The sequence below is a fragment of the Scylla paramamosain genome, unplaced genomic scaffold (genome assembly GCF_035594125.1).
Source record: "Scylla paramamosain isolate STU-SP2022 unplaced genomic scaffold, ASM3559412v1 Contig86, whole genome shotgun sequence".
Taxonomy (NCBI): Eukaryota; Metazoa; Arthropoda; class Malacostraca; order Decapoda; family Portunidae; genus Scylla; species Scylla paramamosain.
Genome location: NW_026973751.1, coordinates 1 through 122,500, shown reverse-complemented (window position 1 = coordinate 122,500; position 122,500 = coordinate 1). Strand labels below are relative to the sequence as shown.

At 39.0% G+C, this 122,500-nt stretch overlaps 3 protein-coding genes across 4 annotated transcripts; all 3 read right to left on the bottom strand.

Moving 5' to 3' along the window:
- Positions 1-13,976: 13,976 nt before the first annotated feature.
- LOC135098831 (uncharacterized) lies at positions 13,977-49,698 on the bottom strand. 2 transcript variants are annotated; one of them, XM_064001232.1, is made up of 6 exons: positions 49,590-49,698; positions 35,550-35,663; positions 35,255-35,351; positions 34,992-35,106; positions 30,697-30,875; positions 13,977-14,621 (listed from the first exon to the last, which is right to left on the bottom strand). In XM_064001232.1, exons 1-4 carry the CDS (start codon positions 49,613-49,615, stop codon positions 35,059-35,061), a joined length of 285 nt encoding a protein of 94 aa, XP_063857302.1. In that variant the 5' UTR covers positions 49,616-49,698; the 3' UTR covers positions 13,977-14,621; positions 30,697-30,875; positions 34,992-35,058. The 2 variants fall into 2 exon arrangements, with proteins under 2 accessions (XP_063857302.1, XP_063857301.1); XM_064001231.1 differs by lacking the exon at positions 49,590-49,698 and adding an exon at positions 41,380-41,450.
- A 3,826-nt stretch (positions 49,699-53,524) lies between these two features.
- Positions 53,525-56,383, bottom strand: LOC135098833 (uncharacterized). The gene is made up of 2 exons (XM_064001233.1): positions 55,081-56,383; positions 53,525-54,816 (listed from the first exon to the last, which is right to left on the bottom strand). The coding sequence occupies exons 1-2, from the start codon at positions 56,104-56,106 to the stop codon at positions 53,812-53,814; spliced, it is 2,031 nt and encodes a 676-aa protein (XP_063857303.1). The 5' UTR covers positions 56,107-56,383; the 3' UTR covers positions 53,525-53,811.
- A 6,593-nt stretch (positions 56,384-62,976) lies between these two features.
- LOC135098835 (piggyBac transposable element-derived protein 4-like) lies at positions 62,977-64,715 on the bottom strand. Its single transcript, XM_064001236.1, has 2 exons — positions 64,500-64,715; positions 62,977-63,846 (listed from the first exon to the last, which is right to left on the bottom strand). The coding sequence occupies exons 1-2, from the start codon at positions 64,713-64,715 to the stop codon at positions 62,977-62,979; spliced, it is 1,086 nt and encodes a 361-aa protein (XP_063857306.1).
- Positions 64,716-122,500: the final 57,785 nt, after the last annotated feature.

Below are 122,500 nucleotides of genomic sequence, written 5' to 3'. Positions count from 1 at the left end.
TAGATAACATAAAGCAAGGGGCAGTTCAGGCAATGGTGCAGGTAGTCGAAGAACAAAGGAAGATGAAGAAACGAAGGAGGATCACGCAGGAAAATTGAGGTGAAGAATATCAAAAACTATACATATTTGTGGAGAGACAGTGTGATGCTGGGAGGGGGAGGGTGATGGGCAGGGAGGAAACGTATTGGTCCTTGGAAATAGTGGACGAGGCACCGACAGCGGAAGGAAGACCGAGGCAATGGCGAGGAAGTGGGGCAAGAGGAAGACAAACACAGATATTAACGTAGGAAAAGGAATATCGTAAGAAAGTGATGACAGGAAAATGGCTCAGGGAAAGAACGAAAAATATATAGATTTGAGTGAAAGAAATGTAGTTATTAGTATGTGGTTAAAAATGGATAAGAAAGCTATGACTAGAAAAAAATAAATAAAGGAAACAGCGAAATATTTATGTAAGAAAGTGGAGAAGAGGAAGAAGGGAAAATAAAGAAAAGACATCACTAAGAGAAATAAAAATATGAAGTGATTACTAGAAAGTGAACTCGAGAGAGAAAAGAAAAAAGAAAAGTGAAGGAAACAACAAATAAAAAGTGATGGAGGAAAGTGGAGAAGAAGAAAATACAGACGTAACTGAAGGAAACAAATATTATGTGAAAAAAATAAATGTTACAGAAAAGAGAACCAAAAAAGGAAAGAAAAATATCCATAGAAAAAAGTGAAGGAAACAATACAGAGAAATTGTTAAAAGAAAGTGAGTCAGAAAAGAAAAAAAAATATCTAAAAAGAGAGAGAAAAAGAATATTTAAAGAACTTGACTTGGTAAAGGATAAGAAGAAAAGATATGAGAAGAAAATTACTCTCATAGAAAGTGATACCAAAAAAACTGCACACAAGAGAAAGAGGAACAAATAAATAATGAGGAACGGAAAAAGAAAAGAAAAAAATGACACACGGAGGAAAGATGAATGTTTATCATGACACGTGGAAGGAAGAATTACTTTATGATTCGCCCAAAAAAATAATTTAATGACAGAAGAAGGAAAACTTTGACCAGGGAAAACAAAAAGAAGATCTGATCATAATGCACTGAAGAAAGAATAATGTTATCGTGATGCACAGAGGAAAGAAGAATATTTATCATGACACTCAGAAGAAAATTATTTTATGACTCGGCTAAGAAAGAATTCAATGACAGAAGAAAGAAAATTTTGATCAGAGAAAGCAGAAGAAAGAAAAATTTAATCTTGATATACAGAGAAGAGAATACTATCATCGTGATGCACAGAGAAATTAATTTTATCTTGGCACATAGAGAAGAGTAAAAAATTTGATATAGTTAAAAAAAAAAAAGAAAAAGGCTTTCAATGAGAGCATATGAAAGTCACTACATCGTACATAGAAACGCTTTATGCTCATCAGGACTGTTTTAAAAAGCCACAGGTAATTACTCGGGTTCTCATTATTTTTTTTTCAAATGTTGAAATTGAATCCTTGTTATTACTAAAATTATAAAAGTGTACAATGAAAAATCCCAGTAACAAATAGTGAAAAACTCTTAAAAACCGCATTTAACTTTCATTAGAAACCGTTAAACTATCACTGGAATAAAGAAAACATCCTTGAAAACCAAACAACTTCTATCAATGACTGTTAAACTATCCTTAGAATCACGCAAGCATCCATGAAAACCCCAGTAACTTTCAATAGTGCCTCTCAAACAGTAGTTGAGAAAAGATATCACTCTCTCTAGAATCATGAAAACCCCTATAACTTCCACTTGCATGTTAAAAAGTAGACGAGATAACGAGGAAAAATTAAGGAATGGAAGGAAAGGAATCCATACAGAAGAAGATAGCGAATTCGAAACGGTACGAGAATATAAGGATCCATAGAGAGGAACACGAGTGATGTAAACGGAGAGGATAAGAAGAAAAAAAAGTCACTTAGGAGAGAGATTGTACGTGGCTATGAGTGGCTGAAAGAGGAGCAGGAGGAGCGACCAAGAAAAGGCTGGAAGGAAGCTGTAAAAACTGCTTGCAATGAAGGGTCTTGTGAGGAAGGAAAGGAAGAGGCCCTTGAGAGGACAACACGAAGGTTCTTACATGGCGTGATGACAAAATGAACTAGAGGCAGAAGGCTGGGACCAGGGAACAAGAAGGAAGAAAAGATGTAGGAGGAGGAAAGGAGATGAAAGGAGGAGGAAAAATAGAAAAGAGGAGGGAAAATGAAAATAAGAAAAGAAAAGAAAGAAACTGAGAAGAAAATGGAAGATGAGAAGAGAATAAAGGAAAAATAAAAGGTAAAGAAGGGAAAGTAGCAAAAAATAGAGGTGAAAGGAAGAAAAGAAAAGAAAATAGAGAGGAGGACAGATGATGAAACGGAAAAAAAAGAAAAATAGAGGAAAGACGATGAAAAGAGGAAAAAATAAAAGAATTAAAGAAGGAAGAAGTGAAGGCAAAGGAGACGAAGGGTAGTGAGAAAGAAAAAAAATGGAAGACAATGGAAAACGAAGAAAATTAAGACAAAATAAGGTGAAGAAAAATTCGAGGTTACAGACACTTAACTCATTCGTGTTTCTGTTTATTTCTGTTTCTCTTTGCTGTTATTGGAGTCTAATGTCGTTGTCAGTATTGTTGCTGATGCTTATGCTGCTGTCTGCTCGATTCCTCGTCGGCACTTCCTCTCCCTAACACCTCCAAGTGACGGGCAGTCAGATAGGTGTGCGAGAACAAAGTTAGTTGGTGATGCTTAACTTCACGAATATTGATAGGCAGAGACAGACTGGTAGGTAGATAGATATATAGGTAGAGAAACAGATCGATAGACAGAGAGACGGACAGATAGTTAGATAGACAGATAGATAGATAATGAGCCGCTAATTGTATCTCTCATAAAGAAAAGGATTACCAAAGAAGTGTTCATTTATGTGTGAAGGTATAGATAGGTAGATAGATAAATAAATTGATAGATAGAAAGACAGTGATATATTGACATAAAAGATCGATAAAATGCAGAAAGAACCTTAGACTTATGTAGAAAAATAAAACTATAAATCATTGACAGATAGATATGGAAATTAGAAAAAAAAAATTACTAGTTGTATAAATGGAAACGTGAATATGCAAACAGACAAACAAATAACTATACAAATGAATGAATAAATATATAAAATCACAGAAATACAGGTTATAGAATAAAGTAATACACTCTAGGACAATGACACCTAAGGAAAGTTGTCATATGTGATACAACGATGCTAGAGATTGTACTATTATGAAAGCGGTTGCGTAAAAAAAAAAATGATTTATGGGAAAAGCAGTTTATCAGGAAGGGTTAAGCGAGGCAAGAGTCCAGGCAGGCGAAGATGGAATATATTACTGAACGCTTTGAAAACTCGGCGAAGGAAGTTGATAACATACATTCAAAACTCTTTATTTATCCCCCGCATGCCGCAGAAGAGGCTGCCAGGAAGGAGCATGGTGGTGCAGTGCAGTGGTGCATAATGGAGGCAAAAATGAACTAAGCAACTGTGCCATTAGTGTATTATTAAATATATATATACAAGCTCATTTTTACCAAGGACCTCATTAATGCCTGAAGCCAATTCCTGGGCAGGCAGTAATAAGGACAGGCGGGAGTGCTGGAGTGTTGAAGTGTGCGCCAAACAACACACGATCTAACCAATAAGAGATACAAAATAAATAAGGCATTTCCTGGAGAGGTAGTAATGAGGACACGCATGATACAGGAGAGTGTTGGAGCATTGAACTTTGCGCCAATCAACACAAGATGAGACCAATGAGAAATACAAAAAATAAAAACTTAAATATTGTGTTGTTTTTACTAAGGACCTTACTAATGCGTGGAGCCAATTCGGGGGAGGTGATAATGAAGACAGGCGAGAGTGTTGGAGTGTTGAACAGAATGCTATCAAACCAGTAAGCGATGCAAAATTAATATGCCCAAACACTGCATTGTTTTCTATTGTGTTCTGTTCCATTGCATATTTCTGGACATGAAACGGGATGTAATTTCACCCAACTATTTGCAGAATTTTGTAAAGGTATTTTGGAAAAGGTTGCGAGATAAATGTTTTACTGTGTGGTGTTGACTTCATCACCACATCACATCATCAGTACTAACACTACATCACCAAGACTAACACCACCATCACATCACCAGGACTACCAACACCACATCACCAGGACTAACATCACCACCACTACATCACTAGCATTAACACAACCACATCACCTGAAATACACATCAGCCGGTATCTCTCTCTCTCTCTCTCTCTCTCTCTCTCTCTCTCTCTCTCTCTCTCTCTCAGAAAACAGAAAAGAAACGTGATTTTTCCTTCTGCCTTCTATGTCAGTCCAGGCTTTGTTGTTCCTTGTGTAAAAGACGTGTGAATATTTTGAGCGTATTGTAAATAGTTGCTTAATGTGGCGTCTTTGTGTGCTATGGGTACGTGTGTGTGTGTGTGTGTGTGTGTGTGTCTGTTGCGTCTCCCGTGAGGACTGACACATTCTGTCTCCCTTGGGCGACTGAACACTCCAATCCTCTTATTCGCTCATACATTTTTAACAATATTTTCTCTAATATTTTCCACGAGCGGCGCCGTATTACCGTATTGCTGCGGCGCGTGGAGTCTGCCTATCAATCATGCAAGACCATGGAGACCCACACCTATGTAAGGAGGAGGCTGTAGGCACCTACCGAAATGATAGTTACTTCCAGTGAGGTCTGAAACACTGGTTATGGGGATGCTGTGAACTTATCACTAAACCCAGCTGTGAGTACACTGAGCGTTTCCCTTTGTGTTTCACAACACAAGGGGGCAGTCACAGCCTGCCCTCTAAAGACAACTCTCTTCCTTCACACAAAACTACTAGCACCTAATTACACACACACCCTTCACTCAAAATTCAAAATCATAATGGCGACTCCTACACCAGCTTCGGAGTCCCTATCTGGGGAGGTGACCACAAATGTCCCCAGGTCAGACTGCTCTTCTGGTATCGACCCTGTCTTGACACCGTCCTCAACTTTTTCTTCATTAACTTATGCAACATTTGTGGTCTTAGATCTAATTTTCAATCCGTAGAACACCTCCTCTCTACTAAACCTCATTTTTTTTTTCTTTTCCTCACTGAAACGCGGGTGTCTGAGGCAACTGACAGTAGCCCCTTTTCTGCTCCCTCCTACTTTTTCTATCCTCATTTTCACTCCAAAGCTGGATGTTACGTTTATGTGTGCAATGATTTAGCCTGCTCTCGTGCCTACGCTCTGGAATTTTTCGAGTTTCCCATCATCTGGCTACGGCTAGAGTTACTCTCAAATTAAATTTATTTGTGCTGTATACCTCTCATCTAACTCCACTGACTATAAAAAATTCTTTAACTACTTAACTTTCAAAGTGGAGCACATTCTGACTTTCTTCCCTTTTGTGGAGATCTCCATTCTTGGAGGTTGTAATGCTCACCACCAGCTTTGGCTTTCCTCTCCCTTCACTGACTATCCTGGTGAACTAGGTTTCAACTTTGCTATTCTCCATGACCCTGAACAACTGGTGCAACACCCTACTCGTTTTCCTGACGGTCTTGGAGATGCGCCCAACATTCTTGACCTTTTTCTAACCTCAAGTCTCTCTCTCTCTCTCTCTCTCTCTCTCTCTCTCTCTCTCTCTCTCTCTCTCTCTCTCTCTCTCTCTCTCTGTAGGAGGGACACTGGCCAAGGGCAACAAAATTCAATAAAAAAGAAAAAAAAAGCCCACTTAGATACCAGTCCCAGAAAAGGGTCCAAAGCGGTAGTCAAATATTGAAGGATAAGTGTCTTGAAACCTTCCTCTTGAAGGAGTTCAAGTCATAGGAAGATAGAAATAAAGGAGCAGGCAGGGAGTTCCAGAGTTTACCAGAGAAAGGGATGAATGATTAAGAATACAGGTTAAATCTTGCATTAGAGAGGTGGACAGAACAGGGGTGAAAGAAAAAAAGAGTCTTGTACAGCGAAGCTGCGAAAGGAGGTGAGGCATGCAGTTAGCAAGATCAGAAGAGCAGTTAGCATGAAAATAGCAGTAGAAGATACCTAGAGATGCAACATTGCGGTGATGAGAGAGGCTGAAGACAGTCAGTTGGAGGAGAGGAGTTGATGAGACGAAGCACTTTCAATTCCACATTCTTGAAGAATGGCATGAGTGGAACCTCCCCAGATATGTGAAGCATACTCCATACATGGACGGATAAGGCTCTTGTAGAGAGTTAGCAGTTATGGGAATGAGAAAAACTGGTGGAGACGTCTCAGAACACCTAACTTCATAGAAGCTGTTTTAGCTGGAGATAAGATGTGAAGTTTCCAGTTTAGATTATAAGTAAAGGACAGACCAAGGATGTTCGGTGTAGAAGAGGGGGACGGTTGAGTGTCATTGAAGAAGAGGGGATAGTTGTCTAGGAGGCTAAGATGAGTTGATAGATGGAGGCAGGGGCGGCTGGTCCATAGAGGCTGGTGGGCTGCAGACCTCCCTGTTTCAGCCTTACCAGGCAGTGATTAATTCATATAATTAATTTTATACAAATAAATAATAATATACTTTTATAGTCCATTCAGCATTTTTTTCATTGTTTTTTTCCATCATTTTGTAACAAAATACTACCAGATTTGATAAATTAATTACAGAGTAAAACACTTCTTCCAGGATTGGCACAGCTCCAGCCAGATTGTAGCAGGGCTGGAGTCAGTTGAGCCCTGCAATGCACCCTGAATGAGGAGTGTCAATCGCCCTCTGTGCTAGTTAAACAAATGATGCATTACGTCCGTGATTCGTGAATACTAGCCAGTGACAACCAAAGCTTAGCTTCAGTGTCATATCTACTTAATAACTTGATAAATATTCCTCATAGCTTTGGCAACGCATAAATTTTAAATTATGAGCCTATGAGTTCAAAATGTAACATTTGTAATTCAAATAAAACTGCCTACAGCACGGCTTCGTTAGTACTGTAATCTGAAATTATTATGCAGCCCCCACATTTTTTTTTTTTTTTTTTTACCACGAGCCACCACTGGATGGAGGAATTGAGTTTTTGAGGCATGGAGTAATACTTAGTTTGCTCTGCCTCAATCAAAAATTTTAGAAAGATCACAAATCATGCGTTCTGTGGCTTCCCTGCGTGAAATGTTTACTTCCTGACAAGTTGGTCATCTATGAAAAGACGTGGAAAAGTTCAGTCTGGTATCATCAGCGTAGGAGTGGTTTAGAAGGTCATTGATGAATGATAAGAAGAGAGTGGGTGACAGGACAGAACAATGAGGAACATCACTGTTAATAGATTTAAGAGAAGAACAGTGACTGTCTAACACAGCAACAATAGAACAGTCAGAAAGGAAACTTGAGATGAAGTTACAAAAAGAAGGATAGAAGCCATAGGAGGGTAGTTTGGAAATCAAGGCTTTTTGCCAGACTCTATCAAAAGCTTTTCATATGCCCAAGGCAACAGCAAAAGTTTCACCAAAATCTCTAAAAGAGGATGACCACGACTCAGCAAGGAAAGCCAAATCACTAGTAGAGCAACCTTGACAGAACTGATGATAGAAGGTTGTGAAGTGAGAGATGTTTAAGGATCTTCCTCTTGTGGATAGATTAAAAAAAATTTTTAGATAAGCAGGAAACTAAAGCAATAGGACGGTAGTTTGAGGGATTAGAACGGTCACCCTTTTTAGGAACAGGATGAATGTAGGCAAACTTCCAACAAGAAGGAAAGGTAGATGTTGACAGACAGAGTTTGACTAGGCAAGGTGCAAGCAAGGAGACACAGTTTAGAAGAACAATAGGAGGGACCCCATCAGGTCCATAAGCCTTCCAAGAGTTAAGGCCAGCGAGGGCATGGAAAACATCATTGCAAAGAATTGAAATAAGTAGCATGAAGTAGTCAGAGAGTGGAGAGGGAGGAACAAGCCCTGAGTTCAGCTTTAGAGATAGATATGATAGCAGTGGTGCCATCTGGTTGAAATAAAGGGGGAAAGAAGAAACAGCAAAGTTGTTGGAGATATTTGTGGTTAGATGCCAGAAGTCATGAGGGGAGTTAGATCTTGAAAGATTTTGACACTTTCTGTTAATGAAGGATTTTTTGGCTAGTTGGTGAACAGACTTGGCATGTTCTGAGCAAAAATGTAAAGTGCATGATATCTTTTGTGGGCCACCTCTCTATCATGTATAGTACAAGAACAGGCTGTATTAAACCAAAGTTTGGAAGGTTTAGGCTAAGAAAAAGAGTGAGGAATGTACACCTCCATGCCAGACACTATCACCTTTGTCATACGCTCAGCACACAGAGACGTGTCTCTGACACGGAAGCAGTAGTCATTCCAAGGAAAATTGGCAAAATACTTCCTCAGGTCACCAAACTAGCAGAGGCAAAACACCACAGGTTCCTCCTCTTAGGGGGATCCTGAGGAGGGATTGAAGTGATAGGACAAGATACAGATATGAGATTGTGATCGAAGGAGCCAAACAGAAAAGAGAGGATGACAGCATAAGCAGAAGGATTAGAGGTTTGGAAAAAGTCAAGAATGCTGAATGTATCTCCAAGATAGTCAGGAATATGGGTAGGGTGTTGCACCAACTGCTCTAGGTCGTGGAGGATAGCAAAGTTGAAAGGCTAGGATGAAGGGAGAGGAAAGCCAAAGCTGGTGGTGAGCATTGAAGTCTCCAAGAATGGAGATCTCTGCAAAAGGGAAGAGTCAGAATGTCCTCCACTTTGGAAGTTAAACAGTCAAAGAATTTCTTATAGTCAGATGAGTTAGGTGAGAGGTATAAAACACAGATAAATTTACTTTGAGAGTGATTGTGTAGTCGTAGCCAGATGGTGGAAAACTCTGAAGATTCAAGAATGTGGGCATGAGAGCAAGTTGTTGCACACATAAGCACAACATAGAGCTTTGGATTGAAAATGAGATAGAGAAAGTAGGAGGGAACAGAAAAGGGACTACTATCAGTTGCCTCAGACACCTGTGTTTCAGTGAGGAAAAGATGAGGTTTAGTAGAGGAGAGATGGTGTTCTACAGATTGAAAATTATATCTAAGACTGTGAATGTTGCAAAGTTAATGAAGAAAAAGTTGAGGCTTCATTATGTGTTTTTTTTAGGAATAAACTAAAGGTAATATTATATAGTCAATAAATTACATGTTTATATTGTTATAACTCAAGTTCAGCCCATCTCACAGCTGCTACTAACTTGGATCAGCTTCCCTAAACAACCTCATACATTACTTAGTGCAGGGCACAAAAATACTTGTATACAGGATCCTTCTGGTCTCCAGTGATGACTAAATATGTGAGGTCGCTAACCTGTTTCACCCATACATAAATAAGGGAACACTACAGCAGCTGCCAAATAACTTCAACTTGCTGAAAAAGAATTGCAAAACCACGAGCTAGTGGGGGCACAGCTAGGACAAAGGACACACACAAGTATGAGGCTTATAATATTCTGTTAGCTACCTCCCACTAGATATAAAACCAAATAGAACATAACATGCTTCTGTTGGCAAGCAGTCAATTTACAATCTCCCAGAGGACAGGCAAGTACCACCTAAACATGGTAAAACCGAGGGAGAGAAAAACAACCACTAACCAACAAAGTATCTCTATATCCTGTGACTCCAAAGCTCCCAGCAGAGCTCCAAGAACCAGTTGCATTTAACAACACAAAACACTAAAGATATGTGTGGACACTACAGCCAACAGACAAAAGAGGAGCTAGCCCACCGCTCCCAGATACACCAAGACACCAATTCCTTGGCCAGTGCCAAGTACTGCCTTGAATACTTACAAAATATCTAATCAAACAAAAGCCCTCTAACATATATATCACCCCTGGGTCTTCTTGCCTTTCTCTGCCTCTATCAATATCTAAGAGGGACACAAGCCAAGGGCAACAAAAATCCAATAAAATAAACCCAATGAGATGATGGTCCCCAAATAGGGTCCAAGACAGTAGTCAAAAATTGAAGGATAAGTGTCTTGAAACCTCCCTCTTGAAGGAGTGCAAGTCATAGGAAGGTGAAAATACAGAAGCAGGCAAGTAGTTCAAGAGTTTACCAGAGAAAGGGATGAATGATTAAGAATACTGGTTATCTCTTGCATCAAAGAGGTGGACAGAACAGGGGTGAGAGAAAGAACAAAGTCTTGTGCAGTGAGGCTGCAGGAGGGTAGGCATGCAGTTAGCAAGATCAGAAGAGCAGTTAGCATGAAAATAGCAGTAGAAGATACCAAGAGATACAACATTGCAGCAATGAGAAAGAGGCAAAGACAGTCAGTTAGAGGAGGGGAGTTGATGAGATGAAAAGTTTTTGATTCCACACTGTCTAAAAGAGTGGTATGATTGGAACCCCCTCCCCTCCAGACATGTGAAACATACTCCATATATGGATGGATAAGGCCCTTGTGCAGAGTTAGCAGCTGGGGAGGTGAGAAAAACTGGCGGGGACATCTCAGAACGTCTAACTTTGTAAACCTGTTTTAGCTAGAGAGATGTGAAGTTTCCAGTTTGGATTATAAGAAAAGGACCGAGGACATTCAGTGTAGAAGAGGGGGTCAGTTGAGTGTCACTGAAGAAGAGGGGATGGTTGTCTGGAAGGTTGTGTTGAGTTGATAGATGGAGGAATTGAGTTTTGAGGAATTGAACAATATCAAGTTTGCTCTGCCCCAACCAGAAATTTCAGAGATGAGAAGTCAGGCATTCTTCACCTTCCCTGCATGAGTTGTTTAATTCCTGAAGGGTTGGACGTCTATGAAAAGATGTGGAAAAGTGCAGTGTGGTATCTTCAGCATAGGAATGGATAGGACAAGAAGTTTGGTTTTGAATATCACTGATGAATAAGAGGAAGAGAGTGGGTGACAGGACAGAACCAAGGAACACCACTGTTAATAGATTTAGAACAGTGACTGTCTACCACAGCAGCAATAGAATGGTCAGAAAGGAAACTTGAAATGAAGTTACAGAGAGGATAGAAGCCTTAGGAGGGTAGTTTGAAAATCAAAGCTTTGTGCCAGACTCTATCAAAAGCTTTTGATATGTCTAAGGCAACAGCAAAAACTTCACCAAAATCTCTAAAAGAGGATGACCAAGATTCAACAAGGAAAGCCAGATCACCAGCAGAGTGGCCTTGATGGAACCCATAATGGCAATCAGACAGAAGGTTGTGAAGTGATAGATGTTTAAGAATCTTCCTGTTGAGGATAGATTAAAAAAACTTTAGATAGGCAAGAAATTAAAGCAATAGGACAGTAGTATAAGGGATTAGAACAGTAACCCTTTTCAGGAACAGGCTGAATGTAGACAAACTTCCTGCAAGAAGGAATGGTCAATGTTGACAGACAGTATTGAAAGAGCATGTATGACTAGGCAAAATGCAAGCACAGAGGCACAGTTTCAGAAAACAACAGGAGAGACCCCATCAGCTCCATAAGCCTTCTAAGGGTTTAGACCAGTGTGGAAAACATTATTGCAAAGAATTTTAAAAGTAGCATGAAGTAGGGAGGAGAGGGAGGAAGTAGGGACAAGAGGGAAGAACAAGCCCCGAATTATCCAAGGTAGAGTTTCTAGCAAAAGTTTGACCAAAGAGTTCAGCTTTAGAGATAGATGTGATAGCAGTGGTGCTATCTGGTTGAAATAAAGGAGGGAAAGAAACTAAGTTATTGGAGATGTTTTTGGCTAGATACCAGATGTCACGAGGGGAGTTAGATCTTGAAAGATTTTGACACTATTAATGAAGAAGTTTTTGGCTAGTTGGAGAACAGACTTGGCATCATTTTGGGAAGAACAGAAATATAAAGTGCATGAGATTCTGGTGATGGAAGGCTTAAGTACCTTTTGTGGGCTACCTCTATAATGTATAGCATGAGAACAGGATGTTTTAAACTAAGGTTTGGAAGGTTTAGTTCAAGAAAGAGTGAGGAATGTACACCTCCATGTCAGACACTATCACCTTTGTCATGCGCTTGGCACACGGAGACAGGTCTCTAACACAGAAGCAGTAGTCATTCCAAAGAAAAACAGCAAAATACCTCCTCAGGTCCCCCCAACTAGCACAGGCAAAATGCCAGAGGCAACTTTGCTTAGGCAGATCCTTAGGAGATTAGAACAATAGGACAAGATACAGATATGAGATTGTGATTAGAGGAGCCTAATGGAGAAGAGATGGTAACAGCATATGCAGAAGGATTAGAGGTTAGAAAGAGGTCAAGAATGTTGGACGTATCTCTAAAATGGTCGGGAATACAAGTAGGGTGTTGCACCCATTGCTCTAGGTCGTGGAGGATAGCAAAGTTGAAGGCTAATTCACCAGGATGAAGGGAGAGAAAAGCCAAAGCTGGTGGTGAACACCAAAGTCTCCAAGAATGGAAAGAGTCAGAATGTGCTCCACTTTGGAAGTTAAGTAGTCAAAGAATTTCTTATTGTCAGATGAATTAGGTGAGAGGTATGCAGCACAGATTAATTTAGTTTGAGAGGGACTCTGTAGTCGTAGTTGGATGGTGGAGAACTTGGAAGATTCAAGAGTGTGGGCACAAGAGCAAGTTAAGATGTTGTGCACATAAATGCAACCCCCTAGCTTTGGATTGAAAATGAGGATAGAGAAAGTAGGGGGGAACAGAAATTATATAATACATCGGACTCAAGATGAGGGAGCAAACGGTTGTAGTTGAAATTAACAAGGGCAGATGATTAGGTAGGCACATAAGTTTTTTAAAGTAAACTGTTGAGAGCAAGCAGGCACTTATTGTGCCTCAGGCATCTTCTGTCTTCTCTCGTTCTCCCTCCTTCTCTCTCTTCTTGTCCTCTCTCTTTCCTTCTTACTATTTTGCGGCACATAGTATCATTTTACATAGTATCTTTTACGTCTCTGCCAGTTTCTCTCACCCCACCCAGCTGCTAACTCTGTACAAGGGCCTTATCCGTCCATGTATGGAGTATGCTTCACATGTCTGGGGGGGTTCCACTCATACTGCTCTTCTAGACAGGTTGGAATCAAAAGCTTTTCATCTCATCAACTCCTCTCCTCTAACTGACTGTCTTCAGCCCCTCTCTCACCGCCGCATTGTTGCATATCTAGCTGTCTTCTACCGCTATTTTCATGCCAACTGCTCTTCTGATCTTGCTAACTGCATGCCTCCCCTCCTTCCGCGGCCTCGCTGCACAAGACTTTCTTCTTTCTCTCACCCCTATTCTGTCCACCTCTCTAACGCAAGAGTTAACCAGTATTCTCAATCATTCATCCCTTTCTCTGGTAAACTCTGGAACTCCTTGCCTGCTTCTGTATTTCCACCTTCCTATGACTTGAATTCCTTCAAGAGGGAGGTTTCAAGACACTTATCCACCAATTTTTGACCACTGCTTTGACCCTTTTAAGGGACTGGCATTTCAGTGGGCATTTTTTTTATTAGATTTTTGTTGCCCTTGGCCAGTATCCTTCCTACATAAAAAAAAAAAAAAAAAAAAAAAAAACGCATCACATCGCTTGTCATGTCCCTAGTTTATATAGCACGCTTCTCTATCTGAGCAAAGTAACTGTAGGTGTTGTAATCATTCTGTCTACTGACTCATCATTGGGTCACTCCTCTAAAGCATGACTATCAATTTTTGTCCTCAGCCTGATAATGAAACAAATGAAATCAATGAAAAAGAATTCCAGATACATGGGTTACTTAAAACAATGGTGTGTAATGTGTTAATGTTGTGATTACCCAGTAATGATCAGCAAATAAAAAAAATGACAAATAGATAAATAATTACATAAATTATACATGTATTACTATCTACTATGAAATAATTGGTTTAATGATGATGAAAATCAGGTGTTACAGATATTCATTCTTCTTTATAAGGATAATCAACTAAAGGGGATTCTACTGCAAAAAAAAAAAAAAAAAAAAACATTGCATCTGCAACAGTAAATGGAATGTGAAAATCATTCATATTCAAAAACAGTATTTATTGGAGAGCTGGTTTCTCTTACAAAAAAATCTACTGTTTAGCCTGTGATGCTTGGTTAATGCCACTTTGTGATAGTATCCCCAGGCAACCAGTCTATGGTGCCCCTCAAGCTTCTTATAGAAGTTTAAAGGGATATGGTTTCTATAAGAAAACAGATGCCCAAGTTACTGATAATAATATGATACATTAGGCAAGCATTCCAGCTCAAAGATGAACTTCACTAAGTTTGGGATAATCACACAAATTTGGTGAAAATTATATAAGTATAGTGTCACATACAAACAACATACCTTTCCATTATAAGTGTATGAGAAAAAATAATAATGATCTTGGTGGTGCAAGTAAATAACTATTGTAAAATCCTGGTTGGAATATGGGAATGCAGCAGAGTATTTGGTAAAATACTCTTCCCCTTCCTGTTGTTCATCCCTAGGAATAGATGGGAAGTATGGCTGGAGGAGCACCACTACATGTAATCTTCCCTGACCTACTGCACCAGCTTCATGTCTGATGGCATGATTGTGACACGATGAGCATGAATACAGCACATGTTGGCTCTCTCCAGAAGGCCAATCAAAAAGACATCGGCACTCTCCTGCAGAGCTTCCAATGCCAATGACTGAATCCTGCAGTAAAAAAGAAGCATGTTTACATGTGTTAAACAGTGAAAGTTATGTAATTATAGTTACACTGTAATTTAAACGACACATTTATTATTGCAACTATTACCCTCAAAAGATAGAATAATGGCTGATTACAAAGGTGGATTTACTTTCATTCCACTTTCCTTCAGTTCTGCCATTCCACCATTTTTATAAATTCTCTTGATAGAATCCTCTTGAAATTACACTGAATACAAGTAGACCAAGATTTGATCCATCAAGTTGTAATGGTAGGAAAGTCAGCCTAACAAAAATTCATTTAGGCTTTTATGATCTCTTGTAAATTGAATGACTTTACCTACCTGCCAAAAGTTTAATAACTAGCACTGATCTCTCATGGACAATTAATCCTGCCATCAGGTAAATTTCTCAGTGTTTCCATGATGCTCCAGAGACCATGACGAATTAAATCTACACATACATCATTCCATTAACCTGTTTTTTTTTTTTTTTTTAATGTAGAAGGGGCACCAGCCAAGGGCAACAAAATTAGAAGAGAAAAAAAAAAGCCCACTGAGGTGCTAGTCTAAAAATAAAAAAAAAAAAATCAAATCTTAAAAGATTTTTTTTTTCTTTTTTATGTAGGAAGGACACTGGCCAAGGGCAACAAAAATCCAATAAAAAAATATATCCACTGAAATGCCAGTCCAATAAAAGGGTCAAATCAGTGATCAAAAATTGATGAATAAGTGTCTTGAAACCTCCCTCTTGAAGGAATTCAATTCATAGGAAGGTGGAAATACAGAAGCAGGCAGGGAGTTCCAGAGTTTACCAGAAAAAGGGATGAATGATTGAGAATACTGGTTAACTCTTGCGTTAGAGAGGTGGACAGAATAGGGGTGAGAGAAAGAAGAAAATCTTGTGCAACGAGGCCGCAGGAGGAGGGGAGGCATGCAGTTAGCAAGATCAGAAGAGCAGTTAGCATGAAAATAGCGGTAGAAGGCAGCTAGATATGCAACATTGCGGCAGTGAGAGAGAGGCTGAAGACAGTCAGTTAGAGGAGAGGAGTTGATGAGACGAAAAGCTTTTAATTCCACCCAGTCTAGAAGAGCAGTATGAGTGGAACACCCACAGACATGTGAAGCATACTCCATACATGGACGGATAAGGCCCTTGTACAGAGTTAGCAGTTGGGGGGTGAGAAAAACTGGCGGAGATGTCTCAGAACGCCCAACTTCATAGAAGCTGTTTTAGCTAGAGATGAGATGTGAACTTTCCCGTTCAGATTATAAGTAAAGGACAGACTGAGGATGTTCAGTGTAGAAGAGGGGGACAGTTGAGTGTCATTGAAGAAGAGGGGATAGTTGTCTGGAAGGTTGTGTCGAGTTGATAGATGGAGGAATTGAGTTTTTGAGGCATTGAACAATACCACGTTTGCTCTGCCCCAATCAGAAATTTTGGAAAGATCAGAAGTCAAGCGTTCTGTGGCTTCCCTGCGAGATATGTTTACCTCCTGAAGGGTTGGACATCTATGAAAAGACGTGGAAAAGTGCAGGGTGATATCACCAGCGTAGGAGTGGATAGGACAAGAAGTTTGGTTTAGAAGATCATTAATGAATAACAAGAAGAGAGTGGATGACAGGACAGAACCCTGAGGAACACCACTGTTAATAGATTTAGGAGAAGAACAGTGACCATCTACCACAGCAGCAATATAACGGTCAGAAAGGAAACTTGAGATGAAGTTACAGAGAAAAGGATAGAAACCGTAGGAGGGTAGTTTGGAAATCAAAGCTTTGTGCCAGACTCTATCAAAAGCTTTTGATATGTCCAAGGCAACAGCAAAACTTTCACCAAAATCTCTAAAGGAGGATGACCAAGACTCAGTAAGGAAAGCCAGAAGATCACCAGTAGAGCAGCCTTGATGGAACCCATACTGGCGATCAGATAGAAGGTTGTGAAGTGATAGATGTTTAAGAATCTTCCTGTTGAGGATAGATTCAAAAACTTTAGATAGGCAGGAAATTAAAGCAATAGGACAGTAGTTTGAGGGATTAGAACGGTCACCCTTTTTAAGAGCAGGTTGAATGTAGGCAGACTTCCAGCAAGAAGGAAAGGTAGATGTTGACAGACAGAGCTGAAAGAGTTTGACTAGGCAAGGTGCAAGCATGGAGGCACAGTTTCGGAGAACAATAGGAGGGACCCCATCGGGTCCATAAGCCTTCGGAGGGTTTAGGCCAGCGAGGGCATGGAAAACATCATTGGGAAGAATTTTAATATGTGGCATGAAGTAGTCAGAGGATGGAGGAGAGGGAGGAACAAGCCCAGAATTGTCCAAAGGTTTGAGCGAAGAGTTCAGCTTTAGAAATAGATGTGATAGCAGTGGTGCCATCTGGTTGAAATAGAGGAGGGAAAGAAGAAGAAGCAAAGTTATTGGAGATATTTTTAGCTAGATGCCAGAAATCACGAGGGGAGTTAGATCTTGAAAGGTTTTGACATTTTCTGTTAATGAAGGAGTTTTTGGCTAGTTGGAGAACAGACTTGGCATGGTTCCGGGCAGAAATATAAAGTGCATGAGATTCTGGTGACGGAAGGCTTAAGTACCCTTTGTGGGCCACCTCTCTATCATGTATAGCACGAGAACAAGCTGTGTTAAACCAAGGTTTAGAAGGTTTAGGACGAGAAAAAGAGTGAGGAATGTACGCCTCCATGTCAGACGCTATCACCTCTGTTATGCGCTCAGCACAAAAATACGGGTCTCTGACATGGAAGCAGTAGTCATTCCAGGGAAAATCAGCAAAATACCTCCTCAGGTCACCCCAACTAGCAGAGGCAAAACGCCAGAGGCATCTTAGCTTAGGGGGATCCTGAGGAGGGATTGGAGCAATAGGAGAAGATAAAGATATGAGATTGTGATCAGAGGAGCCCAATGGAGAAGAAAGGGTGACAGCATAAGCAGAAGGATTAGAGGTCAGGAGAAGGTCAAGAATGTTGGGCGTATCTTCAAGACGGTCAGGAATACGAGTAGGGTGTTGCACCAATTGCTCTAGGTCATGGAGGATAGCAAAGTTGTAGGCTAGTTCACCAGGATGGTCAGTGAAGGGAGAGGAAAGCCAAAGCTGGTGGTGAACATTGAAGTCTCCAAGAATGGAGATTTCTGCAAAAGTGAAGAGGGTCAGAATGTGCTCCACTTTGGAAGTTAAGTAGTCAAAGAATTTCTTATAGTCAGTTAGGAGTTAGTCTTATAGGAGTTAGGTGAGAGGTATACAGCACAGATAAATTTAGTATGAGAGTGACTCTGTAGTCGTAGGCAGATGGTGGAAAACTCGGAAGATTCAAGAGCATGGGTACGAGGTTAAGTCATTGCGCACGTAAATGCAGCATCCAGCTTTGGATCGAAAATGAGAATAGAGAAAGTAGGAGGGAACAGAAAAGGGTCTACTGTCAGTTGCCTCAGACATCTGAGTTTCAGTGTTCAGTGTTCAGTGTTCAGTTCTACAGATTGAAAATTAGATCTTAGACTGCGAATGTTACAGAAGTTAATGAAGAAAAAGTTGAGGGGGTGTCAAGACAGTTAGGGTCGTCGACAGAAAGGTAGTCCGACCTGGGGACGTTTATGGTCCCCTCCCCAGATGGGGACTCCGAGGCTGGTGTAGGAGTCACCATGATGATTTTAAAACTTTTGAGTGAAGGGTGTGTGTGTTATTTTGTGTGGAGGAAGAGAGTTGTCTTTAGAGGGCAGGCTGTGACTGCCCCCTTGTGTTGTGAGACACAAAGGGAAATGTTCAGTGAGGTCACAGCTGGGTTTAATGATAAGTTCACAGCACCCCCTGAACAGTGCTTTAGACCTCACTGGGAGTAATTATCGTTTCGGCAGGTGTCTACTGGATAAAGTCTCTCTTTCAGCATGTAGTAATATGGACTGACAGTGAAGTCTGCCTGCACTGGATTAATAAAAATGAAAACAAAAGTCCATACATGAAAAATTGGCTAGAAAAAAAATATTGTTGACACAAAGGGACTTTGAATACCACTATATGCCTACTAAAGAAACCTGGTTGATCTCTTGACCAGGGATATAACATTCCACAAACTATTAAATAGGGAGCAGAATCATTCCACTTGGCCTTTAGCTAGGATATTAAAATTATATCCTGATGAAAATGCTATCATTAGAATGGCTGAAATCATGGTCAAAGGACAAAGGACTCTTAGAACTATCAACAAAGTAATTCCGCTGGAGTACTCTCCTGAGCCTACCCCAATCAACCCTGCTGAGGTCAGTAGACCCAGAGGGTTGCCCAAGGTTCAGGAGAGAACAGATACTGAGATGTTGACCAGGCCACCCCGAGTAGCATCTCAAAGATACTGGAAGATGTGGAGGAATTTAATCCCAGGTGGTCATATTACCTGAATCTAAATTCAGGTAGCACCCAGCCCCAGGATGTGGAAATTTTCATGCATAATCATGCATAATATCAATGCATTATTGGTCTGTGATATGATTTGTATATAAGTTGTAAAGTTGTGGTAAAGGGTAATTAAGATTAATTTAGTACAAACTAAGAATTAGTTACTAAATTAAATAAAAGCAAGATAGAAGGGTAGGAAAGGCATATAGCTTTTGTTCTGATGTGGCAAGCTGGGAGTTGACGAGGGAGCAAGCCTGCTAGCCTAGCTCAGTAGTCACTAAGTAGTTGCCCAGCAGTCACCACTCAGACATCACCATCACAACAAGTCCTATTAAGATATATTTTTCCCACTCTACCAGTATTACTTAGTTAAATTCGCTAGGTTAAGAAGAACTTAAAAGCTTGGAACTATTGGATAATCTCAAGGAAGCATGTTAGCTATGAAAACACAGCCAACCATCAGCTTAGAACACCCAACGACACCAACTTGCCACTGATCCAAGTCGGCTCAAACCACAAATAAGTTATCAGTCATTTATAATTATATTTAGCAATGCTTTTGGTGATTGTGTGCATAGGCCAAAAAAGTTCGCACCTGAACGAATAGGATGTGCCAGTTTCACAGTTGGTTATATTTTCATTTTAGCATTCCCAACCTCATTGGATTACTTACCAAGGTTGGCAAGCTTGTATCACTCAAAATAGCAGTGTCAAAAAAAAAACATAAACAAACCCATGTAGTGATGTCAACATGCACAAAAAAGAGAAATCTGCTTTCATGATTCATGAGCAAAAGCAAGCTCTCATGAGTCTGGTCACTAGTCATAGTGCTGATAAGAGTGACAACTATGCCCTCATTGGGAAGAAAAAGGCAACATTGTAGATGATAGCTGATGGGGATGGTGCTGCTCACCACACAAATGAGGCCAAGGCACTGCACCAGCTGAAGAAACCTTAGGGTTACCTCAGAAACAAATTAATATTTCATTGTTATTTATAACATGGAATATACAAATACATTTTAGCTCAGAACAAGTGTTTCCCTGATCGAAGAATAGCTCAACTCCACAGAAAATATAATATGAATTATATTTCATATTATTAGCCACAGGAGTGAATATTTCTGTCAATTGTAATATGAAATGGATTTTTTGGAAACTAACCCCATGGGCTAATCAGTTAAACCAGTTAAAACTGAAGTAATTATCCTCACTCTTTTAATTCTTTTTTTCTTTTTCTAGGCCTCCTAACATTTTTCAGTATGCCAAATTTTCTCTTAGAGTAGAAGAGATGTAACATCATAAAGTCCCTTTCTTTGGGAACCAAGAGAAGCAGGAATAAGGTGTAGGAGAGACAGGATGCTTTGGAATCTTATTTAAGAGGAAGAGAATACAATTAAAAAAGAACCTTTGAGTTAATGGAGAGGCATTCTAAAGTCTTGTAGACCCAAGCTCACCTGATTAGCTACTCCTGAAACACTAGTGTCATGGCCAGGGTAAAAGATAAATAAATAAATTCTGAAGAAAATGATTAGAGGTAAATCAGATATGCAAGCGTGCTACTCCTAAAAAAGTATTGCAGATAATATTGTACAGACACTGTATTATGACTGATATTATGCCTTTGACTGAACTAAAAATAAGGCAAAACCAGTAATAAGCAAAGCCTTAAAGAGCTTTAAAGATGCGTGACAACATCACCAGTAGTTTTTTTTAGGACTGGTCAGTGAATATGAAAAACATATTCACCAATAAATAGTAGATTAATTTGCTGTTCAGAATAAAATTATATACATATTGTTAGGAGTTTCTGCTATAGTGTTTATTTCGTGGTACAGACGGCTGCATCAGGGCACTGGTTATCTCTTGCAAGTTCCCATGCTTTTCTCGCTATTTTGGATGGTATCTAAATTTCTCTCTGTTCCAATGACAAAGCTGCAGTATTTCTCAGCTAATGTGCTTTAAATGACAGAGGGCAGGTACTATGTTATTGTAGTTCCATGTAATGTCTACCATAATGGGGAAAATGCTAGAGAGCCATCCAATATAGTTGGGTAGCAGTTTTTAGATATAAGATATAATATTTACTTCTAAGAAGTACACATTCAGTTTTCTATAATACAGTAATAAGATATTGTATTGTATCTAAGATTGGATTCAATCTTCTTACAAACCTTTATGTATGTGGTGTTATACCAATGTATGATATTCTTTTGTTTACCACATAGAATTAGACTTATGCATACCCTTAGAAAAAAGAATAAGGAACACTAGAAGACTAGGAGGACTAGGACTAGAAGGCAGTAGACACCTGCTGAAAACAAAAATTACTCCCAGTGAGGTCTAAAGCATTGTTCAGGGGGTGCTGTGAACTTATCATTAAACCCAGCTGTGACCTCACTGAATGTTTCCCTTTGTGTCTAACAACACAAGGGGACAGTCACAGCCTGCCCTCTAAAGACAACTCTCTTCCTCCACACAAAACTACAAGCACCTAATAACACACACACCCTTCACTCAAAAATTTTTAAATCATCATGGCGATTCCTACACCAGCCTCGGAGTCCCCATCTGGGGAGGGGACCATAAATGTCCCCAGGTCGGACTGCCTTTCTGTCGACGACCCTAAGTGTCTTGACACCCCCCCTCAACTTTTTCTTCATTAACTTCTGCAACATTCGCAGTCTAAGATCTAATTTTCAATCTGTAGAACACCACCTCTCCTCTTTTAAACCTCATCTTTTCCTCACTGAAACTCAGGTGTCTGAGGCAACTGACAGTAGCCCCTTTTCTGTTCCCTCCTACTTTCTCTATCCTCATTTTCAATCCAAAGTTGGATGCTGCGTTTATGTGCGCAATGACTTAACCTGCTCTCGTGCCCACGCTCTTGAATCTTCCGAGTTCTCCACCATTTGGCTACGACTACAGAGTCACTCTCATACTAAATTTATCTGTGCTGTATACCTCTCACCTAACTCCTCTGACTATAAGAAATTCTTTGACTACTTAACTTCCAAAAGTGGAGCACATTCTGACCCTCTTCTCTTTTGCAGAGATCTCCATTCTTGAAGACTTCAATGTTCACCTTTGGCTTTCCTCTCCCTTCACTGACCATCCTGGTGAAATAGCCTACAACTTTGCTATCCTCCATGACCTAGAGCAATTGGTGCAACACCCTACTCGTATTCCTGACCGTCTTGTAGATACGCCCAACATTCTTGACCTTTTCCTGACCTCTAATCCTTCTGCTTATGCTGTCGCCCTTTCTTCTCCGTTGGGTTCCTCCGATCACAATCTCATATCTTTATCTTGTCCTATCGCTCCAATCCCTCCTCAGGATCCCCCTAAGCAAAGGTGTCTCTGGCGTTTTGCCTCTGCTAGTTGGGGGAACCTGAGGAGGTATTTTGCTGATTTTCCTTGGAATGACTACTGCTTCCGTGTCAGAGACCCGTCTTTGTATGCTGAGCGCATAACAGAGGTGATAGTGTCACCTCTGTTATGCGCTCAGCATACAAAGACGTACATTCCTCACTCTTTTTCTCGTCCTAAACCTTCCATACCTTGGTTTAACACAGCTTGTTCTCGTGCTATACATGATAGAGAGGTGGCCCACAAAAGGTACTTGAGCTTTCCATCACCAGAATCTCATGCACTTTATATTTCTGCCTAGAACCATGCCAAGTCTGTTCTGCAACTAGCCAAAAACTCTTTCATTAACAGAAAATGTCAAAACCTTTCAAGATCTAACTCCCCTCATGATTTCTGGCATCTAGCCAAAAATATCTCCAATAACTTTGCTTCTTCTTTCCCTCCTCTATGTCAACCAGATGGCACCGCTGCTATCACATCTATTTCTAAAGCTGAACTCTTCACTCAAACCTTTAATAAATACTCTACCTTGGACGATTCTGGGCTTGTTCCTCCCTCTCTTCCACCCTCTGACTACTTCATGCCACCTATTAAAATTTTTCGCAATGATGTTTTCCATGCCCTCACTGGCCTACACCCTCGGAAGGCTTATGGACCTGATGGGGTCCCTCCTATTGTTCTCCAAAACTGTGCCTCCATGCTTGCACCTTCCCTAGTCAAACTCTTTCAGCTCTATCTGTCAACATCTACCTTTCCTTCTTGCTGGAAGTTTGCCTACATTCAACCTGTTCCTAAAAAGGGTGACCATTCTAATCCCTCAAACTACCGTCCTATTGCTTTAATTTCCTGCCTATCTAAAGTTTTTGAATCTATCCTCAACAGGAAGATTCTTAAACATCTATCACTTCACAATCTTCTATCTGATCGCCAGTATGGGTTCCGTCAAGGCCACTCTACTGGTAATCTTCTGGCTTTCTTTACTGAGTCTTGGTCATCCTCTTTTAGAGATTTTGGTGAAACTTTTGCTGTTGCCTTGGACATATCAAAAGCTTTTGATAGAGTCTGGCACAAAGCTTTGATTTCCAAACTATCCTCCTACGGTTTCTATCCTCCTCTCTGTGACTTCATCTCAAGTTTCCTTTCTGACCGTTCTATTGCTACTGTGGTAGACGGTCACTGTTCTTCTCCTAAATCTGTAGCGAAGGTGAGGTGCTACTTGGCCGCCCGGAAGTTGCTCAAGCGAGAAGTGTAGGCTCCCAACTATGACTCTTGGTCATAGCAGTGTTTAGTCCTTGAAGGGTAACAATTTCCAGTGTCATAACAGTGTAGCTCTGGCAAAGGAAATTTAGCCTGGGTATTCTCTGTTTATTCAGCAAAAATATGAACAATATATACAAAAATTACTGAACATAATAAATAAAATACACAAAGTTATGGAAAAAGAGAGTGTATGTGTGTGTGTATGTCTGTGTGAAGAAAGGAGTAATAAGATGTATTGAGATGTGTAACACATGTGTCAAAGAGCGTGCACAGAATGTGTACAGTAAGAGAATGTATAAAGTGAGGATAGAAGAGATGAAAGACAAAAATCTGTGCAGTAGAGAGAGTGAAAACGGAAGGGTGATAATATAATAGAAAACGGAGTGCTAGGAGCGGTGACTTGTGTCCTGCTACAAATCTATTAACAGTGGTGTTCCTCAGGGTTCTGTCCTGTCACCCACTCTCTTCTTGTTATTCATTAATGATCTTCTAAACCAAACTTCTTGTCCTATCCACTCCTACGCTGATGATATCACCCTGCACTTTTCCATGTCTTTTCATAGATGTCCAACCCTTCAGGAGGTAAACATATGACACAGGGAAGCCACAGAATGCTTGACTTCTGATCTTTCTAAAATTTCTGATTGGGGCAGAGCAAACTTGGTATCATTCAATGCCTCAAAAACTCAATTCCTCCATCTATCAACTCGACACAACCTTCCAGACAACTATCCACTCTTCTTCAATGACACTCAACTGTCCCCCTCTTCTACACTGAACATCCTCGGTCTGTCCTTTACTTATAATCTGAACTGGAAAATTCACATCTCATCTTTAGCTAAAACAGCTTGTATGAAGTAAGGCGTTCTGAGACGTCTCCGCCAGTTTTTCTCACCCCCCCAGCTGCTAACTCTGTACAAGGGCTTTATACGTCCATGTATGGAGTATGCTTCACATGTCTGGGGGCAGGGGTTCCACTCATACTGCTCTTCTAGACAGGGTGGAATCAAAAGCTTTTCATCTCATCAACTCCTCTCCTTTAACTGACTGTCTTCAGCCTCTCTCTCACCGCCGCAATGTTGCATATCTAGCTGTCTTCTACCGCTATTTTCATGCAAACTGCTCTTCTGATCTTGCTAACTGCATGCCTCCCCTCCTTCCGCAGCCTCGCTGCACAAGAGTTTCTTCTTTCTCTCACCCCTATTCTGTCCACCTCTCTAATGCAAGAGTTAACCAGTATTCTCAATCATTCATTCCTTTCTCTGGTAAACTCTGGAACTCCCTGCCTACTTCAGTATTTCCACTTTCCTATGACTTGAATTCCTTCAAGAGGGAGGTTTCAAGACACTTATTCATCAATTTTTGACCACTGCTTTGACCCTTTTATGGGACTGGCATTTCAGTGGGCATATCTTTTTATTGGATTTTTGTTGCCCTTGGCCAGTGTCCTTCCTACATAAAAAAAAAAAAAAAAAAAGACTAGTCATGTACACCATTGTATGTGCCTGGGAAATAAAGATACATCGTTAAGGATGTTTAACATTGCCTTCACTGACACATCAACGAAAATCCAGTATGTAAGGACTCCCCAGGACCTGGCAGTGACAACAACCACATAATATTGCATTGTGTTTACAGATGAGTCAAATGACAACCATAAACACAACACTGGCAATGACTCTAAGATGTAAGGACTCCCCAGGACCTGTTAATGACAACAACCACATACAATATTGGATTGTGTTTACAGGTGAGTCAAATTACAACCACAAACACAACACTGGCAACAACAGTGTGGGCCCCAAGTAGAGGAAAGACACAATGTACTTTTTAGACGAGAGCAGCAGTGACAACGAGAGAATGGTCACAGCAATGAGAGTGAGGGCAAGTCAGTAATGACTTCCTCCAGGGAGCATTAGCTGCCCCTACTCATCTCCACCTGCAAGACTGACTTGGCTGTGGACACTGGCCACCCATTTGACACCTCTGCTTGGAAGACCACCATCTGGGAAGATAGAAGACAGCCTACTCTTCCACCCAGCGATGAGCCACACCAGGATCCCTTAGTTTCTGGTAGGTCATTAACCAGAGGAGAGTGCTGGTAGGTAGGAAACCTCCTCAGCCTGGAATGTGTTGAGGTTTCCATTGTTGGTGGTAAGAGTGCAATGTATTGGTAATTACTGTTATTATTTGCTCACCATCAAGTAAAACCTCAGTAAGTGTTTTTCACTATTCTTTACCCATCATGGAAATCAGCTGGGTGTCAAAAGAAAATAGTTACTTAGTTTTTTTTTTATTCATTATTATTATTATTATTATTTTTTTTTAAATAAGTGACCAGAGTAATTGGCACAAATCTATGCTTTTAATTTTGTATCTTCTTTAAGCATTACATCACAAGTTCCTGATCAGGTCTCAAAAAATATGTTATATATAAAGTGTTATATATAAGATATAATATTTACTCTAGAAAGTACGCATTCTGTTTTCTTTCAGTTTTCTATAATTTTGTAGTAAGATATTGTATTGTACTTAAGATTGGATTCAATCTTCTTACAAACCTTTATGTATGGGGTGTTACACCAATGTATGATGTTCTTTTGTTTATCACAGAATTAGACTGTTATGCATACCCTTAGAAAAAAAAAAAAATAAGGGATGGTAGGCTAGTCATGTATGCCAATGTAAGTGCTTGGGAAATAAAGATGCATTGTTAAGGATGTTTATTTTCGCTTCTACTAATAATTCAGCAACAAACCTAGTATGTAAGGACTTACCAGGACCTGGCAGTGACAAGAACCACATATAATATTGGATTGTGTTTACAGATGAGTCAAGTGACAACCACAAATACATCAGCAGTGGTGCAGCCTCAAAGCAACTTTCCTTTAAGTAGGAACTGAAGTCTCTTTAGAATGCCATGGCCAGCCAAAGATAGGTTTGGCTAAGCTAGCTAAGGTTTAGTTTGGCTAGGTTAAGCTGTCCCCACTCATGAATTTCAGAATGCAATAGTTATAGGTGCTTTTCATATGATTGTAATATTAATTTCTGCTTGAGGGGGGAGGGTTATATCAGTGAAACTAATGCAGTTAGTAAGGCAGTAAAGCAAGTGAATATGGAATCATTTGGTAGACAGTTAAGAAAGTATTTGCTAATTAGGAGAATGAATTTTGCAGTCTTGTAAATACTGAACAAATATAGACGAATGTTTTTATCACAGAATTAATGTATGAAAACTAATAACTAATAAAAATTGTAGGTATTACAAATGGAAAATCATGACCTCCCTAGCAGAAATTAATATTACAATCATAGGAACAACACAAATAACATTTACAATCTGAAATTCTTGAATGAGAAATTAAACCTAACTTAGTCAAACATCTAGCCAAACCTTACCTTGACTGGCTGAGGGCATTTTAAAGAGACTCAAATTCCCAGTTAAACAGTTAAAAGAAGTTTCCCTTGAGGCTGCACACTGCCAATTAACCAACAACACCCAATCCCTGAGTTAACCAGGCGGTGATTCCCAATCCTCCCTCCTTCATTCTCCTTTCCTCATGTCTCTACAGCTCTCCCATAGAGCATCCCCTTTGAGTTTCTCTAATGTCTTGAGTAATTACAATACTTGAAATATATAGGATGGCAATCTAGAGCATTCTCACTACAGTAAATATTGTACAAAACCACAGAAACCCCACAGAGCTACAAAGGAGCTATAACATGGTATTTGCCCTCCCCCCCCATATTGAAGCACATTAGGCTGAGAAATGTTCCACCCTTAAAAAAAATTGAAGCAGAGCAAGAGCAATTATATATATATATATATATATATATATATATATATATATATATATATATATATATATATATATATATATATTATAGAGAGAGAGAGAGAGAGAGAGAGAGAGAGAGAGAGAGAGAGAGAGAGAGAGAGAGAGAGAGAGAGAGAGAGAGAGAGAGAGAGAGAGAGAGAGAGAGAGAGAGAGAGAGAGAGATAACCAGAAAAGCAAAGAGATGGGCGAAGCTGTAAGATGTTTGCTGTCAGCAGCTCCACTCACACTTCTGATTTTGATGCAAACCTCAATGCTTCACAAGAAGCATGAAAGTTGTTATTACATATGTAGTAGTCATTTCTCTTACTTTAAAAATTGCATATACTTTTCAGATCATACTACAGCAAATAACATTCATTCAATGCAAAAATTTGGAAATTTATTGTGGATCTCTACCAAAGTTCCAATTTTTCAAGTGCACTTGAACAAATAGCAGTGGCCAAAGATGACAGTGGAACCCTATTACAGCTGAAAGAACTTTATTGGTTAGCCAACAACAAAAAAGGATGACAGTGGAACGGAACCCAGAACTCAGTAAGGAAAGCCAAAAGATCACCAGCAGAGCAGCCATAACAGACAGAACCCATACTGGTGATCAGGTATAAGCATACCAGAGTGCAATAACAAAAAAAAAATATCACAATAACCAATAAATCAATAATGATAACCTTAACAGTAATAACCAGTAATCAATAGCTGGTAATAAATTTATTCCCTGATAACAGGTAAGTGGTAAATCAATGTATCCAAAATTCCGACACCAGTGATAACAATATTGATGTCTTAAGTAAAAAAAAATCAGTAAATCCAAATCTTTATTTTCATCTTTACCTCAGAAAACTTAGAAAACCTTAGAAAAAAACATTCAAATTCAATGTTTATTATGTCTATTCACAAATGAAAAGTACTGTTTTAAGTAAAATAACTACACTTGATTTTGAAAGTTTAAAACTTCAACATGCTGGTGTTTCAAAAACTAAAATTATCAATTATCACTGGTTTGGAATCAAAGGTATTGGCAACACCGATGAATTGATAATGTGGGAAAAATAGTTATCAGATAACTAATAACCCAATATTGCTATTATGGTAAATTATCTCGCTAATTTATTGTGATAACATCCACCTAAGGATATAAGGTTGTGAAGAGATGGATGTTAAAGAATCTTCCTGTTGGGGATAGACTAAAAAATTAAAGCAATAGAACAGTAGTTTGAAGGATTATAGCAGTCACCCTTTTTAGGAACAGGCTGAATGTAGGCAAACTTCCAGCAAGAAGGAAAGGTAGATGTTGATAAACAGAATTGGAAGAGTTTGACATGGCAAATTTTTACTTGGTACAATTTTGGAGAACAACAGGAAGGATCCCATTAGGTCCATAAGCCTTCTGAGGGTTAAAGACAGAGAGGGCATGGAAAACAACATTATGAAGGATCTTAATGGATAGCATAAAGTAGTTGCAGGGTGGCAGAGAGGGAGGAACAAACATTGAATCATCCAAGGTAGAGTTTTTAGCAAAAATCTGAGCAGAGTTCAGCTATAGAGATAGATGAGATGGCACTGGGAGGAGGGTAGGTGGGAAAGAAGAAGTAAAGTTATTGCAGATATTTTTGGCTAGGTGCCAGAAGTCACAAGGGGAGTGAAAGATACTGACATTTTCTATTGATGGAGGAGTTTTTGGTTAACTGGAGAACAAACTTCGCATGATTCCAGGCAGAAATATAAGGTGCATGAAATACAGGTGGTGGAAGGCTCAAGTAACCTTTGTGAGCCACCTCCCTATCATGTATAGCACAAGGACAGATTGAGTTGAACCAAGGTTTGGAAGGTTTAGGTCAAAAGAGAGTGAAGAATGTATACCTCCATGCAAGACATTATCACCTATTTTATGTGCTCAGCACACAGAGACAGGTCTGACATTGAAGCAGTAGTCATTCCTTGGAAAATCAGCATAATACCTCCTCAGGTCCCCCAATTAGCAGAGGCAAAACACCAGAGACACCTCTTTAGGGGATCCTGAGGAGGAATTGAAGTCATCGGAGATGCAGATATGAGATTATGATTGAAAGACCCCAATGGAGAAGACAGAATGACAGCATAAGCAGAGGGAATAAAGGTTAGGAGAAAGTCAAGAATGTCGGGCCTATCTCAAAGACAGTCAGGGATATGATTTGGGTGTTGCACTTATGTTCTAAGTCATGGAAGACAGTAAAGTTAAAGGCTAGCTCACAAGTTTGGTCAGTGAAGGGAGAGGAAAGACAAAGCTTGTGGTGAACAATGAAGTCTCCAAGAAAGCAGATCCAGTAAAATAGAAGAGAGTTAGGATGTGCTCCACTATGGAAGTTAAGTAGTCAAAAAATTTTTTATGGTCAGAGGAGTTAGGTGAGAGGTATACAGCAAAGATAAATTTAGTTTGAGAGTGACTCTGTAGTTGTAGCCTAATGATGGAAAACTTGGAAGATTCAAGAGCAATGGCACTAGAGCAAGTTAGATGCAACATCCAGCTTTGGATTGAAAATGAGGACAGAGAAAGTAGAAAGGAACAGGGAAGGGGCTACTGTTAGTTGCCTCAGACATCTGCATTTTGGTGTGGAAAAGATGAGGTTTAATAGAAGAGAGGTGGTATTCTACAGATTGAAAATTATGTCTAAGGCTGCAAATGTTGCAGAAGTTAATGACGAAAAAATTGTGTGGGGTATCAAGGCTCTTAGGGTTGATACAAAAAGAGCAGTCTGACCTGGGAACATTTGTGGTCTCCTCCCCAGATGGAGACTCTGAGGCTGGTGTATGAGTTGCCATATTTTTTTTTATTTTGAGTGAAGGGTGGATGTAGTTATATGAAGGAAGTGGGCAGGCTATGACTGAGCCCTTGTGTTGTGAGGCACAAAGAGAAACATTCAGTGAGGCCACAGCTGGGTCATTGGAAATTTCACAGCACCCCCCGATCAAGTAAGAAACTGGCTCAGTGCTTGAGACTTCACTGAGAGTAATTATTGTTTTGGCAGGTGTCTACTGCCTCCTCCTCCTGGCCATCCTTTACTAACATTCAGAGCAATGTTAGAATTTGTTTGCATGGACACACTGAGATAAGAATTAATAGATTATCTGTGTTTTTTCATAGCTAAAAGACTACTCAAGTGGCTATAACACAACAAAAAAGTTGCATGTGATTATAAAAAAAAGATATCTAGCAGTAGAATAATCATAAAAGTAGGCAAACCTGAGGTCACGGTTGAGATCTGCCAGGATTTCTCACACCAGCCAAGAGAAAGGCAGCTTGGGAATGAGTGTGTTCCAGGTGCACTGGTAGTGGCGGATCTCTCTCAGTGCTACGGTGCCAGGACGACACCTGAGCTTGCGGGCAGGGGTGCTGCCACCTTTACTGGCTGACTTGGAATCCTGTAAGCAGTAACACAGATAAGTTACTGTGTTTGTTGACACATAAGACACAGGAAAAAATATACATTATGAAGCAAATAAATAAACCACCTGATGTCTAATGTGCTACAATACTGTGCCAATTTCCAGTCACATACTTTAAGAAAAAATAAAATAAAATGGAATAGATAAAAGAAAAGATAAAATACAGGTTTTGAGTGAAAAGAAAAAAATAAATATTTTTACTTCCAACTGCTCACAATGGATGGAAGTCTTAACGTTTGCCAGGCTGAGGAGGATCCCTCCCTATCACTTCCCCCTCTGATTAATTACCAGGAGGTGGGACTACCTGCCTATCTAGCCTTATGAGATTCTGAGATCCCATTCATGTTTTATCTGGTTGATAGCACTGGATGTGGATAAGCCCAACAGCGCTCCTCTCAAGCAGGTCCAGGATTCAGGATGAGTGACCAATGGTGGCCACCTTGTCTCACTGGTGGTGGTGAGGGTGAAGGGGTAGCCAGTGCAGCATCCCTTGACGGTCCCTCATGGGCATCCCTTGACAATACCTCCAGCAGGATTGAGTTACTCCCCATGTCTGCCTGGGGGGTTACACTAGCAGGTGGCCTGGGCAGGAGAGTGGATGTCTGCCTGCTTGTGTGTTGTGGCCAGGAAGGAAAGAGGGAGGCTCGCGCAGTCCTGAGGTTAAGTGTTGGTATGGTTCTGTGCAAGCCTGGCAGATGAGGATTGGTTAAGGTTCTTATCAGAAATACTTAACAACAAAGGATCTATGCTGTTGTCTCCTTCTACCTCCTATACCTAGCTAATATACTCCTCTGCCAGGTGTTGGCATGATTATGTCAAAGTACTCTCACTTTAGCAAATTACATTGTCCCTCATAATATGTTGTGTCCAGCATGTACATTTAGAACTTTCAAGAGGTGAGTGGAGTGTGGGTGAGAGACTTTTAGAGAAGACTATGGTAGTCTCTACCTTCTCAAATAAAAAAAAAATGCAATACAATACCAATAATGTTGAAAAGGATCGTTATGCCAATTATTTTTTTCATCACCACATGTGCCTCTTCCTTTGCCTCACATCTAGAGCACATCTTATGTGCTCTAGATGTGAGGCAAAGGAAGAGGCACATGTGGTGATGTTGGTACAAATATTACTGTAGTGAACTGTATGACACTAATAAACCACACTGAGTAATTCAAATCTCATGAACATGTTTCTTCCACACCATGATGAAACATAATGGATTCATGAATATTGTTTCTTCCACACCATGATGAAACATAACTGAAATTTTTAATAGGCTTGTTCACTGAGCAGCAATGTCATTTGGTAGCATACTCGGAATCATGATCAGGCACATGTATTGTGTAATTAGAAGAAAATTTTTTTGATGTTTTACCTTGTGTGCTGATTCCCCAGTCACATATTTAAAAAAAAAAAAAAAAAAAAAAAAAACTTAAGAAACAACTTTGTGTGTGTATATCACTTGCTGGTGTAACTTGAAGACTTCAGTATACCCAAAAGTTGCGCCCCCCCACAAAAAAATTATTGGCTTAAATGAAAAATAAATAAAGAAATAAATACTTTCACTATCACGCTCAAGACAACAAAAAAAAACAAAACAAAAAAAAAACAAGGAGGATCCCTATCTATTAAAGTATCTTTTGGGGCTGCAGCACCTAGCTAGCTAGCTAGCTAACTAACTAAATAAATTAATTAATATTACAAATCCTGGGGCTCTTATCTGTCTCTATATTGAGTGGATGTCCCTGCAGTTCTTGTAGGCAGGTTGGGGTCTAGGTGTATGGTGGCCATACACCTGGACTCACCAGTAGTGAAGATACAGTGGGAGGTGGCAACATTAGGGAAAGGCTCACAGGCAGTCCTGGTGATTCCTCACAAGTTCCACCATAACCCTGTGGTGTCTGTGGCTTCCTTGCTTGCACCTTGCTTCCCTGCAGTGACCTGGCTTCACCTCATCCAGCTGCTGGTTGACCAGGTCCACCTGGTCTCTTGACAGCACCTACAAGGAATGTTTTGTGTCACCTCTCTGCTGGTCGCTCCTCAGAGGGGTGTTGTCAGCACATGGTGGCCACCAACTCATCATTCATGCCTTCACTGGATGTCTGGGGTGAGATTCTTGGGAAAACAGTACACATCCTTGATTGCTGTGTGTCAGGGCCAAAGAGAGTGAGGATGGTAGCTTGGGTCATCTAGCTTAGTGCTGATATTGCTCTGTGCCCATCTGGCAGCTGGTGATTGGCCATGACTTGCTTCCGTACTACTTAAGGTGGGTTTTCACGGGGCTGAGTTTCCACCTGACTGCTTGCAGCCACCTGGAGTAGCTGGCAGGTTTCACCCGAAAACATTCACACGGTTGAGAGCAGCCCCTAGCCTGCTAGCCAGCTGCATGAAAAATAAAGAATCAAGATGGAGTCCTGCTCCTCCAAGCTGGTTGCTATAATTGTGATTGTGCTGCGCTTGAAGAAAAAGCAAAAGAAAAGATTGTAGACTTGTTCCTGGTATATATAGCCTTGCAGAGTGTTGTGCTCATGAAGCCTTCTGGTACACACATGCTAGGCTGCTTGCTTCCTCAGTGATGATGTAAAGAAACCAATTTCGTCCCTATTTTCAATTTTTTTGTAAATAAACTTGAATATTTTATTTACTTATTGTATATAATGGTAGTCAATGGTTATTACTAAAATTCTTTCCAATAATATTCTTCCTATTTTCAATTTCATATTGGTAGTTGTTCTCATCTGAGCCTGGAAAATTGCTGGGATGGCAGCTGATCAGACTGACAGAGCAGTTTCCCAGCTGCTCCAGCAATTCAGCAAATCCTGGCTGTGTTTCACTCCTGGCTGCAAGCAGCCACAAACTGCACTCCTGGCTACACAATTCTGGCTGCAAGCAGCCACAAAATGCCCTATGTAAACCCCACTTCAGTCCTCTAGAAAAAATCCTCCTGTTCCCTATTTGCTTTTCCCAAACCTAACTAATATCCTCCTCTGCCTGGGCTTGACATTATTACTGCACAATATTCACATTTCAGCAAGTTCTCTGGCCATTTCGAGTGAATGGCCAGTAACACATGCTTTTCAAAACCAGGTGGGTGGGGCACCTGTGAGAGATTTTTAGGGAGAACTAGTACAAAATCCACCCTTTAAGTATAAAAACCACAATATACTAACATTTTGGAATCACAATATTTTTTTGTATATTATGATCTCCATGCAAATTATATGCAAACATACTGAGACCTTGAGTATAGCATTTTGGAAAAGACAAATTTCTACACACTCCTACTTACTGTTGTTGTTTGATTTACATTTTTTTTATCATATATAAAACAATGTACATTAGTAACTAGGAGTAAATAATGTTCTTTGAGGCAATGAACTGTTACTATAAATCAATGCCAAGAGTGGTACAGCCAGTTCTACTAAACAAAAACTTGCCTTGCACCACCCTTGGGTTCTGACCCATTTTTGGATCAAGTGTACAGCTGGCAAAGTAGACAAAGACCGAGTGGCAAAATTTAAAAAAATAAAGACTCCCACCATGATACACTCTTACCAATAACAACTGGGTGTTCCTACACAGATTATTGAATATTATAATTTTCCCAGATTTAATATAATAATACATTCAATTATGCAAAAACCCTAGTAATATTTAGCAAAACCTAATATAAACTATTAAAATAACAATCTTGGTCAGTTTGGTTGAGAATAATGGAAAATAAGGATAATGTGTATCTCAAAGTCTTCAGTCCCAGGTTGAGACAAGACTTTCCACAAAAAAAAAAGTTCAATTAACAAGTGTAATAAGATAAATCCAATATGTGATAGATGTTTCAAATGACAAGAAATCAAGTAATTTTGGATGATTTTCCTGCAGCCCCAATGTCTCAGAATAAGGGAGAGTACTGGTCCTCTAGTAAAATACAGCAGATTGTTACAGATAATACAGATGTTTGTGTGGATAAAGAGGTGAAAGATTGGGAGTGTGAGGAAAAAAAGAGTAAAAACATAATTCTTAAATATGATTTTTAGGAGAAAGTACCAGTATTCCATAATGGATGGATGAACAAATAATGAGAAATATGTTAACCTTCTTTTTGCGATAGAAAGAAGAGCGGCAGTGCTTGGAGGGCATGGTGGGCAGCCTTGGTAGTTCCTCAGGTGGCTTGATGCTTCTCTTGTTGGTAGAGTTCACCAACCGTTTCCTACATGGGTGAGATGCATGTTAAATACGGTTGATGAAAGGCTGGGAGTGTGAGGGAGAAGAGAAAAACCTAACTCCTAGAGAGAATTTTTAGGAGGAAGTACTAGTATTTTGTGATGGATAGACGAACAAAAAGAGGAATACTGTACTGTTTTTTTTGTGATCTCCACTGCAGTGCTTGGAAGGGGTAGTGATTCCTCTGGCAACCTGGCGTCTCTCTTGGGGGTGGAGGTCACTATGCGTGCCCTGCAAGGATGAGATGCATGTCAGGTACAAATGAACATGGAAAGAGGCTTCAAAGTAATTAAGCTAAGGGAGTTAGTGAATTAAGTGTGAGGGAGTGTGAGGGAGAAGAGAAGAAAACATAACTCCTAGAGAGGATTTTTAGGAGGAAGTACTAGTATTCCATAATGAATGAATGAACAAAAAGAGGAATATGTGAACCTTCTTTTAGTGATTTCCACTGCAGTGCTTGGAGGCTGCAGTGGAGATGGAAGGGGTAGTGATTCCTCTGGCAACCTGGTGCCTCTCTTGGGGGTGGAGGTCACCATGAGTGCCCTGCAAGGATGAGATGCACATCAGGTACGAATGAACATGTTAAGAGGCTTCAAAGTAATTAAGCTAAGGGAGTTGGTGAATTAATTAACAATATTGTTGCGGTATTGGGGTGACGTTGGTGGTGCTGTACCACCGAGTGGTAAAGTTGGGTGTTGGCGGCACTGTAGTGAGCTGCTGGGTGGTAGTGAAGCTGGAGGCCACCAGTTGGCTAGAGCGCTAGCCAATCATCCACGAGCCAAGTCTATGCAGGGAACTGCTGCTGCCAGAGAGGCTGAGCTCGACCGTCTCCTACCTACACAACACGTGTGCTGATAAGCCAAGAAGATGCCCACAATACACTCCCCTTGTGCTACATTACAACACTCTTCCCCCGCCGCTGCCACTATGTGATTCTGTGCCCCAAAGCACGCTGTGAGGATTGCATGCCCTGGCAGCCTGAGACAGTGGCTACTGGGAGCTGAGGAGTGTGGGTGACAACTGTGTTGTCTGTAATAGTGCAGACTGTGAGTGGAGACAGTAAGTGACACCACCTCTGAGTTGTGATACTTTTGTGTGCTGTACTGCTGCACTGTGAGGTGAGACACATTACCCTGCGATAATAGATGCTTTGCTGAGTACGACCATGTGGAGTGTGGTTTACTTGTTCTGTGACGTGTTAGTGTGCCTTGTGCCTTGTAGTGCTGCTCTGTGCTGTAAATAAAGACTGGAGTGCCAGTGAGATGGTGTCTCATCACCCTTCCCCCTCTCAGTAGTCTGTAGAGTTCAGACAGGGACTGGGATGATTGGTACTTACATACAGTATATAAAGATAGATGATTTAATGAGTAATTACATAAATGCCAGATATAATGTCAGATCCTCATTAATTTACATTATGTCTGCTAAAGAGCCATTTATGGGGTGGCAAACCAGGCCATTATTTTTTAATATATAATTTACCATATAAAATATTTACTATGGCAATAGAGCAATCAATCTTGTGGACATATTCAAGTGTCTCTTTGTCTATTCACCCTTTGTTTCTGCTCCCAAACAATCACATTTGTGGGGTAGTTATACTGTGTCATAGATTTTGCTTGAAGACACCACACATTTTTTTCCTCACAATTCACTGCTGACAGCTTCAAAAGGTTCAAATCTGTCTTGTTGTAGTTACAGTGCAGTAATTTTGGAACTTCCTCATATCCACAGCTCAGAGTAATCTACAGCATGAAGTAATCACTTTTCCAGATTTTAGATATTATTGTAAAATCATCAATGATATCCTCTCTATCGATAGAGATCAAGTCTAAAATACTTGCCCTCTGTCTTTCCCTGTAGCAAGTAGGTTCCATTTGGTACCGAATAACGAAAATGATTATCACCTCCATGAAGGCTGTTATTGGTTGACTGTGTCCACCCTCACTTGAGTTCATGTCCCAATTAATTTCTGGATACTTGAAGTTCCCTATCATCATCAGATTGGTAGATCTCAAATCAGTGACAACTTGAATAAGTTCCATGAACTTGATATAATTTTCTGAGAAACTACTACTATCCATTTCAAACCCTATGAGGCATTATTTTTCACAATTATGTTATAAACAAACTGTTGAATCAATATGACATTTTGGCAAAACTTTTTGAAGTGTCCCCTAATTCATGGAACTACAGTACACTGCCAAATGTGTTTCATTACGAAGTTTATTTTTGTCTTTAAAGGCAAAGCCAGTAAATGCCAAGTACACATTCTGACAAGGGGAGGTTTTACATGATGTAGTTGTGACATATAAAGGGGATATGATGTTGGAGTAAGGTAAGAAAGGAAAGAGAGCTGATGAAGTAATACACACCACAACCACTCAGGGTTGGGAGAGAAAGAAAAGAAAAGAAAACCTAATTAGGTTTTTGGGGCTTAAAAAAAAAAAAAAAAAATTTACATACAAAAATTTATTTTTTATGTCATATTGATAAATAAGGTATATGTACATATACATAAATAAATAAGGTATATGTACATATACATAAAAAGTGTAAGGGCAGTCAAGCCTGACCCATTCATTTCCTGTACAGTACAAGTTAACACAGGCTTTGTCCAACCGGACCAACCTGCATCAGCACGACCTAAGCAAGTGTCTGTTTTTCATTAATAGAAAGTTTCAAAATCTTTCAAGATCTAACTCCCCTCATAACTTCTGGCAGCAAGTCAAAAACATCTCATCTATCCCTCCTTTATTTCAACCTGATGGCACCATTGCCATCTCATCTATCTCTAAAGATGTACTCTTCACTCAAACCTTTACTAAAAACTCTACCTTGGATGATTCAGGACTTGTTCCTCCCTCTCCTCCACCTTCTGACTACTTCATGCTACCCATTAAAATCTGTCACAGTGATGTTTTCCATGCCCTCATAGGCCTAATCCCTCAGGGTTCTGTCCTGTTACTCACTCTCTTCCTATTATTCATCAATGATCTTTTAAACCAAACTTCTTGTCCTATGCACTCATATGCTGATGATACCACCCTGAACTTTGCCATGTCTTTTCATGATGGTCAACCCTTCAGGAAGCAAACAGTTCACACAGGGAAGCCACAGAATGCCTGACTTCTGATCTCTCTAAAATTTCTGATTGGAGCAGAGCAAACTTAGTGTTGTTCAATGCCTCAAAAAGTCAATTTCTAATTTCTCCATCCATTAACTGAACACAACTTTCCAGACAACTATCCCATCTTCAATTACACTCAACTGTCCCCCTCTTTTACACTGAAAATCCTTGGTATGTCCTTTACTTACTTAATCCAAACTGGAAACTTCACATTTCATCTCTAGCTAAAACAGCTTCTGTGAAGTTAGACTTTCTGAATCATCTCTGCCAGATTTTCTCAGCCCCCCCAGCTGCTAATTCTGTACAGGGGCGGTATCTGCTCATGTATGGAGTATGCTTCACATATATGGGTGGAAACAAAAGCTTTTCATCTTATCAATCCCTCTCCTCTAATTGACTGTCTTCAGCCTCTCTCTCTCATTACCACAATGTTGCATCTCTTGCTATCTCCTACCATTATTTTTATGCCAATTGCTCTTTTGATCTTGCTAACTGCATGCCTCCCCTCCTAACGTAGCCTCGCTGCACAAGACTTTCTTCTTTCTCTCACCCCTATTCTGTCCACCTCTCTAATGCAAGAGTTAACCAGTATTCTTAATCATTCATTCCTTTTTCTGGTAAACTTTGCTTCTTTATTTTTACCTTCCAATGATTTGAACTCTTTTGAGAGGGAGGTTTCCAGACACTTATCCTGTAATTTCTGATTACTGCTTTTGACTGTTCGGGGACCAGCACCTCAATGGGCTTTTTTTTTTATTACACTTTTGCTGCTCTTTGCCGGTGTCCCTACTGCATGAAAAAATAACAAAAAACATTTCAAACCTTGCTTCACTCTAGATTACTTCTTAATTGCTTATTTAAGCTGATTCAAATATTAATATTATGAATAAACAAAAAACAAATAAAATCCCCCAAAAAAACAATAAACCCCCCTAAAAAAAAACAGTGGGCTAGGTTTTTATTTTTTAAACCCAGGTTTTTTCTAACCCTGCAACCACTACTGTCTGAATGTCTACTTGGTGCTTGCCAGCCAGTTCATACTCTTCCTTAATTTCTCATGGATTGTGGTCTTTTCTTATACTCATCTTGGAACATGTTTTTGTCACTATTTCCATTGTTCCTTCCTGTTTTCCTGTCTTTGTGGTACAGTTTCATTATCTCATCTCTGATCAACTTAGATGTGAAGGTAAGATGAATCAGTCTTGGCATTGGATTACCCGTTTCTTGGATCCTTCCAATGTGGTAATGTTACAATGGTCCATAATCTACTTTTAATTCTTGTAAAAGATTTGTTATCTGTATCTTGTCATCCTTTCCTCCCTCCTTCCTGTCCTTTGTCCTATTTTCTGTTACACTAAAGACCATTAGATTACTTTCTTCTCACTCTCCCTTCCCCTTCAGCAATAAATTCCCTTTACTTTAAATTCTAAAATGTCTTGTAAACTAGCTTTATGAGCATTCACCCTCCCAGCTGCTAACTCTGCAACCATTGTTACCAGTGGCGGCTCGTGACTGTTACTGATGGGGGGGCTGTCTCACATTCAGACAAATAAAATCTTAAATGCTTTTATTGTTATTGTTTAACAGGTAAATTTATAGTTTAAGCCAATGTCCCCAATTTCTACCCACGGCACCCCCAATCCCTCAAGCAAGCTTGGGGGCCTGTGGGGAACCGGGGGTTGGGGGGGAAGCCATATACGAGTGATACATGGACTTAAAAAATCTAGGGAAATTTCCTCAATATCTAGAGAAATCTAGGGAAATTTTCCTAAATCTAGGGAAATTCTCTATATCTAGGAAAATACCCCAAACTCTCCTTCTCGCAATTTGACAAGACACTGAGAAGCACCTAACCTAACCTAACCTAACCTGCCACGCAGGAAGATGCGTTCCTTCCAGGAAAGTTCCTTTAAAGTCAGAAACGCTGAAGTTGCACTGCTTACTGCGCTTCTTTTTCGGCAGCTTGCGGTACTGGCCGCAATACCACACACGTCTGTCACTGCGCAGCTTACACGGTGTGTGGCACTCGGGACACTCGACTGCAGTGGGTAAAACGCCGTGTTCCCTCAAGAACTGGTAGCACAAGTCGTCTTTGCGGTGAAACGTAGCGATGAACAGCCAATAATCAAATTTGCAACCAGCACAAGTAACGTCAACAGTAGCCATGGCGGAAGTGACCGGAAGCGGTGTGCACACACCTGCCCGCACAGCTTATGGGTACTTATAGAGACTTCCTATTGGTGCAACTCGTGGTGTTAAGTGGTGGTAGCACGTGATTGGCCCGAGGAATTATAGACACAGTGATCCTATCCAGCAGCTACCCACAATTCAAAGCATTAAACAACTGAAGTTCAGGCAACAATACACCATTTATGTTTACCTGTGGACTTAGAAAAAGTTGAGAGCGCTGTGCATTCCCAGGCCTATTGTGGCGTTATTATTAATTTCCGACAAGTAGTGTAATCATTAGAAATGATGTGAATAGTGAGAAGAACAAAATGAGGTAGGTTATTACCACGTAGTGTGTAATGGCTTAAACTATAATAATACCGTTTAACATACCATTGATTGATAGATTATAAAGACAGAGAGATAATTATTTAATTCTTCAGGTCTTATCCTAACAGTAAATGCTTGATTTCCTTAGTGCTGGCTTAGGCTATTTGAAAAGGAAGTCCATTCTCCTGTTCCTGTTTTGTGCAAACAGATCAATAACTTTTTCTTAACTTCTTAACTTCACATCCACAGAGCCATGCTTTCCTTTGGTACCAATCACAATTAAAACTGCGAATATACTTCTTGTTGTGGCTTACTCCTTCTTGCACAATTTTAATGTCTGGTAATGGGCGATTGTTTAAATTGCTACCTTCTCTTGAAGTGTTAACTGTGAAAAATTGAGTTCTTTCAATGCAGAAACCGTCTTTGCTTCTTGTGCCATTTTGCAAAATGCTGCTAGGCCTACCTGGGAAAAGAAACAAAAATACTATCTTATACGATGTTTCTGTGATTTTACACCATCTATGATAATCAAGACTGAGCACAAGCCATCACTGATCAATAATATTTTAAAATCATCCTTGACAAATTGAAAAACACGATCGAAAACAAGACCGACGCAAGAACACTCACCTAGCCACAACAACGGCCGAGACAAGACTGCGCTGGATGCAGTCCACACTCGCCATTCCGCCCGGGAAGCCTCCCCCCCATTTTTCCCCACTTTCCTATCATTAAATAGTAAATAATTTCCATACTTCCTCATTGTTTTGCAGCATTTTTTTTCATATAAATATATGAGAATTGGTGTTTTCATGTGAATGATAGTCAAACATAAATAAATTAACATTATTTTCGTGAATCCTAGAAATCCACTGGGGGGGGGGGGCTGCAGTCTCGCAGTCCCTATTGACGAGCCGCCACTGATTGTTACCTGTTCACTTGTAGAAGGCACTGAATGAGCAACCTGCTGAGATACTTCCCTTATAGGTTTTTAGAAGGAAACTAGCCATCTTGAATGATCAACTGCCTCAATTTTACGTCATCAAATTCCCTCAGCTGTGGTGAGTGTTCCCATGAGATGAGCTGCACTGCACCACAGCACCAGTTGCTTGCCCATAGCCATGCCAGAAGGTCATGCTGTTGGGTTCTGTGGTGTTTTCTCCTGCAGCGTCTCCTTTTCAGCAAGGCCACATCACCTGTTACGCAGGTACAGTGCCTACAATCCGTTATCTAAGTTTGGAGTGGATTGTGCTGTCCAAGTGTCTATTTTGTATGCTGCTGATTACCAGCAATCAAGCTTATGGCTTGTTATTGTTTTCGCTGGCCAGTGGCTGTTATCATGCTGTCCTCTGATTCAGGGGAAGAGTGGGCCTCTTTACCTCTTACTACCAGGGGGACCTGTAGATCTTCCATTGATCTTAGGGGCAAGGGCAGTAGCTCCAGTGGGGGTGCTGCTCTTGGCGCCAGCAGGAGGGTGGCCAAGCACTCATCTCGTCATGAGCCTTGCCTTTCAGGTGAAGTTAACACCACCTCCTGCCCTCTTCCCGCGGCAACACATGCTTCAGTCCCTCCTTCCCAATGGAATGTGGTTCTGGACACTCTGGCAGAGCTGAGGGGTGAGATTGCCCAGTTAAAAGTGAACAGGCAGGCCCCTTTCCCCCCTTCATGGTTGCTGGAGCTGACTGCTGCTTCTTCCCCTCCACGGCCTCAAATTGTTAATGATGGTGCTGGCCCCTCTCATGGGCCGATTCGTTTCGGTTTCCCTGCTAGTTTCTTGGGATTTTCAGAGGCCAGTAGTGAGGTTGATGATGATTATGTGCCGTGCCCAAGTGATAGTACCTTGCAGCTGGGTGCCAAGGCATTTGGCCTGCCCGAGACTGTTTCGGATGAAATTGACAGTAAGGTGGCAGACATAGTTAGCTTCCTGTTTGACAATGGTCTACGGGAGGATGACTACAAGTCTTTCTGTAAAGATGAGATTGTAATGAGACCTTCCAATTGTCCTGCCCTTGCCCCAGTGGAGTCCAACCCTCTGATCCTGGATGCACTTAGGGGGAAGTTAAAAAGACTGATTTCTGCTTGAAGGAGGTTAACAAGGATATCCTGAGGGCAGCGACTATTATTACCAAGTCACTGTTAGTCCTCGATAAAGTGGCCCAGGAAGACAATCACCCAGTGGTGGCCCATGAAGTGGGCATGATCAATGATGTCCTGACCTTGTTGGGCAATGCCAACTTCAGGAATAATTTAGCAAGGCGTTATGTCATGAAACGTGAAATTAATCACAGATTTACTCATCTTTGTACCAAGAAGGTAGCGATGGTAATGATGAATTTTTTTTTTTTTTTTATGTATGAAGGATACTGGCCAAGGGCAACAAAAATCTAATAAAAAAAATGCCCACTGAAATGCCAGTCCCATAAAAGGGTGAAAGCAGTGGTCAAAAATTGGTGGATAAGTGTCTTGAAACCTCCCTCTTGAAGGAATTCAAGTCATAGGAAGGTGGAAATACAGAAGCAGGCAGGGAGTTCCAGAGTTTACCAGAGAAAGGAATGAATGATTGAGAATACTGGTTAACTCTTGTGTTAGAGAGGTGGACAGAATAGGGGTGAGAGAAAGAAGAAAGTCTTGTGCAGCGAGGCCACAGAAGGAGGGGAGGCATGCAGTTAGCAAGATCAGAAGAGCAGTTAGCATGAAAATAGCAGTAGAAGACAGCTAGATATGCAACATTGCGGCAGTGAGAGAGAGGCTGAAGACAGTTAGTTAGAGGAGAGGAGTTGATGAGACGAAAAGCTTTTGATTCCATCCTGTCTAGAAGAGCAGTATGAGTGGAACCCCCCAGACATGTGAAGCATACTCCATACATGGACAGATAAGTCCCTTGTACAGAGTTAGCAGCTGGGGGCGGTGAGAAAAACTGGCGGAGACGTCTCAGAACGCCTAACTTCATAGAAGCTGTTTTAGCTGGAGATGAGATGTGAAGTTTCCAGTTCAGATTATAAGTAAAGGACAGACCGAGGATGTTCAGTGTAGAAGAGCGGGACAGTTGAGTGTCATTGAAGAAGAGGGGATAGTTGTCTGGAAGGTTGTGTCGAGTTGATAGATGGAGGAATTGAGTTTTTGAGGCATTGAACAATACCAAGTTTGCTCTGCCCCAATCAGAAATTTTAGAAAGATCAGAAGTCAAGCGTTCTGTGGCTTCCCTGCATGATATGTTTACCTCCTGAAGGGTTGGACGTCTATGAAAAGACATGGAAAAGTGCAGGGTGGTATCATCAGCGTAGGAGTGGATGGGACAAGAAGTTTGGTATAGAAGATCATTAATGAATAATAAGAAGAGAGTGGGTGACAGGACAGAACCCTGAGGAACACCATTGTTAATAGATTTAGAAGAACAGTGACCATCTACCACAGCAGCAATAGAACGGTCAGAAAGGAAACTTGAGATGAAGTTACAGAGAGAAGGATAGAAACTGTAGGAGGGTAGTTTGGAAATCAAAGCTTTGTGCCAGACTCTATCAAAAGCTTTTGATATGTCTAAGGCAACAGCAAAAGTTTCACCAAAATATCTAAAAGAGGATGACCAAGACTCAGTAAGGAAAGCCAGAAGATCACCAGTAGAGCAGCCTTGACGGAACCCATACTGGCGATCAGACAGAAGGTTATGAAGTGATAGATGTTTAAGAATCTTCCTGTTGAGGATAGTTTCAAAAACTTTAGATAGGCAGGAAATTAAAGCAATAGGACGGTAGTTTGAGGGATTAGAACGGTCATCCTTTTTAGGAACAGGTTGAATGTAGGCAAACTTCCAGCAAGAAGGAAAGGTAGATGTTGACAGACAGAGCTGAAAGAGTTTGACTTGGGTGACCTGTTCTCATGTTCCACATGTCCACATTTTTAGGCTGATCTGTGTTATCTTTAGCAACCCTTCTATTGATCTCTTTGCTTCCCAGCTGAACAAGCAGATCACCCCTTTCTGCTCCTGGAAACCCGACCCAGAAGCAGCTTACTTTGATGCCTTCTCTCTTAATTGGGCAAAGTTTGCACTTCCTTATCTTTTCCCACCTTTTTCATTGATCTCTAGGTGCTTGCAGAAAATGCAGGCAGAACAGGCAAAGGGATGGATAATGGTTCCGGTTTGGACGTCACAGCCATGGATGGGTATGCTACTCGGCAAGCTGATCAATTACCCCAGGCTGGTCAGGAAGTGGAGGGACATCTGACGCACTCGTCCTCACCAGAAGGGAACTCCCTCATGAGGCACACTCAGTTGATGGCATGCCTTCTGTCCGGGAGTCCCTCCAAGAGCGAGGCATAGCGCTCTGGACCCTTTTCTGGGACTGGCATTTCAGTGGGCTCTTTTTATTGGATTTTTGTTGCCCTTGGCCAGTGTCCCTCCTACCAAAAAAAAAAAGAAAAAAAGAGGGTGCAGATATCATCATGGCATCCTGGAAACCAGGTACAGAAAAACAGTACCAACCACATCTTAAGAGATGGTCACAATTTTGTTGTCGAGGGCACATCGATCCCCTTAATCCCACTGTGCCAATCATTATAAACTTCTTGACCTTTACTTTCCACAGGGGTGTGGGTTATAATTCTATCAACACAGCGAGAGGTGCACTGTCATCATTGGGCATTGTGGTAAAAGGATTCCCCGGTAGGTAGCCATCCCTTTATGAACAGATTCTTAAAGGGGGTGTTCAACCTACAGCCTCCCAAGCCTCGGTACACCAAGATGTGGGGTGTCCAACCAGTATTTCACACACTTCTATATACCCCTTGACTACACTTTCTTTAAAGGAACTCGCACTCAAGCTAGTTATGCTGATGGCACTGACTCAGACAGCCAGAATACAAACACTTCACCTGCCTGTGCTTAACGGAATTCACATTGAAGAATCTATCTCCATCCAGTTAGGGGACAACATTAAACAATGCAGACCTAACTTTAATATTCAAAGTGTTATTTTTAAGGCTTATGCAAAAGATGCTAGCCTCTGTGTGCGTGAGGCCCTGTGCACATACATTACCCAAACAGAGTTGCTCAGGCCCAACATCCCAGAGGCAGTGAATAAGTTAATCATCAGTTTTGTTAAACCTCACAAGCCTGTCTCTAAGGATACTATAGCGAGATGGATTAAAGTTATGTTGTGCAGGACTGGGACTGACACCTCTATTTTCACAGCAGGCAGCATTAGATTGGCAGCGGCTTCAAAGGCAAAGGATTTGGTGGGCAAAGGATTTACCTATCAAATGTATCATGGCAAAAGCTGGGTGGACTCAACAGGCCACAGTTGCAAAATTTTATGATAAACAAATTGTTAAGGGATCAGACCCTTTTCAGGAGACTGTCTTTCACCTTGACTGTTGATGTCTCTTACTTGGGTGACTGGTGTTTTATATACAAATTGTTCATGTTCCTCTATTTGTGATGTGGTTTGGGCCTTATTAGGTGTATTTAATAAGTTACTTGTAGGGTATAATTACTGGTTTTCTACATTTATACAAATCTCCCATGTTCCTTGGGCACAGTACAACTCATGTAACTGCCATTAATGAATGCTTTCTTTGCTCATTCATGTTTCTTTTCAACAATGCATGTGTTCTAGTGACAGGGGTCCAAATCAAGTAATTACATTCAGATACGACACTTATGTGGCTTCAAAACCTCATGGGAATGCTCAATCACAGCACAGGAGATTTGATGATGTAAAATTTAAAAAGCATACGAGACTTACCGTAGGTCATTTGAAGCATGCTTGTAATTTTACAAGGCAAATCACCTGTGCTGGGGGGAGCTTTCACATGCCCTCCTCTTCCCCCCTTTTCTTTCTTTTTTTGGCATTTTGTTATGGTCATTACAGGCCTAAATTTTGTGTCATGTGGGGTGATCATGGTCTTTAAAGTCTGGTGCTGTGGCGCAGTGCAGTTAATCTCATGTGAAAGCTCCCACCAGCAGAGGTGATTTGCCTCATAAAATTGCATACTTCAACTGACCTACAGTAAGTATCTTATACTTTTTAAATTTTACTCAATATTTTCCACTTCATTGCTTGTTTCTTCTATTCCCTTTATATTCTCCAAGCTGTGTTCAGATAGAGCCTTCACCTCATTCTTTAAGATCAGCTGATTCCCTGTAATGCCAACAAGCTGTGTGTTGTTATTTTTACTCCTCTTTTACATGAGCAATGCTATGAGCATGACTTATCCTCACTCACAACCTTTAATGCTCATACACTTTACTGAGCTGACTCCTGATTCCCAGACACTGCAGCTTAGTTATCATTACAGTGTCACAAACAAAATCAAAACTAAAACTATAATGGTGAACTTATATTATTTGACTATTCAAAGGCTTTTGAATAGTCAAATAATATAAATTCACCATTATAGTTTTAGTCCACCTATTTGGTGATGATCTTGTAAGTTAATATTAGCTGGTTCTTTGTTGATCTACCTGATCTAAACTTAAATTGGTCCTTAATAAAAAATCATGAGATTTAATATATTCATAGATAAATTGAGTGATTATATGTTCCATTGATTTGACACAAACTTAAGTTAGGGACACAGCTCTATAATTCAGGATGTCATAACAGGAGCCTTTCTTGAAAACTGGTATAACCTGGAATATTTTCCAAATCTAAGGTAAAGTGCCAATATTGTAGAAAAAATGGGAGTTTCATAAAAGTGAATACACCAATACAGAAATACAAGATATGAGGAGAATCGGGTAAATGCTGTCTGCAGACAGAGAGCAAACTAGACAGTTGTCTAGTTTGCTAAATGCAAGCCTAACACTGTCAGTGGTAATGACAAGGTCTGAAATAGTACCATGAGATTCTTGATGTGGATCTTAGGACTCAGGAGTGCCTGATGTGTACAGAGATACAAAAGGAGGTTGCAAATAATTCTGTCAGAGCATTGGCATCATGGATGGAGACCTTAAGGGACCAATACTAGGTTTGCCTTTTTTTCCTCCAAATCTAATAAAACACTTTGGTATTGGAAAGAAGATAATTGTGAGAGATGCCTCATAGTTTGGTTGGTTATTAAAACAAAAAATTCTTCACAGGTGGTTAACATCTAGTCATTATTTTAGTGCCACCTCAGCTTTATTAGAATTTCTGGGAAGGTTGTACATATGGTGTTATAACTGTTATCGAGGAAACACACAAATAAGAGGAAAAATTATATCCCCAATTTTTTCTGCAGAGGAAAAAGGATGGAGGTTTTAGGATGATGCTTAATTACAAATATTTCAAAATAGAATAATAATTGTTAATAAGCCAAATTGCCTGTTTGAAATTTTCTATTTTGAAATATTTGTAATTAAGCATCATCCTAAAACCTCCATCCTTTTTCCATTTCTGGTGCTTAATGGAACAATTTGGTAGTCAAAGGGGCAGCATCATGCAAGGTCTTCCAACAATCAATAAGATCAGCCCACAATATCCTACCATGCACATAAAAGAGATCCAGTGCTTTAAGCCTTTCCCCATAGGAAAGATCCTCCAAGCCCTCTACATTTCTTGTCCACCTTTGTTGGATCAAATCCAGCAGCTTATTGTCCCTAAATGTAGCCAGTGTTCCACGCTACTCAACTGTACTCATATGTGCAATGCATAAAGATATAATATCCTGAGAGCTGCAAACTAATGAGTTGAGTAAATCAGAAGCAACACTTTCTGATATATCAGTCACCGTGTATTTCCACTATGGTCATAAAACTTCAGCTTAGTATCAACCTAAATTCATAAGTCTTTGGTCAAATTAGTAAATGGTATAGGATTGTTGCCAATATAAAAATTATTGTGTGGTTCATGCAGAGCTAGACCTCTATCAAATTTTAGTGTAATACATATATCTGGGAGAAGGAAAAGACCCCATAACTTTACAACCACATTCAAATCATCAGTATCCTGCTGGAGAGAGAGAGAGAGAGAGAGAGAGAGAGAAAATGAACAGTAATAAGGAGTTTTCAGATCCTGTGCAAAAATTTTGCATTAACAATGTAAAGATGTAGCTAAATGGTTTATATCTATTTGAAAAAGAGCAGGCCTCCAGGCTGAACCTTGAAGGACACCACTAAATACCATGGGCGGTTGAGGGCAACGAAGCTCCCCAGTTGGGTTAGTGTCCCTAAAGGGGGGAGGGAGTCCAGGGGCAGTTATGTTACGTTTGCACTAGTTTTTCAGGAAATGTTCAATAGTGGAAGTTATACTTATTACATTTTAAAAAATCTGAAAGCCTATATTTCATTTATTCTCTTCTCTACCACCCAAAACCCCCCAATGCTCACAGGACAGCTTGTTTGAGGGGTTTGTTGACACCACATTTCAGTATGTTCAATACATAAAGATGCATGCCATGAGCGTTAACACCCCCTCAGCATCACATCAAAATATTTAAAAACCCCTTATTGCAATATATCAGGTGTTTTATTGTTTATGGAAGTCTTACTAATACAATGTCTAACTTTTAAAGATATATGTTTAATATCCAGGACAAGCATGGGTAGCAAGCCTACAACACCGGAAGGCAAGAGCTCAGGGATGGTGTTACAATGATCAGATCCTTGAAACACGCCTGTATTTCTCCTCCTTCCTCATTGTAACTGTTATCTTACTTATAACTGGTGAGCAATGCTCCTCAGGTGTTGAAGGTGTCAACTTTCATGACCGGCTGCAGGTTCACATGGGTTAAAATAAAACATACACCATATTAAGATTCACCACTGTTCTGTCTTTTGACTGTTTTATCTGAAATTCCAAAGCACCAAGAGGACCATTAACTTACTCTAACACACCCATATATCTATGAACACTGCCACTTACCTTGATCTTGTAATAATTGTACTCATCTTGCACTCACAAGTCTTAAGGTGAAGTCTGGCCAGCGCAGGATGGTCTTGCTTTGCCGGTGTCGTGTGAAATCTCTCCTGGTTTCAAATTCTCCCGCCAGGTGACGCCACTCGTCGTAAACCGTGACTTATTGTCAATATCCATATTCTTATTTGTTTGATGCTTGTTTAGAGTAATAAATTTATCAAGTCAAATAAAATCAAAAGGCCTTAAAAATCGTTAAATATATTGACAAAATCAACAAATTGGCAACTCTGTCGCAAGGCAGGCCAACAGGGCGCATGTTGCATCCAGCCAACCAGTCTCGAACGTGTGAGGCTCTGGAAAAAGGAAAAAAAAAAAAAATTCAACACGCGTGGCTTGCCATATTTCAGCCGAATTTCATTCATACCTTAAAATTACCTTAATTACCTTGCACTTTTCGTCATATTACCTGAAAATTACCTTGAAAATTCTCGGACCTTAAGAATTACCTTCAAGAACCCTCAATTACCTGAGGTGAGGTAATTACTCTGAAAGTGAGAGAGCCGCCCACAAATGATTTTCTCAACTGATTACAGTTGAGGAAACTACTAGACTGCCAAAGTGAAACATGTTAATATGATTTATTTATTATTTAAATGATAGCTATTTATTTCCTTTCAACAATTGCTAGTGACAACGCACTTTTATTGCAATCCAAAATAAAAGAACATTAGAAGTTTGTTTGAAACCCGACGACCATGCCTGTGCTCTTAGATTATAGAGGCTGATAATAATGAAGTATTTTTTTTTTTTATAATGTTGAATGATGATGATGATGACACACTTGAAACATTTCATTATAGCTATAAGTATTGCACATGACATTTGTAATGCTCAGCTGCGCACGAATTATCTATACCAGGGGTTCTTAACCGGGGGTATCGAAACCCCTTGGAAGTATGGGAACCAAAGGCCGGGGGTCTGGGACTCGATTTCTGGGTACTGGTAGTTTCCCCCTCTGCCAGTGCGATGCGCGCGCTACCCTACATGACGGCGGTTGACTCTTTCCAGTGTTTTAAATTTAAATAAAGTTTAAATAATAAAACGGAACTATAACTTTATTAATTTTGCTTTCAGTAAAAAAATAATAAAATTATCAATGGTTATGTTTTTTTCCTAGTAATCCGTATCCAAAGTACAGTAAATTCAAGTGATTGAAATACTCATATCTGGAAGACATACTGGCAAATAATAGGATTGGTGATAATTATTTGAACAGTCAAGTGAAGGGGGTATGGGACCATATTCGACAATCCATTGGGGGTATGTTTAGTGCCTACGAAAAAAAAAAATATATATATATAAAATAAAAGTCACCTTCAGCTAGTGCCCACGAGTGATGTTCCCTTGTGGCAGACGATAATCACAAATCCTATCACTGGATTAAAAGAAATACAAATATTGACACTTTTATAGATTTTTAATTGATAATGGAATAATCCGAATAATAATAAAAAAAAAAAGGAATCCAGAAATACAAAAGAATGGTAGCGTACTCTTCAGTTACATAAAACTGCGATGGAGATATCTTCGCGACTACTGAATTGCGGGGGAGACCAGAGAATAAACAAATAAATAAAAAATATACCTAAAAGGTATGTATAGACCTGAGGACAGTCTCACACGGTGATCTCGAACCAGGTGGTTGCACTAGTCACGTGGAGAGAACCAACAAAAGGAACAAAAAAATGTGAATATCTATCCACTCAGAACAATAGTTTATCAACAGGAATATCTGAGGAGAATCCGAGAGAGACTGAGGAGAATCCGAGAGAGACTGGCTTTGCTTGTGAGGAAATAGGCGGGAAACTAAGGATAAAGGTTTCCAGTGGGGAAATTTATTAAGAGTTATAATTTTGTGTTAGTGGGGGGGGCGACTAGGTTGTGAGTTCAGGGATGAAAAATATAAATAATTAAGTTACTGTTTACTTTATAGTTGTTACTTTAAGAAGTTTAATTCAATGGACTTTTGAAATCAATTGGGGAATTAGTCAAGGTCTGGTATCTCTTCCCGGCTTGCGTAGCAACAGGGGTAAGAGGACGGCGAAGCAAAGAAGACTTATCAGATTCGTCAACCTCATTGGCGCGGCGTAATTATCTGGAATTTGTTTGAGCTGGCTTAAGACCTTACCATTATAGAATTAATTTTATCGTATTAAGGGCTCCCCATTCTCTGGAATTAGGTGAAAAATTCGCCTCTATAACCTGGCCAAGCAGGAGAAATTACATTTATTCACGGGGTAAATTTATCATAGAAGTGGTCAACACAGTGACGCTGAGAGGGAGAAAAAGTAAGGACAAAAGGAAACTGAGGAGAGGAGGGGAAGGGGGGGGGTTAGTCACATGATACTGAGACTGTCTGGTCATCCCCGCACATTACATGGGCCTTAGCCTAGAAAAAAAAAAAATAGAAATATACATAATTAATTTCCAGCACTACACGAACCTTTCATCCGTTCTAGAATTTTTCACCTCTCTCTTTTCTCCTTACCAAAATAAAAATAACACCTTCACATCCGAGTAATTAGAACCTCCCCTCACCACCACACAACCAAGCCAGGCTGACGAACTGCACGTGATCTCTGTCGGGAAATAACTCTGACATTCCCTCCCATACAATGGCTTGTGGGCCATATCACCACAATGTCCCTTGGAGACATAACTCGGCTCTTTCTCTCATCTCAAGGAAGAAAAAAAATTCCACCCCAACCAGCCTCTTGACCTCCTATGGTGTGAGGACTTAATCTTAAGTCACTCTGTCACTCTCTGAAACGAGATTCGGCCACCCCAGTACTCGGTTCCTTCCACTTGAACAGTCATTTACTCATCCACACATTCACTCACACCACGAGATACTACGGATGATTACGCGAAGCGCTCGCCACGTCCTGAAGTAAACCACCACAGTATGGCCCGAACCGGTTGTCGAGTGCAGTAGTAGTCTGCGAATTAAAGTGGTTCCTTATTCCTTCTCAAATTCTTACATCACCTCTCACATAGTACCCATACCCGTCATACCTCGATTCATTACAACCAGTCCAGCCAGACCATGCAAAAGTAAGGGGGGGGGACTCTATTTACCCCAAGCACTCTGCTCTTTTCTATACCGTTCTTCCAGCGACATTAACATTCCTCAATATAGCGTCTGGGACGGTTACGCACTCTAGGCGGTAACACTTCAGTTTCTATATCAGATTGGAACACTGTGTCTTGAGCCGCAACTACGTACTCTTCCTCACTGTGAAACTGTTTGATCTTTTCTGCCGCTCTTTGCACCATCTTTCCCGAGAAAGGGTCTTTCACCACATAACCACCGCCTCCTCTTAAAACTTCCACCACCTTATATGGGCCGTCCCAACGAACACACAGTTTCTTACACACTCCTGACTCTGTAGTTTCTCGCTTCACCCACACCAACGCCCCAATGTCTACCTTCTGCTCCTTGCGTTTCCTGTTGGCCGCATTACGGTATTTCCGAGTCATTTTCTCGTGTGTTTCCCGGATCAGCTGGCGGACCACATCCACGTCTTGCTCGTCACCATCAACTGCGGGTAGCCTGTGTTACGTGTGAGCATACACTGAACTCTAGGGGATGGACCATGAAGGGGTGTTGCTCACACTAACAATGGAAGGGTTAAAAGAAAAGAGAAAAGGAGACATTTTAACTGCTATTTAATATCTTAAAGTTAACCCTTAAATTAAGTAACAATACAAAATTGAAGATTATTTAAGTAAGTAAAAGTAAGTAACAAGGAGTGGCAATCTGAACTGGACTGAATAAATTAAAAGACTGGTTCAGTTAATAACTTAAGCCAAGTTAGTAAATGCATATAGATACAAATTACAAAAATAAACACCTTTAAATATACATAATAGAAAATAAATATAAATGTGTTTGTGTGTGTGTGTGTGTGTTTATGTGTGTGTGTGTGGGTGTGTAACACTGGTGTAACTCTTACCACCGCTCTCGAGTGTATATGAGGCTCCCAGCGTATGCCAAGGCGACCTCAGAGCTGTAGCGACCCTAGGAGGAGACTGAAGCTCGATGGAACTCCACCCCTCGTTATCGGCTTGGTAGCCTGCTAGAGGTCACGTATCCAGTATGCCTCAAGTTATACACGTGGCAGCGCCACGAGTTGAGAGGCAGGCACCTGGTTCCGTGGTAGAGTAGTCACGTGTGTGACATTCCCCCCTTCTTAGGATGACGCAGAAGGAATGACTCTGCGTCATTAGAGAAGTGAGGTGGTTCCTGTCCCGTGAAGGTTGATTCCACCAGAACGTGTGTAGTCTGGGGCCCGGTAGATGGTTCTTCTGGCAGTGCTCGGCCCTCAGCTGCCTCCATCGACCGGTTCACAAGGCACGACTGCATCCCTGGCAACAGGATCCTAGGGTCCTCAGGGTCGCGACAGGTAGTGATGCGAGGCGTAGTGGGAAGGCGAGACAAAGTGTCAGCAAGGCAGTTGTCCAGTCCCTTAATATGGTGCATTTCAATGTGGTAAGGCTGGAGCTGTAGAGACCACCGTAGCAGACGTTGGTTAGTGAAGCGGTTCCTGTTGAGAAAAGTCAAAGGGTTGTGGTCAGTGTAGATTTGGAGTGGCTGGGTGTTGGACTGAAGATAGTACTCAAACTTCTTGATAGCAGAGATAATGGCTAAAAGTTCTTTCTCGATGGTGCTGTAATTCTTCTGATGGATGTTGAACTTCTCGGAGTGGTAGGCGACTGGGTGAAAGATTCCGTCAGATTCTTGCAGGAGGGCGGCACCCGAAGCGTGATCACTGGCGTCAGTATGTATGGTGAAGGGTTTACTGAAGTCGGCCGCACGCAAAACCGGTTCCCGAGCAAGCAAGTTCTTAAGTTGATTGAAGGCACGTTGGCAGGCAGGGGTCCATTCGTACGCCACATTCCCACTAGTTAGTCTAGTAAGTGGCCCAGCTGCGTCTGCGAAGTTTGGACAGAAACGCTGGTAGAACCCCGCCATGCCCAGGAAGTGGCGGAGCTCGCGTCGAGTAGTGGGAGTTGGGTACTTCAGTACTGCGTCGACGTTAGCGGTCTTGGGCCGGACGGAGCCTTGTCCAATCTGATGTCCTAGGTAGGAGACGGTGGCAGCTCCGAACGTAGACTTCACCAGCTTCACGGTGAGGTTCGCTTCCTGCAGACGGCTGAGCACATTCTGGATCTGGTACAGGTGGTCATCCCAGTCATGTGAAAAAATAAGAATATCATCTAAGTAAACCAGCACTCCTTTTAATCCCTGCATTACCTTGTTCATTGCCCTCTGGAAAGTAGCGGGGCAATTCCTCATGCCAAATGGGGCTACTACATACTGGAAAAGTCCAAAAGGGGTGATGAAGGCAGAGACTATCTGAGCTCTTTCAGTAAGGGCTATTTGATAATACCCTTTTAATAGGTCCAGCTTAGTAACAAATTTGGCTTGACCTACTTCATCTATCAGGTCGTCTACCCGAGGCAGAGGATAGGCGTCAGGAATGGTGACGGCGTTGACCCGTCGGTAATCCGTGCAGAATCGCAGTTGTCCGTCCTCCTTGGGTACTAGGAGGCAGGGTGATGCCCATGGGGAGCTGCTGGGTATAGCCAAGCCCTGCTCTAATAAGTACTGGACCTCCTTCTGCATCTGTTCTCGTTTCCGGGGGTTGACTCTGTAGGGAGACTGCTTGATAGGGAAGGTCCCTGGAAGCACCTTCACATCATGGCGGAGGACATTACAGATTTTAGGATGGTCACCGAACACGTCATACTGAGAGATCAATCTTGAGATATCCAGTGCTCGAGAGGATGAAAGATGACGGAGCTGATCATCTAAGTGTTGGATAATGTAGGTGTTGTTTTGCGTGTCCTTGGGATGTATGGTGTTTGTGTCAATCTCAGTGGTAATACATTTATCATACATCAATGAACACACAGAGGCAGGTTTTAACTCTGAGTCAGCCTCCTGGGGTTCAATGATACCACAGGAAGCTACTCTAGGGGTTGGTTGGGCGCCAGTCACAGGGGTTATACATTTATACATTTTTAGGAGATTAACGTGTATTAACTGTGTTGCCTTTCGGCGGTCTGGAGTGTTTATGATGTAGTTGTTATCTCCTAGCTTTTCCACTACCTCATAGGGTCCATGATACTTTACTTGTAATGGGTGTTTAGGTGTGGGTATGAATGCAAGGACTTGATCACCTCTATCAAATACTCTAACTCTGGCCTTCTGATCAAAGTGTTTCTTCATGGTATTTTGAGATTTGTGTAAGTTGTTATCAGCAAAGGTGCGAACTTTAGTGAGTGTGGCTTTAAGGTTGTTCAAGTATTTAGTTACAGAGACAAGTTTGTGGGTAGTGGAATCTAACAATTTGTCTTTAATATTCCTTAATGGTCCCCGCACTTTCCTAACGAACAGGAGCTCGAATGGGGAAACTCCTGTACTCTCGTTAGGTGCTTCCCTGATGGCAAAAAGCATGTAGGGGAGTGCGTCATCCCATTCGCTCTCCTGCTCGTGACAGAATTTGCGTAGAAGTCCTTTCAGTGTCTGATGAAATCTTTCTAGAGCGCCCTGTGACTGCGGGTGATAGGCAGAAGACAAGGTTTGTGCGATACCAAGCTCTTTTGACACCTCTGTGAAGAGAACGCTAGTGAAATTAGTTCCTCGGTCACTCTGAATGGTTTGAGGAATCCCGAAGGTAGTAAAGAAGTGGTTTAGCTTGGACACAATAGTGTTGGTGTTGATTTTATGTATCGGAAAGGCTTCGGGATACCTAGTTGTTGGGTCAAGAATTGTTAGGATATATTCATTACCTTTCTTGGTTTTTGGAAGAGGCCCCACAATGTCAATTATTATTTTATGAAATGGTTCTGAGGGAACAGCAATAGGTTGGAGAGGATAGGGTGGGATAGTTACGTTAGGTTTACCCGCTATCTGGCAGAGATGACAAGTACTGACGTAATTCTTCACATCCTCCCTTAATCCTGGCCAGTAAAAGTCAGCGAGGATCTTCTCACATGTCTTCTTGATGCCCAAGTGACCAGCAAAACTTTCATGAGCGATCTCTAGTATGGAATGTCTGAGTATGGTAGGCACAACCACCTGGTGGGCTTCTGCCCAAGCAGCATCATCTGGGACCTTAGAGGGCCGGAACACTCTCATGAGAACTCCATCCTGTTTGTAAAAGGCAGGGTAATGAGTAATTTGATCTGGAGGGATAACCTTGTCATGAAATTGAGTCAAAGCAGTGTCTTCCTGTTGAGCCTCAATGAGAAGTTTTTCAGAAAATATTTGATTGAGTTCAAGTGGGGATGGGCTCTTCTTTGGAAGTGAGAAACACTGATCAGATTTCCTTGCTTGTGCACGAGTAGTGGCACAAACAGGGAATAAGCCTGGTTGTTGCTCTTCTAACTGTACAGTGGGGTTATCCATCAGCATTGTGTCACTAATTACCAAAGGGGGAGTCACCTTACTGCCAGCTAGGTCATTAGCGAGGAGTAGTTGAGCATTAGGGATGGGTAAGGCTGGTTCTTCACTAACTCCTATTATCACTTCACCTCTTACTAGTGGGCTATCAAGATGTACTTTAGCTAATGCAATGGGGAAGGGGTCATGGAAGTCTTTTAAATATACCTTTTCACCTGTGTAACACTGTTCAATACCAGGGACTGCTGACTTCAGCACTAGGGACTGAGCTGAACAGGTCTCTCTCTGACAATCTTAACTGGGTGATCCTTGTTATCAATGCTGATGGTGCCTACAGACCTGAAAGGCTCAAATAAGTCTTTAGGTACAGGGAAGGAGGGAAGAGCTTGTATGGAAGCAACTGGCTTGGCAGGATATGTTTGAGCTACCTTGCACTTGGGATTAGGACAGTTCTTTATGAGGTGCCCCGGCTGTTTACAAAAAGCACAAAATAGAGGTGGTCGAGTACTACTGCCGGTCATTTTACCAACCCCTGAGTTACCTGAGTTTATCTTACCACTAGGAGTCTCGGTCAGCTTGTCTGAGGTTGCCTTGCGATTCACCAAGGAGAAAAGGTCCGCTAACTGAGCGGCTTTGAGAAGATCTGTTTCTTCTTTGTTGGTGATGTGTAACATTACTGAGTAAGGGAGCTTACGCATGAACTCTTCTAAGGCTAAGAGATTTACTAATTCGTCATACGTGGTTATCGCGGCTGACTTAAGCCAACGCTTGAGAGCCCTCAGTTTCTCTGAGGCAAACTCTAGATAGGTTTGTTGCGGAGTTTTGAACATTTTTCGAAAAGACTGACGGTATCCTTCTGTGGTAATGGAGTACGCCGCTAGGATGCCCTGTTTGACACAGTCGTAATCCGTGTTGTTTTCGAGGCCGTTCAAAATAGTTAAAGCCTTTTGGCGGAGTTTAGGTTTAAGAAGCCAAGGCCAGTCTTCTCGGGGCAGTTCAAAATGTACTGCTGTGTCCTCGAACTGTCCAAAGAAAGTTTCGGGGTCTTTGTCAGAGAACTGAGGGAGTAGTGAGAGATATTTAGTTAACTTTTGTTTGAGGTCAGCTGTGGTGGTTGATCGAGATTTTAATTGTGTGAGTTGGGTCTCGTGGATTCTTTCTTTTTCTCTCTCCTCTCTTTCTTTTTCTCTCTCCTCTCTTTCTTTTTCCTCCTTTTCTTTTACATATGCAGATCTCTTTCCACTTTTTCTTTTTGAAAAGCTAGTTCTTCTCGCCTTAGTTCTCTCTCTTCTCTCTCTCTTTCTCTTGCTGCCTCTAGTTTCAGCTTTTCGAGTTCGAGCATTAAACTGGCGTCGTGCTGTGAAGCAGCACTAGTGGCTTCACCTCCAAGGTGAACTAGGATTTGAGTTCGGAGTTCTTCCTTCCGAATGTCAGACGGATATGAGAGATCAAACTGTCGGGCTATGTACTTTAAATCATTCTTTGTCACTTTGGCAGTTTGTAGCTCCGCCACAGAGGGATTACTGCAAAATGCGTCCAAGTTTAACTCATGCGACATGATTAATGAGCGTGAGGTCAATTGAACCAAATCAAGTGTGTCTGAGCCCTACACTGAAACCTGATCCAAGACCTAGGTTCGCCACCACGAGTCGGAAGGACCCGCGTGAACGACAGGTTCGAAACCACGAGTCGGAGGGAAATGAGTTGACCCGTGTGCATCGACAGAGACTCGTTTTTTAGTCTAGTTGAGTCAAGGTTAGCAACGCCTTAACTGTGCTTCTGAAGAGGCAACGAATCGAAGAAGTGTAGCGATAATCACTGCCCCAAAATGACTACCATAGAACTAACACTTAAGCACTTGTAATGGCTTGCCGTATTCGCTGCTTTCAAGCAAAGAGTGGAACGCAAGTTCCCAAGTTTTAAGGAGTCTCGGAGTTCGGGGTGAAGGTCACTACTAGGGGAATCGAACCGACACTAAAGCAACACTGAGGAAATCAATTGTTAGGTTTTTAACGCTTTTATGACTAGACGCCGGTACCTCGCGTACTTTTAAAGCAGAAAAACGGAAAAATTCACCAACAAAGAAATAAGCACAACTTCATATACACTCGAGAGCAGGAAAGGAACTAGTGTAGTTATATGTATGTGTAAACATGTGTAATATCCCGGACAGGCCCCCAATTGTTACGTGTGAGCATACACTGAACTCTAGGGGATGGACCATGAAGGGGTGTTGCTCACACTAACAATGGAAGGGTTAAAAGAAAAGAGAAAAGGAGACATTTTAACTGCTATTTAATATCTTAAAGTTAACCCTTAAATTAAGTAACAATACAAAATTGAAGATTATTTAAGTAAGTAAAAGTAAGTAACAAGGAGTGGCAATCTGAACTGGACTGAATAACTTAAAAGACTGGTTCAGTTAATAACTTAAGCCAAGTTAGTAAATGCATATAGATACAAATTACAAAAATAAACACCTTTACATATACATAATAGAAAATAAATATAAATGTGTTTGTGTGTGTGTGTGTGTGTTTATGTGTGTGTGTGTGGGTGTGTAACACTGGTGTAACTCTTACCACCGCTCTCGAGTGTATATGAGGCTCCCAGCGTATGCCAAGGCGACCTCAGAGCTGTAGCGACCCTAGGAGGAGACTGAAGCTCGATGGAACTCCACCCCTCGTTATCGGCTTGGTAGCCTGCTAGAGGTCACGTATCCAGTATGCCTCAAGCTATACACGTGGCAGCGCCACGAGTTGAGAGGCAGGCACCTGGTTCCGTGGTAGAGTAGTCACGTGTGTGACCCCTGGCACCCACCACTCGGGGCGCATGCCGGGAGAAAAACGCGAAGAAAGGTTGTTGGGCGATACTGGTATGGACGGCGGCATTCATAGTGGCCTGACACACAGGGAGTAGGCGAGGCCACCGTAGCGGGTAACCTCAGCACATGGAAGCCAAGATGGATTTGAGCATGCGATGGAGTCGTTCAGTGATGGCGTTCCCTTGCGGGTGTTAGGGAGTGGTGTAACAGAGGGTGATGAGGTGTTGCTGGCAGAATTGTTGGAAGATCTGGGAGGTGAACTCGCCCCCGTTGTCCAGGACGATGGAATGAGGAGTCCCGAAGTCGGTAATGTACTGCTGCAGCGCCTCTACAATTCCCTCTGATAGTTTGTTTTTGAGTGGATAGAACTTCACAAATCGGCTAAAGTGATCTACGATAGTCAACACATATCGGTAGCCACCACTGCCTGCAATCATATCCGTCAGGTCTATACCTATCCTATCTAAGGGCTTCTCTACTGAAGGTAATTCCTGATAAGGCTGCTGTAACCCTGGAGAGGTTTTAAATCTTTGACAGGTAAGGCAATTCTTTACGTACTGGGTTACGTCAAACTTGAGATTACACCAGTAAAACAATTCTTCGGCCTTTTTAATTGTCTTTTTCTGACCCAGGTGGCCAGAAAGCTCATGTGCATGTTCTAAAGCTTTAGGAATCAGAACCTGAGGAACTACCAATGAATAATGAATGCTGCCATCAATGTTTTCCTTAGCGTAGTACAGCAACTCATCAATTATGGTGAACTGGTGCAATATACTCTTATGATACTTTTTGGTAGGTATAGACCCTCCTTCCAGATACTCTATCATGTCTCTCCACTTAATTTCTTCCCTTTGTTGAATCTTGATTTGTTCTAAAGTTAGGCCTAAATAGTTTGGAGTAGGACATCGCTGAATGATCCTCACTGGGCGAGAGAGCTGATCGGCCACGTAGTTATACTTTCCCTTCACATATTGGATGTTGTATTGGTATTCTCTCATCTCTAGTATCCAGCGGTTCATCCTGGCAGATTTGGTCTTTCTCTTAAATATACTAGTAAGGGGCTGATGATCTGTGAATATAGTGAAGCTAGTTCCCCACAAATAATGATGGAAGTGTCTACAAGAGAGAAGTACTGCCAAGGCTTCTTTATCTGTAGCTGAGTACCTATTCTCAGTGGAGTTTAATTTTTTTGAAAAATAGCCCAAAGGTCTGACGGACCCATCCTCCTGAGTTTGACTTAAGACGCCTCCTACGTGGGTATTACTGGCATCAGTTATTAAAATGAACGGCTGGTTACTTTGCGCTCTCGCTAGTATAGGGGCCTGGGCAAGAGATCTTTTTAAGGTATCGAATGCCTCCTGACACTTGTCTGTCCAAAGGAAAGGTTGATCTTTTTTCGTTAGGTTGGTAAGTGGAGTGGCTATTTGAGCGAAATTACTGATGTGTTTCCTATAAAATCCTGCCATACCTAAAAATCATCTCACTTCCTTGACCTTAGTGGGCGGTTTCATTTCCAATACTGCCTCTACATTCTTTGGGTCGGGTTGAATACCTTCTTGTGAAATTTTATGACCAAGAAACGTAACTTCAGTCTTTGCCATTTCGCATTTAGATAAGTTAAGCTTGACTCCATTTTCTTTAACCCGTACAGTGTTGCTTTATAGGAGTGAAACAGGTCATGTGGGGTTGGATTTTGGCCAAATAATATTATTGTCTTATAAAATTGCAAAAAAATAGCTGATTTGAACGATATAAATGCGATATATGTGTGTTCCCTGTAAGCTGTCGTTTTCTGTGAGTCCTTTCACGCGTGGCACCAATACTCCAGTGGTGGTGCGTAAGACGAAACATGTAGAACAGTACTATGTAACTTCCGCTTCTTATTTATTATTTCTGACACACTGTGAATGCTTCTTCCATGACTATATATTGTTTAGTTTGAGTTTCTTGTAAAATATATCTGAGGATTGTTTGTCTAGCCTTTCTATAGTCATATCATAGTACCAAATTTATCACGCTCGTACAGACTATATTTTCTCTATGTGTATATAAGTAGCACAATATTATCCCTTCATTGCACAAGCATAACATGTTTTGTAACACCAACAACAAAAAAATTACACACAGCTGCTCAAATAACCCATTATACGAATTTTATGTTTTTTTATGTTGGTACTCCTGCATACCACAGCCCGCCCGCCCTCGCCCGCCAGCTGATCACATACCCAAAACATTTTCCCATTTACTACGTAGCTTCCGCGTCTTTGCATTTGCTGCCGACCAATTTGTGGTATTGCTCTGCTACTGTACAATTTACATAACATCCCAATTTTACAAGTATATCTAAGAGGTAATTGTGTATTACCTCTGGACTGTAGCATATCCCATGAAAATCTGTATGGCTGGGAAACTGATGACTCAGGTTCCGAGCCAGGAATGAATACAAAGGAGAAACAGACAGCAACAACCCTGTTGGGCCCAACGAGGCTGCCTGTATAGCTAACACTTCACTAACTACAACTACAGTTCTATACTTCTATCTATCTACTGTGGGCCAAAGTAAGTAAGATGAGGAATGAATGATATGAAAGCACATGTGCATAAAAGACAGCAGAAATAATGTGGCAATTGATGCTTACATAGGGAAAAGTGTATTGGCTAATGTACCTACAACTAACTGTTGACACGCAAATACGCATCTCATGGCCATAGGGAAAAAAAATCTTGTGCCTGTAAACTTTAGGTTTCCGTATTATAAACGACCATAGGGAAAAAATATTGTGCCTGTAAACTTTCAGGTTTCCATATTATAAACGGCCATAGGGAAAAAAAAACTTGTGCCTGTAAACTTTAAGGTTTCCGTATTATAAACGGCCATGGGGAAAAAAAATCCTGTACCTGTAAACTTTCAGGTTTCCGTATTATAAACTTCTGTCTTTCATTAGCAGCAAATGAAACATATTTTCCTATGCTCTATAGTATATACATTATTTACAATTATCTATACCACTCTAGTATATCTTGAGAGTGTGATATACCTCAAAACACGGGTCCAGACAAAGAGCCGTGTCGCAGGGCACACACATGAACCTCGTATCTTAGCGTTGCTTTGGCCGGAGTGTGGTGGTGCGGCAGACGTGGCAAGGCTTTTGGGCGTTTTTCTTGGCAGCTGTAGGTCGGATATACTTGGGAAAATGACGACCTGTGAGACGTGTAGGATCGTCACCATGAGATGCTCGTCGTCGTCCTGCTGTAGGAAGAGGCTCCGAATACTGCTCAAGAAGCTGTCTTATTACCTCCCTTGTGAAGTCATGGAGTGTCGGCTTCTCGCCAGTTTTGACCTGGTATAGAATATGGGCGTTGAGGACAGCACAGTCAATCAGATGAAAAAACATCTTTTTGTACCATTTCATTGTTTTCCTTGAACATTCCACAGATGACATCATGCTGTCACTTTTATCTACAAGGCGCATGTTTTGGTTGTAGACAATAACACATTCAGGTTTGTCAATGAAGGTTTTTGTGGAATGGTCAATGTTCTCACTCGTTTGCAACTTTGGTTCGTGGACACTGGTGAGGAGATGAACGTCTCTCTTGTCCTTCCATTTCACTGCAAGAATGTTGTTTGCCTGCTTGTGAACAACATCGCCTTTCTGCAGTCCGATGGGGAATTTGGCCATAAACTTGCGATTTGGCTTTACCGTACCACAGGCCCCAGTCATTCTCTCATGCAGATAGTGGAGCAGTGTAGGACTGGTGTACCAGTTGTCAACAAAAAGTATATGTCCTTGACCAAGGTAAGACTCAAGCATGGTACTGACAACGCTTCCTGATATGCCCAACTTCTTATTCTCTTTGATGTTTGTTCTTGCCCCAGTGTACAAAATCATGTCCAAAATGAAGGCAGTTTCACAGTCACAAAGAACAAATAGTTTTAGGCCAAATCGGTGGCGCTTGGATGGGATGTACTGGCGAAAGTGTATATTACCACGCCAGAGAACCAAACTTTCATCAATAACTAAATTTTGAAATGGTTTGAATGATGACTTGAAACTATTTTTCTCATTTTGTCATCATCAGTTGGCTGAGTGTTATCTTGGAAGTGTAAGGCCTGTAGCAAAGCAATGAACCTGTTTACTGACATGATTTTACTGAAAATAGGCTGGCGAAGAAGTGGATCTGTCGACCAGTATTCCTTATAATTTTCCCTTGGAGTGAGCCCCATCAGCATAACTAAAGCCAAAAATGAGTACATTTCTTTTACATCTGTGTCCTGCCATTGCAAGAAACGAGAGTGTGGATGGAGTATTTTACCTGCTATCATAAAGCCATGAAACTTGTTGCTTTCTTTGACTATATGAGCCATTATGTCTTCCGTGAAAAACAACCTAAAATATTCACTCTCTGTGCTGCCATCATGAACGAGTCCATGTGGTATACCACGACCATGAAGATCAAACTGAAAATCAGTGGGCAAAAAGTCATGCCCATCTCTCCATTCCCATTGTACATCAGCATCAGCATTTATTGTTTGGTGTTGAGCTTGGGATGTAGATGGTGTGTGCGCTTGACTAGCGAGGTCATGCAGTGGCTGAGAAGCTGATAGTGAGGAAGCACCTACTACAAGCCCGGACTCCCCACCATCCCTTTTCCGCTTCTTGCTGGAATGAGCAGGAGCAGATTCACTTTCATTTTCATCATCACTCCCCCTGTCTGATTGTATGTAATCAGAGTCATCTTTATCGTCCTCCTCAGAGAGATCACTGTCCCCCAACTCTGTGACATTATCGTCATAGAGAATATTCTCTATTTGCGCCGATGTCAAGCCCCGCGGCATGGTGCACAGGACAACACGTGCTAACAGCGAGGGTGTAGCAGCGTGTCTGGCTATCATGACTCATTGCCGGGCCAGCCCGCCAACCCGGCGCCTCACGCCCCAGGGCTGCCAACACAACCGACGGTGACTGTACGCATGAACACAAAATATATTGAAATTGCTATTCAAGTTGGAATAATATAAAAATAGCTGATCTACTGAACAGTATTTTGAGTATATTGATAAGTAATTATGACACCACTAACATATTTTTATAAATATACCTATTTTTTCAATAAATCATTCGTGGTCATGGATACCTTCTATGTAATAGACCACAGCAATACAATAAAAATGAGAGTGAGCTTTCAAAATCATATTTAGGCATAGAAAAGACATCTTGAACCATTTCTACAGGTTTAGGTGCCGTGAAGTAAAAGAAAACGATGATCGTATATATACGTACTAAACACTTTCCCTCCCGAACGTATATATACGTACTAAACACTTTACGGGTTAAGTAAAGCGAAAGTTTCACTGAGTCTTTCGCTGAGTGTGGTGAAGTCTGAAGCCCAAATGATTAGGTCGTCTAAGTAATTTTTCATCCAACCCTTCTTCACGAGAGGAGCTAACAATGAGGCCATATGTCTAGTAAAGATAGCTGGAGAACAGCTTAATCCAAAAGGTAGCCTTTTAAACCTATAGAGAGTCACCCCATCACTGAAGGCTGTGAGGTCTCTGCTACCTTCCTCCAATAGAATTTGAAAATAAGCCTCCCTCATATCTAGCGTGGCATAGAACTGATGGCCAGCTGCTTGTTCAACTAATTCTTCTAGGCGGGGAAGCGGGTAAATGTCAGTAGTTAAGTGTTTGTTGACATGTCGGTAGTCAAGGCACATTCTTTTACTTCCATCCGGTTTATTGACTAATACTATAGGAGAGAGCCATGCAGATGTAGATTTTTCAATGATATCTCTGTTCTCCATATCTGTTAACATGTCTGATATCAGGGTTTTAGCTTCCTCGGGGTATCGGTACCTAGGACCACGACTAGGCTCTGGACTAGAGATATTAATTTTAGCAGGAGGCCCTTTCATTAATCCAAGTTCGTTTTTGTCTACTATGAATAAATCATGGTGATTGAGAATGATATTTTTTAAGATTGTTTTCTGCTCTCTAGTAAGGTTATTCCATTTCTGTTGTCTTATCAACTCCTCGAGTCTTTGTGGCCTACTCTTTGACTCTTGACACCTTGTTTGGTCGTTGTGTGGCAACAGATCATTGTGGATTTCTAGGGAAGGAGTGGCTTGCTTTTGGTGGATGACTTTGACCGTCGGGGAGGAGATGTTTTCAAAAGTGCCTAATAGGGTTCCTGGTTTGACTGTTTTCTGGCCCTTAGTATCATTAATAAATGGGAGGGGGACCTTTTTATTCTCATCTACTGTTACAATCAAGGGGTGATGATTAGGCGTTAAACATGGCTGAGGCTGGACTAACAAAGTTTCTCCTGGGTCTTCTTTCACCGAGATAGGAAGAAACTGAGCTCGGTAGGGATCAAGTTTGATGGTATGAGTTAGACGGATGTGATCTGTTTGACTTGGAGTGGTAGGAAGAATAGGTACCTCGCGAACTCATTCCACCTTGCCTTTCTGCCTTTTGATATGATTAACAAGGTATGTGGTTTTACCCCACTTTACTGTATTTGTCTTACCATTCCATTGAAAAGGAGCTTGTGAAAGTATGTCTGTCCCGAGTAAGACGTCAGCATCAAGGTAGCTATTCGGGACTACAGGGCACCATTGTTTGTGTATAGTCTCTTCACCTACTCCTATCTCTAGTAAGGTCATCCCCAAGATTCGTAAGGGTGAACCAGTTACCCCTTGCAGTATAGATACTGCTCGCCTTTGTGATATAGCTCCTTCTAATTTCTCTACCGCAGCCTTTGTGATTAAAGTATAGCCGCTACCAGTGTCAATGACAGCTTTAAGAATTTTCTTGTTAACTATGAGATTGATAGCGGGGGATGTGAATCCCTGGGTGAGTCATATATTCTGATTTGGTTTTCCGGGGCAGTCTTTATTTCCTCTCCAGCACCCATGCTGTCTACAGTCAAAGCATGATCCACGGGCAGGTTTTCTCCAGCACTTTCTCAGCGTGTGACTATGGGTTTGACAGTGTGAGCAATATTTAGCGGGTTGTGTTGGAGAGGGGGAGGTTCTCAACCTTCCTACTTGATCAGTGAGACTTTTAATCTGTTGCTTAAGTTCCCAAATTTCCCTTGATTCCTTGGATGTTGCATTTGTTAGGTCTGGGGGATTTTGAGTTATTGGGTCAGGGCTACTGTAACGCCAACCCCCCCTCCTCCCTTCTCCTCACCGGTCCGATCAGAGCTCTAATGAGACGAGGCAAAGATCTTCACGGTGAAGAAGAAAAAAGAAGAGGAAGAGAGAAGAGGTGAAGCACGCACACACAATAGAAAAAAAGAAAACATTTTTGATTGGTAATGGTTCTCGCCTTCATCGTCATGGCCAGAGGGTAGGGAGAGGTTAATTATCACACAGTACCTACAGTGTGGCTTTATTAGGAGGAACGAAAAATATAAAAATAGCAAAAAAATAATTAAATGAATAATACTGATGGGATTCTTTGGGTTGACTGACCCACTATGACACTATCGAGTGGTTAATCTAGAAAAAAAAAAAATAAGGCACTTGAAATTCTGGTATGGCATATACACTTATACTCCGTTACTTAACACTATGAATACACAAGAAAATAATTACTTTTATAACTCCTCAAGAGTACCATTGATTCTGGGCACCGTTATATCCCTAAATAGCGTCACAGCCTTCATCCATCACTTCTCTACGGCAATAATATTGCTCACAACACATTCACAGTAGATTATACTTGACTAAAGAAACATTACATGGCTAACACTTTCCCAAGACTCTGTGGCCTGTCTCCACGTGGGACCAACACCGGCTATTTTATCTGTTGCCAGAGGGAAGGGAGACGCCATTCTGTTGCCAGAGGGAAGGGAGACGCCATTCTGTCAACACGTACAGTCACTATATCTTCACTAGAGACATGAATAATAAACATGAACACAGTAATATTCACTTCTAAATAAAAGAAAAATCAAATATTTCAGAGCTACGAGACCCACCTGTTGCCAGAGGGAAGGGAGATGCCATTCTGTGCTCTCTCCCTCAACACCCCCAGGCCTCTGAAGTTATTGGAACCTTAACTAGTTCTCTCTCTCTCTTCTTTCACAAATAATTTTACTGAACCGTGAGTTTAAATAAAAATGCAGGAATAATTGGCTAGCAAGGTGAGCATATAGGCTGGACATTAGTTGAAGTTAATAATTGAATTCTAAATTACTAACATATTTTATAAGCTAGGGAATGACACCTTATGAGTTACTGGTAGGCTGACGCAACATGATGTAATCCTATTATTCGTATTACCACTGATTAGAGAAAACCACAGTTGAAATAAGTAAAGACTATTTATAACAAATGTTTCAAGACTTTTAAATCACTCCCACGAATACACGCCTTATAAATATACTTTTTCATATAATTACTAAACCTTTAATTACCGCTATTATCCTCCTCTTCACCGCAAGCTACAAAAGAAAACAATTATTGGGGAGACTCAAAGAAACACAGAAATAATAAAAAGGAGCGTTACACACGCCCATTCTCCCAGAGTTAAACTCACGGTGAAGAATACATGCAAAATCCTACCTATACACTTTCCCTATCCTATCCATACATAAGGTCTACTAAACAGCTGACACTGACTCAACCACTTACCCTTGAGTCACCTGACTCGTACATTTCTTCCCGTAGGAAATTGTACCAACACCTTTCACATACAGAATACTTACAGGAAAAAAGAACTTGGACCCCAGTCACCCTCTGCTCTACGGGTAATCTATGGAGAAGTCACCTGACTAACTCCGTCACTCTCTTTATTTCCCGTCTCATAGAAAAGGAATAATCTATTACATTCGCAGCATTCGACACATTCGCCACCATTCACACAAATCATTCCTCTTACTACAACGAAGACTGGGGTAATACGTCCTCAAGGGAAACTTAGGACCCGTTAGAGGTGATGACTGTAACTTGAGGAGGAAGTAACCAAGTACGACGTTCCCTGGAAACCTCACTTCTCGAACTAAAGCCCACAAGAATGGGGTACACTTCCCCGAACTGAAACACATAAGCTACCATCTGGTATGAACTGTTTTGACACGACGAGAATTTGGGGACGACTTTCCCGAAATGCCCCACTCTATTTGTGGCTGAGACAGTGTCACTGACCTTCGAACACTTGTGATGGATGAGGATTTCCTGCTCTTAACTCACTTCATTCCTAACCCTCACATCCTATACATTATAACACTGTTCACTTCTCCTCACTCCTGAGTTCGTGCATCACATTAGCACTCCTCAATAAGACGTCTGGGAGGTCGACGGCGGTGGGGAGGGAGGTCTTGATCCTCCTCCTCCTCCTCCTCAACACATCCGTCTGAATAGTTCTCCTCCAACTCCGGAATAATTTCACTCCGGCTCACATACGGTTTCACCTTTTCTGCTGCTCTTTGTACTAACTTCCCAGAATAGGGGTCCTCCACTACATACAGTTGACCGTCCCTGATTACCTCACTCACTCGATATGGTCCTTTCCACTTAGCATTCAATTTGGTAGAGGTACCAGGCAACGGAGTTTCTGATTTCACCCACACCAAGGACCCAACTGAGACCTTTTCATCACGTCGTTTTCTGTTCGCCACTGCACGGTACCTCCTCTGTGACGTCACACTAGCGTCTTTAATCATGCGCTTAAGTTGCTGAACGTCACTATCTTCAGACTGCACCGTCAGGAGAGGCGCCGTGACGAAACGAGGTGGCTGTCTTGCGAAGAATGCTACATATGGAGAGACCCCCGTGCTGCTATGTACTGCCAGATTCATGTGTGACTGACATTCACTGAGAAGGGCGGGCCACCTTAAAGGGTAACCCTTGCACATTTGGGACAGCACGGTCTTCAGGGTCCGGTGCATTCTCTCGATGAGTCTGTTTGACTGGGGGTGATAGGGAGTGGTGTAGAGCAGTTCTATCCCATGAAGACCAGCCCAGGTTCTTAGTTCTCGTCCCGTGAACTCCAAGGCATTGTCACACAGGATGGAGAGTGGCCGGCCAAAGTCAGAGATGTATTGGGAAAGCTTAGCTACTATACCCTGAGCATGTTTTGTTTTTAGAGGATAAAATTTTACATACCTAGAGAAGTGGTCTATGATGGTGAGGATATACCTTTGACCCTCCTGTCCATTGGTCATGTCAGTGAGATCAATGGCAATCCTCTCCAATGGCTGTGACACTATAGGTAACTCTCGGTATGGCTGTGACATTCCTCGGTTGTGTTTGAATTTTTGGCAGTTTAGACACTCTTTAAGATACTGTATTACATCCGACTTAATAGTAGGCCAATAAAACAACCCTTCTGCCTGCTTGATGGATTTGAACTGCCCAAAATGTCCTGATTGATCATGAGCAACTTCTAGTGCCTTTCTGACTAGGTGTCGGGGTACTACTACAGTGTAATTTAGACTGCCATCTTTGGTCTCTCTAACATAGTGCAACACACCATCCAGAACTTCAAACTGATCAAGGGTTGCCTTAGCAATCTTTCGCCCTGGCAACACCCCACCCTTCAAGTAGTCTAAGAGTTCATTCCAAGTTGGATCTTCGCGCTGCCCTTTAATGAATTCCTCTCGGGTTAGGCCTAACCAGGTAATGTTGGGTTGATGTGTAATAAGCCTAACAGGACGCGACAACTGATCAGCCACTACATTATCTTTTCCCTTTACATACTTTACGCGAAAGTGATACTCGCGCATTTCCAGCATCCACCTAGTTACTCTGGGCGACTTAGTCCGCCTACGGAAGATAGTAGTGAGCGGTTGGTGGTCGGCTTGAATCTCAAAGTTGGTTCCCCAAAGGTAATGGTGGAAATGACGGCAAGCTAACACGACAGCTAACGCTTCTTTGTCGGTGACTGAATACTTCTGCTCGCACTTACTGATCTTCTTAGAATAGTAACCTAGAGGTCGGACACTTTTATCAGGTTGAACTTGGTACAGTACCGCTCCTACGCACTCATCGCTAGCATCTGTGACTAACACCAGAGGAATTTCAGGTTGATAACTAGCCAAAATGGGCGTTGACATAAGTTTTGTTTTGAGAACCTCGAATGCAACCTGACGTTCATCCGTCCAACTGAACTTTACATCCCCTTTCATGAGATTTGTGAGAGGCATGGCTATCTTTGAAAAATTGGGTACAAATTTCCGATAAAACCCACACATGCCAATAAATCTCCTAACTTGCTTGACATTTTTAGGTGGAGCTTGTTCTCTAATTGCTTCTAGATTTTTCTGATCAGGAGTACTTCCATCCTTAGAAACTCGGTGACCTAGAAATTTCACCTCCTGCTTCACCAAGTCGCACTTAGTCAGATTCAGCTTGATACCTTTCTCCTCTAACAAGGCGAACAGTCTACCCAATCTTTCCATTAGCTGGTCGAAGTACTCGGCCCATAGAATGATATCGTCTAGATAGTTTTTGACCCATCCCTCACGCAACAAAGGCGTCAAGATTTCGGCCATCTTGCGAGAAAAGATTGCGGGTGCGCAACTCAGTCCAAACGGTAACCGACGGAAACGATACAGTGATATTCCATCAGAGAAAGTTGTTAGATCTCGGCTTTCCTCATCCAAGACTATCTGGAAGTATGCATCCTTTAAATCTAGTGTGGCATAGTACTGGTGACCTGCCGCGACATTGACCAAATCCTCAAGCCGAGGTAATGGGTAAAGATCCGCAGCTAGCCGTTCGTTCACCTGTCTAAAATCCAAACACATTCTCTTACTCCCATCAGGTTTGTTCACGAGGACAATTGGAGACAGCCATGCTGCACTCGAAGGTTCAATCACACCTCTCTCCTCCATCTCCACTAGCATTTGAGATACTAACATCTTAGCATGTTCAGGATAACGGTACATAGGAGATTGGCAAGGGTTTGGGTCGGACACGGCAATGTGGGCAGGTTCACCCGAGATGGTGCCTATGCCCTTCTTTTCTAACATGAACAGCTTCTCATGTGATAACACTACATTGGACAATTGTTTTTGTTGATCATTCGCGAGGTGAGCCCAATTCTGTTGATTAATGAGACTCTGCAAACGTTCTGCTCGGGTACCATTTCCTTCTACCACATCATTCTGAGGTTCCAACTCATTCTCAATACGGGAGTGGCACACTTGTGAGGATGTATCCTCGACTGGACCAGAATATTTCTCATAATAGGCCAATACTGTACCTGTCTTTAGGAACTTATGTACCTTGGACAAATTGTCTACAAGTACAGGAATGGTTTGGGTTTCACTGACTTCTACTAACAACGGGCAGGTTTGAGAAGAATGTCGAGATTGAGGATATACCAACAGACTCGATCCCGAGTGTTCATCAACCTCAACTTGAATTACTTTACCCTGGTGGGGCTTCAGATGAACCATATCTTTGAGCTGAACTCGGCTCTTCTCTTCACATTGAACGCTCATGGGAAGAGATTGGCAAACCCTTCCTACACAAACTTGAGTCTTACGGACATGAGAAACAGAATATGAGGTTCCTCCCCAAAGCATCATCTTCTCCCGCGGATTCCAAGTTAATCTTGACCGCTGAATAACATCACAACCTAGCAACAAATCTCTTTGGAGGTATGAATCTGGCACTACTGAAATCCACTGTTTGCACACTTCTTGATCTCCCACATGAATTTCAACTTTTACCATCCCAAGAACTTTTAATGGATCTCCATTTACCGCTGTTAATGATGGCAAACACCTGGATTTATCTATTTCAAGACTCAGCCTACGTACCGTACTTCGCCGGATTAGGGTTACACAACTACCTGTGTCGAGTAACGCAGAACATAGTTTACCACTAACTATGAGGTTGACTACAGGTGATAGATCTTCTCGGCCTAGTCATTGAGTAGAATCACCGACTGATACGTTGGGTGTTCCTTCTGTCAATTGTGTGTTACGGACTGACTGGGATTTCTTGGGAAGGGCACTTGTTCTCCCATCATTTTTCTGGGGAACTGAAGGTGTCCGTGGGGTTTTTCCCGGGCATGTGGGATTACCCCGACGGCAGCCGTACCTCCTACAATCGAAACAGTGTCCCCTTTCTGGTTTCCTCCAACAATCTCTCAGGGAATGAGTTTCAGTTTGGCAAAATGCACAGAATTTGCGAGGTGATGAAGGTGCTTTGGAGACACATGACCTACTTATTTGTTGTTGCAACTGATCTAGTTTAGCAGCAATTTTTGACAAATTATTTTCAGACTGGGGAGAGGAAATATCTGATTGGATGCTGGCTAAACTCTGCGAGTTACTGCGAGAGCAAGAACGAGAGGTATCCTCCCCAGGATGATTAGGAACTGAATTGACTGACGCATGTTTTTGCATTAGCAAGATCCGTTCATTTTCTACATGTCCAAGGAATTTGTTCAAGGGAATATTGTCATCCATGAACGTCTCAAGAAGATCTTTACTGCTCTTGGGGAATCCCTGCAATAACTTACGTTTGAGAAGCTTGTCTCGATCAGGTAGAATTTCACCATGAAATGTCCCTCGGATAGCTGCATAGTGACATTTGAACTTGTGAACAAAGGATTGAGGGTTTTCTAGCCAATCATAGTGAAAAGAGTCACTCTGTCTCCAAGCTTGATCAAAATTCAGGTCCACGCCAAACTCTTTGGTTAGGTATGTCTTACAGTCCTCCCATACCTTTACTTCTCCTTGTCTTTGCGCTGTGTGAATCATAACCGCCAAGTCCCCATCAACTCGCGACTTAGCCACTTCCGGCTTGACTCTAACCTCTGAGGTTGACTTCGCAGGGGTACTTGTCATGACTGGGGCTAATGGCATGGAATGACTAGGGAGTGAGGTTTGAACTTGCAACTGACTGTTTGAAAGAACGGCTGGAGTACCTCCTCCCTCTGGGGGAACTGCCCTACTCAGCGAGTCCTCCAATCCATCAATTCTCATTGACATATTTTCAAGTTTAGCCACCATAAACTTCATTGTATCTATCATTACCTGATTGGCATTGACCTCTGATTCTCCCTGCTCTGGATTTTCCCATCTAACTCCACCATATTCTTCATCCTCCTCCATATCTATTAGTGACTCTATGCGATCCATGTTGAACTTTAGTGTACAGGGCCAAATAGACGAGCTTTGGCTTTGCTAATATTCATAGCCAACTTTTGTTGAATTTGAGCCTTGGCACTGGTTTCGAAATGTACTCCATCTCTTCCAAGGGTAAACACAAAACTGTTAAAATTGATACACAAGAACTGTTTACTTTTAAGCAAAGCGGCATTCACTGCACGTTTTATCTTTTTATAGCGTTCATTCGGAATTACTGGTCTGCTAGATGGATACTGTCTATTTTCTATTTCTACCAAAATAACCTTCGAACCGCAATTTCGTTCAATTTCTTTGCCAATGTTCAGAATTGTATCTGTTAATTCACAAGGCTGTGTATTAGGATTGATGTCGTTGCTTCCTAACCAGAGGAAAGTGAGGTCATGTCTCCATGCCAAGACGTGATTCAATCACTCGTCATTAAAGAAATTCCTAGCTCTTGCTCCTCCTGCACGATATATCCTTACTTCTGAATTCTCCACTTCCACATCAAACCTACGTGGTACCTGGCTATGACCTACAACAGCCACTTTGAACATTACTTGACCCAATATTACCCAACTGCCAGTACTCTGTCTCTCCCAATACGACTGGCCAAGACTACAGCGAATCCCACCGCTGCCACCAGTGTAACGCCACCCCCCCCCCCTCCTCCCTTCTCCTCACCGGTCCGATCAGAGCTCTAATGAGACGAGGCAAAGATCTTCACGGTAAAGAAGAAAAAAGAAGAGGAAGAGAGAAGAGGTGAAGCACGCACACACAATAGAAAAAAAGAAAACATTTTTGATTGGTAATGGTTCTCGCCTTCATCGTCATGGCCAGAGGGTAGGGAGAGGTTAATTATCACACAGTACCTACAGTGTGGCTTTATTAGGAGGAACGAAAAATATAAAAATAGCAAAAAAATAATTAAATGAATAATACTGATGGGATTCTTTGGGTTGACTGACCCACTATGACACTATCGAGTGGTTAATCTAGAAAAAAAAAAAAATAAGGCACTTGAAATTCTGGTATGGCATATACACTTATACTCCGTTACTTAACACTACGAATACACAAGAAAATAATTACTTTTATAACTCCTCAAGAGTACCATTGATTCTGGGCACCGTTATATCCCTAAATAGCGTCACAGCCTTCATCCATCACTTCTCTAAGGCAATAATATTGCTCACAACACATTCACAGTAGATTATACTTGACTAAAGAAACATTACATGGCTAACACTTTCCCAAGACTCTGTGGCCTGTCTCCACGTGGGACCAACACTGGCTATTTTATCTGTTGCCAGAGGGAAGGGAGACGCCATTCTGTTGCCAGAGGGAAGGGAGACGCCATTCTGTCAACACGTACAGTCACTATATCTTCACTAGAGACATGAATAATAAACATGAACACAGTAATATTCACTTCTAAATAAAAGAAAAATCAAATATTTCAGAGCTACGAGACCCACCTGTTGCCAGAGGGAAGGGAGACGCCATTCTGTGCTCTCTCCCTCAACACCCCCAGGCCTCTGAAGTTATTGGAACCTTAACTAGTTCTCTCTCTCTCTTCTTTCACAAATAATTTTACTGAACCGTTAGTTTAAATAAAAATGCAGGAATAATTGGCTAGCAAGGTGAGCATATAGGCTGGACATTAGTTGAAGTTAATAATTGAATTCTAAATTACTAACATATTTTATAAGCTAGGGAATGACACCTTATGAGTTACTGGTAGGCTGACGCAACATGATGTAATCCTATTATTCGTATTACCACTGATTAGAGAAAACCACAGTTGAAATAAGTAAAGACTATTTATAACAAATATTTCAAGACTTTTAAATCACTCCCACGAATACACGCCTTATAAATATACTTTTTCATATAATTACTAAACCTTTAATTACCGCTATTATCCTCCTCTTCACCGCAAGCTACAAAAGAAAACAATTATTGGGGAGACTCAAAGAAACACAGAAATAATAAAAAGGAGCGTTACACTACCAATGGGTTTTGATCTAGATTTTCCCAGTTCAGGTTTAATTCTAGCAATGGGGGAAGTATGGGCAGCCTCGAGCAGTTGGCGCTCATGTTCTACCCTGTCAATAAATTTATCAAGAGGATAATCCTCATCCAGGAAACCTTCTAGTCTAGCCTTTGCTTCTTGGGTTAAGCCCTGCCACAACTTTCTTTTGATAATTTTCTCACATTTAGGGAGTTTCTCTCCTGGAAAGCTCGTCTCTAGGGTGGCATATTTGCAAGTGAATTTGTTGGCAAATGCTTGGGGAGATTCTACCCAGTCATATGTCTGTGCGTCTATGTCTCTCCACGCCCTGTCAAAGTTAACCTCTTGGGAGAATTGTGATAGAAGCAATTGTTTAATACTATTCCAGGTGTGACAATGATGTAAGGTTTGATGGTTATGTATGAGAGCCGCGAGCTCGCTGCTGACCCTACTCTTTGCAATTTGCACTTTGCGGGTGTCCTCATTGCTACTTTGCTCCACCAGTTCAATGAAAATTTGCAGTTGGGTAGTTGAGTCAAGACCTTGTAGGTGGTGGAGTTCAAGAATTGGGATATCTCGGGGTTTGGTGGGAGTGCTAGGTGCTCTGTGTAAATTAGGGATGTTAGCCAAGCGCCCAATTACCTGATTTTGTTGATTTAAGATTTGCTTTAGTTCCTCTACTTCCTGTTCTAAAGTGTTCAAGTCTTTCCCTTTACTTTCATGTTTAACTGCTCCCAGGCTCTCTCTGGTGTTGTGATCCATTAAGTCCTGCCACGGGTCTAATCCACCCCTTGGGAGGCGAACATTATCAGTCATCTTTGCTCACATGGAAGTTTAACGTACTGGGTGTAGAACACAATCTCTCAGGGTGATTGTTAGGTGACCTGCGATACACAGTATGCGCTCAGGTTTTCTTCTTCCAGGACAATGTGTTCTACTCCACTGCCTCTCTATCGCTACTGTGACCTTCAATAACTCTTTTGATCTTACTGATTACTTGAGCTTGGCCTCTCTCGTCCCAGTGAACACCATCCTCGCTCAGTTCTTGTACAAATTGAATATTATTAAAATGAATGTTTGGGGTCTTCAGGGCTCTCTTTACTCTATTATTGATTCCTACTTGGAATTTCTTATATTTCTCCACTGACATTCCCTTAGGGTTGGTCCTGGGTTCAATTTGGCAGACATGCACTAGTGATTGGCATTTGGCAGTGATTTCTTTGATGATGTTCTTAACATCGGAGAAAATCCTAGCGGGATTGGTAGATGTTTCTATGTCATTGCTGCCTATCCACAAGATGGTCAAGTCATGTTCCCACTCGAGTACTCGATTTAACCGATCATCCTCAAAGAAAGTTCTAGCCTTTGCTCCAGGGACTCTGAATATCCTAATTTGCACATTTGTTACCTTTAGATGCCGGGGAATCTGGCTATGCCCTACAAGTGCCACCTTCAACATTTACAATTATTTCCAGTCTCCACCTCTTTCGGTCAGTCGCGAAATAAATGCCACCGCTGCTCACCAGTTTAGTGCCCACGAAAAAAAAAAAATATATAAAATAAAAGTCACCTTCAGTTAGTGCCCACGAGTGATGTTCCCTTGTGGCAGACGATAATCACAAATCCTATCACTGGATTAAAAGAAATACAAATATTGACACTTTTATAGATTTTTAATTGATAATGGAATAATCCGAATAATAATAATAAAAAAAAGGAATCCAGAAATACAAAAGAATGGTAGCGTACTCTTCAGTTACATAAAACTGCGATGGAGATATCTTCGCGACTACTGAATTGCGGGGGAGACCAGAGAATAAATAAATAAATAAAAAATATACCTAAAAGGTATGTATAGACCTGAGGACAGTCTCACACGGTGATCTCGAACCAGGTGGTTGCACTAGTCACGTGGAGAGAACCAACAAAAGGAACGAAAAAATGTGAATATCTATCCACTCAGAACAATAGTTTATCAACAGGAATATCTGAGGAGAATCCGAGAGAGACTGAGGAGAATCCGAGAGAGACTGGCTTTGCTTGTGAGGAAATAGGCGGGAAACTAAGGATAAAGGTTTCCAGTGGGGAAATTTATTAAGAGTTATAATTTTGTGTTAGTGGGGGGGGCGACTAGGTTGTGAGTTCAGGGATGAAAAATATGAATAATTAAGTTACTGTTTACTTTATAGTTGTTACTTTAAGAAGTTTAATTCAATGGACTTTTGAAATCAATTGGGGAATTAGTCAAGGTCTGGTATCTCTTCCCGGCTTGCGTAGCAACAGGGGTAAGAGGACGGCGAAGCAAAGAAGACTTATCAGATTCGTCAACCTCATTGGCGTGGCGTAATTATCTGGGATTTGTTTGAGCTGGCTTAAGACCTTACCATTATAGAATTAATTTGATCGTATTAAGGGCTCCCCATTCTCTGGAATTAGGTGAAAAATTCGCCTCTATAACCTGGCCAAGCAGGAGAAATTACGTTTATTCACGGGGTATATTTATCATAGAAGTGGTCAACACAGTGACGCTGAGAGGGAGAAAAAGTAAGGACAAAAGGAAACTGAGGAGAGGAGGGGAAGGGGGCGGTTAGTCACATGATACTGAGACTGTCTGGTCATCCCCGCACATTACATGGGCCTTAGCCTAGAAAAAAAAAAAAATAGAAATATACATAATTAATTTCCAGCACTACATATGGAACCATCAAAAGGTTAAGAACCCCTGATCTATACTCTTTAGGCAGCCCAATTTTTGAGCAGTAAAATAAAAATAAATAAATAAATAAAGAAAGAAAGAAGGATTTGTGATGTATATGCACACAAAGTACAAATGAATAATATTTTCAGTATACTTATGTATGTAATTACATTATCGGTAGAAATCATGAGATTATTATCTGAAGATATTTCATAATCAAATATTGGGTGAAGAAAATAAGAAAAGAAAACGAAAATGAAAGTACTAATAGAGAAAGACGTCAGTATGAGGAAATTATATGTTGTTTATAGTGTTTTTTAAATGTTTTCAATGATGTATGAATTTTGGTTTGCTCAGGAATGGAATTCCATGTTTTAAACCGTATATATAACAGAGAGGGTTTAGGAAGGGGGATAAAGACCCAGGGAGGAGTTAGGATTCTTTTAATCTCTAACGTTTCGGCTGAATAGCCATCCTCAGAGAGACTGATTTACATGAGTGAAAACACACTATTTATAACAACATACAAAATTTTCTCATTTGACATTCGTACAGAGTATTGCCATCCTGGCGTGTAGCTCACCTAATTTTATTTTCCTAGATGGCATTATCCGCCTACGTGATGAGCCTTTACTGGGGATTTTCCTTGTACCTGACCTGAGGGCCAATTTGGCAGAATTACCCGCCCTAGTTGTTATGAGGGCTCCCTCTATAGCTTTTCTCATTCTTTTCTTCAATCCAACTCTAATTTCTTTAGCCTCTTCCCATTTTGGTAGGTGTTTACATTTTTCTATGTGCAATACAAGGGAGTTTGATGTGTTGTGTTTTAAAACATCTTTCCTATGCTCTGCTATTCTTGTTTTAAGTCCCCTGCCTGTTTCTCCTATGTACTGCTTTGTACAACCTTTGCATGGTATGCTGTACACTACGCTGTTATTATTAACAAGTCTGGTCTCTTTAGTCCTCGTTAGCTCACCAATTTTCTCTCCCGCTAATGTTGCTATTTTTAATCCTGTTTTAGACAAATATTTATTGATTATGGAAGCCTTGTCCGAATTTGGTACACATATATACCTCTCTCTTTCGCTGGTTGTACAGGGATCTTTATTCTCTTTGTTTGCTGAATCGTATGAAGCTGGACTCAAGCAGTGTTTTTCAAGAAACGTGGAAACTGGTGGAAGCATCTTACGAGCTGTCACTACTTATTGCAAAAACAAAGAAGCCTCACTCTGTGGGGGAGACTCTTGTAAAACCCTGCATTTTGAGTGCTGCAAATACTGTGCTTGGGGAAGAAAGCCAAAGAAAGTTATCAAAGATTTCCTTATCAGATAACACAGTGAAGCGTCGCATTGACGAACTTTCAGAAGACATAAAAGAACAAGTTTTGGACAAAATAAAAGCATCTCGCTTCTTTGCAATACAGTGCGATGAAAGTACTGATGCTGCTCACCTCTGCCAGCTGCTTGTTTATTCTCGATTCGTGGATGAAGGAACTGTGAAAGAAGAAATTCTTTTCTCAGCAGCACTGGAGACAACAGCAAAGGCCATCAATGTTTTTTCAAAGGTTGATGAGTTTTTCCAAGAGCACGGTCTTTCATGGGAAAAATTAGTCGGTGTTTGTACTGATGGTGCCCCATCAATGATTGGATCTCGCTCTGGATTTGTGAAGCTGGTGAAAGAAAAAAAATCCTGCTGTAACTGGGACTCACTGTGTTATCCACAGACAATCATTAGCAAGCAAAACTCTGCCTGGTAATCTACGCAGTTCACTGAATTTGGAAATAAAAGTGGTGAATTTTGTAAAGAATAGCTCTTTGAATTCTAGGCTTTTCGCAGCTCTTTGCTCAGATTTGGGCACTGATTACAAGACTCTCCTGTTTCACACCGAAGTCCGCTGGCTTTCCAAGGGAAACATGCTGAGTCGTCTTTACGAGCTCAAAGATGAAGTGAAAATTTTCTTGCAGAAGCAGAAACAAGACAAACTGTATGAAGCATTCAGAGAGGAAGACTTTCAGCTCTCACTAGCATACCTTGTGGACTTTTTTGAGGCTATCAACAACCTCAATTTGAAGCTACAAGGAAGAAACACAAACATCATTGCACACTCTGATGTGATCAGAGCTTTCACCGAAAAATTCATCTTTGGAAACGAAAAGTACAAGTTGGGAACTTTTCATCGTTCTCACATCTGAATGAGCTCTTATCTGAGGAGAGAAACAATGAGCAGTATGACGTGACAAAAGAGGTTTTATCACATCTGCATTCCCTTGCTGAGGAATTTATACACTATTTTCCAGATGTCTCAATGGAGAATTCTCTTTGGACATTGGTGCAGAATCCATTTAACACTGATGTGGAGTTGTTACTGGAATCACTGCAAGAGGAAGCCATCGATTTGAAATGTGACTCCAGCGCGAAAAGGGACTTTGAAACAATTAAGTTAGAAGAGTTTTGGGTGAAATATCTCCCCATGTACCCAAAAATAGGTGAAGAAGCACTTCGTGTGATTCTTCCCTTTTCTTCTACTTATCTTTGTGAAGCAGGATTTTCAGCTCTTGTTGTTCTGAAAACAAAACAGCGCAACCGACTTGATGTAGAAAATGACTTGCGTTGTGCGCTGTCATCCTTCAATCCTAGAATTTCTGATCTTGTGAGGAAGAAGCAGCAGCATCCATCTCACTAAATTAGTTCATAAATTTTGCCTTAGTCTCATGAGTCATTCCAAATATTATATGCCATGTTTTCAAATTATTTTTTTCTTAAAATTGCAACTCAATTTTGCCAATTTGCTAATGTTCAAACCTTTTTTTTCGCTCATTTTGAACCAAATGTTTCCTTTTTAGTTACTGGAATGTACTATTATTTGTTTGAGTGGCTTTCATTATTAAAATGTAATACAAACAAATATGTTTTCCTGAACAATGCTAAGAAATAAATGTAAGAATCATTTCATATGAAAAAAAAAAAAAAGAGGCACTGGGGGCGTGCGGGTCTACTGGAAGCAAAAAGGGGGCGTCAGGTAAGATAGTTTGGGAACCACTGCCTTAGACGGAGTTCAGAGCTAACTATAATTCCTAATCTTTCTCGTACCCTTTACCTACCAGAGTTTGGTTGTCTAATGTGTACCTATTGTGTGGGTTTCCTCTACCTACGCTAAGCACTTTGCATTTATTGATATTAAATTGCATTTACCATCTATCCGTCCATTCATTCATTCATTCTATCTAAGTCTGCCTGCAAGGCGATGGCATCCGATTCTGACCTAATTAATCTACCTATCTTTGTGTCATCCGCAAATTTACTAACATCACTACTAATTCCACTATCCAAGTCATTGATATACATTAGAAATAACAATGGCCCTAATACTGATCCCTGTGGTACCCCACTAATTACATGACCCCACTCGGATTTCGAGCTATTTATTACCACTCTCTGTCGCCTGTTACCAAGCCATGATCCTATCCAGCCTAACACCTTCCCATCTATCCCGTGTGCCCTAACCTTTCTCAGGAGCCTTTGATGGGGTACCTTGTCAAATGCTTTACTAAAGTCCAGATATAAGATATCATAACTATCACCATTATCTACTGCCTCGTACACCTTACTGTAAAAACTTAATAAGTTTGTCAGGCAAGACTTCCCCTTCGTGAAGCCATGCTGTGACTGATTTATCAAGTTATGTTTGTCTAAATGTTCCCTAATGTTCCTCGCTATTATTGACTCTAACATTTTACCTACGACTGAAGTTAAGCTGACAGGTCTATAATTAGACGCTAAAGTTTTATCTCCTTTCTTAAAGATGGGTACTACATTAGCCTGCCTCCACATTACTGGTACCTCACCCGACTCCAGTGATTTCCTAAAGACAGAAACTAACGGCTCACTAATAATCTCTTTACATTCCTTAAGTACTCTGGGATATATTTCATCAGGTCCTGGTGACTTGAACTTTTTTAGCCTATCTATCTCCTGTTCCACTATCTCCCTAGTTATGGAAATATCTGTCAGCTTCTCATTCTCATCTGCTCTAAACACCTGTTCACTATCTCATCTCTAGCTAAAACAGCTTTTATGAAGTTAGGTGTTCTGAGACGTCTCCGCCAGTTTTTCTCACCCCCCCCTAGCTGCTAACTCTGTACAAGGGCCTTATCCGTCCATGTATGGAGCATGTTTCACATGTCTGGGGGGGTTCCACTCATAATGCTCTTCTAGACAGGATGGAATCAAAAGCTTTTCGTCTCATCAACTCCTCTCCTCTAACTGACTGTCTTCAGCCTCTCACTCACCGCCGCAATGTTGCATATCTAGCTGTCTTCTACCGCTATTTTCATGCTAACTGCTCTTCTGATCTTGCTAACTGCATGCCTCCCCTCCTTCCGCAGCCTCGCTGCACAAGACTTTCTTCTTTCTCTCACCCCTATTCTGTCCACCTCTCTAACGCAAGAGTTAACCAGTATTCTCAATCATTCATCCCTTTCTCTGGTAAACTCTGGAACTCCCTGCCTGCTTCTGTATTTCCACCTTCCTATGACTTGAATTCCTTCAAGAGGGAGGTTTCAAGACACTTATTCATCAATTTTTGACCACTGCTTTGACCCTTTTATGGGACTGGCATTTCAGTGGGCATTTTTTTTTATTAGATTTTTGTTGCCCTTGGCCAGTGTCCTTCCTACAAAAAAAAAAAAAAAAAAAGATCCCCGCTCTACAAGTGGTTACCCCGGAGTGACTAGACGTGATGTGATCATCGTGGAGCAGGGACGGCCTACGGACTGTGGTGATTGGTGGCAGACTATAACTACACAGTGACTATATGCTGGTCGTCCAGGTACTCTATTATTTTAACTTTTGTCTTGTTTGGAATCTATGCCCTTGGAACTATGCCGAAGCAGGACGAGGGTTCGCTACTTACATCTGGTGTGTTTTACAGTAATTGAATCACAGTTTGTTCTTGCCAAGATCACTGTTTCAAGTATTAAATTTCACCATATATTATCAAATTTGCCACTTAGAGTAATCAATCAATTGAGTGATGAAGTCATCAATTCTTCAGACTATGGTGAATTAAAGCAATCTTTGATATCTCTTTTCACCAGGTCAAAACCTGAACTTTTTGACTCTCTTGTTAATCAAAATAACATAATGTGTGACAGACCTTCCAGGTATTTGAGAGAGTTGCGTAAAATAGCTGCTGAACTAAGGATGGATGATTCCTTTATAAAGTTGAAATTTTTTAAAGCACTACCTAGTAGCATCAGACCTCTCCTAGTGACATATGAGGAGAGCTCTACACTAGAGGAAATGGCTTGTGTAGCTGAGACATTGTTGGCCTATGGCTCAAGTAATGCAAGTGTAAACAACAGCGCTAATGTTTCCATGGTGGAAGGTAGACAAGGGTCCAGGCCTGCGAACCGGAACAGAGATAATGGTATAGAGGCCCAAATTTCACTTCAGCTTGTCAGGATAATGTATTTTCTAGAACTTGTGTTCCCATTGGAGTGCGCGCCTTTCATGAAGGGCAGCGTCCTCAGGTGTGCAGGTACCATCTGTCTTATGGTAACAGGGCAAAATCATGTAAACGATGGTGTATACTTTCTTCTACAGCTTCTAATATTTTGTCAGATTCTCATCCTAATTCTCGTTCTTCTTCTCCCACTCGCGTATTCCACCAGGTGGGAAACTAGTAGGGCAGTCTGTAGAAATATCAGTTGCGACCGTCGGACTGCCACTTAAAGTAAGTGCCACAATCGGCTGCAAGAATTGCCAATTTTTGATAGATATTGGTTCATCACTTTCGCTGCTTCCTAATGAATCAGAACTTACTCCGTTCCTCAGGCCAACTGCTGTTACTCTTACTAATGCTTCAGGTAAACCCATACATTGTTATGGTGAAGTCGATGTAGACCTTGGGATACGATGTATTAGGCATTCCTTCCCTAGGTCTTTCATCATTGCTGACGTTATACATCCAATTTTGGGAACCGATTTTCTTGCAGCTAACTCACTAATAGTAGACTGTTAAAACCAGTCGCTAATAGACTCCTCTACCCAATGTAAGATTCCTCTTGAAGTTTCTTATTCTCCTATTTCTTCATATTTGGTTAATTATAATGGGGTAGACTCAAAAGCTGCTGAACTCCTTCCTCAGTTTCCGGTTCTCACTTCACCTTTGCAGTTGTCAGCCACTACACCTCCTGTGGAAACTATACACCATCGTATTGATACAGGTGACTCGCCTCCTATACATTTCAAAGCAAGACCTTTGACAGGTGAGAAACTCAAAGCGGCTAAAGATGAATATAAGTTTTTGCTTAATGCCGGAATCATTCGGCGCTCTAACGCACCTTGGGCGTCTTCTCTGCATCTCGTGCCTAAGAAGGAGCCTGGTGCTTGGAGACCTTGTGGTGACTATCGCGGACTCAATAACGTAACTGTGAATGATAAATATCCCATACCACATTTGCGCTGTCTCACCATGTCACTTAAGGGTAAGACCATATTTTCAAAGATCGATTTACAGCGTGCATACTTACAGATCCCTGTGGCCAAAGACGATGTACCTAAGACTGCAGTATGCACACCGTTTGGTCTGTTTGAATTTCTGTATATGCCCTTTCGTCTTAAAAATGCAGGTTCCACTTTTCAGCGCTTCATTGACACCATATTGGTTAATGTTAAGAACACTTTCACCTACTTGGATGACATCTTAGTAGCTAGTACAGCTCTTGAAGAACACATTGCTGATGTTAAGACTGTTCTTTCTACTTTAGCAAAACACAACTTAAGACTATCTATAGATAAATGTGAATTTTTCAAGTCATCGCTCACCTTCCTTGGCTATGAGGCCAGTGCTCATGGAATTAGACCACCTCAAAACCGCGTCACTGCAATTTCAGAGTTTCCTTTACCTCAAACTTCAACTGCATTGCGCCGTTTTATGGGGATGCTAAATTTCTTTAGACAAATGATCCCTAATTTTGCCGATGTTGCTTATTCATTGACAGAACTCTTACAGCATAATCCATCTTCTAAATCTCTCTTATGGACAGATGTTGCAAGGGACTCCTTCAACAATTTGAAGCAAGCCCTAGTTACTTGTCCTACCCTCGCCTATCCCTCTCAGAAGGCAACAGATTACCAGCTTGTGACTGACAGCTCGAGCTTCGCAGTTGGCGCAGCTCTATACCAGATTATAGATGACCCGCCTACGCCTACGCCTCTAGGATTTTATTCCAAAAAGCTCTCTGACACTCAGAAAACCAATTCCACCTATGACAGAGAACTCTTAGCTTCTTATTTGGCTGTCATTCACTTTAAAACACTCATTGATGGCCACTCGGTCACCTTGTTCCTTGACCATAAACCTTTAGTTTCTGCCTTTCATTCTAAGTCAGTTGCAAAGTCTGATAGGCAACAACGGCAACTTTCTTTAATCTCTGAATATGTATCATCTGTACTGTACATCCATAGGGACAACAATGTTGTTGCCGATTGTTTATCAAGACCATCATGTGCAATTTCAGTTGATTCTTTCGACTTGTGTGGCATAGCTCGTTCCCAGGAAGGTGACACCAAGGTCGGTTTGTACAAGGAAAGATTATCCAATTATACCTTGCCCTCTAATCTTACTCTATGGTGCGACACATCTACCAACGCACCAAGACCGTTTGTTCCTTCTTCTCTTAGGATAAATGTCATTCATTCATTACACGATCTATCTCATCCTGGTATTAAGACCACTGCTAAACTAATTAAACAACGTTATTTCTGGCCTTGTATGAACAAAGATATAAGGGAGTTTGTAACGAATTGTCTTAAGTGTCAACAAGCTAAAACACACAGACACACAATATCACCAGTTTCTCCTATTTCTACTCCTACTGATCGCTTCCAGACTGTTCATATAGATATTGTTGGACCATTGCCTCCTGCTACTCTTCCTAACTACCCATACCCTCTCCCATACAGTTACCTTCTGACTTGCATTGACAGAGCGACAAGATGGACGGAAGCTATACCTGTAATAGACACCACCGCGAGCTCCGTCGCTATTGCATTCGTGGCTGGTTGGATTTCTCATTTTGGAGTCCCGCTACAGGTAGTGACAGACAGAGGTGCTCAACTTGAAAGTGAGTTGTTTTCTGAGCTTTCCTCAATTATTGGCTTCCATCACATGCGAACAACTGCTTATCATCCTCAAGCGAACGGTATCATTGAACGCCATCACCGCTCTTTAAATTCAGTGATACGTGCTAGACAAGAGAACTGGTTTTATGCTTTGCCCATAGTCTTACTTGGATATCGTTTGACACCTAATATGACCAGTTACTCGCCATTCACTGCTGTCACAGGAACTCATATGTTGTGTCCTTCTGCAATTATCACTAAAGACTCGCCAATATCAATGAACAAAGATACTATACACCACTTGATTAAAGAAATGCAGGCCATTGATTTTTATAACTTTTCATCAGGTGAATGTCACTCCTCATTTAAACCATATGTTCCTAACGTTCTGTTTTCATGTTCAAAGGTCTGGGTGCGGATTGACAAAGTTCGCAAAAGTTTAGAAGCTCCTTATTCGGGACCTTATGAAGTAATACAACGTGACCCGAAATACTTCATCCTCAGACTTCCTCAGGGTGACACATCTGTATCTATTGACCGTCTGAAGCCAGCTTATATACCAATCACCAGACAAGCAACATCTAATGATAGAGATGACCTGACTACGTCTACCTTAGACTCTAATTCATCTCCTTTGCCTGATATCTCTGCTTCTACACCTTCCCCTTCTGCTCATTTCCAGTCGATCTTCCTCGCCATACCATACCTAACTTCCCTCATACAACTCGTTCAGGGAGGACAGTGTATTTCAATCAACACCCTCACAATTTATATTACTAGGTGAACTCCGTTCTTGAGGGGGAGTATTGTAGGAGTACATAGATACACCATTAGAAGTTCGAGGTAGGTTCCAGTAATGTGGTTTACACCTCGTTGGGTACTGCCATGGTCTCGGTCATTCGGCTGACTGGACGCCTATCTAAAACACCACACACACACGCCTACAATGGTTTTCCTTTATTGTGATTTAAGCACCACCTGGAGTTTGGGCCTCTGTTGTTGTATACTTGCTGTGACCGTGTCTGAGGAATCTAACTGCGCCTGTGAACAGCGCCCTGCAAATAAACTCACGGCACCTGTCTGGAAGTTTCTGTACCGATCCCCGCTCTACAGTTTAAGTACCTTTTGTGGACCACCTCTCTATCATGTATAGCACGAGAACAGGCTGTGTTAAACCTAGGTTTGAAAGGTTTAGGTCGAAAAAAAGTGAGGAATGTACGCCTCCATGCCAGACACTATCACCTCTGTTATGCACTCGGCACACAGAGACGGGTCTTTGACATGGAAGCAGTAGTCATACCAACAAAAATCAGCAAAATACCTCCTCAGGTCCCCCCAACAGGCAGAGGCAAAACGCCAGAGGCACCTCCACTTAGGGGGATCCTGAAGAAGAATTGGAGTGATAGGACAAAATACATAATTATATGAGATTGTGATCAGAGGAACCCAATAGAAAAGAGAGGGTGACAGCATAAGCAGGATTAGAGGTTAGGAAAAGGTCAAGAATGTTGGACGTATCTCCAAGACGGTCAGGAATGCGAGTAGGGTGTTGTACCAATTGCTCTAGGTCCTGGAGGATAGCGAAGTTGAAGGCTAGTTCACCAGGATGATCAATGAAGGGAGAGGAAAGCCAAAGCTGGTGGTGAACATTGAAGTCTCCAAGGATGGAGATCTCTGCAAAAGGAAAGAGAGTCAGAATGTGCTCCACTTTGGAAGTTAAGTAATCAAATAATTTCTTATAGTCAGAGGAGTTAGGTGAGAGGTATACAGCACAGATAAATTTAGTTTGAGAGTGATTCTGTAGTCATAGCCAGATGGTAGAAAACTTGGAAGATTCAAGAGGATGGGCACGAGAGCAGGTTAAGTCGTTGCGCACAAAAGCGCAACATTCAGCTTTTGATTGAAAATGAGGATAGAGAAAGTAGGAGAGAAAAGAAAAAGGGGCTACTGTCAATTTCCTGAGACACCTGTGTTTCACTGAGGAAAAGAAGATGAGGTTTCGTGGAGGAGAGGTGTTGCAGAAGTTAATGAAGAAAAAGTTGAGAGTGGGTGTCAAGACACTTTGAGTCGATGTCAGAAGAGCAGTCTAACCTGGGGAGATTTGTGGTCCCCTCCCCAGATGGAGACTCCGAGGCTGGTGTAGGAGTCGCCATGATAATTTTTAATTTTGAGTGAAGGGTGTGTGTGTAATTAGGTGTTTGTAGTTTTGTGTGGAGGAAGAGAGTTGTCTTTAGAAGGCAGGCTGTGATTGTCCCATTGTGTTGTGAGACAGAAAGGGAAACGTTCAGTGAGGCCACAGCTGGGTTTAATGATAAGTTCACAGTACCCCTGATCCAGTGCTTTATGAATAACATAATAAATTTTGCTAAAATTGACTGTTAGTTTGCTGCTTAAACACCAGTTATAGTAAATGCCGAGATTAGCATTTACAGCATAAACAATTTTAACAGGAATGTCTATTTTGAGTATTTTCACAATGTTAGGTACCAAAATGCCAAAAATATCTAAAAAAAAAAAAAAAAAACGCTAATCACGTTTCTCGTAATGTCCTTTTATTTCCTCATGCAGAATGCCTTGCATGCACTTACACGCTTTGGTGCTTAACAATGTAAAAAGCACTCAAAACAAACGTTTTTTGGGAGTGTTTTTTTCTCCATATAAAGTACTATTCATGCATTTCATTTTTTTTTTAGGTCCCAAAATGCTAAAATACATAGAAAGCAACCTATATTGGGATATTTAAAAAAAAATGTACCTTTTGAGTGTTTTGTGTTTTTGAGTTTCTTATGGACCAAAACGCTAACAAGCTTGCAAAATACCGTTTATAGAGAAAGAAAATAGCATTACCAGAAAAAGGGAATTTTCAATATTTTGAGTTTGTTACGTACAAAAAATACCAAAGTGTATGGAAAGTACCGTATTTCAGAAATTAAACGATATTACAAGAAACGTGTATTACGTGTTTCTGATGTTCTTAAACTTAGGAATACTTATAATATATGTTTCTTCTAATATCGTTTGAAAAACACTCAAAAGACACGTTTTTGGGAGTGATTTGTTTTCCCGTACAGTGTGCTTTCTATGCTTTATCGCGATTTCTTTTTAAACATGCACAAAATCACTTAAAATATGCGTTTCTTGTAATGGATTTTGGCGTTTTGGTACCTACAAATGTAAAAAGCACTCAAAATACATGTTTCTAGTAATGTTGTTCTGTTTTTTCATATACAGTTCTATTAAGATACTCAAGAACATTCTTAATACACGTTTCTAGCAATATCCTTTCGTTTTCCCTTATAGAATGGTAATGTTATTCTGTTTCTCCATAAAGGGTGTTTTGCATGCTTTTTAACGTTTTGGTACGTAACTATCTAAAAAAAAAAAAAAGCTATGAAGAGACATTTTTGGTATTGTTGTTTTTCCATATATGTTACTTTGAATTCTTTGTAGCGTTCTGGTGGCTAACACGCCAAAAAAAAAAAAAACACTCAAAAGACATTGTTCTGGAAAAGTGGTTTCGTTTTACCATGCTTTTTATTTTTGTTTTTGTTTTGGTACCTAACAATGTGAAAATCACTCAAAGTGCACATGTTGTTCTGTTTCTCCATATAGAGTACTATTCGTGAGCTTTACCGGTTTTGTATCTAAGAAGCTCAAAAACACTCAAAATACACGTCTCTCGTAATATTCTTTTGTTTTCCCATATAATGTACTTTCCATGTATTTTGGCGGATTTCTTCGTAAGAAGCTCAAAAACACTTTTGGTAAAGTTATTGTTTCTCTATAAAGGGTGTTTTAAATGCGTTTTAGCGTTTTGATACGTAAATAGCATAAAAAAAAAAAATCAAAATTGATTTTTGATAATATATGTATATTTTTTTTCCATGTAGTGATTTCCATGTTTTTTTTTTTAGGGTTTTAGTGCCTATTACGTCCATAAACACTGAAAAGACATGTTTCTCGAAATGCCGTTTCGTTTATAAATAAACGCTCTCAAAGACACTCAAAAGATATGTTTCTAGATATGCGGTTTCAGTTTACCATAGAGTGTGCTTTGTATGCATTTTGGCATTTTGGTGTAAAAAATAGACCTTTTTGGTAACGTTAATCTGTTTCTCCATATAGAGTGCTTTGTATGCGTCTTAAAGTTTTTGTACCTAAGAAGCTCAAAAGCACTCATAATACGCATTTCTAATATTTTTTTTTTCTTTGACCCACATAGACTATTTTTTCATGCATTTTCGCGTTTTTCTATGTAATATATATATATATATATATATATATATATATATATATATATATATATATATATATATATATATATATATATATATATATATATATATATATATATATATATATTTTTTTTTATGTAGGAAGGATACTGGCCAAGGGCAACAAAAATCTAATAAAAAAAAATGCCCACTGAAATGCCAGTCCCAGTCAATTTTGTCCCCAGTCAACAAAAATATGTTTTGCATGCATTTTAACATTTTGATATTGAAGCTTAAAGACAAAAGACATATTTTTTGCTTATTTATATGCTTTTTAGCGTTTTGGTACCTAAAACGATGAAAACACTAAAAAAAAAAGCAAGTTTCTGGTAATGTCGTTTCGTTTCCTAATAAAAAGTTCTTTGCATGTATTTTGGTGTTTTTGTACCTAACAATGTGAAAACAGTCAAAAATGAGTTTCTGATAATGTTGTTCTGTTTCTACATATAGAGTGTTATTGGCGCGTTTTAACGTTTTGTTTTCTATGGTCAATAACACTCATAATAAACGTTTCAGGTAATTACGTTTTGTTTCACCATATCGGGTATTTTGTATGCATTATCCCATTTTTGTGCCTAACAAGCTCAAAATTACTCAAAATACATATTTTTGGTTATGTTATTGTTTGTCCATATAGGGTGTTTTGTATGATTTTAACGTTTTGATACCTAAGAAGCTGAAAAAGACCCTAAATACGCGTTTTTCGTAATGTTATGTTTTTTTTTTTTTCATACACAAAGACAGGTCTCTGACACGGAAGCAGTAGTCATTCCAAGGAAAATCAGCAAAATACCTCCTCAGGTACTCCCAATAAGCAGAGGCAAAACACCAGAGGCATCTTCACTTAGGGGGGATCCTGAGGAGGGATTGGAGCAATAGGACAAGATACAGATATGAGATTGTGATCGGAGGACCCCAACGGAGAAGAGAGGGTGACAGCATAAGCAGAAGGATTAGAGGTCAGGAAAAGGTGAAAAATGTTGGGCGTATCTCCAAGACAGTCAGGAATACGAGTAGGGCATTGCACCAATTGCTCTAGGTCGTGGAGGATAGCAAAGTTGTAGGCTGTTCAGTGAAGGGAGAGGAAAGCCAAAGCTGGTGGTGAACATTGAAGTCTCCAAGAATGGGGATCTCTGCAAAAAAGAAGATGGTCAGAATGTGCTCCACTTTAGAAATTAAGTAGTCAAAGAATTTCTTATAGTCAGAGGAGTTAGTTGAGAGGTATACAGCACAGATAAATTTAGTTTGAGAGTGACTCTGTAGTCGTAGCCAGATGGTGGAAAACTCGGAAGATTCAAGAGCGTGGGCACGAGAGTAGGTTAAGTTGTTGCGCACATAAACGCAACATCCAGCTTTGGATTGAAAATGAGGATAGAGAAAGTAGGAGGGAACAGAAAAGGGGCTACTGTCAGTTGCCTCAGAAACCTGAGTTTCAATGAGGAAAAATAAGATGAGGTTTAGAAGAGGAGAGGTGGTGTTCTATAGATTGAAAATTAGATCTTAGACTGCGAATGTTGCAGAAGTTAATGAAGAAAAAGTTGAGGGGGGTGTGAAGACACTTAGGATCGTCGACAGAAAGGCAGTCCTACCTGGGGACATTTATGGTCCCCTCCCCAGATGGGGACTCCGAGGCTGGTGTAGGAGTCGCCATGATGATTTTAAAATTTTTGAGTGAAGGGTGTGTGTGTTATTAGGTGCTTGTAGTTTTGTGTGGAGGAAGAGAGTTGTCTTTAAAGGGCAGGCTGTGACTGCCCCCTTGTGTTGTGAGACACAAAAGGAATCGTTCAATGAGGTCACAGCTGGGTTTAATGATAAGTTCACAGCACCACCTGAACAGTGCTTTAGACGTCACTGGGAATACCTAACAGTGAAACACACTGATACTACACTTTTTTTTTTTTTTTGTAATGATATTCTTTTCTTAATATAAAGTTATATTCATGTGTTTAGCATTTTAGCATCTAAGAACCTCAAAAATTATTCAAAAGAGAAGCTTATGGTAATAGCATTTAGTTTCCTCATATTGGCTACATTGCATGTGTTTTGTCGTTTTGGTACTCAATAAACTAAAAAAAAAAAAATCTCAAAACATGATTTTGTTAATGTTTTGTTTCTACAGAAAGTTTTTTTTTTATTCGTTTTAGAGTTTTGGCACATAAGCTAAAAAAAAAAAAAATGAGACGATTTTGATTATGTTTAGTTTTCCCAAATTTGATGTTTCCCATGCTTTTTAGCTTATTGGTGTCTTATATCCTTAAAAACACGCAAATGCCACGTTTCTGGTAATTTCGTCTCGTTACGCTTGCATGTTGGTATTTTCCAACGTAACAAGGTCAAAAACAGTGTAAATAGACGTTTTTGATTAAGTAAGTACGTAAGTAAGTAAGCTTTATTGTCACATTGAATTACATACAACATGAAAATCTTCTTGGCTTGCTCAGTAGCTCATCCACATATAATATAATATACTAAAAATAATACATCATTAAAAATACACACTCACACACATAAAACAAAAGTTAGCGGGAAGCAAAGGAATTGAAGAGATCTATACTCTTAGGAACAAAGGTATTTTTAAATCTAGTAGTTTGCAGCTTTGGGAGGGCAAGTCTTTTACCAGATCTCAGGAACTTGTATTGGCAGTGCAGTGGATGCTGGACATCATTCATAATTTTATTTAGTTGTTTTATCACCATCATAATATATATATCATCTAGGGAATCAGTTCTAGCTTTAAGTTTACCAACGTTCTTTACAATTCTTTGAGTTTATTTCTATCTTTACATGTTAAGGATCCATACCATACTGTAATAGCAAAGCTCAAAATGGATTCAATTACTGATTTATAAAATAGTGATAATATTGATTGATCTATATGGATGTTTTTCAATATTCTTAGAAAATGAATTCTCTGTTTACATTTTTTGTATAATTTAGTTGTATTTGAAGATCCTGTTAATTTGTCATCAATTATTACGCCAAGATATTTATATTCATGTACTCTTTCAACTTGCTCATTGGCTATGACTAGTGGATCTGGAATTGTGTTAATTGTGAGGAAATCAATTATCATTTCTTTTGTTTTCTTTACATTTAGATTTAAAAAGTTATTATTGCACCATGTAACAAAGTCTTCAACTTGCTTCAGGAACTCTCGTGAATCATCATTACTGATTTTTCCCACTATTGCCGTGTCATCTGCATATTTAATTATAGAACAACTTTTATATTTACTTCTGCAATCATTTGTGTACAATACAAAAAGTAGTGGAGCCAGAACACAACGTTGGGGTGCCCCTGTATTTGTTATAGCAATGTCTGTTCTGTTTCTCCTGAAACAGAACATGCGTTTTCATGTTTTGGCTCGAAAGAAGCTAAAAAACACTCAAAAGCCATATTTTTGCATTGTTGTTTCCTTCTTTCTACATAGTGTGCTTTACATGCATTTTGGCGTTTTAATACCTAACAAGTCCAAAAAACAGCCATAATAAAGGTTTTGGTAATGTTCTATTTCTTCATATATTGTTCTTTGTATGTATTTTAGCGTTTTGGTACCTAACATGGTGGATAACACTTATGATACCATTTTTGTTTGTTTGTTATAGAGTACTATTCACGTGTTTTATCGTTCTGATAACTAAGAACGTTAAAAACACAAATAATACACCTTTGTGATTATATCTTTTTCTTTCCATACATTGGTTATCTTTCATGTGTTTAGGCATTTTGGTAAATAACAAACTGAAAAAGATTTAAAACACATGTTTTTGGAAATGTTCTTCTGTTTTTCCAGAAAGGGTATCTGGCATGCGTTTTAGCGTTTCGATACGTAAGATTCTTAAAAACATTCAAAGGAAATGCTTTCGATTTTGTTGTTTTGGTTTCCTATGTAGGGTGTTTTCCATGTTTTTTTTTTTTTTTTTTTTAACATTTTGGTGTCTAATACTTCCATAAACACCGAAATGACAAGTTTCTGGTAATGTTATTTCGTTACATCATATTGAGTTATTTGCGTGGATTTTGGAGTTTTGGTAACTAAGAAGCTCAGAAACACTGAAAAAATGCGATTCTCATAATGTTATTCTTTATATAGGGTACTTCGTATACATTTTGGCATTTTAATACCTAATATGTTGAAATACACTCACAATTAATGTTTTATTTATTTATTTATTTATTTATTTATTTTTTTATTTATTTATTTTTTTTTCAGTATATAGTGATATTTTTGTGTTCAGTACCTAACAGTCCCAAAAACATTTATGACACAGGTTTGTGGAAATACCATTTTGTTTTCCACATATTATGTACTTTGCATGTGTTTCGGTGTTTTGGTACATAATCAACTAAAACACTCAATATTGGTAATGTTCTGTTTCTATAGAAAGGGTGTTTTGAATACATGCTAAAGTTTTGGTACGTAAGAAGCTGAAAACACCTAAAAGACACGATTTTGATAATATTATTTAGTTGTCCCATATAGGGCATTTTATATGCTTTTTAGCGTTTTTTTTTTCTTTATGTGTCTAATATGCTCAAAAACACACAAATGAGACATTTCTGGTAATGTTACACCATATAAGATGTTTTGCATGCATTTTGGCATTTTGTTACCTTGCAGACTCAAAACATTCAAAATACACGTTTTGTCCTGGCTTTCCATAAAGGGCTCGTAAGAAACTGAAAATCACTCAAAAGCCAAGTTCTTCGTAACTTTGTTTTCATTTCCCATATAGTTTGCTTTGCATGCACTTTAGTGTTTTGGTACCTAAGAAGTTTAAAAGTCAATACAGGTTTCTGTTATTATTGCTCTTTTTCTTCATATAGGGTTTTTTGTATTTTGGCGTTTTGCTACCTAACATGATGAATAAGACATAATACAGATTTTTTGTTATGTTTTATTTCTGAGTATAGATTATTATTCACGTGTTTTAACGTTCTGATACCTAAGAACTTCAAAACCACTCACAATACACGTTTGTTATTGTAGAACTGTGTTTCCCTGTATTGGATGCTTTGCATGTGTTTAGGTGTTTAATACCTAACAAAATAAAACAAATACTTAGAACATACGTTTTTGGAAATGTTGTGTTTTGGAAAAGGGTATCTTGCATGCGCTTTCGCGTTTTAATAAGTATGAATTTTAAAAACATTGTAAGGACACGTTTTCGATTATGTTGTTTTGGTCTCCCATGTAGGGCATTTTCCATTTTTTTTTCTTTGTGACTAACACGTCCAAAAAACACCAAAATGACACGTTTCCGGTACTACTGTTTTGTCCTTACCGCATATCGATTTATTTGCATGCATTTTGGAGTTTTGTTTTCTTAAAAGTTCAAAATCACTGATAATACATGATTTCAGTAATGTCCTGTTTCTCCATATATGGTTCTTTTTATGGTTTTCGGCGTTTTGGTACCTAATATGGTGAATCTTACAATACGTGTTTTTGGTAATGATGTGATCTGTTTCTAAATATAGATTAATATTCATGTGTTGTAGCGTTTCAGTACCTAAGAACCTCAAAAACATTTATATGACAATTATGTTTTAATAACAATGCTTTTAAGCATTTTCATGCTTAATGTGCTCAAAAACACTTAAATGACACCTTTTTAGTAATGTCGTTACGTTACCCCATATAAGGTGCTTTCCATGCATTTTGTCGTTTTGGCACCTAACAAACTCAAAAAAAATATTCAAAATAGACGTTTTTGATAAGGTTGTTATGTTTCTCAATAAAAGGTGTATTGCATGCTTTTTAGCATTTTGGTAAGAAAGAAGGTAGCCTCTCAAAAGCCACGTTTTTGTTAATGTTATTTTCTTTTCTTTTATAGTTTGTTTGGCATGCATTTTTGCGTTTTCGTATTCATTAACTTGAAAAACAGCCTTATTACAGGCTTTTGATAATGTTTTTTTTTCTTCATATAGGGTTCTTTGCGTGCATTTTTGGCGTTTTGGTACCTAACAAACTGAAAACTCTTAAAACACAAATGTTTGTTCTCTTTCTCCGAAAAGGGTGTATAGTCTGTATTTGAGAGTTTTGGTACGTATGAATTTCAAAAATACTCAAAAAACGCGTTTTCGATCATATTTATTTCATTTCTTATGTAGGATGTTTTTATTATTATTTTTTTTTCTTTACCATTTGGTACCTAATACGTCCAAAAACACCGAAATGTCACGTTTTTTTTAATGTCGTCTCGTTGCCACATGTCCAGATATTTACATGCATTTTGGCGTTTAGGTAAATAAGAAACTAAATAAATAAATAAGACACAGTTTTGATATAAGGTGTTGAAATAAGGTGTTATCCATGATTTTTAGTGTTTTCGTGTAATATGAAGTAGTTTTAAGTGAGAGGTATACAGCACAGATAACTTTAGTTTGAGAGTGACACTCTAGTTGTAGCCAGATGGTGGAAAACTCGGAAGATTCAATAGCGTGGGCACGAGAGCAGGTTAAGTCTTTCCACACATAAACACAACATCCAGCTTTGGATAAAAAATGAGGATAGAGAAAGTAGGAAGGAACAGAAAAGGGGCTACTATCAGTTGCCTCAGACACTTGTGTTTCAGTGAGGAAAAGAAGATGAGGTTTAGTAGAAAAGAGGTGGTGTTCTATAGATTGAAAATTAGATCTATAGATTAGAAAATTAGACCGCGAATGTTGCAGGAGTTAATTAAAAAAAGTTGAGGTGTGTCAAGACACTTAGGGTCGATAACAAAAGAGCAGTCTGACCTGGGGATATTTGTGCTTCCCTCCCAGGTGGGACTCCGAGGCTGGTGTGGGAATAGCCATAATAAATTTGAATTTTGAGTGAGGGGTGTGTCTGTAATTAGGTGCTTGTAATTTTGTGTGAAGCAAGAGAGAGTTGACTTTAAAGGACAGGCTGTGACTGGCCCCATGTATTGTGAGACACAAAGGTTCTGTGAGGTCACAGCTGGGTTTAATGATAAGTTCACAACACACCCTGAACAAGTGCTTTAGACCTCACTAAGAGGTGTTTTTTTTCTGCTTTTTAGCGATTTATTGCCCAATATGCTGAATATAGAGTACTCTTCAGGTGATTCTGCTTCCTGAGGGCTAAGAACGCCAAAAAAAAACATAATACACGTTTGTGATTATAAAATTTTGTTTCCCTATATTGGCTACTTTGCATGTGTTAAGGTGTTTTGGTACATAACAAACAGAAAAACATTTAAAACACACGTTTTTGGAAATGTTATTCTGTTTCTTCAGAAACAGTGTCTGGCATGCGTTTTAGAGTTTTGGTAAGATTCTGAAAAAAAAAACTGAAAGGACTCGTTTTCGATTATGTAGATGCTTTCCATGCTTTTTAGCTTTTTGGTACCTAATACGTCCAAAAAACACCGAAATGACATGTTCCTGGTAATGTCGTCTCGTTATCGCCACATATCGAATGATTTACATGCATTTTGGCGTTTTGGTAACCAAGAAGCTCAAAAACACTGAAAATACACGATTTTGGTTACGTAAATTGGTTTCTTCATATCGGGTTCTTTGTATGCATTTTGATGTTTTGGTACTTAACATGGTGAAACACTAATTATACAAGTTTTTTTTGCAACAATGTTCTTTTTCTCATTATAGAATGATATTTATGTGTTTTACTGTTTCAGCACCTAAGAACCTCAAAAACGTTCATAAGATAAGTTTCTGGTAATAGCGTTTAGTTTCCATATATTTACTTCTTTCAATGTGTTTTGTCGTTTTTGTACCTTAAAAACTGAAAAAAATCCCAAAACAATTTTTTTTTTTTTTTTTTTTTTGCTAATGTTCTGTTTCTCCAGAAAGTGTCTTTTTTTTCCATGCATTTTTAGAGTTTTGGTACGTAAGAAGCTCAAAAATACTCAAAAGACACGATTAAAAAAAAAAATTTCACAAATAGGATGTTTTTCCACTTTTTTTTTTTTTATGCCTAATTTGCTCCAGAACACGCAAATGACACTTTTCTGGTAATGTCGTATCGTTACCCCATATATGGTCATTTGTATGCATTTCTGACGTTTTGGTATTCAACAAGTACAAAAACACTCAAAATTGACGTTTTTTATGAATTTGTTCTGTTTTCCATAGTGTGTTTTGCATGCGTTTTAACGTTTTGATATGAAAGAAGGTGAAAAACACAGAAGAGCCATGTTTTTGGTCAAACTGTTTTATTTTCAGGCACTTTACCATTTTGGTACCTAACAAGTTCTAAAACAGGCATCATACAGGTTATTTAGTAATGTTCTTTTTCTTCTACCATTTTGGTACCTAACAAGTTCTAAAACAGGCATCATACAGGTTATTTAGTAATGTTCTTTTCTTCATATCATGTTATTTGTATGCATTTTTAGCGTTTTGGTTTCTAACATGGTGCATAAGACTCATAATAAACGTTTATGGTGATGTTGTTCTATTTTTTCAATATAGAGTACTATTCTCGTATGCTATTAAAAACACTTACTCATTTGTGTTTATGATTATATCATAATTTGTGATTATATAATTTCGTTTTGTATGTGTTTAGGCGTTTAGGTACCTAATGAAAACTTGAAAAACAGAAAAAAGAATCTCAAAAACATTCAAAGTACACGTTTTCGATTTTTTTTTTTTCTTTTTCATAAAGGATGTTACCCATGCTTTTTTAGTGTTTTGGTGCCCTTAAATAGTTATAAAACACTCAAATGATTACGTTTCTGGTAATGTCGTTACACTATATAGGTTTGCTTGCATGCATTTTGGCGTTTAGGTACCTAAAAAGCTAAAAAAAAAAAGAAAAAAACATAATATTTCACGATTTTTTGGTAATGTTGTTTAGTTTTTTTTTTTTCATCTAAGGTCCTTTGTATGTATTTTTGTGCTTTTGGTACATAACATGATGAATAAAATTGATATTATACGTTTTTTTTATAAAGATCTATTTCTCAATATAGAGTGACATTCAAGTGTTTAAGCGTTTTCAGTAAATAAGAACCTCAAACACATTTATTAGGCAAGTTTGCGATAATAGCATGCAATTTCCCTATATTGGCTATTTTGCATGTGTTTTAGCATTTTTTGGTACCTAATAAACTCAAAAACTCAAAACACAAGTTTTTTTTTTTTTTGTTTCTTCCAGAAAGGGCGTTTTGCATGCATTTTAGGAGTTTTTGATACGTAAGAAGCTCAAAAAAGACTTAAACGGAACAATTTTTTATAATTTTTTTTTTAATATATTTTTTGGATTTAGGTCTTTGTTTAGATTTAACATAATAATAGTGTATTATCCATCTTTTTTAACGTGTTGGTGCCTAATATGTGCAAAAACAAACCAATAACACGTTTCTGGTAATGTCGTTTCACGTTACCCCATATACAGTGTACTTTGCATACATTTTTGGCGTTTTGGTATCCTAACAAGCTTAAAAACATTCAACAGACGTTTTTGATAAAGTTCTATTTCTCCATAAAGGTTATTTTTTTTTATGGCTTTTAACATTTATTTTGCAACGAAAGAAGCTGAAAAGCACTCAAAGCCACGTTTATGTATAGTGTTTTCGCGAACATTTTGGCGTTTTTATACCTAAGAAGATCAAAAACACTAACAAAATATGTTTGTCTAATGAAATTTTGTTTCTTCATATAGCATCCTTTGTTATGTGAAATACATTCATAATATAACGTTTCTTCTCAGTAATATGAGTGATTTTCATGTGTTTTAGCGATTTCAGTACCTAAAGAACCTCAAAAAAATATTAAAAAGAAAGGCAAGTTTGTGGTAATAGCATTTAGTTTCCCCCATATTGGCTACTTCTGCATGTGCTTTGGCGTTTTGATACCTAATGATCTCAAAGCAAACGCTCAAAACTTTTTTTTTCTTTTTTTTTGTTAATACTGTTCATTATGTTTTTTTTTTTTCAAAGGCTTTTTTGCACGCATAATTTGCATGCATAATCTTCCGATATCGGCTACAAGGTTTTGCCTGCATTTTGACGTTTTTGTGTCTAACAAGCTTAAAATCACTCAGCATAGATTTTTTTCTTTTTTGATAAAATTGTTCTGTTTTTCACATAAAGGATGCTTTTTATGCGTTTTAACGTTTTTTTTTTCATACGTTTTTCATACGTTTTTTTTTTTTTTCATACAGTAAGTTTTTTACATGTACTCAGGCGTTTTTGGTACCTAACAAGTTCAAAAACAGTCATAACACAGAGTTTTTAGTAATGTTCTGTTTCTTTGCCATATGAATTTGTATGTTCTGGTATCTAGCATGGTGAAACATACTTAATAATACACCGTAATTTGACGGTTTTGATAAAGTTGTTCTGTTTTTCCATAAAGGGTGTTTTCTATGCGTTTAAACGTTTTGGTACGAAAGAAGCTGAAAAAAATTGTCAAAAGAAAAAGTTTTGGTAATGTTTTTTTTTTTCCCCATATAGTATGCTTTACATGCAGTTTGGCGTTTTTGATACCTACTAAGTTCAAAAACAGTCATAATACAGGGTTTTTGTATTGTTGTTTTATTTCTTTTTATATAAGAGTTCTTTTGTATTGATTGGTGAATAAGAGTCATAATACACGTTTTTAGTAATACTGATCTATTTCCAAATACAAAATAGTATTCACGTGTCTTAGCGTTCTGATAGTTAAGAACATCAAAAACACTCATAATACATGTTTGTGATTAATATATTTTGGTATCGCTGTATTGGCTATTTTTGCATGTGTTTAAGCGCTTGGTACCTAACAAAATGAAAAAAAAAAAAAAAAACTTTAAAACACGTTTCTGTAAATGTTACTCTGATTCTTCAGAAAGGGTGTCTGGCATGAGTTTTAGCGTTTTAGTACATAAGAGTCTCAAAGACATTCAAAGGACACGTTTATTATTATTATTATTATTATCATTATTATTATTATTATTATTATTATTATTATTATTATATTTATTTATTTATTTTATTTATTTTTTTTTTGTTTCCCATGAAGGGATGTTTTTTTCACTTTTTTTTTTTTTTCCTAGCATTTTTGGTGCTAATGCTTCCAAAAAGACCTAAATGACAAGTTTGTGTGGTAATGTTTTGGTAACTAAGACGCTCAATAACGTTTAAATTCACCTGACTTTGGTCTTGTAGTTCTTTTTCTTGAAATAGGGTTGTTTTTTACGTATTTTGGCGTTTTGGTACTTATCATACTGAAACACACTCATAATACACGTTTTTTTTTTTTTTTTTTTTGTTCTTTTCTCAATACAGAGTGATATTCATGCTGTTTTAGCGTTTCAATATCTAAGAGCCTCCAAAACATTCATAAGACAAGTTTGTGGTAATAGCGTTTACTTTCTCCATATTGGTTACTTTGCATGTGTATTGGCATTTTGGCATTCCTAATAAACTCATAAAACGTTAAAATACACGTTTTTTCGCAATATTGTTCTTTTTCTCCAGAGAGGGAGTTTTCCATGCATTTTATAGTTTTAGTACGCAAGAAAGCTTAAAAACGCTGTAGTTTTTTTTTTTTTTTTCATTTAAGGTGTTTTTCCAAGCTTTTTAGCACTGATAATGTGATTTGCACTTTACATGTAATCTGGCGTTTTAGTACTTACAGAAGTAAAAATAAATAGTTTTGTCTCTTCAAATAGGAGTGTTTTGTTATAGATTTTGTCGCTTTGGTACGTATACTTATGGTGTTATTAATAAAACTCATTATATATATGTTTTTTGGTAATTTTGTTATACTTCTCAATATAAAGTCACGTGTTTTAGCGTTCTGATATCTAACAATATCAAAAACACTCATAATACATGTTTGTGATTATATAATTTAGATTCCATACGTTAGCTACTTTGCATGGGTTTAGGCGTTTTGGTACTTAACAAACTAAAAAAAAAAAAAAACTCCTAAAACACACGTTTCTGGATATGTTGTTCTGTTTCTCCAGTATGGGTGTGTGGCATGCGTTTTACTGTTTTCGTACGTAAGAATCTCAAAAACACTCAAACGACACGCAATTTTTCGATTTATGTTGTTTTGAGTTTCCTTATATGGTGTTTTTTTTTTAACTTTTTAGCATTTTGGTGTCTACTATGTTAAAAAAAATAATTGAAGTGACATGTTTCTGGTGAAAGTCGTCTCGTTACATCATATGGAGTTATTTGTATGGATTTTGGCATTTTGCTAAGAAGCTTTCAAAAAAAAAAAAAGAAATACTGAAAATGCACGAATTTTGATAAAAGTAGTTCTGGTTCTTCATATAGTTTTTTTTTTTATGTATTTTGGCATTTCGTTACCTAACATGTGAAACAAACTCATAATACACATCTTTTTTTTATGATGTTTCTTTTCTCAAAATAAAGTGATATTTATGTGTTTTAACTTTTCAGTAGGTACGAGTAAGAACCTGAAAAACGTTTATAAGAAAAGTTTCTTGAGAATTTTGTTTAGTTTCCTCATATTGGCTACTTTGTATGTGTTTTGGCGTTTTGGTATCTAATAAACTCAAAAAAACACTCAAAACCAGTATTTTTAGGCAATATTTTTATGTTTTTGGCAGAAATAGTATTTTAGTGCATTTTAGGATTTACGGGTATGAAAGAAACTGAAAAACACTCAAAAGCCACGTTATTGGTTATGTTGTTTCCTATTCAATGTGCTTTGCATGCACTTTGGCGTTTTGATACCTAACATCATGAAAAAGAATCATAATACACGGTAATGTTTGTTCTGTTTCTCAATATATAGAGTACTATTCACATGTTTAGCGTTCTGATGTCTAAGAACCTGAAAAACACACACAATACACGTTTATGATTATATCATTTCGCTTCCCTATATTAATTTCGTTGCATGTGCTTTTTATTTGAGACCATAAAAACTTTATAAAAATAAATAAAACACGTGTTTTTTGAAATATTCTGCTTTTCCAAAAACGGGTGTTTTTCATGCATTTTAGCATTTTAGTACGCAAAGAATCTTAAAACAAAAAAAACATTGAAAGAGCACGTTTTTGTTCGATTAAGTGATTTAGTTTTCCCATTAATGGTGTTTTCCATTTTTTTTTTTTTTTTTATGTACGGCTCAAAAACACTCAAATTAAACGTGTCTGATAAAAGAGTTGTCTTGCTACCAAATATAGAGATTTTCATGCATATATTTTGGCGTTTTTTTCTAGCTAAGAAGCTTAAAAACACAGAAAAAAAAAATGCTTGTGTATCATAGTTCTGTTTCTTCACATAGCGCACGTTCTTTGTATGCATTTATTCGTTTTGTGAAGTATCAAGGTGAAATAGACTCATAATAAACGTTTTTTGTAAAGATGTTTTTCTTCTCAAAACGAGAGATTTTCATGTGTTTTAGCGTTTCAATACCTAAGAACCTAAAAAATATTCATAAAGAGAAGTTTGTGATCATAGCGTTTACTTTCCCCATATTGCTTACTGTACATGTGTTTTTTTGCGTTTTTGTATCTAATAATCTCAAAAGTTATCTCTCAAAACTATTTTTTTTTTTTCAGAAAGGGTATTTTCCATCCATCTTTTGATACTTTAAGAAGCTTAAAAAAAAAAAAAAAAAAAACTAAAATGGCACGACTTTGATGATGTTTACTTTTCCCATATAGGGTGCTTTGCCTGCATTTTGGCAAATAATAATAGACGTTTTTGATAAAGTTGTTATGTTTTTCTATAAATGATTTTTTTATGTGTTTTAGGGTTTGATACGAAAAGAAGTTAAAAAAACAATCAAAAGACAAGTTTTTGGTAATAATATTGTTTTCGTTTCCATACGTATGTTTTACATACACTGGCGTTTTTGTACCTAACATGGTAAAATACACTCATAATACACATTATTGGTAACGTTATTCTGTTTTTCAATATATATATATATATATATATATATATATATATATATATATATATATATATATATATATATATATATATATATATATATATATATTATGTTTTGTTTTCCCCTAAGGAGTGTTTTCCATACTTTTTTTTTTTTCGTTTTGATGCCTAATACTTTCAAAAGCACCAAAATGATACGGTTTTGGTAATATCGTCTCGCTACCCCATATAGGGTTGTATGCATACATTTATTATTATTATTATTACTATTATTATTTGTTGTTATTATTTATTATTATAATATTTTACATGCTTTCTAACGTTATGGTGCCTGATATGCTGAAAAACGCGGAAAGGACACGTTTCTGGTAATCTCGTTTCGTTATCCCATAGGATAGGATTCTTAGGTATCAAAACGACAAAATGCCGTATGCATTTTGTCGTTTTGATACCTAAGAATCTCAAAAACTCTATAAATAGACGTTTTTGATAAAGTTCTGTTTCTCCATAATGGGTGGTTTCCATGCGCCTTAGCGGTTTGGTAGGAAAAGAAGCTGAAAACAGTTAAGAAAGCCACGTTTTTGGTAAAGTTCTTTTCCTTTCCCATATAGTGTGCTTTGTATTATTTAGACGCTTAATTTATTCTAAAAAAAAAAAGTCATTATACACTTTTTTCTAATGTTGCTCTGTTTCCTACATATAAGGTTCTTTGCGTTTTTGTTTTTTTTTCGGTGGGGGCGCTTTGGTACCTAACATGATGAAAAAGACTCATAATACACGTATTTGATAATGTCGAACTGGTTCTTTTCTATTATGTTCTATTGGTGTACTATTCTATTATGTTGTTGTACTATTCACGTGTTTTAGCGTTCTGATACCTACGACGATCTGCAAAAACACTCATAATAAACGTTTATGAGTAGATTGCATCTTTTATTTCTTCTATATTGACTAATTTTTATTTGTTTAGGCGATTTGGTACCTATCAATCTTAAAAAAAATAAAAAGATAAATAATTAAAACTTTTTTTTATTGTTCTTGTTTGCATGCGTTTTAGCGTTGTGCACTGTTTCTCCATGTTTCCTCTCACGTTTCTTCATGCGTTTCAGTGTCTTTCTACTTAAGCAAGTTCAAAAAACACTGATAATACACGTTTCTCGTAATGACCTTCGCTTTCCTCCATATAATGTATTTTGCATACCTTGTGGCGTTTTTGTACGTAACGAGCTAAAAAAAAACACTCAAAACACCTGTTTTTCGGTAGTTTTTCTCTCTTTTCCATATAGAGTGTTTTCTATACGTTTTAGAGTTCTTTTAGGTTAAGTATTGCTCAAAACACTGAAAATACACGTTTTTTTTTATAATTTTGTTTTCTTTTCCCATATGGAGTGCTTACCATACATTTTCATCATTTTGGTGCACGCTTATAAACACTCAAATGTGACACGTTTTATGGAAACGTCATTTATTTTCCCAATATAGCATGCTTTGCACGGTTTTGGTGTTTTGGTGCCTAATAATGTGAAATACTCTCAAAATGCCTGTGTTTGGTGATGTTCTGCTTCTTTATATAGAATGCTGTCCATGCGCTTTAGTGTTTTTGTACACAAAGATGGTCAAAAAAGCATTCACAATGCACATCTTACGCAATGTCCTTTCGTTTATCCATGTTTTACATGCATTTTGGCGCTTTTGTACGTAACGAGTTAAAACAATAAAAATACTTATTTTTGTTAATGTTATTCTGTTTATCCATAAAGGTTGCTTTGCATGCGTTTTAGCTTTAGCGTTTAGTGGCTAAAAAAAAAAAAAAAAAACCTTAATAGATGCCATTTTTTGGTAATGTTCTCTATTTCCATTATTTCCATTCTTTTTCCATTCTTTTTTAGCTTTTTGGTGCCTAACAAATACAAAAACACTCAAGAGGTACGTTTTTTGGAGTGTTGTGTCGTTTCTCCATATGAAGAGCTTTCCATGCGTTTTTATGTTTTGGTACTATCATTGTGAAAAACACCCAATTAACACGATTTTGGTAATGGTTTTTTATTTTCCCATATAAAGTCCTATTCACGCGTTTTCGCGTTTAACGGTACCCTAGGAAGCTCAAAAAACACTCATAATACACGTTTCTCATAATGTTTTTCGTTTCCCCATATAGGATACCTTCCAATCATTTTGGCGTTTTCCTATGTAACAAACTTAAAATACACTCAAAATAGCGTACTTGTTTTTTGGTAATGTTATTCTGTTTCTCTATAAAGGGTGTTTTTGCATGCGTTTTTGCGTTTTTTTACGTAATTAGTTCAAAAACACTTATTAGACGTTTTTTTTGGAAATGTTTTCTGTTGCCATCCTGGCTGCTTTCCATGCTTTTTAGTGTTTTTGGTGCCTAACAAGCTCATTAACACTCAAAAGACACGTTTGTTTTAAATTTCGTTTCCTTATCCCGTTACAAGGTGGTTTTACGCATTTTTGCGTTTTGCTATCTTATCACGTGAAAAAAAAAAAAACTCAAAATACACGTTTTTCGGAATGTTGCTCTTTTTTTTTCGTTATAGAGTGTTAGTCATGTGTTTTTACCATTTTGATACCAAAGCTTAAAAACTCTCTTAAAATATACGTTTCTCATAATATCTTTTCATTTCCCCATATAGAGTATTTTTATATGCATTTTGGCACTTTTTTTCTCCGTAACAAGCTCAAAAACACACAAAATACAAGTTTTTGATAAAGTTATACAATTTCTCCATAAATTGTATTTTACATGCGTTTTAGCGTTTTCATAGGTAAGTAGCTTGCTTAAAAATACACGTTTTTGGTAATGCTATTTTTTTTTTTTTTTACCCATATAGTGTGCTTTCGATGCTTTTTTAGCATTTTGCTGCCAAACACGCTTATAAACACCAAAAGGACATGTTTCTGGAAATGCCATTTTCTTTCTCCTTATAAGGAGACTTTGCATGCATTTTCGCGTTATGGCACCTAACAATGTAAAATACACTCAAAATACAGCGTTTTTTAGTAATGTTGATTTTTTCTCTCAATATAGTGTGTTATTCAAGCGTTTTAACATTTTGGTACCTAGGACGTTCAAAACACTGATATCACATGCTGCTTCTAATTCTCGTTTTCCCATATTGGATACTTTGCATGGATTTTGGCGTTTTTCTATTTAACAAGCCACCCCCCCCAAAAAAAAAAAATCATAATACTGTTTTTTGTTAGTTCTTTTTCTTTCCATAAAGGGTGTTTTGCATGACTTTTAGATATTTGGTACTTAATTGTATGTTCAAAACACTTAAAAGACACGTTAATCATAAAGTTCTGTATTTCCATATTTTCCATGCTTTTTAGCGTTATGGTACCTAATAATGTGAAAAAAATGTTTTTGGTAATGGTTCTCGATATAGTGATATTTATACGTTTTTGTATTTTGGTACCTAAGAAGCTCAAAAACTTTCATAATAGATGTTTTTCGTAATGTATTCGTTTCCCCATATGGGGTACTTTCCATGCATTTTGGCGCTTTTCTTACGTAACAAGTTCAAAAACTGATAATACCTGTTTTTTAGTAATGTTATTCTGTCTCCATAAAGGATGTTTTAAGACGTTTTTGGTAATGTTATGTTCTTTTCCTCCTATGCTTTTTTAGTATTCTGGTGTCTATATACGCTCATAAACAGATGAACAGACACTTTTTTTTGTTTCCTTTTCCCATATAGGGTGTTTTGCATGCATTTTGGCGTTTTGGTACCTAATAATGTGAGGAAAATAGACTCAAAGTGCACGTTTCTTTGGTAAAGTTGTTATATATATATATATATATATATATATATATATATATATATATATATATATATATATATATATATATATATATATATAGTACTATTCAGGCGTTTCAGCGTTTTGATACCTAAGAAGCTCCAGGCAACTGGAACATAGGAGAAGTCTTATAGGCAAAGGGAAGAGAGCTAGTGGATGTAATGCAGAGAAGGAACATTAAAATCTTGTGCATCCAAGAAACTAAATGGAAAGGAAACAGTGCTAGAAATATAGGAGAAGGATACAAAGTGTATTATGCTGGATAAAGTACAAAAGAAAGGTGGAGTGGGTATTATTCTTCATCCAGATGTACAGGAACAGGTTACTGAAGTTAAAAGAGTTAATGACAGATTAAATGGGAATGAAACTAATCATAAATGGAAAAATATGGAATATTGTATCTGCATATGCACCTCAGCAAGGGTTGCAGAGATGAGGAGAGAAGAGGAATTTAGAGAAAAACTTGAAGAGCATATGAAAGTGATATGGCACGAACAGAATTAATATTGATAGCCGGAGGCATGAATGCACATATAGGAGAAAGTGGCAATGGGTATGAAGGAGTCCATGGTGGAATGGGTTTTGGAAGACAGAAATGTAGAAAGTGGGCGATTACTGGAAATGGCAGAAGCAGCAGAAATTACAATATTGAATACTTGGTTCAAGAAGAGACAAAGCTATCTAATTACATATAAAAGCGGTCAGAATGAAGGACACAGGTTGACTACATCCTGAAGTAAGGAAAAGAGAAGACAAACGACTTGTAATGGATTGTAAACTTATACCCTGGAGAACCAGTGATGACGCCAACAGAGATTATTAGTAGCAGATTTTAGGATTAGCAGTGGAAGGAAGAGAAGGAAAGAAGAAAGAAAGAAGATTAAAGTCTGGGAGTTGAAAAAATGAAAAGAAGAATGAGTTTAGAAACAAAGTTGAAGAAACGTTGATGGAAAGACATAGATCTGGCAGCTTACCAGAAACAGCAGAGGAGCTGTGGGAAGATATGAAAGATATATTAGCAAATAAAAAAGCAAAAGAGATTTGGGTTAAGACGAGTGGGAAACCAAAAGAAGAGAAAGATACATGGTGGTGGAATGACGTGAGGTTCAAGCTGCCCAATAAAAGGATAAGAAGTTAGCACTAAAGCAAATGAAAGACATTGAGAATGACACCACTAAAGAAAATTACAGACAAGCCAAAGAAGCAGGCGAAAAGAGCAGTAGCCAGAGCAAAGATTAATACATACAGAGATTGGTATGAGAGGCTGGATACACCAGACGGAGAGAGAAGATTATATACAGAGTAGCGAAGGTAAGAAATGAAATGAGGAAAGATGTTGGTGAAGTAGCAATAGTAAAGGACCAAAACGGAGACATTCTTATGATGGAGGACATAAAAAGAAGATGGCAGGAATATTTATCAAACCTGTTAAACATGGAAAAAATGAATATGAAGAACTGAGTGGAACATTACCAGTGGAAGGGTCAATACCCAACATAAGTAGAAGGAAACAGGATAAGGCCATAAAGAAGAGGAAAGGCTAACAAGACAGGAGGAAAATCTGAAGTAACAATAAAAATTATTAAAGCACAGGGGAGAGTTTGGAGTGGAGTGGACATACTCATTGTTAGAAAAGATTTTGGAAGACGGAGAAAATGCCTGAAAACTGGAAGGAAAAAGTAGAATGGTTAAGTTGTATAAGCAGAAAGGATATATATTAAGTTAGAAAAACAACAGAGACATTAAGCTGTTGGAGCAAAAATCTGAAAATACTAGAGAGAGTGATAGAAGGGAGACTGAGAGAGATGGTCAAAATACACAACCACCAATTTGGATTTATGAGGAGATTGAACACTGTAGATGCAACATTTATTGTGCGACAGATACAAGAAAAAGAGTATCTAGAAGGAAACAGAAAGAGTGTATTGGTGTTTTGTGGACTTGCAGAAGGCGTATGACAGAGTGCTTAGGAAAAGTATTGTACTGGAGTTTGAGAAAGAGAGGAGTGCCAGAGAAAAGATGATAAGACTAGTGAAAATGATGTGTATGAGGGAGCAAAAACAACAGTGCAGACAAGATATGGGGAAACGGAATCCTTCCCAGTTGAAGTAGGACTCCATCAGGGATCAGCTTTGAGTCCTTTCATCTTTCTCATGGTGTTGGACACAATAACGATGGATGTGAGAGACAACGAGAACTTGTGGGAGTTGCTGTTCGCCGACGACATAGTCATCATTGCGGATACGGAGGAAGAGTTACAGGAGAGATATTTGTTATGGAAAGGCAACCTGGAAAGAAAGGGAATGAAAGTGTACACACATAAAAGACAGAGTGTACGGTAAAGCAAGCAGCAGAAGATTATGAGGAAGTAAATGTAACATCAGAGGATGGCATAAGATTGAAGCAGATAAGAGGAGTTCAAATACCAGGGATCAGTAATTGCAGAAGAAGGAGGAACATAAAAAGCAGTTAGACAAAAGAGTAAAAGCTGGATGGGAAAAATGGAGGGAAGTGAATGGAGTAACTTTAGATAAGAAAATACCATAGAAGTTGAGAATGAAGATATACAGAAGTGTGTTGAGACCAGTACTTCTGCATGGTGCAGAGACAGCAATGGTCTTTAAGGAAGAAAGAGTGTAGCAGAAGTGCATTCTGGAAGAGAACGGAGATGAGGATGGTGAGTTGGATAGCTGGTATTTCACTGTTAGAAAGGAGATAAAGTGAAGATATAAGAAGAATGTGGAATATGTAATATCAAGAAGGCAAGAGAAGCACGATTAAGATATTTTGGACACGTGATAAGGAGAGAAGAGGATGAACCAGTGAGGAAGGCAATGATGGTGGAGGTTAGAGGGAGAAGGAGGGTTTGGAGACAGAGAATAAGATAGACGTAATAAGGAGTGATATGAACAAGCTGGGAGTGCAAGAAGATGCTGCAATGGATAGAAACAGATGGAGAAGGATAACTCGAGCGGCTGACCCTGCAATACAGTGGGAATAAAGTCGTATGAAGAAGCTCAAAAACAATTATAATACAGATTTATTACAACGTTTTTTTTTTTTTCAGTTTCTTCATGTAGAATACTTTCCATGCATGCGTTTTTTTTTTTTTCAGTTCCTTCATGTAGAGTACTTTCCATTCATTATGAAGTTTTAGAGACGTAATAACCTGAAAAAGAAAAACTAAAAATTTACGTTTTTTTTGGTAAAGTTTGTGTTTTTCCTATAAGGGTTTTGTTTACATTTTTGCGTTTCAGTACGTCAATAGCTCAAAATAATTCAAAATACATATTTTTTGTAATGTTGTTTACTTTTTCATATAAGGTGCTTTCCATGCTTTTTAGGCTTTTGGTGTCCTAACACGCTCACAAATATTAAAGAGATATATTTCTGGAAATTTCCTTTCCTTTCCGCATATAGGATGCATTGCAAGCATATTGGCATTATCTCGCACCTAACAATGTAAAATACATTCGAAATTCACGTTTTCGTTTGTTCTTTTTTTTTTTTCATATAGAATGCTATTCATGCATTTCAGTGTTTTGTCACCTAAGAAGATGAAAAACACTCATAATCTACTACCTTCGTAATATCCTGTCGTGTCCCCCATATACGGTAAATTACATGCATTTTGGCGTTTTTTGTATACTCAAAACACCTGCGAAACTCGTTTTTCTTAATGTTGTTTTGTATTCATATGTAGATCAATTTCCTTTTTTTTTCCGTTTTGATGCATGACACGCTCGTGAACTCTAAAGGAACACGTTTCTGGACATGTCGATTCTTCTCTCCATGTAGTTTGCTTTGGTACGCATTTTGGCGTTTAATTACCTAATAATGTGAAGTGCTCTCATAGATTATACGTTTTTTGGTACTGTTGTTTTGTTCCTCCATGTAAAAATGCTGTTCATCCGCTTAAGCTGCTTTGGTACCTAAGAGAATCTCAAAAATACACGTCACTCGTAATGTGTTTCCTCATATAGGGAACTTTCCATGCACACGTGGCACGTGTTTCTACGTAACAAGCTCAAAATCACATAACATACTTTTTTTCTGGTAATGTTATTCTGTTTTTCAATAACGAGTGTTTTCCATCCATTTTTGCGTTTATGTATGTAAAGTAGCCATAAACACTCAAAAGACACGTTTTTGGAACTTTTTTTTTTTCATATAGGGTGCTTTAGATGCTTTTTAGTGTTTTGTTGCCAAACAGGATAGATATTCTATAGACACCTTTCTGGAAATGTCGTTTTCTTTCCCCATATAGGCTGCTTTTCATGCATTTTTGCGTTATGGCACCTAACAGTGTTAAATACACTGAAAATACACATTTTTTGGTAAATGCTATTCTGTCTCTCCATATGGAGTTCTGTTCATGCGTTTTATTGTTTTCTTACTAGAAGATAAAAAAAAATAACACCAACAATACACGCCTCTGATAATGTCCTTTACGTTTCCACATAAAGGTTATTTTGCTTGTATATTTGCATTGCAATGCATCAAGTTAAAAAAAAACATTCAAAATACTTGTCTTTGTTAATGTTATTTTGTTAACTTTTCGGTACATAAGTAGCTAAAAAAACAACTCAAAAGACACGTTTTTTTGTAACGTTGATTTCTTTTTCCCATATAGGGTGCTTTCCATGGTTTTTAGTGTTTTGGTGTCTGACACTCTTATAAACAGACAAACTCACATTCCTGGAAATGTCTTTTTCTTTCCACATATAGGATGCTTCGCATTCATTTTGGGGTTATGACACCTAACAATGTGAAATACACTGAAATACACGTTCATGTACGTAAGAAGATGAAAAACGCCCAAAAGATAACAGTATGAAAAACACTCAAATTACACGCTTTTATTTATTTATTTATTTTTTATTTTTTCCATTGAGAGCGGCATTTCCCGTTTTCCTATTTAAAATGCTCAAAACATTCATAACACACATTTCTCGTAATGTCTTTTCGTTTCCCGATATAGTGTACTTTACCTATATTTCGACGTTTTTTCTACGTAACAAGGTCAAAAGCATAACATACTCGTATTTGTTTTTGGTAATATTATTGTAATTTTCCATAAAGAGTGTTTTGCATGCGTTTTAGAGTCTTGATAGGTAAGAAGTTAAGAAAAAATACTCAAAAGACACTTTTTTAGTAATGTTGTTTTGTATTCCCATACTATGTGAATTTCATGTTTTTTTTTTTTTTTTAGCGATTTGGTGCCTAACACGCCTAACACTTAAAAGACACGTTTCTGATAATGTTATTTAGTTTCCTCACATAGGATAATTTGCATGCATTTTGGCGTTTTGTCTCCTAATAGTGTGAAATACACTGAAAATACACATTTTTGCTAACTCTGCTTTTCCATCTACAGTGCTATTTGTACGTTTTATCAATTTGGAACCTAAGCTCAAAAACATTCATAATACATGTCTCTCGTAATGTCTTTTCGTTTACCCATACAAGGTACTTTCCATGGATTTTGGAGTTATTGTAACTAACAAGCTAAAAACATCTAAAATATTTGTTTATGATAATGTTATTCTACTTCTACATAAAGTTTTTTTTGCATGCGTTTTACTGTTTGGTTCGTCAGAAAAAAAAAATAAAAACACGTTTTTCGTAATGTAAATTTGTATTCCCATATAAGATGAAATCCATGCTCTATATCTCTTTTGTGCCTAGCAAGCTAGATAAATGAATTAATAAAAAAAAACACTTTTCCCCTGATGTCGTTCCGTTTCCCGAAATAAGGGGCTTTGATTGAATTTTGGCATTTGGTACCTCATTTCAATAATACTAATGAAAAAAAAAACACTCAAAATACACGGTTTTGGTAATGTTGTTATGTTTCTCAATATATAGTTCTTTTCATCTGTTTTAGCATTTTGGTGCCTAAGAAGCTAAAAAAAACTCTAATAATACACGTTTTTCATAATGTCTTTTTTTGTTTCCCAGTAAAGAGTTCTTTTGGCATTTTTCTACCTAATAAGTTAAAAACACACGTATTTAGTAAAAGTTATACTGTTTCTCCATTAACTGTTATTTATTTTATTTTTTTTTTGCATGCAACACTGAAAAGTGACGTTAATATTGTTTTGTTTACCTATATAGGGGGGTTCTCATGATTTTTTTTTTATCGTTTTGGTGCATAGCATGTTTATAAACACTTAAAAATCGCTTCCTTTCCCTACATTGGGTCCTTTGCATGCATTTTGGCATTTTTGGACCTAAAAATGTTAAATACTTTCAAAATACACATTTTTTTTTATATTGTTGTTCTCTTTCTCCATATAGAGTGATATTCATTCTTTTTAGCGTTTTGGTACCTAAGAAACTCACCGACACTCATAATACACGGTTCTCTTAATGTCTTTCCATTTCCCTTTACCTTTTTTGCGTTTTTATACGTAACAAGATAGAGAAAAAAACTCAAAATATTTGTTTTTGGTAATGTTATTTTCTTTTTTCCATAAAGGGTATTTTGCATTGCGTTTTTGAGATTCAAAAACATTGAAAAGAGACTTTTTTTGATAATATTGTTTTATTTTCTTATATAGGGTGCTTTCCATGCTTTTTGGCTTCTTGGTGTCTAACATGTTCATGAACACCCAAAAGACACGTTTCTGAAAATGTCATTTCCTTTCCCCATATAGATTGCTTTCCATGCATTTTTGTGTTATCGCACCTAACAATGTGAAATATCTTCATAATACTCGCTTTTCGTAATGTTTTTTTTTTTTTTCTGTTTCTCCATGTAGAGTTCTATTTGTGTGTTTTATTGTTTTGCTACCTAAGAAGTTCAAAAACACTCATAATATACATCTCTCATAATGTCCTTTCTTTTCAGTATATAGGGTACTTTCCATACATTCTGTCATTTTTATACGTAATAAGCTCAAAAAAACTCAATATTCTTGTTTTTTATGTTTTCCGTATAGACTTTTTTAAGCGTTTGAGAGTTTTGTTAGCTAAAGTAGCTCAAAACACTTAAAATAAATGTTTTTGGTAAAGTTGTTTCGAGTTCTAAAATATAGGGTGCTTTCTATGCAGATGAAGTATTTTTACGAAGAGCATGCTCATCAATATTCAAAGGATATGCTGTTGGAAATGTCGTTTTTTTTTCCCCATATAAGGGGTTTTGCATACATTTTGGTATTTTGGTACCTATTAATGTAAAATACACTCAAAATACCATTTTTTTGAGGGGGGCAATATTGTTCTTCTCTCCATATACAGTGCTATTCAAGCGTTTTAGCGTTTTGGTTCCTAAGAAGCTCAAAAACACTCATAATATCATACTTATTAATAATATACTTATTTTTGGTAATGTTATTCTGTTTCTCCATAAAGCGTGTTTTTGCATTCGTTTTTGCGTTTTTGTAATGAAGTAGATAAAAAAAAAAAAGATTTCTTGGTAATGTTTTTGGTTTTCCCATATAGGATGCTTTCCATGCTATTTAGCGTTTTTGTGCCTATAACGTATATAAACTCTCAAAACATACTTTTCTTTTTTTGGGGATATATCGTTTCCATACCCCATATTGGTTGATTTGCAAACATTTTAGTATTTTCGTACTTAACAATGTGAAACACTCTCAAAATACACGTTTTTTGTTAATGTTCTTGTTTTTTCTCTTTATATTCATATTCATGCGTTTTCGAGTCTTAGGTACCCAAGAAGCTCAAAACACTCATAACACACGTTTCTCGTAATATGTTTTCATTTCTTCAGATAAGAGACTTTCCATGCATTTTGGACGTTTTTGTAGGTGAGAAGTTTAAAAACACTAAAAATACTTGTTTTTTTCGTAATTATTGTGTTTCTCCATAAAGGGTTTTAGCATGCGTATTTTTGTGTTTTGGTACTTAAGTAGCTCAAAAATACTCAAAAGACACATTATTGGTATTATTGTTTTCTTTTCCCTTATACGATCCTTTCAATGTTTTTTTTAGCGTTTTGGTTGCTAACAGGCTCAATAAAGACTCCAAAGACACGTTTCTGGAAATGTTTTCTTTCCCCGTATAGGGTGCTTTTATGCATCAATTTTACCGTTATGACACCTAATAATGTAAAATACACTTAAAATACACGTATTTCGTAATATTGTTCTTTTTTTCTATATATTCATTCGTTTTAGCGTTTTGGTACCTAAGAAGCTCAAAAAACACTTGTAATACACGTTTCCCTTTAGTGTCTTTTTCATTTCCCCCTATATGGTACTTTCCATGCATTTCGACATTTTTGTACGTAACACTCAAATACTTGATATTTTTTTTTTTATGTTATTTTGTTTCTCCATAAAGATTGTTTTGGCATGTAGCTTTAGCGTTTTGGTACGTAATAAGTTATATATATATATATATATATATATATATATATATATATATATATATATATATATATATATATATATATATATAGTCTGTAATAAGACTCTAAAAAGACTATTTTTTTTTCGTAATGTTATTTTTTGTACATATATAAGGTGGTATCCAGTAAGCTCAAAAACTCTCATAATACATGTTTCTCGTCTTTTTTTTTTTTTTCATCATATAGAGTACTTTGCCTGCATTTTGCTTTTTTTATGTAAGAAGCTCAAAAAAAATAAAATACATGTTTTTTTTGGAAAACAAAAACTTTTACTGTTTTAAAACTTTTTATTGTTTTACTACTGCCTCCTCATCCCTTAGGAGGAGGAGGTAGTAAGTACCTGGCGAAACGAAAATTACTCCCAGTGAGATCTAAAGCTGTATGATCAAGGGGTGCTGTGATCTTATCACTAAAACCAGGTGTCCCTCACTGAACGTTCCCTTTTGTGTCTCACAACACACAAGGGGGCAGTCACAGCCTTCCCTCTAAATACAACTCTCTTCCTCCACACAAAACTACAAGCACCTAATAACACACACACACACACACATCCTTCACTGAAAAAAAATATAAAATTATCATGGCGACTCCTATACCAGCCTCGGAGTCCCCGTCTGAAAGAGGGGACCACAAATGTACCCAGGTCAGACTGATCTTCTGATAAGGATACCAGGTGTCTTCACATCCCCCTCCTCAATTTTTTCTTCATTAACTTCTGCAACATATCTGCAGTCTGAGATCTAATTTTTAATCTGTAGAACACCAGCCCTCCTCTTCTAAATCTCATCTTCTTTTCCTCACTGAAACTGAGGTGTCTGAGGCAACTGACAGTAGACCCTTTTCTGTTCCCTCCTACTTTCTCTATCCTCATTTTCAATCCAAAGCTGGATGATGCATTTATGTGAGCAACGACTTAACATGCTCTCGTGCCCACACTATTGAATCTTCCGAGTTTTCCACCATCAAGCTACGACTACAGAGTCACTCTCAAACTAAATTTATCTGTGCTTCATATCTCCCACCTAACTCCTCTAACTACAAAAAAAAAAAAAAAAAAAAAATTGACTACTTAACTTTCAAAGTGGAGCTTTGACTTCACTGACCATCCTGGTGAGCTAGCCTTCAACTTTGCCATCCTCCATGACCTAGAGCAATTGGTGCAACATCCTACTCTTATTCCTGACCGTCTTGGAGATACCCCCTACACTCTTGACTCTTTTCCTGACTTCTAATCTTTCTGATTATCCTGTCACCCTCTCTTCTCCGTTAGGCTCCTCCGATCACAATCTCATATCTGTATCTTGTCCTGTCTGGGTTCAATCCCTCCTCAGGATCTCCCTAAGGGAAGGTGCCCTTGGCGCTTTGCTATTTGGAGGGACCTGAGGAGGTATTTTGCAGGTTTTCCTTGGAATGAATATTGCTTTCTGTGTCAGAGACCCATCTTTGTGTTCCAAGAGCCTAACAGAGGTGATAGTGTCTGGCATGGAGGCGTACATTCCTCACTCTTTTTCTCGACCTAAACCTTCTAAACATTGGTTTAACACAGCTTGTTCTCGCGGTATACATGATAGAGAGGTGGCTCACAAAAGGTACTTAAGCCCTCCATCACCAGAATCTCATGCACTTTATATTTCTGCCCGGAACCATGCCAAGTATATTCTCCAACCAGGCCAAAAACTCCTTCATTAATAAAAAGTGTGAAAATCTTTCAAGTTCTAACTCCCCTCTTTGTGACTTCTGGCATCTAGCCAAAAATTTCTCCAATAACTTCTTCTTTCCCTCTTTTATTTCAACTAGATGGCAGCACTGCTATCATATATATTTCTAAAGCTGAACTCTTCACCAGACCTTTTGCAAAAAACTCTACTTTGGATGATTCAGGGGTTCTTCCTCCCTCTCCTCTGCCATCTGACTACTTCATGATATTAAAATTAAAAATTCTTCTGCAATGATATTTTCCATGCTTTCTCTGGCCTAAACCCTCGGAGTGGCTTATGGACCTGAAGGGTTCCCTCCTATTGCTCTCCAAAACTGTGCCTCCGTGCTAGCACCTTGCCTAGTCAAACTCTTTCAACTTTTTTGTCAACATCTACCTTTTCTTCTTGCTGGAAGTTTGCCTAAATTCAACTCATTCCTAAAAATGGGAGACCATTCTAATCCCTCAAACTACAGTCCTATTGCTTTAATTTCCTGCCAATCTAAAGTTTTTAAATATATCCTCAACAGGAAGATTCGTAAACATCTATCACTTCACAACCTTATCTCTGATCGCCATACTGGCGATCAGAGAGATCACCGCTCTACTGGTGATCTGGTTTTCCTTATTGAGTCTAGGTCATCCTCTTTTAGTGATTTTGGTGAAACTTTTGTTGTTGCCTTGGATATATCAAAAGGTTTTGATAGAGTCTGGAACAAAGCTTTGATTTCCAAATTACCCTCATACGGCTTCTATCCTTCTCTCTGTAACTTCATCTCAAGTTTCCTTTCTGACCGTTCTATTGCTGCTGTGGTAGACGGTCAATGTTCTCCTAAATCTATTAACAGTGGTGTTCCTCAGGGTTCTGTCCTGTCACCCACTCTCTTATTACTCATCAATGATTTAAACCAAATTTTCTGTCCTATCCACTCCTACGCTGATGATACCACCCTGCACTTTTCCACGTATTTTCATAGACGTCCAATATCTCAGGAAGTAAACATTTCACGCAGGGAAGCCACATAACGCTTGAGTTCTTATCTTTCTAAAAAAAAATTTAATGGGGCAGAGCAAATTTAGTATTGTTCAATGCCTCAAAAAACTCAATTCCTCCATCTATCAACTCGACACGAAAGGAATCCTAACCAAATACATGAATTATGAGTGTTTTTTGAGCTTCTTAGGTATCAAAACAGTAAAACGCATGAATTGCACTCCATATGGAGAAACAGAATTAACCTCATCAAAAACGTGTATTTTCAGTGTATTTCACATTATGACGTGCTATAACGCCAAAATGCAAGCAAAGCACACTATATAAGAAAAGAAATCAACATTTCCAGAAACGTGTTTTTTGATTGTTTATGAGCGTGTTAGACACCAAAACACTAAAAAAGAATACATGGAAAAAGAAAACATTACAACGTGTCTTATGATTATTTTTTTTAAGCTGCTTACCTGCCAAAACGCCATGTAAAACATCCTTGAGGGAGAGAAACAATAATATTACCAAAAAAAGTATTTTGAGATTGTTACATGGAAAGTCTGCTGTATGAGGAAAAGAACAGACATTACGAGAAACGTGTACATGAGTTTTTTTTTTTTTACTTTTTAGGTAATGAAATGCTAAAACACATAAATAACACTTAATACAGGGAAACAAAACAACATTACCAAAAACGTATATTTTGGAGTGTTTTTTTTTTTTGTTACTTAGGTACCAAAACTTAAAAAAGAAAGAAAACATGCAAAACACCCTGTATGGAGAAACACTATAACATTACCAAAAACATGCATTTTCAAAGTTGTCAGCTTGTTACTCTATAAAAACGTCAAAATGGGGAACCGAAAAGACATTACGAGAAACGTGTATTATGGGGGTTTTTTGAGCTTTTAGGGTACCAAAACTCGAAAATTCTTAAATAGCACTCTATATAAAGAAATTTTGAGTATATTTCACACTTAGGTACCAAAATGAAAAAAAAAAAAATGCACGTAAATCACCCTATATTAGAAAGGAAAAACGAGATACACAATAATGTCTTTTGAGTGTTTTTGAGCGTACTAGGCACTAAAACGGCAAAAAGCATGACAAAACAAAACATTTACAAAAAAGTCTGCATTTAATGTTTTTGAGCTACGTACGTATCAAAACGCTAAAACATATGCAAAATACCCTTTATGGAGAAACAGAATAACATTACCATAAACAATTATGTGAGTATTTTTGAGATTATTACGTACAAAAACGCCAACATGCATGGAAAATAACCTATATTGGGAAACGAAAGAACATTACGTGTATTAAGAGTGCTTTTCAGCATCTTACGTACTAAAAACTCAAAATCGTATGAATAATATACTGTATATGAACAAACAAAACAACATTACCAAAAACGTGTATTTTGATTTTATTTCACATTGTTAGGGTACCAAAATGACAAAAAATGCACGCAAAATACTGTATATGAAGAAAGGAAACAAGACTTCCAGAAACGTGTCTTTTGAGAATTTGTTAGCGTGCTAAGCACTAAAACGCTACAAAGCATGGAAAGCACCCTATATGGGAAAACAAAACAAAATTACGATAAACGTTTCTTTACGGTGGTTTTCCGGTGCTTCCTTACCAAAACGATAAAACGAATGCAAAACACATTTTATGGAGAAAGATAAGGCATCACCAAAAATAAGTATTTTGAGTTCTCTTGTGCTTCCTATGTAAAACAACGCGAAAATGCATGCAAATAACGCTATATGGGAAAACACTCTCACCAAGGTAGAGTTGGCCGTGAACTTGAGTGAGGAAGAGCTGCAGCACACTGCTCCCTAGCTATAAGATTGGAATATGTTCTTGAAAACATAAAGCCAATCCATCAGAGCAAGATTGATGAGGGAAGCGTTCCTCCCAGCCACCACCCAGTATTTTTTGGCCATCATTTCAAAACAACCAAAGAAGTAAACATATGTATAAAAAATACAAATTGTATTCTTCAAATGAAATAGAAAAACCCATTAAATGATGAGTGTTTGAAAAGAAAGAAACAAAAAACTCTACAATTAACAGCTGAGCTGAAGGATAGTGAGGACCCCATTCCTGTGGTTGATGTCGGGTGCTGACAGCCTTGTTTGGGACAAGTGGGAACCGTTTTGCACTTCTCTAACACAGTGAAAAGTAATATTTCCTGCAAGGTATGATTTTTCATATGACGCCTAGACAGTCTAATCTGATTCTATAAAGAATTACTAATACAATAACATGGAAAACCGATGTAATTAAGCATGAAATAAGTAAAGAGATTAGCGAAGAGGCAGTGTGTGCCGCTCTTCGTGAAGGAGCTCCATTAGTTCGTTTTTCTGTCGCTCAACCTCTTCGAGTGCTGAATTAGGAGCCTCCTTGTGACTGATGATACACAAAGGGTGGTTTCAAGGCGGGAAGAGGGAACAGGTTATTTGATAATTTGGCTGACAACCACTCGCGGGCAATGATGCAAACATGTGCGATAAAAAGATTCGATGTGCATGTATTGTTTTTAATAAAAATCTCGAATATACAGAATTATCTGCATGCAAGTCAATCATGAGTGAAAACCATTATTAAACCCGTGCAGCGTTAATTGTTTCAAATTGAGTGAACAGTAACATTTAGCCACAATGAGCATGGAATGGTCAAGCCTTCCAGCAGC

Coding starts and splice junctions, on each gene's coding strand:
- LOC135098831 (XM_064001231.1), bottom strand. CDS start 41,435: ATGGCGAGTGTGGACTGCATCCAGCGCAGTCTTGTCTCGGCCGTTGTT. Junction 35,664..41,379: donor TCGGCCGTTGTTGTGGCTAG/GTGAGTGTTCTT, acceptor TCATCCTTGCAG/GGCACTCATGGTGACCTCCA. Junction 35,107..35,254: donor TGGAGATCACAAAAAAAACA/GTACAGTATTCC, acceptor TCACCCATGTAG/GAAACGGTTGGTGAACTCTA.
- LOC135098833 (XM_064001233.1), bottom strand. CDS start 56,106: ATGCTTTTTGCCATCAGGGAAGCACCTAACGAGAGTACAGGAGTTTCC. Junction 54,817..55,080: donor TAGACGACCTGATAGATGAA/GTAGGTCAAGCC, acceptor CACCTGTACCAG/ATCCAGAATGTGCTCAGCCG.
- LOC135098835 (XM_064001236.1), bottom strand. CDS start 64,715: ATGCCGCGGGGCTTGACATCGGCGCAAATAGAGAATATTCTCTATGAC. Junction 63,847..64,499: donor GTGGGGAGTCCGGGCTTGTA/GTAGGTGCTTCC, acceptor CACTTTCGCCAG/TACATCCCATCCAAGCGCCA.